This window comes from Sarcophilus harrisii, chromosome 2 (assembly GCF_902635505.1).
Source record: "Sarcophilus harrisii chromosome 2, mSarHar1.11, whole genome shotgun sequence".
Classification (NCBI taxonomy): Eukaryota; Metazoa; Chordata; class Mammalia; order Dasyuromorphia; family Dasyuridae; genus Sarcophilus; species Sarcophilus harrisii.
Window position 1 is genome coordinate 583772958 of NC_045427.1, and position 144179 is coordinate 583917136.

A 144179-nucleotide genomic window follows, 5' to 3' on the forward strand; every position below is an offset into this window, starting at 1 on the left:
TACTATGGTTTGAGCCATATTCAGTCTCCATAGTTCTGTCTGTTGATATAGATGGCACTTTCCATCACAAGTTCATTGAATTACCCCATTGTTGAAAAGAGTCAAGTCAGTTGTTACTGAGTACAATGTTCTCTTGGTTCTGCTCACTTCACTTACCATCAGTTCATGCAAGTCTTTCTAGGCTTTTCTGAAATCAGCCTGCTCAGCTTTTCTTATAGAACAATAATTTTCATTACATTCATAAACCATAACTTAGTCAGCTATTCCCCAACTGATAGGCATACACTCTATTTCTAGTTCCTTGTCACTATAAAAGGGCTGCTATAAACACATTTTTGCATATGTAAGTCCTTTTCCCTTTTTTATCTCTTTGGGATAAAGACCTAGTAGAGATACTGCTGCATCAAAGGATATGCATATTTTTATAGCCCCAAACTGCTCTCCAGAATTTTTAGATCACTTCATAACTCCACTAACAATGCATTAATGTCCCATATCCCTTCCAACATTTGTCATCAATTTGAGAAGCATGAAGTGGTACCTCAGAGTTGTGTTAATGTACATTTCTCTAATCAAAAGAGATTTAGAGCATTTTTTCATGACTACAGATAGCTTTAACTTTTTTATCTGAACATTTCTGTCTATATCCTTTGACTATTTACCAATTGGGGAATATATTCCTATAAATTTGACTCAGTTTTCTATATATTTTATTTTTTTGCAATCGTGGTTAAGTGATTTGCCCAGGGTCACACAGCTAGGAAGTGAGATCAGATTTGAACTCTGGTCTTTCTGATTTCAGGGCTGGTGCTCTATCCATTGAGCCACCTAGGTGCCCCAGTTTTCTATATATTTTAGAAATGAGGCCTTTATCAGAAGCACTAACTGTAAAAATAATTTTCTCCAGGTTTCTGCTTCCCTTCTAATTTTGGCTGCATTGTTTTTGTGCAAAATCTTTTTTATTTAATGTAATCAAAATTATCCATTTTGCATTTCATAATGTTCTCTAGTTTTTCTTTAGCCACAAATTGCTCCCTTCTCCACAGATCTGAGAGGTAGACTATCCCTTATCTTAATTTATCCTCATTTTACAATTGAAGAAATCAAGGCAAACAGAGGATAAATGACTTGCCTAGGACCACATAGTGTGTGAAGTTGAATTCAGACCTTTCTGACACTAGGCTCTATTTAATGAACCACCCAAATAGCTTGTATCTCCCTTTCATAGGCAATGTGGCAGCTTTTTAATGCTTGTACCTTGAGTGTCCATTCTGGTATGTTTTTTCCTATATCAATCACTAGTTCTCATTTATAACTCCCTCATATCATTAACCCTGTGTTTAGAACTTTGTTTACGTAAAATAGTTTTTATAACGCGATATTTAACTTTTTCACTTAATAGTATTTTCCCCAATTACATGTAAAGATAGTTTTCAACATTCAGTTTTGTAAGATTTTGAGTTCTGTTTTTTCTCCCTCCTCTTTCCTGCCCCCCCCCCCTCCAAGCCAGCATGCAATTTGATGTAGGTTATACATGTTCAATCATTTTAAATACATTTCCATAATAGTCATGTTGTGAAAGAAAAATCTAAACAAAAGGGAAAAATCCGGAGAAAGAAAAAAATAACAAAGGTGAAAATAAAAAAGGTGAAAATGTTTTGAATTACGTTCAGTCTCCATAGTTCTTCCTCTGAATGTGAATGACATTTTCCATCATGAGTCTATTAGAATTATTTTGAATCACCATATTGCTGAGATGAAATGTCTATCATAGTTGATCATTTCAGAGTGTTGCTGTTACTGTATACAATGCTCTTCTGGATCTGTGTACTTTACTCAGTATCAGTTCATGTAAGTCTTTCCAGGTCGTTTTTTAAAATTCACTTGCTCAATCATGGATTATAGAATAATAATCCATTACACTTACATACCATAACTTATTCAGCCATCCTCCAATTAAATGGTCTTCCCTCAATTTCCAATTCCTTACCACCACAAAAAGAACTTCTACATTTTTGCACATATGTATCATTTCTTCCCTCCCCCCCCCTTTTTTTTTAAATAGTCTCGTTGGGATAATCAGTAGTGTGGTACAATTGGATCAAAGGGGCTACTTTTTTTTTTCTTTCTTTCTTTTTTTTTTTTTTTTTAAAAGATCTAGCAAGAACCAAAGTACAAAAACATCCTCCTAAATTGGATCTCTCCTCCGTCATCTCTGTCCCTGGAGAATGGGTTCAAAAAGCTGCTATAAAACATCTTCCTCACAAAGTTTACTTCTGGATATGGAATAGCTTCTGGAGAATCACTCCCTTTCTGAAGGACTAGGAGTCTAGACTATTGAGTTAACACCTTGTTGGGCAAGGTCAAGCAAGAAATTCCTCTGAGCTGCATTAGTATGCCAGATTCAGCTGCTGGCAAACTCTGGTTTGGAATCCTGTCACTGAACTTTAGTTCTCTTATCTTTGGAAATTCACCCAGCGCTATGCTAAATTAAGAGAATATCTAAACAAGACCAGCTTAATGAGTCCATACTTGCCTAGGAGGGCCAACCCTCAAAAGTCCTTTCTCATGGGAGAAAAGATACTGCCTTATTGATCCTCCAGTGCTCAGTTTTCTTTATACCTTGTCTGTATGAAAGTTTTTACATTGCCATCTTTTATATGTACTCTCAGATCATTTCAGCAGAATATCTAAACACCCCTCTTCACTGTGCAATAAGAGGACCAGAAACAATCACAGAATTTTTATATGTGCTCCAAGGTAGATTCCTGGGAAACTATTATATGTAAGCAGAAACAGGCTCATCCATTCTCCATGTGGGTCCTTTGAATATGCATTCAGGACTGGGCCCTCAGCATTTCCCCTTCTACAAATCATTTTGGTAGCTGTGAGAAAGATGGATTAGGAGGGATGACACTGCAGATTGGTATACAGTTAGGAAGTTATTGCAACAGCCCAGATATGAAGTGATCAGTTAGAATGGTAGTTGTATAAGTAGAGAAAAAAGATAAATATAATATATTCTGGAAATAAAATCAACAATATTTAGCAATAATTGGATATAGGAGAGAAGATTAGATCAAATGCTATTTGGAAAGTGCTTGATATTTAAATGCCAATAGCATTTTTTATTGCTTTTCATGAAGACAATGAATCTTTAAATGACCCATCAGAAATCAAAACCTATTTACTAAAACTTCCTTGATTTTCATGCACAAATATTTTCAGGAAGTCTAGAAACAGCACCATCTTGTGTCGAAACAATGTACCACTCTGGGACTCAAAAAACCTCCCATTTATATAACTTTGAGATACTTCAGTTTGGGGCTAGATTCCTTCTATTTCTATTCTCTTTATTTGTATATGTATGTGATTAGTACGATTCTAGGTGAATAGTTTGTACTTAAAAAATGTTGAAATGAAACATTATCTTCATATCATCATCTCATTGCCCTTCATTATGAATAGGAGGCAGTGATCTATTAGATCTGTACAATTCCTTAGAACAATAAACACTGATAATATACTAATCACTCATATTGAAACATGCTATCTTGATACTCTCCTAAGAGGAAATACACTTAACATGCAGAATGAAACACATTTTTGATTCTGGCCAATGCAAGAATTTGCTTTACTTAACTATGTGTATTCGTAACAAGAAATTTTTTCCTTTTTTTTTTTTTGTTTTTGTTATTGTTCAATTGGGAGAGGAGGAAGTTGAAGGATAGAAAATAAATTCTTAATTGAAAATATTTTTTTAGAGAGAATTTACCCATCATTTCTGATTGTCTCCATACCAAAATTTCAGGAGAAACAAAATAGGAAGCTGCTGCAACAGTTCAAAATGAGAAGTAATGAGAGCCTAAATGAAGAGCATGGTTAAAAAGTAGAGAAAGCTGGATAGATATAAAACATCCCTCTCCAGGAGGCAGAATCAACAAACACTGTAATCTGATTACACCTGCCGTGACCATGGACAAGCTGTTTTCACTCCATGATGTCCTGTTCCCCTATTATTTTTATAATTTTATATTTTTATATTTTTATAATTTTATCACAGGGCTGTTTGAGACAAGCATTTTTCGAACCTTTAGGTTCTTTATGTAGGTCATTGTTACAAAAAGCTTGGTTCTAAACATGTTGAAATTAATCTGGTAGCACATCCTGCAACTGGGTAGGTCTGAAGGGGGTTGGCCATAGAATGGCTTCAGTATTGCTGCATCTATTGCCATTGTTCAGTTGTGTCCCACTTTTTTCATGATCCCGTTTGGGGTTTTCTTGGCAGAGATGCTGGAATGGTTTACCATTTCCTTCTCTAGCTCCTTTTACAAGTAGGGAAACTGAGGCAAACAGGATAAAGCAACTTGCCCAAGGTTGTAGAGAGACAAAACTCTGGAGAAGTATATTTGAAACAAGATGTTAACTCAAGAGGAACTGATGAGACAATGGTTATCTAGTTTACATATATACTTAGCACTTAGCATGGTGAGTAATGGTTCTCTGAGTTCAAACATAATCAGTGTGCTATAATGATGTCGTTACAATAAGGCATATAAGGGCCAACAAGGACTGGAAAAGAGACGAATATATCCATTTCCCACCATCCTGGTGGCTCTCCTGCCTTCTGCCTTCCTCACTGAGACCAAGGCCCCCCCAGGAAATCCCCCAGAAAGCTAACCTGGCCCCAGGTGAAGGAGACAAGCTGTGAGAGAGAATCCCCCGAGGTGATTATTCTGCTGAAACCAAGGCTGGGCCCGAGACCTCCAGAAAGCTTAGCTAACATTACACAAGGTCCCCACAGGTGGTGTCCGAACCAGATCTGGGCTCAGGAAGATGAACCTGCTCTGTGCACTACGGCGCCCCCTGGCGACCCTGACTGGCACACAGTGGGCACGTAATATGTTTATGGCATTGCACGGTAGCAGATACCATGTAGGTGGGACTACAGTGGCACATACATAAAAGATGGACACAGGGATATTCCTGGGAGAAAAGCAAAGATTCAGGAGCTACGGGAGCGCATCTCCCCCCGTTAGAATGAAGACCCTTTGGGGGCTATCTGACTTGCATTTCCATCCCCCAACACCTGTAAACGCTTAATAAATGCTCTAAAACACCTAATTCAATTCCAATTGTTTTACAGAGAAAGGAAGTGACTTGTCCAAGGTCACGCGGGTCAGGAAGGTCTTGAATTTGGCCCCACTGACTCCCGCATTCAGGGCCACGGCCAAGGCCAGGGGCAGGACCGCAGCCAGAGTTACAGACGTTCGCCGACAATGACACAGGCCCGCGGGGGTGTCCAGGCTAGGCCTCCCGGGAAGCCCCAGTGGGGCTGACAAAGACGCGCCGAACCTCCGAGCCTGGGCATCCTAAAGTTTCCGTAAGCTCGGGAAAAGACCCGGCCCTGCCGGAAGAGGCCGCCGAGGCACCCACGCGCGGTCCGAGCGGACCTCCATGGGCGGGGCATCGCGGCGTCCCAAACGAGGCGGTGCTCCTCCCCCACCCCCTCCCCCTCTCCTCTCATTGGTCCCCCGGCCACGCGCTAACGAGGTTTCTCCGCTTCACCGGGAGGTGTGTGGGGCGGGGCCCTCTACGTGACGTCACTTCCGGGTTATCTTTGCGCATCCCTTGATTCAGCGCGGCGCACCAGCCGCCATCATTTGAATTTGAAAACACTGAGCGCCCTTTTGGCGCGGCCTTCCTGATCCCGGGGAAGGGAGGCGGCGGGGAGCGAAGCAGGAGCGAGACCTCGGATTCCACGGGAAGGGAAGATAGATCAAGGGAGGTAGGTGACTCCGCGGGGAACCGCCGGGGGTGGCGAGGAAAGCGTTGAGTTCGACGAATGAATGAACAAATGAAGCATTTATGAAGCGCTTCCTGCGTGCCTTGCGGCGTGCTAGGCCGCTCGGAAGCGACTAGTTCAAGTGGATAAATGAACGGAGCTTTATGCCGAGGACCGTGCGATAGACGGCCTGAGGGCGGCGTTGCTTTCCTTAGGGGAGGACGAGGTCGAAATCGCGGGGAGCGAGGCGGGGCTCTGCTGAGAAAGGGGGTGGGGGACGCGTTGCGGGGCGGGGCGGCTGGAGAAGGTTCCACTTCCTGGGCCTTTAGTTTTCCCCTCTGAGACCGATCACTCCCGTCACCCGCATTCATGAAGTCCCTTTCAAAGACTGACCCCCCTGGGATTGATTGTAGATTACCAGCACCGGTTGCTGCTTGCAGCTTCTCCTCACGTGCTGGTTTCTCCCGGAGAAGGTGAACTCCTTGAAACCCTTATTGATGCGTTGCGGGAACCACTCCTACTGGAATGTGCCGGGCTTCTCTTAGCGCTTCCTGAGTAGGGAATGTTCTTGAGACTGCAAGACCCGCAGCTGAAAACTAGCCTCAGATACTAATTAGCTGTAAATATGACTCTTGTCATCTTCGTTTTCTCGTCTGGAAAATGAGGGTTATGATAGCACGTACCTGCCAGGGTTGTTGTGAGGACAAAATGGGATGTTATATGTGAAGCCTTTGTCAAATGCTGCATAAATGCTTCCGTCCATCCTTTCTTTCCTCCCCCCTCCCCCCCAATTCCTTAGTTCAGTGAATAACTGCTCGAGATATATAATTCTGTGAATTTTATTTTTCTTCCAGTCATAGTTGGCCCAAATTCATGCTTTAATAGTTTCAATCCTTCAAGATTCTATGATTTTCATTTTGTGAGCAGTATTTCCACTGAGCAAATCCTCTGTCTTGGCAGAAGGTCTTCAAAAGTTGTTAACACAAGGAAGATAGTGTTGGTGCTACCATGTTAAATTTAACAAAAAAAAAAAAAAAAGAAGAAGAAGAAAAAAAATTAACAGTTTTGAATACAGTCCTATTTTATTCTTTACGTATGGCAGGGATTCTTTTTTTTTTTTTTAAGTAGTATTTTATTTTTCCAAATCCATGCAAAGATAGTTTTCAATATTTATCTTTGCAAAAGCTTGTTTTTGAAATTTTTCTCCCTTATCCTCCTTTCCAAGAGAGCAAGCAATCTGATATAGATTAAATACGTGTAATTCTTTAAACAGATTTTCATGTTTGTCATGCTGCTCAAGAAAAATCAGATCAAAAGAAAAAAAAAACATGAGGGGGGAAAAAGATGAAAATACTATGATTTGATTCATATTCAGTCTCTGTAGTTCTCTCTCTGGTTGTGATGGCACTCTCCATCACAAGTTTATTGGAATTGCATTGAGTTATTTGTTGAAAAAATGGCAGGGATTCTTACTTAAAGTTTTTGTGTGATAGACACCTTTGGAAGTTTGGTGAAAATTTATAGTTGCAGAATAATGTTTTACAATGCATAAAATATAATACATAGGATTATAAAGGAAACCAACCATACTGAAATACTCTTTAAAATATTTTTTAAAAATTCAAAGCTCCTACGTTGAGAACTGGTGGTACAAAGAAATATAGTCATGTTTGTTATTTTATTAAGTTAAAAAAATTTTTTTAAGACTTACTATGGTAACGTTTTTTTTTGTAGACCAACCTAGGAAAAATAAAACTTTCGAAACTTAGCCAAGCTGCTGCTTCTTGGAAAACAGATTAATACAGTCTTAACATATTCTTGAAGCCTTTCCAGTTTCCTGATGCCAGCTAAAACTTGCTTTTAAGAACTGAGGATCACTACCACACCTTGAGGAAGCACGAGAGTTGATCAAACACAACTCGACTTACTGTGAAACAGGAAGTTCCTTTAAACAATAAGTTTCAAGAAAAATCCTTAGTTATAAGAAACTCCTGAAAGGTTAAGAAATATTTATGAAGGTTATATTCATAATATTATGTATGAAATGCAGAAATTAACTTATTCTTTGAAAATGTAGACATAAGAAAATAAAGCTTTTCCCTAAAATGACAACTACTTCCAATTAGAAAAACAGTAGCTTCAAGCTTCAGAGCTGTCTTTGGTTATTTCACTTAGTTGAAACAGTTTATACCTGTGGGCTTTTCTGCCTATTAACTTGGTATGATCTGTTAAGTAGTAGAATCCCAAAGTAGCAGGATAAATTGGGTTTTCTGTAAACTCCCTCATATCTTCCCTTTTGATAAGTTATTGAAGTATTAAAACCAGTTCGAAGTAAGTCTCCTAAAATGAACTTATTATATATCAAGTTTTTTATATATAAAAGCAGTAAGTAGTGTGTATAATCATTTTAATTGGATAAGAATACATACATCGGGGAGTCATGGCCAGGGATGAATATCTGGGGTTGAAAAGTTTTAAGATGATGATCCGAGTGCTAGCCACCCCTTTTTTAGCCAAGTCTGGCATATGATTTGCTAGAGAGGAACTGGTCTTGGAGTGAGGTGAAGCAGCTTGACTGGTTTTCAGGCCTGGGGGACAGAGGTGTCTTATTTCATAGTTTCATCATTAGCTAATATAAAATTTTTTTTCAGATTAGTAAAGCTTAACTATTAAACCAAAATATTTGTTTTTACTATTTTCTATGGGAAATAAGATTATTAGTGTTCTATGTGAAATGTACTTTGGATGGTAGATATGGATGAATGGATATTGACCCCAGGAGTTGCCCTGAAATTTTTTTTTTTTTTTTTGAAAAAGTACCCATTACTTATATTTTCTCTTTGAATTCTTATTCCTCTCCTGTGAACTTGGGGCACAAGGTGTGCTGCTGCCCAACTAACCAATCAACAAGCAAGTATTTATTTAGTGTCTTTGTGCCACACACTGGGTAAATAAAGAAGAGACAAAAGGATCTCTTCCTATTCAGAAGGAGGAGGAAGAGGAAGAGGAGAAAGTATAGTACAGTGCAATGAGGACAGATTTTGGAGGGCAAGATTCGGTCCTTAACCTTCATGTTATAGATGAGCAAATTGAGGCTCAGACAGCTGAAGGGACCTGCAGAGGTCACCGAGGGAGTAAGAAGCAGAGCCAATATTTTTGACACTCTAGGCTTTTTTCATTGCATTGTGTTATCTCCTCCAAATCACAAGATCCCATCTCTTCAACTATGTTGCTATGAGTATAGTAACGTGATTTTTTTTTTCTTTTGTTAAATTGGTAATTAAATGAAAGGCTGAGGCAATCTAAATTTTTTTTTAATCTGGAAAATTACTTACCACCCTTTTCAGTATTCTTTGAATGTCAGCATTTAAAACATTGTTATTGATCACAATGTTATAGATATGCATCATTCTTGTACTTATGTCTCAGTTTTACTAAAATTATTAATTGAATGTGATGTAATATTTCATTATTTTCAAAATTTTGTGATGGTAGATTTTGGGGAGGAGCTTTTCTATAACAAGTTATGTTGGCTCACAGGAAGATTTTAAAAATGTGGCCATACTTTAACTTTGCTCCCCACCCTCAAATATTACTGCTGTTTTCAAGCAGTGCCAGAAATTTGCCATGTAAGGATAAGCCTTTGATTTTGGGATATTTCATTGCATTGAAACAGAAACTAATTAGAAATTTTTTTAAGTGATATCTTGTATAGTTATATTTCTTTATCAGGAAAGGGAGTTAAATTTCTTTTTAATGGAATTCTGCAGTATCTGTACCTTCTGTTTTATTTGTCATATAAGTTTCCTGGGCAAAGAAATTTTTTGGGAGAGGTCACTCTTGATTGTATTTTGTTTAATTTTTTATTTTAAAATTTAATTCATTTTATTTTACTTTGATCTCTGATTTTCTTCCTCCTCTTTGAGAAAGCAAGGGGAAAAAAAAAACAAACCTGTTAGAAATGTGTACTTAAGCAAAACAAATTCAAAGTATTACACATTACCTGTACAGGACATTAATTATTTAATGATCAGCCTTCAGATGTATGTACTCATGTTTTGAATATGTATTGGGCCTGTGGTGAAAATTTCTTGAGATTGACTTATGAGAATTTTTAATAATTAACACACAACCTTTAAGAATCCAGGGTTATCTCCATGCTATGATGAGGAGTGAAAGAAAACAGGGGTGAGGGATGGGAGGAGACAATAGTTTTAAACCAAACAAACTCCAGTTTTGGAGAGTGAATCATGAAAGGAGAATTAAAGGGAAAGAAATAGAGAATAAATATCTATGGCTAAGGATCTAGGTAACATAAATAGAATAAGAGTGGTGGAACAGAAACAGAGGCCTTGTAAGTGTTGAGCTCCCTTTCATACTACAATTTTCTTTATAAACAGGAAGATGGAAGATAAGGAAGAAAAAGTAAAATGTAAGAAAATGGAGATAAATACACAGTTAATCATAATTGAATATGAATGCGATGAATCAATGTATAAAATAGAAGACAGCAGAATCCAACAATGAGTTATGTAAAAGAAACACTTAAAATAAGGGGCAGAAACAATATTGTGCTTTTAGTGAACTCAAAAAAGTAGAGTAGGATAAACAAGGATAGACATATAAACAATATTAATAACAATATAATTATATTATAATTAAATAATAATATAATTAATATAATTAATATTGATAATATAAACATACCTCTTTCAGTTATGAAACATTCAACAAAAAGATAAACAAGAAGAAAGTTAAAGAGCACAGTAAAATTTTGGAAGGGTTAAGTATAATAGATCTTTGGTTATTGTTGCCCAGGAATTGGAAGGAAGATGCATATTTCTCAGTTGTATATATGATACTTTTATAAAAATTGATTTTGTATTTGAATATAAAAAACAGATGCTTTAAAGCATAAATATTAGATAACATCCTTTACTAACAAGTATACCCTAAATATTCAACAAAAGGCATTTTGAAGAAAGGATTAAAACTTAATTAGAAATGTAACCATCTAATCCTAAAGAACTGAGGCATCTACAAAATAAGATAGCTAGGTGGTATGGTGAATAACATTGGGCCTGGATGGACTTGGACCAGAAAGACCATGGTTCAAATGCAATTTCAGAAAGTTCTTATTGTTTGTGTGATCCTGGGCAAGCTACTTAACTTCTTCCTATATAAAACTGAAAAAGGAAATGGAAAACCACTCTAATATTCATGTCAAGAAAACCCCATGGATAGGTGGTCCATGGCGTCATGAAGAGTCAGACATGACTTACTAACTGAACAACAAAGAAGTGAGTCAAAGAACAAATAGTAGAAACAGCTAATTTCTCCAAAGAAAATGATAACATTAAGATGAAATACCAGAACTCTTGGAATGGAGCCAAAGCAGTCTCTAATGTTAAAATATATATTGCTTAAGACTGTCATCAACAAAAGACTGTAAACAGATTGTTGAATTGTATTTGTAGCTAAAAAAACAAAACTAGAAAAATAACACATTAAAAAAGTATAAACACAAAAAGAGATATTGTAGAATTCAGAAAAAGAATGAACACACACACTGACAACTGATAAAATCAAATTAGCTAATCTGATTACCAGAAATTATTTTGCCCAATTAGATGCCCTCAAGTGGATAATTAGATAAAATTTATCAATACTTAAAAATTTAAAATACTAGAGTAACAAAATAAAAAATAGAGAATTTTTCAAAAATAAATTGAATAAGTCATAGGTGAATTTGTGAAAAAATTCATAAGATCTTCAGATAGTTTTACAAATGAATTCTATCAAATATTGTAAGAACAATTAATTCTATTATTTTATAAGCTATTTATAATTTAGTAAGAGAGCTTATCAAATGTCATTTATTCACATTTTTGATATTTAGATTGAGGAGAGACAAAACAGAGAAATAAAATTATCTTTCAACTAAGATAAATATCCCCAGTGAATACTGATACATTAGCACAGTTACATATCAAATAAAAAAGTTATTTACATAATCTAGTTAGATATATACCAAAAATACGTTGTTGACTCAATATATGATCTAGTTATATACCAAAAAATACATTGTTGACTCAATATAAGGAAAGCTTTTAATGTAATAGAACTTATTAGTAGCTAACAAACATCACACAATTATATCAATATATACTAAAAGAACTTGACAAAATGCAAAACCCTTTTTATTAACAAAAGAAAAAAAACAAAAAATGGATCTTTAATGTAAACAACATGTTAAAGGCCACCAACATAAATAATGGCAAAATACTAGAGGCTTTTCTTGTAAGAATTTGGAGTAGATCACAGAGGTTCTTTACCATCACTCTGATGAAGTAGTTGAAGTAATATGCTTTAGCATATTAATGCTAAAGCAAGAAAAAGAAATGGAAGGAATATGCACATGCAAGGAAGAACAAAAATTGCCCTTTGTAAATGATATAATGGTCTGTTTTGAGAACCTCAGTCTTCTAAATTATTAATGGAAAGAATTTTAGTAACTTCAATAAAAAAGCAGGTTATAAAATAAACCCATCTAAATCATCAACTTTTTGTTATGCTGTTAAAAATAAAAGCCAGCCAAAAGAGTTAGGAAAAGAAGTTCCCTTCAAAATAATTATGAAATATATCAGATATCTGACAGTCTCTCTGCTAAGTCACATACACAGAAGCTGTATGAATATAAGTACTAAAGAAATTTACAGAAATATGGATTTAAAGGATTGGAGAAATATTAATTACTTATGATTAGGCTCGTACCAATATAATATTGCTATGCTCTCCAAATTAATTTACATCTTCAGTAGATGTGAATGGAAATACTAAAAGATTATAGAGCTGGAAAAATTACAGAATTCATCTAGAGGAACAAAAGATCAAGAATCTCAAGGAAAATAATAAAAAGGTGTGGGGTGGGCAGGATCTAGCAGTACTTAATCATAAGTTATATTGTGGAGCAATAGTTATCAAACTTTTGTAGCTGGGTAATAAATAGGAAAAAAAAATCCATTGGTTGAATAGAATAGCTATATAACATTGAGAAGCAAACAAACGTTAGCATGATGTTCAGTAGAATCAGAGAATCCAAATCCCTAGAGTAAATCCTCACAAAAATCTGTTCAACAAAACCTGTTGTGAAAACTAGGAAGGCGTCTGGAAGAACTTTCAATCACAGATGCTAGCTGCTGTGCCATCTTTTTTTCTGATATTTCACTCCTTCACTGTATTTTCTTTCCCATTTATTTCTCCCTCTCTCATTAAATTATTTTGTATTTGCTTATATGTATACCCATTAGGCTATATACTCCTTGAGAACAGAGGATGTTTGATGTTTTCTTTATTTCTCTAGCATTAAGCATCATATTTTACACATAGCAGTCATTAATAAATGCTTATTTGATTTATGTTGGTTCCACTAGATCCTCCTAATTTGAATTCTTGGAGCTGTCACTGACTTCCTTTCCCTCATCTTTTACATCTTATTTAAGTCCTGATATGGCCACTGCTCCTATGCTGATTTTGACCCTTATCTCCTCATACTATTGTAGTACAACTCCTGATCTGTCTTCCTTCTGTTCCTTCCTTTTTCAGTCCATCTTCATGTAGATGCCAAAATCATTTTCCTCTGTCACAGATCTGGTCATGTCATTCATATGCTTCAAAAATCCTTACTGGCTCCCTATTGCTCACAGGATAAAAATGCAAACCCAGTTTAGCCCTGAAGACCTTTTATAACTTGATTTTACATTGTTCCTCTTTTTCAAATCTCCAATGCAATCAAACTGAAGTAATATTGACATTTTTTTGGCCCTAACATGTTATTATCATCTGCCTTTTTTTTTTTTTTTTTTTTTTTTTTTTTTTTGGTGGTTCCCTTCTTTGCTTCCTCTTAGAATGTTTCTGAAAGACAATAAAAAGGTTTCTTTTTATAAACCTTTCTGTAGAATTCAGCTTAGGTATTATATCCTTCATGAAGTCTGAAACCTGCCTTGAAACTTCTTTTCTCAGCCCTTACTTCTAGCTATTCTTGTCTTTCCTGAAATTTTCCTAGAGCATCTTGTCTCAATCTTAATTTTCAATCTGTGCACATCTTGTCATTCTAGAAAAATGAAGTTTAAGCTTAGAGAACTAGTTATCTTTTTTATGCCTAATGTGTCTGTCATAATATCTTGCATGTAGGAGGTAATGTCAATATGCTGAATTTTTTTTTTTTTTTTTTTGATAGGGAATGAATGGAGAGAAGTTGTGGGAGAATATGATTTTCAAATATGGGTTAAGTAACCCAAAACTTTATTTGTTCTAATGCAATTGGGTTTATTCTTGCAGAATGGAATCTATTTCAGATGGAGCTGCAATACAGAGACCTTCCTATATTGTTAGTGCTGAACCATTTGAAAGGCCTACAGGAATAGATGTTGATGATATTAAGCTTGATCTGTCCCACGAATTTTCCTTGGTTGCTTCTAGCTCTGAGGTAAGTCTGGTAGAAATGTCAGGATGCTGATTAATATGCTGATTGAGGGAAAATTTTTATTTAATAATACATAAGCCACATAGATACCTTGTAGATACAAGGTAGCTTTGTTTTAACTAGAGAGCTGGTTACAAAATAATTCTATTTATATTTATACATAATTGGATAACATTAAGGAGATCCTCTCATTCAAGTTTATTTTAAATTGGTTTCTCAAACATTCTGAACTTGGAGGAATTTGAAGAGAGAGTAGTATTTGAAAATAGTTTTTTTGGTCATATATACAATTCATTTCTATTTCCTGGGCTATCTATGATTTTTGATAGGATTTCCAATGTTTTTTGTTAAAAAAAAAATACAACAAAACAAAAATTTTTTATTTCTGATGGAAGAATTTACTGCTGACAATACAGTCCCTTAGCTGGGGAGGTCACAATAATTCCTTCTTTCTATTCCATTCCTTCAGATTCCAGTCAAATGAAGAGGGAGCCTGTGGTATCAGTTAGTAAATATGTAGCTGATCCTGAGTTGGTGATTTTTGGGATTCCTTATTTTATATCCATTATCTTAAGGGGAATAGGCTCTCTAGACAATGATGGACTAGTGATAGCATTTCTTCTTTAAGTCCATTTGCAGGCCTGATTTGTTTCTTTGGTGAGAAAATAATAGAGATATGATACAAGAGCCTTTGTAGTTCTAAAATCAAAAAGCTTGAGACTTGTTGGTAAAGCTTGCTTTAACTTCTCAGAAAGTAAGGTGACAAAGTACATGAAACTGCATACTCTTTGCCTGTTATGGTAATGCCCAAACCTGGATGTATATATCTTTCCTTACCTGGACTCAGTAAATATTTGGATATCATCACTCCAGTTTGGGAAGTTTCCCCTGATTATTTTTACGTTGGGACACGATGGATTTCTTGAAGCCCAGTACTAAATATCTTTTATTTTCTGTGTTCAGGTTTTTAGCTTATTTATTAATGAGCTTGTTGCCAAGTTAGCAATAGATGAGGAGCAAAGGATAAGAATAATTCAAAACTAGCAGAGGCAAGGCAAATAGGCAAGCCATGTCTTACTCTTTATTTCTAATCTTTTATAGTCATAGCTTTTTCTGTGTATTTTGCTAACTTTACATAAAATTTAAATGTTTACTGCATAAGAAATCTTGTTTATGCAATTGTGTATTACAATTTTTGATTTTATTGGTGTGGATATTTTTTCAGCAAGGCAGATTGACTATCTAGTGTGGATTAACATGTGTTAAAACTAATTGCTTACCATTTCAAGGAGAAGGGAGGGTTGGAAGAAAAAGAGGGATACAATTTGGAAATCAAAACTTTAGGAAAAAACAAATGTTAACAAATTGTTTTAACATGTGCTTGGAGGGGGAAAAAAGAGTTGCAATGTCTCCAAATCCCCCAAATCTGTGGCCAGCTAACTGGATGATATATTCTTCTCTGAACTTAGCTAGGCAGATTCACTGCTGATAGATATAGGTCCATTGCCATTGCAATCCTGAATCTTTTCTACTAATAGGATCTGCCAGAGTAACATATTTCCCTGACAATAACCTGTAGGGTTTTAAGATCATGTCTATGCTGTAGTGAGACACAACTATAAAACTTTCATGGAGGGAAAAGTTGAGATAAAAATTATCCAAGGAGTCCATTAATTAGAATGCTATGGACAATCAAGATGCAGGGGTAAATATTTGCAGATTTTTTTTTTTTTCTTTTTAATGCTCAGAGTACAGGCTCCTCTGTACAAGAAGTCTAGTGTGCTCAAAGTCTCAGCTTCCACAACCTTATGGAAAATATGAATACATGAGCAACATTTAAAAAAAAAGAAATTTTACAGAAAGCACAAGGGGAAAATAAGAGATTATATGTTTGGAAGGAAGTGACAGAATGAGGAAGTTGGTCAAAGCAGGTGCTGTGGCCTTTTTTCCATTCTTGATTTTGTAAGTATGATCTTTGAGTTTCCAGGAACAATGTCTGGAAATGTAAATTAGAAACTTGGCAATGTCCTTTTATCTTAATAGTAGCAAGAAGCCTGAACCAGAAATTCATTTATCACAGTTTTAGATTTATTCTCTTGTACCAGTCATCAAAGTGCTTTTTTTCTTTGCTATTTCTCTCCTTTGTGGCCTCAGGTTATGTAAATGCTCTAAGAAGTTCTTTGCAAAGACTTAAATGTATTTTTTAGTCTAACATCAACAAGTATTTCTCAAATACCTATTATAGTAGTGGGGTAATAGATAGATGGTTTCTAAGTATAGAACTAAAAACCATGATGTGTTAAAAGGACCAAAAAAAGACTTTATATATTAGGTGGCCCATTATGAGCCACAGCCAGGTGTTGTCCAGGATGAAAAGATAAGACAGAATTGTTATTTATACCAATGGAAAAAATATTCTCACTAAGGAGATCCGATTTCATAATTTCCTGATATATTAAAAAAAATTATGTTGTGGTAATTTGCTAATTTAAGTGGATCTTTTGAAAAATCATTTAAATCTTATTTGTTTCAGCTTAAGGCCTCCAGTCATTTGCTCTACTGGACCCAGGCTAAATCATATTGCCTTAGGAACAACCTAGCTAAGTTTAGAACTACTCATCATCAGGTTAACTATAGCATCTTCAAGATTTTGGCCACACAATTCATGAAGACTTTACCAAGTTACACAGATGGGCATTGTAATCAGTGGCAGTAAAGGGAGCATCCATCTGACAAATCATACATCTTCAAATATTGAAGAGAAGGGCAATTAATTATTTGCTTTAAGTTTCTTATTTAATCTACTTTGTTTCCCTTTTAAGGAAAATGGATTACAATCTAAGGACCATCTACAAGTTTGCCTTAGAATAAGACCTTTCACACCATCTGAAAAGGAAAATGACTCCCAGGTTTGTGTGTGGTGGTTTTATTTGCTAAATGTCTTTGACACTTTTAAACTTTGATAGAGGAGCAAAAAAATATCATAAATTTTTTTTTTGTTTGTTTTTGCTGTATTAGGGCTGCATTTACATTCAAGATTCAAATACTATTTTGCTTAAAGATCCCCAAAGTCTAGCTGGTCGGTTGAGTGAAAAGTGCTGCGGGCAGATGGCACAGAAATTCAGTTTTTCCAAAGTAAGTATAATTGTAGTAAAGAAAAATAATTCTCACAGAGTATGTAGTGAGATGATGAGCTTTGCTGAAAGCAATGCCTAATTAAAATGGATATCATAAATAGAAAATAGACATAGAAATTAGAAATGCATTTATCCCGGCTGAATTTCATTTATTAGATTTACCTTGATGACCTAGCCTACTGACCTTTTTGGAGCCTAATTCTCAAATATTGTTAGCTGTCATTCTCAGTTTTGTGTTTTCTCTAGAAATGATATACATGCTATTCATGCCTTTATTCATACTATTGTTAAAAATGTTAAATAGCACTGGACCAAGTACCTCAGATTTTTGGAGTTCTTTACTGAAGACCTCTTTCTAAATTTATGCTGAATCATTACTAATGGCTGCTAGTTTTTTGAGTAAAGCATTTAACCCACTCTGAATCCATCTAATTTTATTCCTATTCATCATTTCTTATGGCACAGTAATATTACATGACATTGATATATTACAGTTTGTTTAGCTATTTTCCATTTGATGGCTATCTATTTTGTTTTCACCTCTTTGCTACCCCCAAAAGTGTTGCTATAAATATTTGGGGCTATATCACATCTCTCTTTTTAACTCTGACTTCCTTGTAGTTTGTCTAACAAAGGGCATAGATATTTTAGTCACTTTCTTGAAATCACTTCAAATTGCTTTTCAGAATAGTTGACAAATTCACTGCCCTCCCTGGGGGCATTATTTTGCCTGACTCTTCACAACCCTTCCAATACTTGCAAAGACAAGAATAATCAATTTATTGAATGTGAAGGGATTTTCATTTTCCTAATTATTAGTGATTTTGAGCAGTTTTTCATATGGTTGTGATGATTTACAGCTGAGCATTGTTTGTTTAGATCTTTTGATTACTATAGAGCTGATAATGGTTTTTTAGTTTTTACTGCTTATTCCCAGGACTAGAATCCAAGCTTTATGATTTAGCTCTTTTTTACTATATGTCCCAACACTTTAAAGAGCTATTACTTGTTTGGTCTGAGTTCTTTCTTCAACAGAGTACAATCCCTCTGTAAGGTAGAAAGTGGTCTTTGAGAAGTGTTCCAAGTAATTCATTACTGCACAGTCACTTTGGTAAAGAGCCTTTCTGAACATTGGGTGATCATAGGAGAGCAAATTTGGGGCCTGCACTTGATCCCTTTCTGGTGTGATGTGACCTGGTAGAGTTTATGCTCTGCTAGAATAGCTTTTGAGAACTTAAGGTTTCCCCCATGCCGTGGTGAGGCATCAGATTAAGACTTTGGTTGGAGGAAGCCTTTCTGTAATACCATAAAAAACAATTGCACAGAGTAAAATGTTATAAATGCCACAAAAGGGAAACAAACTGGGCCAAGGGAGTTCAAGGGAGAGGAATACTTGGTGGGTATCAGAGAAAGCTTCATGCAGGTGTCATATAAGATGGGTATGATTTCGGCAATTGTGAGAGGGGCAGAGGACAAGAGGAAAAGAAATCATTTCAAGAAAAAGCGTTTGAGCAAAGTATGGTTTTGGAAAAGTATTTAGACCAGTCTTTCATTTGTGAAATAATAGAAAAATAGAACTGAGGATGTGTTCTGTGACTGCCATGTTAGTGATACAACTTTGTTAACTTTAACTGACTTATGCAAAATTATAATGGAAATTATCATTTAGGTATTTGGTCCTGAAACTACACAGAAAGAGTTCTTTGAAGGGAGCATTATGCAACTGGTAAAAGACTTCTTAAAAGGAGAAAATCGTCTGATTTTTACTTATGGTGTAACCAACTCTGGTAAAACATATACATTCCAAGGTAAATGAAACTTTGAAAAATTTTTCCTCAAATCATAAAAATAACAGCATAATCTTTTAAGTTTTCAGAAGTATACTCATTAGATATATCCCAGTTCACTAATGGAAAGGTTCTTATTTTTAATGAAACCAAAGAATTGAGTACCTATATCATATAAAAATTATTTTACACTGAGAATTGACATTCACATAGCATTTTTCCCTATTTATTTCCCTTGATTTTGATAACACCATGAGCTTAGATGTTACAGATAGTAGTTCCATTTTACAAGTGAGGAAATTTTAATAGTCAGAGGGGTTAAGTGGTCTTACCATGGTCTCAACTACTAAGGATTAGCTTTGAATATGAGAACCTCCTGAGTCCATGTCCAAGGTTATTTACACTAATTGTCTTTTTAAATCAGTTTAATATTTTGAGCTATAAAGGAATAGCCTTATAAAAATTAGAAGATTAAAAACTCACAAAATGTCACCTACAAGTAGCAGTTAGTTTAAAAAAAAATCAGGTCAGGGAAAACTTGAACTTTAAGCTTTATTTTAATCTCCTTTTTTGTGAATAGTTATCTTAATATTTAAGTATAACAGATCTTGAACTAGAACAATAGTAAATAGAATATCAGGGACTTGAAGTAGTTATAATAATTGAAAATCTCTGGTGTCCCCTTCCCACTTCTAACTCACTTTATTCTTATTGTTGCCAGTCTGCCTTTTAGTAAAGAGTTCTTAAAATACTGGAAAAGTTGGGGGGCAGCTAGGTGCCGCAGTGGATAGAGACCAGCCCTGAAGTCAGGAGGGACCTGAGTTCAAATGTGGTCTCAGATACTTAACACGTCCCGGCTGTGTGATCCTGGGCAAGTCACTTAATCCCAGTTGCCTTGGGGGAGGGGGAATACTGGGAAAGACTTCTAACATATCTTCCTTTTACTCCCGACAATAATACCTTAAAATAATTTTTCATTGAATTGTATTCTCAGGTACAGAAGAAAATACTGGTATTTTGCCTAGGACAATGAACATGTTGTTTCATAACATTCAAGATAAACTGTATCAAAAGATGGACCTAAAACCACATCGATGTAGAGATTACTTACGATTATCTGCTGACCAAGTGAAAGAAGAAATTGCTATTAAAAATGCTTTGCTTCGGCAAATTAAAGAGGTAAGATATAATTTAAATATGTCAAATGTATATATGGTGTGACTTCTAAAAAAATCTTCAGATATCTTACTTTTAATTCTATTCTTTATACTTGTGAAAATGGGGTGTGGTATAGCTAAGCGTATGAAGCAAAGAATTAAGAACAGAGATAATTCAAACTAAATTTCATACATTCCCAGACCAAGATGTTTTAAGTGGTTTAAAATCTATTTCTAAAATTGTAAGGAATTTTCTTTTGAAGGTGGTAGTCATACCTCATTAAAAATGGAGCTGTTGTGTTTAGTGTTATTTAGAGACAGCTGTGCAATTCAAGGAAGAATTAACTCTTTTATTAATTTTGAAAGATTAATTTTATTAAACTCTATTCCTTGCTTTTTTTCCAAGTTTCATAGTTTTTTTCCTGTTTTCTCAAAGACTGTGATTGGACATAAAGCTTGTTATTCCTGTAATAGCTAGACAGGAGGCAGTTTGCCAACCTACTACTAGGTTTTTGTGAGCAAAGTAATACTATCCTTTTTTGGGGGAAGGGGGAGAGGATTGAGGCAATTGGGGTTAAGTGACTTGCCCAGCGTCACATAGTCAGGAAGTGTTATGTGTCTGAGACCAGATTTGAACTTGGGTCTTCCTGACTTCAGGGGTGGTGCTCTATCCACTGTATCACCTAGCTTCCCTCAAAGTAGTAGCATCCTAAAAGCATCTGTTCATTTCTATTCTGACTGAGTCCCTCCTATGAAGGGATTGTTTATTATTAATGTTGCAAGGGAAAAAAGTTTACTATAGGCTATTAATTGGAAATTCATTTCAGCATGAAAAAGGGACTATTATAGAGTAGATAACTGTTGGTTGTTTGGCTTATTGGTTGTTGGGAAAACTCCCTTTATGAGATGTTTCTAAACCTTAATGTTTGCTTTTATTTTTAGGTTGCTCTTCAAAATGGCAGTTGTGACACCTTGTATGGTAAGATTTCCTTTTTTTCTTTTCAGCATGTTGATCCACTGACACATACAAATTTGGTAGGCTTTCAAAAGCAGGTTCTAAAATCTAATTCATGTTAATGACATAGTAACTTGTATTTGGTAACTAAAATTCAATCGTTTTGGAATGTCAAAGTCCATAGAGAATTTATCTCCAAATAAATTATATCCAGATAGAATTTTGTTCTCCATGGATCTTAAAATATATTATTGGAGATAACTTTCTCATGGTTTTATAACATTGGTGCTTAATAATTATCTGTCAATTTGAATCAAAGATGGAATTGAGTTGGGGCCAGTGAAAATATAACTTTGTAACCTGTACATTCTTACTCATTGTCCAAAGATGTTTTTGAAAGAATGTTTTATTATTCATTAATATTTCTATAATTGAAGAGCCATGAGAAAAAGGTAAAAAAACAATTTAAAAAAATAACCTATTGCACTTTTTTTTTTTTTTTTTTTTTTTTTAGTTCAGTGCTTATATAAAGAATTTTGTTTTCTTTTTTTTGGACAGGAAGTTGGAACTCAGTGAACATTTCAGATTTTGAAGATTCGAAAGATTTTGAACAACCTTCTTTGAATGTGGAAAATACAGTGAAATTTTCAATTTGGATTTCTTTTTTTGAAATTTACAATGAATTTATTTATGATTTATTTGTTCCTGTATCAAGTGACAAATTTCAGAAGAGAAAGATGCTGCGTCTTTCCCAAGATATCAAAGGCTGCTCATTTATAAAAGGTAAATACATAATAAATGAGGAAGAAGATTTCTACCATCTAAGCCTTTGGGCATTCAACAGCATAAAATTTAATTATACTCATTTAATCTTTAATAAACTTTGGTCAGGGAAATTGTTTAATCTATATTATATGTTCATAAGGGAAGAGCCCAAGTCTAGGTTATGAAGGGTGAATCTTTCTTCCACAGCAGTCAATTTACAGGTACACTTGTATGACTTTGCCTAGACCAACTGGTTAAAAATCATAAACTTTATCATGGTTTTGTTTTATTTGTTAAACATTGATCCGCTTTATCTTGTTTCTGTTCTTTTAGATCTACAATGGATTCAAGTTTCTGATTCTAAAGAGGCATACAGACTTCTCAGATTAGGACTGAAGCACCAGAGTTCTGCTTCTACAAAACTCAACAGTGCATCTAGCCGAAGGCAAGTAAGGAAAAAAGACTATAGTTAATCTACTTAGATAGTAGATAATCAATCACTTGAAAGCAAAACTCTCCCTTCCTTTTTGAGATCCAGGTGGGATTTAGGCTGCTTTTGATGCTATGTTTTTAGCAGTAGTGCTAGCTTATTCCTCATTTAGTTAAACAAGGAGGGAGATTGGGGCTGGAAATAGATATTGGAGTCTTCTGTGTAGAGATTATAGCTGAAATATTGGTAGCTTTAAAACTACATTTTAAATCAAAGTATTTTACAACTAGATGTAAAATTTGAGTAAAATCCAGCACTAAAAACATAACCAATCATTGTTTAATCTTTGTTATAGTCACAGCATATTCACTATTAGAACACTGCAAATAGAGGATTCTGAAATACCCCATGTAACAGGAGTCAGTGAGTAAGTAAACATTCTCCTAAATTTAACTGCTTTAAAATTATAAGGCTGCTTTCCAGACTAATTTTTCTCTTTTTCTTCCCTCTATCTTGCCCAGACTATCACTGTGTGATTTGGCTGGTTCAGAACGAAGTATGAAGACCCAAAATGAAGGTGAAAGATTAAGAGAAACTGGAAACATTAATACTTCTTTGTTGACTCTGGGAAAATGTATTAATGCTCTAAGGAACAGCCAGAAATCAAAGTAAGTGTTACTCATAGATATAATATTTAGAGATAACTTTGTTGGGCTAAATACAAGATTCTCAGTGAAGGATTTAAAGGTAAATGTGGACAACAATGAATTGTAAAGTATGAAGGGACTGTGATAACAGTGGAGAGAGAACTCATATTGATGAAATTATAAGCAGTCTATTAAAGCATGAAGTCTTCAATGTTTGTCCGTAGAATTCTCAGAAGGGTTTTACATAATTTTCCTCCTAAATCCTTCAGTTTTATTATTTAAAAAAAAAATAAATTTCCTTTTTTAAGAAATAGGGTATTTGTTGATATTGTTGATTCCCCTTTTTTTTTTTTTATCACCACAGTTACACTCAATATCCCATCTCTTCCCCACCCTCGTTATCATTTATGACAAATAGTATATTTTTTAGAGAGAGAACCAAATCATTTCAAGTGATTGCATATTTTCAGACTTTTTAAATATATCAATGTGTACCACCTGTACAATTTTACAAATTCCACAAAAGGTTAGGTTGGAGGTGTCTTCATATATATTCATTTTAGTCTTTCTTAGTATCTATTTATATATATATATATTTGGTATATAGTTCCTTTCATTTATTACTGATTTCTTTTGTTTCTACACCACTCAAATTTCCTGATATTCCACCTTCCCTATTCTCAAAGAGCCATCCCATGTAGCAAAAGACATTTTTAGAGGAAAAAACTAGAAGAGGAAAAAATAAAACTGGTCAATACATTGAAACTCTGATATTTCATATATTTGTATCTTTGTTGCTTCCATCTTGCAAAATAGTTGGAGGTGGGAGGAAGATGTTTTCTTTTCTCTCTTTTTTTGGGGGGGGGAACAAGCTTGTTCTTTTAAAATATTTGTTTTTGATTGCTTTGGTTTTTTTCTCAATTTACATTGAGGTGGTTATTGCTTCTGCTTACTTTACAACTATTCATGTAAGTCTTTTTGTGCTTCTTTGCAATCATATTTATTGTTTCTCATGACACAGTAACATTTCATTATATTCAGATACAATTATTTTTTTAGCCATCTTTCAACTGATGGCCTTGTTTCCACTTTTTTGCTACCACAAAAGTGCTGCTGCTATTCTATTATTTTCTAAACTTTTTATTTTTTAATTTGCTTCTCACACAGTGACTTGTGGATTGTAGTTATCATTGAGAAATATTAGATAAAAGACATTCTAGAAGTATAATATTAGTGTAAATTTTGATTTAGGGGATGTTATTATTCAGGTAGTTTATGGAAATAAGCTCTTTAAGGATTGCTTTACATCATTATCTCATTTAATTCTGGCAGTAACATTGTCAAGTGATTTCTATTATTGTGATTTTGTGGAGGAGGAAACTGGGGCTGGAGGTGTTAAATGACAATCCAGAGTCCAAAATCAAACAACTAATTTGGCTACCTGACTTAAAATCCAGCATTCTACTCTACTGCAGAATATTTTTTAGTTACAGGTATTTTGAGATAATAAACTTCTGAAGTTATTTGTTTATGATCTGTAAAAACTTCACTCTCACTAATATAATTTGCTCAGTTAGATCCAAAGTTGTTCAAGATCAGTTAACATTTTAGGCTGAGTAATCAACCAACATCTAGTAATACTTATGACACAGAGTACTAGTAAACTAAGCCCACTGACAATTTTCAAATGTATTTTCCTTTATGAAAACAGTGATGTTTCTCAGATTTATTGTATGGGTTTTTTTTTTTTTTTTTTTTTTTAGGCCAAAAAACCTCCCCAAATCCATATACTATTGTAATAAATACTTTTTAGAATTAATAGAAGGCAGTTGCCACTTTAGAGAATGTTGTTCAAACTTATACCTATAGTTGCTGAATTATTCATTCTTCTATAAGTTGTCAGCAACTAGTTTTGGAATCTAATTTAAATACATACTCATTTTAAAAATTTTTCTTTTTTAGGTTGCAACAGCATGTGCCCTTCCGAGAAAGTAAACTTACCCATTACTTTCAAAGCTTTTTTAATGGCAAAGGGAAAATAAACATGATAGTCAACATTAGCCAGTGTTGTTCTGCTTATGATGAAACATTCAACGTGTTGAAGTTCTCAGCTGTTGCACAAAAAGTAAATATATTTTTAACCACCATAATTGCTTATAGTACATTCTCATTCATTTCTGACATTAGGATATACTGAATACTTTTTATTTGAAAATGTAATGGCAAGTAAAATAATTATATAACTAATTTAAAAAGAATTATTTGAAAATTAAACTTTAAATAGCTGTCTAAAGGGAATACAAGTACTAAATACCTGATTCTGGTGATGAATGAATTTAATATGTGCTTATAGAAACATCAATGCCAATTATGTGCATTGCAGCTCTATCTCTGAGATTAATTGATTCTATTATCTGTCTTAATGACCATTGAGCTTGAGGGTTGGTTGGGTGGGTGTTAGAGAAAATCTTGCTGTGATACAAGCAGGACTTTGGTAATGACCTTTAGATAGGTTATCTGAGAGTCCTTCTTTACCAATGCTTCTCTTATTAGTATGAATGATCAAGTTGATTAAATAAAATCTTAATAATTATACATTTTTATAAATCTAAATTAATATAAATAAGTAAAAACTCTTGAACACTTTTGGGATCTGTTAAAAATCTGAGTTGTCAGTTAATTTCATTTATCTAGATCTTTTACTTGGAAAAAAACAACAGCTGGATTTTTTTTAACAGGTTTTTGTTCCAGACACTTTAAATTTTTCTCAAGAGAAACCATTTGGCCAGATTAAATCTTCCAGAGATACATCACTCACTACTACTAATAATGCTGATGCTAAAATGTTAGAAATGAAGAGAACCACTATTGAATGGGAGAGGAGTCTTGAAGATCTGATAGAAGATGATGATATGGCAGAGAATCCTGATGCTGCTCAAGAGGACCATAATATGGAAGAACTAGAGATGACATTGGAAGAAAAAAAAGCTGTTGGGAAAGAGGAGTATGCAGTATGTATTATGACAAACTGGCTGCATTCTATTTTTATTCTAGGGCTTTAAAAATCTGTTAGTCTTCAATAATCCCTCAGAGTTCTCTTTTCACATATCTGTGTGCCTCTTTGATTTCCAGCTTAAATACTATCAATTGCCTGCCTCTAATCAGTTTGCCTATTTATTCTAAAATATCTGATGAATAGGAGAGCAGTTAATTTGGATTTTCATGATTTAAACAAAAGTGAATCCATAGGAACAGGGAGCCACCAGACTGCTTAACAAGGGGTAAACTAGTCTGGGTCAGAAATGGAGCAGATCAAATGGGATTGAACTCATGAGTGGCTGCTTCATTTCTAATGTGAGCAAAATAAGGTGGGCCAATTCCTTTCTTCTTCCCGTTTCCCCCCAAAATGATAATGCAATCTGTGTTCAGGTAGCATTAATTTGACTATTTAGAAGAAGCATATCTATCAGTGGGTAGGTTTTCCCAAAGATATTGTTGCTTTAAAAAACAGTTATGGATGATAAAATAATAACTATAAGATTTCACAAAGAAAAATCACACTGCATTGTTTTCTAAAGAAATGGATATTTTTTTTTTCTTGGAATGATCTATGGGCTTTTGCAAAAATTTTAGAAACTGCTATCACTGATAGAAGACTTGAAGAACAAATTGATAAATGAAAAGAAAGAAAAATTAACCTTGGAACTAAAAATTCGCGATGAAGTTACACAAGAATTTACACAATACTTGGCTCAACGGGAAGCTGATTTTAAGTAAGTTTAAAAAATTTTAGAATTTGATTGAGTCCAACAAGCACTTATTAAATACCTTGTCTATACCAGGCACTATTAGGCGCTATATATATAAGAAAAACAAAACTGTTCTTACCTGCAGGGAGCTTACATTCTAGAATGGGAGGGAAACAATGTGTACATAGATATTTATGTGCCAAATAAATGTAAAGTAATGTTGTAGGGAGCAATAATTGAATCAAGAGAAGCTTTTTGTAGGAGCTAATAGTTTATCTGAGCCTTGAAAACAGTTAAGAATTCCAAGAAACAGAGATGAGAAGTGAGAACAATTTAGGCATGTGGAAGTGCAGGCGGATTTGAGATGTGATGAAGTATACTTGGAAACATTTACTAATCTAGTCTTTCTAGAATGCAGAGTATATGAGGAAAAGTAATGTATAATCAGTGGTGACCCCTTATGAAGGATTTGACATAGCATTAAAGGACTTTATATTATATCCTCAAGTTTATAATACAACCTTTTTTTTGTGTGTGTGTGTGTCATATACAATCTGGCAGTTTGGCAAAGACTATGAATCTTTTTTTCAATAATGATTTTAAATAATTGAAGGAAATTTCAATTAGAGTTTAGTGAAAATAAATATGTAACTTTTCCCCATTCTTGTTACTGATTACTTAATAATCTATTCATGAACATTTTGGTAGACTGTAAGTTAAGAACCTCTACCCTTGCTTGGGGTAAGAAGGACTCTCGATGTCTCACATGTTGCAATGGTAAAACCTGTACTTCAGGAATATCTAGTTGACAACTATAGGGAATGGGTTGGTGAGAAGACTTTTTTTCCAGCAATTTTTGTGAGAGGTTATGAGATCTTAAATTATTGTGTTGAGCATGGAAGTGGAATGAAGCAGGTGGATATGAGAGATGCGGAGGCATAATTGACAAAGTTTGGTGTTAGGGATGACTGAGGTTGTGCCTCTGGGTGCTCTTGATAGAAATGGAGAAATTAGGAGATAGGTAAGTTTTGGGGAAAAGTTAATAAGTTATATTTTGGATATTTTGAGTTCAAAGTGCCTTTGGGCCAGCCTAGTGGAGTTGCTAAGACATTGAGAGATTTCAGACTTGAGCTCAGGAGAAGAATGGAAGCAATATATTGTGGGCTTAGTAATCATTTTGCAGGTAGTGATTCATAGTTGTATCCATGAGAGTTGTTGAAAGAAGACAACATAGAAATCTCAGTGAAGAGTCCTGAGGAATGGCCATAAAGAAACGTATGAGATGGGGTTGCAGATCTTTAAAGATGTCTGAGAAGGAGAAGAGATATAGGTAAGGTGAGGGAACATCTTGGAAGGGACTATCTGTTGTGAGGTTTTTATGTATTTTTCCAATGGTTCTTTTTTATAAGAGAAATTGACTTAGTCTTAACATGCCTGTGTAGTATTTTAGAAAAACGTTAGATTTTTCTGGACTCAATCTTGCTTGACATATTCCCCCTCTTCCTATCTGGGACTCCTGACTTCTTTTCTGAGACCCCAAGCACTCAATCTATGTAATTTTCTTTGCTAAAAGTTTTAGCTTCCTCATTTAATTGGCACTTACCTGTAATATTAAAGGTGTGAAAGATGGACACCTAATTGAGATCACATTCTTCCTTAGAAAAGGTCTGGTTCTCTTTCACAGTCTTACTATGTGGGATAATTCAAATGTGCTCATGCTGACCTGAAAAAAAAGTTGAAGAGCCTTGTTCAATCTGGGAACTAGAGGGAATATGTTCTATCATAAATTTTTACACTGTGCAAGGCCTTGAGGTTATCTTTTGTTGTTGGTTAAGTTGTGTCCAACTCTTTGTGATTTCCTTTGAGCTTTTCTTGGTAAAGATATTGGGGTTGTGCCAGTTCATTTTATAAATAAAAATTGAGGCAAACAGGATTAGTGACTTGTCCAAGGTCACACAGAAAGTGTCTGAAGCCCTTTCAGGCCCAGCACTCTTCACTATACCACCCAACTGTTTAATTATATCTTTGTTTCTCAGGTGACAGTGACTGATATAGTCTTATACTACTTGTCTCTCCTCTAGTCCTTTTGCCCTCTGGATATTTCAAATTATACTATAAGACCATTTTCCCTAGGGACAGCAGAAATCTACCAAATCAAGGCCTTTTGCTTTTTGGTTCATTCTTTTAATAAATGGGAACTCTTTGAGTCTCCCAAAGCTCAACAGACTAGAACAACTTGGGGTGGACAATTTATTCCCTTTTTCTTTTTACCTTTTTGGTAACATTCTAAAACGTTGGGAAAGAACTGCCTTCTTTCCAAAGGTGAACTTGTTTTGTTGCTCATGTACAATTTATTTGCTTTTTGAAGGGAATCCCTTCTTCAGGAACGTGAAATGTTAGAAGAAAATTCTGAACGTCGGGTGGCAATCTTTAAGGATTTGGTGTCTGACTTTGAAACTTCCCATGAGGAACCAATGGATGAAACTTCTACTGTGAAAGTTGAATCCAAGGTATGTAAGTGTTTTTAATTATAAAATTATGAGAAGGGGCTTCTGGCATTAGGGGCTACATTAACGTAACACAGGTTTTGATAGACCTTTCAAAGCCCTTATTACATTTAGATATTTATTAGGTATATAATAGTCAAGGATATGACTGATGGTCACATTCATAGTCAACGTATGATTAATTCTGAATGAAGCTTAGCTATATAATTTGAAACAAGTTAGAAGTATGAAAAATTTAGAGCCTCAAACTTGTCTATTTTGCCCCTGAATTCTAATTTCATGGTTTCCTATCCATTCCTTGTTTGAGTCTTTTTTTCTGAACTATTACTACTGTTTACATATGAATGGCCATTTTGACAGAAGCATTTGTCCATTAGTCCATTCTTACCATGGCTGGGGATTCATCCCTTCCTTACTCTTTTTATTTTTGTTTTTAAAAGACTTTATCTAGTTATTGCTCTTGTAGCCCAGTGTAGAGGAGGGAACTTTTTGCTCCTGCTTAATTTTGTGACTGTCAAGAGTTTGGGGGAAGGGATATGCTATATAGGCTTATCTTTACATATAGATCTTTACATAGGAACCTAGATAACATAACTTTTCCTATAAGAAACTCTTATTACCTGTTCTAAACAATTGTGGTAAAAAAAATGTTTGAACTCTTAAATCTTACAGATTTATTTTGTCTGTTATCATTTTCTTGCTTAAATCCTGGTGAAAGGAAAAATATCCTTCAAAGCTGAAGTAAATTTCAATAGCAACACATTTAATGAAATACAAGATTTGCAAGAGATCATTGTTCCCGTAAACGTAGAGCACATTCTCCCAAAATGTATGTATCATTGTCTGGGAGAAGTCACATGCACAGGGATCACAGAAATGTAATAATTGTGAAGAGACATATATTTCTAGACCTTCAGGTTGATGTCTTCTGTGATCATACTGCTCTCAGGGAGCCTCTTCCTGGCTGAGCATGGCCTCTCTGATGGCCAAATTGTTCTCTGAGTCTTTTCCTCGCTAATCATGGTAGTATATCTATTAGACCCAACAATTCTGCCATCTGCTAGTGGGATGGTGGCAAGAAATAAGATTATTGCCCCACCATATCTATCAAAATCTGAAAGGGCTATTTCCTTAAGATTAGTCTCTTTGTGGGTTATTGATCAAAGCCTTCCACTGTATATAACTACCTGTTGGTTAGTGATTCTCCTTAAAGATCTTCTTTGATCTAGCTATAAATGAATTTGAGTCTGATAATGTTGTCTAAGGAGACAAGTTTTCTCTCCCTACCTAGCAATATCTTCATTTTTATATATATGTTTACAACAAGGCCTAATATTTTTGATGTTGCAAAGCCTAATTGCTTTGGTGCTAAAAAAAACCTCTTTCTCCATATTGTTTTACCTCAAGTAAAGATTCGTTGTCCCAGCAAATTACCTAGATGAACTTCATTGAACAAATATCAGCTTAAGTTGACAATATAATATCTAGCAATATAACATTTTATTTTACTTTTCCATTTTTAATATTACCAAATTTTTTTTATTTTACCAAGTACATGCAAAAATAGTTTTCAACATTCGCCTTTGTAAAACCTTGTGTTCCAACTTTTTCTCCCTGTCTTCTACCACTCTTCTCCCTTGACAGCATATAGATCATACATCTGTAGTTCTTATAAACATTTTCATATTTGTAATGCTGCACAAGAAAAGTCAGATAAAAAGGTGAAAGAAAGAAAGAAAAAATGAGGGGAAAAAAACATAAAAAAGGTGAAAATATTATGCTTGGATACATAATCAGTTTCCATAATTCTCTCTCTGGATTTGAATGGCTTTTTCTGTCACAAGTCTATTGGAACTGCCTTGAATCACTTCATTTTTGAAAAGAGCAATGTCCATCCATCGCAGTTGATCATCATATAATCTTGTTGCTGTGTATAATGTTCTCTTGGTTCTACTTCACTTAGCATCAGTTCATGTACGTTTTTCCAGGTCTTTCTGAAATCAGCCTGCTCATCACTTCTTATACATCAATAATATTCAATTACATTCACACACCATAGCATATTCAGCCATTCTCCAGCTTATGGGCATCTGCTCAATTTCCAATTCCTTGCCTCTACAAAAATAGCTGCTACAAACATTTTTGCATACTTAGGTCCTTTTCCTCTTTTAATATGATATATTTTAAAAACAAGTACATCATATTTGGTATGTATGCTAGAACTTCATTTAACAAGTATTAGTGCATGTGATTAATATATTACATAATTTATAATCAGTAGCATTCATAACAACATAGCATATCTTGAACTAGATGTACAAATCTCAAATATTTAGCATATGACAGTTCTATTGAGTGACCAGTTATGTAGATCACAGGAGGGAACAGAGAATATGCCTCCATAGCAGTAGTTCATGCATACTATGATTTAGAAGCCTGTATTAATTGATGCTTAAAACAGCAATACAGAGTAAACATATGTAGCTAAAGGCAACATGTAGCCAAATTAAGAGACTACATGCTCTCTGCTCTCTGACAATTGGCATTGTTTTACTGCTTAGATAAACACTTCCATTTCTTCTGCACCATCACTTTGTGAGTTTGGTGCTTAACTTAGTGGATCTGGTGCTATTGTTTTGAATTTGTGCATTTCTCAAGTTATCTCTTAGTATTCTCAGAACTGCTAGCTTGTAGTCTCAATATAAGTTTGCAATCGGCACTTTTCTTTTTAGGCTGTATGGGGGCTCTAATGATTTCCTAAAGTTGTAAAAATTTTTGCTTATTGTCTTTAAAATATATCCAAAATAATGTGGACTATTTTTGTAATGTTGTAATAGTGAAAGCCACTATTTACACTAGTCCCGTGGTTTTTACTAATTTTAGGAATCAGATAATCTTGTAGGAATTGAAGACATTATTGCTTCCCTTCAAGATGATGTCATTAATATTAAGAAACAGACTGAAATTGCTCACTTATTTATTTCATCTCTTGCTGACCCCCAGGAAGCTATGGCTTGTTTAGAACTAAAGTATAATCAAGTTACAGCTGAATTAGCTAAAATCCAAGAAGAATATGCTAAAGTCCAGCAAGAATTAGTCAAAACCCAAGAAGAATTAAAGAGAGAAAATAGTAAGTACTTCCTTTTTTTGAACACAGTTTAGGCTTACATAGAGGGATTTGTGTATTCAGTATTAAGCAGAATGTATTTAATCTCATAATTATGGAGAAAGTTCTTTAATGTAGTCACCAGATTTCATAATATATCAGACTTTAAAAAAAAATCTTTGAGTATTAGAAACAAACCCCAAAAAACCCATATGCAATGAAAAAGCCAAACCTATGAGTGCCCTTTTGCTTATTTCAGGGCCTGATCTTAGAAGGATGATTCTATAAAAATATTTAGGTCACCTTTACAAAGGGATTAAAAAACATGTTAGAATCAATGTTTCGTTTTCCACCTTCTTTTATTTTCCTGTGTATGTAGCTTAGGGTTCCCCTTTTAAGATATAGTGTGCTCTATGCTTTTAATTGAATCCTATTCTAATGTTCATGTGGTATTTAAGGGTATCACTGCACTTATTTTAGTTCTTTCTAGGTTCTATAAACAATATCAAATGTAATCAATAAATATTAAATACCTACTATGTGCCAGGCATAGTGCTAAACATTGGCAGTACAAAGAAAGACAAAAGACAGAAAAGACCTTATAGTCCTAGAGAAGAGAAGAGAACATAGGGGCAATGATTTAGAAAGACAATATACAAACAGCTCTGTACCAATGATAAATATGAAATGACCAATAAAGAAAGCACTTGAATTAAAGGGAGTTAGGAAAGACTTCTTGTAAGAGGTCCGATTTTTGTGGGGACTTGAAGCCAGAAAGTAAAGATGAAGAATAAGGGAATTCTTGGTAGGGGGAATACTGGTGGCATTTCTTTAGGGAGGAAAAGTAAAAAGATCAATGGTTAAGAGTTTGGGGATGGGGACAGATAAGGTGTAAGAATACTAGAAAAGTAAAGGCTAAATCATATTTTATGCTTCATATAGAAGAGAATATATTTGAAATAGTATTTATTATATATGTATGTTCACATATTTGTATTTTAAGAATAAAAATATTTGAAGTTGAAGTGATGGGGAACTCCTGGTATTAAGGTACAAATATCATCTCGTGTTGTTGTTTTTTTTTTTTTTTTAATAAACAAAAACCTTTCTTTTTCCTTGTATCATCTTCCCCATTGGAAAAAAAATAAAAAGAAAAACAAAATCCTTGTAACAAATATGTATAGTCAAGTAAAAAAATTGTCCAGTTGGCAATTTTTTCTAAAATGTATTGTCATTTTGCACACTGACTGAGTCAATTGTTTCTTAGTTAGGAAATGAGTTAGCATGCTCTGGAATAGTGGTTGGTCATTGTGTTGATCAGATCAGATCTTAAGTCTTTCAAAGTTGTTTTTCTTTTCAGTGTTTTTATTGTATAATTCATTCTCTTGGCTCTGCTCACTTCACTTTGTGTTAAGTTCATGTTTTCCCAGTTTTCTCTGAAGCTTCCCTTCATCAGTTCTTACAGTATAGTATTCTTTCATTACATTCATACTATATTTTTTTGCTTGGTCTGGACATTTTGCCATCATGAAAAGAGCAATTACAAATATTTTTGTATATATGGTTCCTATTTCTTCTTTCTTGTATCTTTTGGAGGTAGTAGGGATAAACCTTTGTTAAAGTGTGATTGGATCAAAGATGTCCAAAGTTCAGTAACTTGTTGGGCAGCGTTCTAGTTGTTTTCCAGAATGCATGAGTGGACCAATTCATGTCTCCATCAACAGTTTTCTCAAAGTCTTTCCAACATATTCTTTTTTTTTTTTTGGCTAATTTTACTAATCTGATGGGTACATTATTTGATTACAAGGGCTATGTGAACATGCTAAATCATGTTACTGTGGAAGAAAGATGGGTAAATATATTTGTAGCTATAGTAGCTATGTCTGCTTTATGCAAAAAAGTACTTGACCACAGCTTTTGTTTAGCTTTTTTCAACTTCCAAAAGTTAGTTACAGGGATAAGAAAGTTTGATCAGTAATTGATACCAATCATTATTTATCTGGAACAAGTGGCCATTAGCAAGGCTATCTAGTCCTTAACTGCTATTTTGCTTTCTGGTTGCCCCTTCCACATCCTGGTATGACAAAGTTGTGAAATATTTACACTGCTATTCCTCTCACCACTAGTACTTTCCTTTGGAGAAATCTGTGATTAAGGTAATGGGGAGCTGCTCAGTGATATGTGTTTTGCATGCTGTCTGTTTGCTTTCAAGCTTCATAAAGTTAACGTCTGCTTTTCTATGTTCTGTTTTCTCAGAATCAGAAACGTACACAACTGATTACAAGATATCTATTCATGAGCTTGAAAATGCTAATAAGGTGATGTTTTAGAATTTTATGTGATATCATTATTATTGTTTTGAATGTGCTTCTTCATGCTATTCAGTTTTTTTTGTGTGACTTTTCTTAGTAAATTAGACAAGAGAGTCAGATCATTCTATTAGCTTTATTTTCCTGCTTTGTAAAATATTTAGTGCTTTGATATGTGCAGTTTAAAACATACACACACAAGATATAAATGTTTTGGTGTTGATGTTAAGTTGTTAAATGTCATGTTGCTAAGTTCCCTTAGTGATAATGGGCCTAAAGTTGAGAGGATTTAAGAAGCTATTTTAGAAACAAATCTAATTATTTTGACATTGTAATTGTATCTGTACTCTAAAAATGTCTTTCTTCTTTCCAAAAGAAAATAGTTGCTCAGAATCAGAGAATTCAAGAGTTAATGGATATCATTGATCAAAAAGAAGATACAATCAACAAATTACAGAATTTGGTGTCACATATGGAAGATACTTTTAAAGGCTGTGTAAGAGACTTAACTGTGATGGTTTATACAATAGTTTCATTTCCCAGTTTATAAGAGAAATCAGAATTTTTAAAAGCAGCTGGTATTTTTGTTCCAAGTCACATTGGGCTGTGATGGTTTATGTTACTTAGTAAACTTTTAAAATTTAGATAAAATTTCTTGTAATTTCATGTCTTACACAAAAATACCTGTAAAACTTTTGAGATATTGACTATAGATCATTTTACAGTTCAGTTAGTCATTGTTTTCTCTTTTGGCTTATTATGGGTATTGTTTGCTTATGTTAACATGTTCCTTATTTGGGACAGTTTTTTTTTTTTCTGCCTCTTTAGTATAGATGAATAATGGTGTTAAATCATTATTAAACCTCTGAGAGATTGGATCAGGGCAGAACCTGCCTGCCCTGAAGTCTTAGAACATAAGTGCCTATAAATTAGAATGAGGAAGTATAGGAAGGACGAAGACATAGCTCTATTATACTTTCTCTGTAAAAGTTTACAAACTTTAGTTAAACTTAATTATTTTCAACCACCTGTTTATGTTGATAATAAGATTTTTTTGTGTGTGTTACTATATGTAGTGACCTACAAGTTGATTTTTAAGATTGTTGTTACTTTTTCCTTAAGTTGGGTTTGATTTATATGCTAGTTATACTGGCAGCTGACGCCTCCTATACTGTACCTCCTTCAGAAATATTTTATAGTTTGTACAAGAAATAGTTCTGTTTAGGTTCTGCATCTTGACTGTTGCTTGTTAATGGTACCCTTAAGAGACCACAGTCATGACCTAATTTAACCTTAGAGCAGGATGAATTTAGGGATGTCAAAGGGAGAAGTATAATGGTTAAGAAAGTACCATTTTTCTAATGTACTCACCTCATTAGAATATTAATTTGAGGACAGGGAGGATGGGAACTTTATTGACATTTTGATGTTCTTCTATATCAGGCCTTTTTTGAGAAGCATGGTATAATAGAAAAGGTGTTGAATTCGTAATCAAAGGAGCTGGGTTGAAGTTCCAGCCCTGCCATTTACTAAGTCACTTTAACCTTTCTCAGACTTAATTTTCCTCTTCTGTAGATTAGACTCTGATTTCTTCAGGTTCCCTCTCAAATCCAAATTTGTAATTTTGTGACTTTTTAGCATGTACATTCTCTTTATAACTTCTGAACCAGGATAAAATGCAACCCGGTTTATAAGAAAGTAAATAGCTAAAAATTAAAAGCTCCAACATATTCCTCTCAGGTAGGATAGAACCCTGGGCAAGGTGCTCAACCTTTGATTGCCCCAAGTAACTCTAAAACTAAATATCAGAGCTGGTTCTGATCTGCATTTGGGGTGGGGGATGGGTGCCTTAATGAAATTAAAAGCTTTGCCCCAACATAAGAAATAGTTTCAAGTTATTAAGAAAATATAGCACTAATTTTAACTAGGGGATTTGATCTTCTAAGTTGATGATATAAAATTGAACAAGAAGTCTTATAACTTAGGATAGCTTTGTGTGTCCATAGGATAGAAGGAAGTATTGAAGCTTGCTTTTACCAGTAATTATGAAAGAATAATCCAATTTTTCCGTAATTAACAGTTTTTAGTGGCAAAAACCCAAAGTTCCAGTAGATGGGGCCATTGTAATAGAAAAGATGTTTAGTAAATAAAACATGTCACTTAATTCCCTGTTCTTTCTGAAGAAGAGAACTTTTTTCTTTAAAAGCACAAAAAGAGGGTTATGGCTTTACTAATAACATTTTCTAGTTTTGGGTGACTATGAGGACTCCCCTAGCTTTAATCTTGAACAGTGAAATGTTCTAAAGGGAGGCATTAACCTATTATTTACATTTTTTGCTTCTCTTCAGTTTTGGGCGAAAGCATTTTGGATGGATGGAAAGCTTATATGTTTAACTGCATATACAGTTTACTTGTATAATAAATAATACTTTTAGGGGGTGGGTGAAAGGCGAGCAAAAAGAACTACTATTTGTAGGCTTATATATTCATATCTAATTGAACATATGGATTTAGTGTTTTTGTTTATAAAACATCACTTTTAAAAGCATCAAAATTATAGTAAGGCTTTTCATAGTTAATAATTATAATAGTAACATTCTATATTGTATAATACGCCAAAATTTGCAAAATGCTTTGTGTTTATCCAAATTCTTCAGTGCTTTAATTACCTGCATAAAAAGTCAAATAGTTCTGAAAAGATAACATTTCTGCTCTGCATATCTGTGGGATATGCAAATCATAGATTTAGAATTCTAAAAATTTTAGAGGTCACATAGTTGAAACCACCTATCTTATAGATGAAGAAACTAAAACTCAGAGATGGTAGGTGAGTGATAGTCAGTGTTGGAGCCAGGATTTGAAGAGGTCACATAGTTGAAACCACCTATCTTATAGATGAAGAAACTAAAACTCAGAGATGGTAGGTGAGTGATAGTCAGTGTTGGAGCCAGGATTTGAACCCAGATGTTTTCATTCTAAAATCCAGCCCTCTTTCCATTGTACCACACTGCTTGCCTGCGGCAGTTCAACAAGCTGCCAAACATGACTTTTAAAATTTCTTTTATATGAAATCAATGAGTTTTCAAGCTTTAGAGAAACAAGTTTTAGAAATGACCCAGGTAGAGCTCTTTTCTAAGATTCCCTAGAACTGAGAAATATTTTATAGAATTATAGTTACTGCAACTACAAATGTAAATGAAGACAAATAGTTACATTTTAAATGTTAAATCCTTCAGTTTGTGATGAGTACAATTACTTTCCCTCCCCACTCCTTTTTGGTTCAGACGTCTAATTTTATTGTGTGAGGAATGCCCAGGATAGACATTTTTTCCACCAATGAGAGTCTGGAACATTTCAGAGGCAGCTCTTAAAAAAAGTCTTCCTAACTTCAAAACTGGCCTTCCAACTCCTATAACATAATATTTCATTGATATACAAGTATTGGTGTAAAAAATGAGTAAAAACTGAAGTTAACTAAAGGAAGTCAGAGAATAATAAAAAATATTACTTAAGAAATTACTTAAAAAATGTTTCCAACCATTGCTTACAAATTTGAAAAAAAAATTTTTTTATATTGTCTCAGAGTAAGAATTTGAGCTGTGTTTGCGAGGCACTAACTTGTACTGTGATGGTTAGAATGCATTCCTTAGAATCAGGACTACTACATTTAATCTCTTTATGATCTTTTTGATCACAAAGACTTTTTGTGAAAAAATCTTTTTATCTTCATTTTACAGATTAGTAAACTGAGGCTCTGTGAAATTAATACTGTTTGTACTACTTAATCACAGGATTGTTGTGAGGAAAGCAGTTTGTAAACTTTAAACTTCTACTTTATACATGACTTGTTCATAAGCTTTTGTTTGTTTTGTTTTGGGGTCTTTTAAAAATTTTGTTGGAAACTTGCCTGAAAAGTAATTTGAACTTATTTTGTTCTAGGATGAAACTTTGTTTACTATTAAAAAAGAGATATCAAAGATGAACAGTAATGAAAAAGTTGAGGATATTCAGACTGAGAAGAATAAGGAAAACATAATTTCTTTGGGAAGAAAACGATCATTTGAAGACAGTTCACTTCAACAGGAAGAGCTGCCCATCAAGAAAGGTACAACTTCTTCAACTGCCAACTGGGCCTACTTCAGAAAACTAACTCCTGTACCAGAACTAAACAGGAGGATTGCAAACAGGAATAAATTTTCTCATCTAAGGAAAAAACTTGGATTAAAAACTAAATGCCAGCCATTTCTACTCTGAGATGATGGGCAATTTTTTTTTTAGAGTCAGGACTGTATTTTAAAACTGTTTTCTAAGCATTGTAATAAATGTCTATTTAGATTTTATGCTTTTTCCTCTTTGCTGCTTTTGCATACTTATTAATTCTAATTTCTGTGTTCATGGCTGTTGATTAAACTCAGTAATTCTTTCTTTTTCTCCCTTCCCTTCTTTCCCTCCCTCTCTTTCTCTCTTTGCGTTTGTCTGCCCCTCCCCCTCTTTCTGTCCCCTTTTCTCTGAATTTCTAGCTCACTGTCTTCCCTCTTGAAGCTTGCATGGCACCATTCTTTGTGCAAAATATTGGAAGATGAGACATTTTGTCATTTCTTTTTTCAAATACAAATTCAGTGCTACATCTCCAATACAAAAGGAATAAATATTGTTTCAGTTTCAAAGGCAAGAGAGATCACTTGATATTTAGAAGCATGAACTGAGCAGGAAAAACCTTGGAGATTATTTGATAGTTAAAGAAACTAAAGTCTAGCGATAATGTGATTTACACAGTTCTCAGGTAGACAGAAACAGCCAACATTTGATTCCTGATTGTCTGAATTTGAGTTCAGTAATCTTTATAAAGTTTAATTATTCCCATCATCTTTCCTAATTCTACTTTTTCATAAGGAGAGGCTCCTTCACATTATTGCTGAAAGATGTTCCACTATTCAGTAATGTCTTTCTGAAGTTTTGTGTAATATATATTATGATTATTTTAGGATTTTACTTTCATCTATGTTCACTCATCTTTTAAAGTGAAGGAAGGAGGAAAAGTATTTGAGCAGTTTGTTTTAAAATATTGTTGGATATTTAGATAGTATCTTTAGTATGAGAGTTGGAAGAAAATTACAGTGTTAGTTCAGGTAATTAATATTGGATAGTTACTTACTTTTTCCCTCTCTCTATTCTTCCCCTCTCATAAAAGCCTATAAAGTACTCCATTATCTTTATCCAGGCTGTAGGAACTGATTGAAATGTTTGGTAATATATGTTTTTTCTGTTACTGAAAAAATCATAAGTCCAATAAGTAGTTACTGCCATACAAGTTACATTTCTTAGGTTTGAGATGTATTTTTTTAGGTGAAGCAGAGATGTGACAAATGTACTCATTTATTTTAAAAACCAGCACACATATTTATAAATTTTTCTTTTTATTCATAAACAGAATACCTAAGAATAAAGATTAAAGATTGACAATAAGTTAATTAAGCCTGTCATGATTTACCTCCAGCCAGGGCTATATCTTCTAATTCTTAGGACTCAGAACATATGTTTTAGGCGTGTGTGTGTGTACATGTGCATGCATATATACACAAGTGTGTATAATGCATGTATTTGTGTATACACACACATTAAAAATAAATTAGAAGTTGGAAGTAGATAGTCTTCAATCTCTAATCTTCATGTTGTGAAATGACAACATTGCTTTACTGATGACAAGTATTTCTTCATTATATCCCCACCACTGTTATAAACAAGCATGCCATTATGAAACGAACACTGGGTTTGTGCCTTCTGATATTTTCAAGTTGTGATGTTGGGCAACTTGGCACAGATAGTCTCTAGAGTTATTTCCAACTTTAGCATTCTTTGATTAAGATTGCAAATGGACAGAGATAATGGCATTGAATATTACTCTTTGGAACTTAGGACCAAGTTTGTAAGTTCCAAATTTCTGTAGACCATTATTTTATCATGGAGTTAATTTTCAAATTGAGTCACTTAATGTATCTGTGGCTTTGGTCATGCCGTCTCTCTAATTTTACATTGTAAAGGAGCTTGGCTATCCCCTCTTTTCTCTTAACATTGACCATTATAATCAGTATTTATTTTGGTGAAGAATAAGAATGCTTTAAAAAGCAACACAAAAGTTATATATCAAAGTTTATGTTAAAAAATAAGAAGATAGAATTATGATCCATTTAGTACACATCAGAAATACAAATATAGAATATTGGTAAATTGAAATAAGGGAAAGATAGTATGTTTAACCTGAAATCTTAACTAGTGGTAAAAGTCAGAAATTACCACATTTTTTGATATTGAATCTAATGCTAGGGAACTTTTACTAAATATCTGTTGAAAAACAATACAGTCAGCTTCATATAATTATAACAATGTAATTTGAATAGTAGGAACAATATGATAGTGAAGTAGAAGAAATGATTGGGGCAAATGTCCTCAAAGTTAGACAGAAACTTGAGCCATCATTAGATTAATGGAATAGAGAAATCCAGAGCACAAAAATCTGGGAAACCTAAAAAAATTAGGCTAATTGTAAGTAAAGTGCTTTGAAAACTTTAAACTATAACTTAGCTATAGATAAAAGCATGGTATATAGAAAGTTGGCTTTGGAGCGAGGAAGATCATGCCTCTGACATATCATCCTGCCTGGGTGATATTACTGGGTCTGTCACTTAATTTCTCAAGTCAGTGTTCTAGGTGGAAAAGGCTGACCTATATGAGGAGAAGATGTTTCTTTATCAGACATTTTTTATGTCACTGACACTACAAACCTATACTATTCTGCTATAAAATCGGCCAACTAGCATTTGTTAAGTACCTACAATGTGCTGGGCACTGTGCAAAGGCCTAGGAATACAAAGAAAGACAAAAGCAGTTCCTGCCTTCAAGAAGCTCACAATCTAATGGTGGAGACAACTTGTAACTATGTACAAAGAAGATACATGCAGGATATATTTTGGGTGGTCCTAGGGGGAAGGCAGGAAGAAGAAAAAGATCATTTAGTAGTTGAGGTAACCTTATACAGAGAGTGGCTGATTCCACATAGGCCTTCCAGTGTCCTTTTCCTATTCTTATATCATCAAATGGTTCTGGAGGCTCTAAATAGCAAAGTCAATAAGCTATTTACAGCTTTAGAAAAGTGCTGCCTTCGGCAAGCCTTGTCCCTTGCTAGTGAAAAACAAACTTAAAGTTTAAGTCTATTTATACCTGTCTTAGCATTAGCAGAACACATCTGAGTTGGAAGTTTTGTTCCATTGGTGCTTTCTCTTCCCCTGTTACCAACTTAAGGTTTAAGAGGCTTCATCTTAAAATCAGAATTGAAGTTTGTCTCTTATATAGAACAGCATGGAGCAGTGCTGTTTACCTTCAGAATATGCATGCCTTTAGGCAAAGCCTGTATCTTCTACCCAGTTAGTTATGGAACCACTTTTGAATTTACCTTCCTAAAAGTTTAAAAAATAATTAAGTGCCTAAAGATTAGAAAATGAAAAGTGTGTTCTTTCTCAGGGCAAAAGAAAAAAAAAAACAACCAGCCTCAGTAATTTCCTTCTGATAAAGACAAATTGAGGTAAGCAGTTTCATTTAGGTACTCAGAAAGGCTCTGGATCATAACTATGTTTAGCAATTGGTCAACAGTACTGATGAGGCAGAACTGACATAAGCTACTTACTAGTCAATAATTTATAGGACTTATACGTCAAAAATAATTTTAATTTTGGTATGTCACAACATAATAGATGAGAGAAAGAAATAATGACAATCTAGCTAGATTTTGGGATGATATTTGTTTCATATGACTTTCATAATTAGGAACATCAAATGGAATATATTTGACAATACATTAGAGATCCATGATTGCATGGGAATAGGTTCCCCTTTCATCAGTGCAAAGCTTGATGAATCTGTGGAGAAAATTATTTGATCCTCCTTTTTGATTTTACTTATATCAGTCTTCAAATAATAGATGTTCTTAAAGCCTTTCCATTTTGGTCAGTTCCACACTCTCATAGACTTTGAGGACTCACAGTCACCCTTTCATTCTATGACCAGACATTAAAGTAAGACTTCAGTGGACAGGATTTATAATAACATCTTGTAATGTAAGTGAGAACTGGAATCAAGTATAAAATAGTGTTTTATTAATACTGTGAGTTTTCAAGACTTGTAGTCCTCTTCTGTTTTTATGGAGTGATAGATTTCTTGTTGGGCCTAGGCTCTTTAAACATTGATAAAATTGGAAATGACCAAATTTGTTTCAGAAATGATGCTGATTACAAACAGGGATGATAAAAATGGAGTTCAAAACAATGGTGACAATTCAGAGCATTCTTCAGAAGCAGAATGAAATTAAAGTTATCTGAATACTTCTGAAGTTTTAGATAAGCACGAAAAATGCTTTGAAAAAATCTTTCAGAAAATCCTTTAAGGATCTGATTTTCGCACGGAGACAGATTACTGAATTAATGACCAAAATACACCTTAGAAAAGAATTCATGGTTGGTGATTATAGTACAGCCAATAGGGGATTTGTCAATGACATACTTACTTTAGCAAATAATTATCAACCAGTATTCATTAAATACATTCTGTATACCAGTTACTATTCAAGATGCTGAGGATAGAAATACAATTAATGAAACAATACCTACTTTCCAGAAACTTAATGTTTTATCAGGGGAGACAAGTCTGTATGTAAGTATATGCAAAATAAATGCTAGAAAAGAAATACACATAAACATAAAATAAATAGTAAGGTATGTTGAGACAGGCAGGATGCTAGGCAGGAGAGATGAAGAAAAGCTTCAGCTATATCTTGAAGGAGGAAGGGGAGTCCATGAAATGAAAATGAAGAAGTGTATTTTGCATGTGGAGGATGACCAGTGTGAAGATAGCGCATATGGGGAGAGAGTGTCTTGTATGAGGAGCAGAATTGGCCAGATCACTGACTATGGGAGGGGAAGTAGCTCCGCCCGTCTTCCATTCTCAATAAAATTCTTCCTAGTTGCCATTACATTCCTCCTATTCTACCTAGAAATTGCCCTCCTCCTACCACTACCCTGAGCCATCCAACTATCAACTACCAATACTTCCAATAATATTGAAAAGATAATATGGGGCCAAGTTGTTTGAGGCTTTAAAACCTAAACTGAAGAGTTTTCATTTGATTTTTAAAGGCAATGGGTAACCATTGGTGTTGATTAAATTGGAGAATGACAGGATCAGATCTAACTAAGGAGGTGATATGGATCAGCATGTGGAGAATGGACATAGCAAAGGACCAATTATTAATGTTGAAATAATCTAGGTGAGAGGTGATGAGGGCCTGAACTAAGGTGGTAGCTGTGTGATTAGTGAGAAGGGGCTATATGTGAGAGATGTTGCAGAGGTCAGTTGGCACTTGCATATAAAGGGTAAGAGAGAGTGAGAAATCAAGAGTAATGATGTTATAAAGCTGGAAGACAGAATTCTCTAGAAATAAGGAAATCTGGAAGAGGAATGGCTTTTGGGGGGGAAATCTCATGGTAGCTCTGAAATACGAGGCAAGGCATGGAATCTAATCCCAGCTCTACTTCTTAGCAATGAACTTCAGAGATTTCTTTAAATTCCGTGGTTTTCAAGAAGTTGCTAAAGGAAGGGAACAAAAACTTGAAAAATAAAACCAAAAATAGCTAGTTCCCTCTCCACTCCCATTTTTTTTTTTTTTAATGATTTGTGAAAACTCTAGGTCTTTAAATAAGAGAATATTTTAGAAATTGTTATCTCAGATAGAGTATATAACATGATCAACCCTATAAAGAACTATAAAAAATCATGATCTCTACCATCAGGCAATTTATGGTATAAGGGAAGAATGTTATCATAGAAGAAAAAATTACAGAAGAGTAAGTATAATCAAAGTACCTAGACATTGAGTTTCAGAGGCAAGAAAAAAACTACATGCTAACTCCTGAATGGGGAGCTTCTCTGACTTTGCTCTCTTTTCCTGAAATTGTATTTTATTTATTTATCTATCTATTTCTTTGTTATACTATCACACTCCCATCCTCTTGTCCCTCTCCTTCATGTAAATTCCTTGAGGGTAGGAATAATTTCTTTTTTTTCCAATATCTTATACATAGTAGGAATTTAATAAAACACTGAATTCAGCAGGTAAAAATTGGGCTTTGGGGTTTGGGAGTGGAGGGGTGGGGAATAGTTATAACTTAGAGGCAAGAAAAAGCGTGAAAGTGTTTTTTTTGCCCCCCTGAAGTTAGGTGTTAGATTTAAGTAACTTTTCAGCAGTTTAAAACACTTAACTTGCTAGCCAATTGTAAAGATTATAGTTTAGGCAAAGTTTCTAGATGATGAGGCCAAATATGATTTTATTGTGTCTGATAAACCAAGATTTCCTGGTGATTTAAGAATTATGTGGATAGCTTATGTAAACTTATGATGGCACTCTTTCTTGATCAGGCTATCATATAATGGGTTTATAATGGTGCTGTTTAATTGGAAGAAAAAGCAAATGCTACTTGTTCAGGAAGGAAGTTATAGGAAGTTAATTAATTAGCCAAATGTATTCTGATTTAATTGCATACCTGCATAAACTTATGGTGCAAAGTTTTTCTTTGGTTTTAATTGTTGATAAGATGGTCCTTTAGTCTGCAAGAATTCTATGTTAAGCTTGGGCATACAAATGGAAAACAAGAAATAGTCCCTGTCCTCATCTTTCTAATGGAGATGACGATATATAAATAACTAGATATATCAGTAATATAGTAGATAGGCAGATAATGTATAGCTATATAAAAGTAATTCGAGGGAAAAGACTCTTGTAGAAGGTGACATTTCAGCTCAGTTTGAAGGAAGTTAGGAAAACTCAAGAGATGGGAGATGATGGAGCAGACTATTCTAAGCATGGGGGTACAAAGAATGGAAATAGGAAGATGGTATACTATGAATGAAGAACTGTAAGTATAACTGTAATTAGATTGAAGAAGTATAGAAGGGAGTAAAAGATAAGAAAGCTGGAAAGATAGAAAGGGGTCAGGTTATGAAGAGTTTTAAATGATAAAAAAAGACTATATTTAATCCTGGAGGCAACTGGAAGTCACTGGAGTTTTTTGAGCAGGATAGTGATATAGTCAGAAATATACTTTAAAAAAATTAGCGTGGCATCTGAGCACAGGATGGATTGAAGCAGAAAGAGATGTGAAGTTCATAACCTTGTTATTACCCATGATGTCTCTTTCTCTTTGACCGTACATATCTAATCAAGTGCTAGTCAGCTTCAATTGGGAGAACATTTAAAATGTAGTAGGGAAAATGAGAGCTGAGGAAAACCTGAATTAATATTATGGCTATATGAGTGGAGAGAAGGGCACCAAGAGAGACTTTGTGAGAGACTTTGTGAAGGTAAAAGTGACAGGATTTGACAATGATAAGTGAGGTAAGTGAAAGTGAGGAATCATTTCCAGCAATGAAATAGTGAGCCTGGATGACTGAGAAAATGGTGGTACCATTGATATTAATAGGGAAGTTAAGAAGAGGGGAATATTTAATACAGGGTAGCTGCATGGCACAGTAAAGAGAACTCTGGGCAAGGAATAAAGAATTTTGATTCATCTTCCTGAGTTCAAATCTGGCCTCAAACATTTACTAACTGTGTGTACCTGAGCAAGTAACTTCATCCTGTTTGCCTCAGTTCCACGTCTGAAAAATGAACTGGAGAAAGAAATGGCAAACCACTCTAATATCTTTGCCAGGAAAACCCCAAATAGGATCATGAAGAGTATAGCACAACTAAAATTTAATAAAATTTAGAAATATATTTTTGTACATATATGTATATATGTGTTTGCAGATATACAAATGCACATATATACATACACACATGCATAATTATTAGATCATTTGTTACATCACTGAAAAAGAAATCCTGGTTTTATTAATTATCATCATTCTTATGTCAGAGCTCTTGCTATAATAGCTTTTTCTTTTTTTCCCCCTTTTATAAATCACCTAGTTCATCTAGTAATCAGAAGGAATCCCTATTACTACATCTAGTCTCTAAGAGACTACATGTAGTCTCTTGCTAGATGTCTTTCTGAAGCAGGACATTCAACTTTTGAACACCAATAACTTTGGAGACATTTTTGACTTCTTTAAAACTTTGATCCAATACTTCACTGCACCATCTTGGCAATCCAAAGCATGGATGAGAGCCTGGGAGTAAGTCCAAAAGGGATCTGATTAATCAGGCCCATGCACTAAAATTCATGCAGTTTTTAGAGAAAAGAAAGCCTCTGAACTCCTTTTTTAGATCTTTTTTTCTAATTATAAAAAAGAAGAAATAATGTTTCAATAAAGGCAGCTGAAAAATGTTAATATTTTTCACTTCAACAGCATAATATTGTCAACATTGTACTGTAGGGTAATGTCATTCAGAATTATTTAATAAGGTAAAGAGTAGGGAAAATAAGGAATGGGATAATTTCTTTTGACCCCATTTAAAAAAGTTATTATTTTGCCAGGAATTCAGTGTATGATTAATGGGAAGAATATTAGATTAGTGATAAACGAATCAACTTTTAAAACAAAAGGAGAATATATTCAAGATTTGAAGGCAATTCTCCAAACAAAAAAGTTTGTGATCTCTTGTAGTATAGTTGAAAGAGAACTAGGGAAGAGCTGAAGTGCCCTGATTTTGAAATTTTTTGAGGAAGAACTTTCCTTTTTATTGTCCTTTGTGTCTGGAAATCCAAGTCCAGTTCAAAGCCATGTGATTTGGAGATTCCTGCTTACAAATTAAGCTTATTTTTTGACCTTTGCTCAAAGTAAACCTGGAAAAGAGGTATTATGTGGAATCTTGGGACTCTGCATATTTGATATAAAATACAGACATTTAGTAAGATCTAGCCTTTTGGAAGTCAATCATGACTTCCGTAACAAACACATGATCCAAGATCTCTCAGTTTAACATGCTATTTAAGGTTTAATGTAGGCATTTAAGGAAATGTAGGCATTTTCATTAGAAGGTTTCAAAATATTGCCTATTTGGATGGTTTTGCTTTTTTAAAATATTTTTTACTGAAATTTTCCAGAATATTAACACTTTTATTTTTATAGGATCTGTTAATATTAGCACTACCTTCCCTGGAAAGCAGAAGGAAATTGGAGATCTGCAAGAAAACATTTCAGCAAAAGAAGCAGAAATTAGAGATTTACAAGAAGAAAATGAAAGATTACAGAAAAACATTCTTGGTATCAATAAGGAACTTTCAAATGAAAAAACAGTGAAAGAGGAGCTACATCAACAAATTGCAAGTTTGCTGCAGGAATTGTCCTGCTCAAAAGAGAAAACTTGTATATTAAATACAGAGGTTCAACAAATAAGATCTGATTATGAAAATGCAGTATCTGAATTACATGCACAGAAAACCATAAACCAAGAACAAGAACAAAAGGTTATGGAACTGCTGAAGGAGATAGCAACAACCAGACAAAATATCACAAATAAAGTGGAACAAATAAAATTAATGCAAACAAAAATAGATAAGTTGCATACATTTGATTCTGTGCCTCAGACTGTAAAGGCAGAATCAAAAAATCTAAAGAACTCTTTGAAAGATCCTAGTGTTGATAATTTGCCAAATACCCCATCTACCATAGATGCCAAGGACTATTTTGTAAATGCACAGGTTGAAGAATCTGGTGTTGAGTGCTTTAGGAGAAAGAGTTCTTTTCATTACAGTATTGAAGCCATTTGGGAAGAGTGCAAGGCAATGGTAAATATCTCCTCCAATAAAAGCAACCAGATCCAGAAATTGGAGCAACAAGTTGAAAAATTACATGAAGAAGTGAGAAATATTAAGGAGGAAAACAATCATCTAAAACGGAAAATCAGTGAGAATAATAATCAGGATAATCTACTAAAGGAAAAAGAAAACTTCATTAAGCAGCTTTTAGAAGAATTAGAAAGAAAAACAATTAGGCTCACTGTTGAAGAACAGCTTGTAGTTGAATCAGAGAAAACAGTTTCAGAATTCACACAAGAAATCACAAGCCTGAAGGAAAAAATAAAGGAACTTGAAACTGTATTGGGTACCAAGGACACTGATAATCAGTTAGCAAGGTTGGAACAAATAATTCTGGAAAAAGAATCTGCTATTTTGAAACTGGAAAGAAATCTGAAAGAGTTTGAAGAAAATATTCATAATTCCAGCAAAAATACCAAAGAATTAAGTGACAAGGAAGCTAAATTGAAGGAGGAAGTCACACAATTGATGAATAATTTGCAAAATGTGAACAATTTACTTCAAACAAAAAATAAAGAAAATGAAAACAACAATCAAGAAATAAAAAAGTAAGTTAAATGTTATTAATAGCAAATTATTTTAAATGCTAAGCAACTATATATCTAAATTTTCAATACAGCTAAATTAAAAGAAAAAAACTCAAAAGGTTTGTCAATGAATTTTATGTACAATAGTCACTTCCTGACCCTTTCCATAGTACTTTTCTCTACCTAAAAACAAACCAAGACCAATATCTGTTTTTTATAAAGTATTTGCAAATGATTGATAAAGCACAAAAGATATGGTTTTTGCGTCTCAGTTCTGCTACTTACTACCTCTGGGACCTTGGACAAGTTATTTTACCTCTTGATTTTTAGTTTTTATCTTTTTAAAATCAAGTGATTAGACTTGATGACAGCCAAGGTTCTTTTTCAATCCCAAATCTATTTTCTATGTAACTCAGTTCACTATTATCTAAGGGGAAGGAAATGTATTTTAACAGTATTCTAATTCTAGAACCAACATCAGTCATTGTGTTTGAATTGAATTGTCTTATGTTTCTCCATTTATGTTATGGAAGTCATTTGTATACTTTCCTAGTTCTTAAGTATGCATTATTTCTTCATGTAAATTTTTCTGTGATAAATTATTCGTATTTAACATCTTTTAGCAGCATAAAAATTTCTTATTACCTCAACAAATCCCTAATTTACATACTTGTGCTTATTTGCAGTTTTTGCTTCAAAAAAAGTACTGATAAGAATATTTTGGTCACTATGACACTTTTCTGTCATCTAGTTTATTGAGATTGCTGCATTAGAGGACATGGACAGTTGTCTAACTTTACTCATGTAATTACAAATCGTTTTCCAGAGTGTTTGAATCAGTTCTCTCTTCCACCAATAGTGTATCTGCTTTTTTTCCCCCAAGTTGTTTATTCTAATTCTTCAAGATTTTAAAATTTAATTTAAAAAAATCTTTTGAATCATTTCTTCTTGATATTCATGCCAAGTTTGTGGGAGTACTTTTTTTTTTTCCTGCAGGTCTGCATGTCTTTGTTGTAGAATTGCTATTTTCTTTTAGATTAGATTTTGCGGCAGCTCTATATCTATAGTAAATGTTTATTATGGTCATTGACTTCTTCTATTGATTTATGTTTCTAGTCTTAATTCCTTAGTTGGGGATTTGTGCCAAAGATAGTCTCCATCATCCCCTGGTATACTTTGAGGTAGAATGGTTGGTACTAATTGTTCCTAATCTGGATCTTTTGGGTTTCTATGTTGACTTCCGCCTCTTTGGATCAGGTCCTTCATAAGTATTTGAAGTTCAGAGTACTGGATCTTCTAAACCCTTTGTGTATAAGTGGTGTCTGAGTGATGCTTTTCCTGCTCTGTTCTTTGGCACTCTAAGTGATTTTCAAAGCCCACACTAGGGATTTATGACTACCTTGGGGGCAATTTCTGTTTCCTTTGCTTCTGAGTACTGAATCTTCCAACCTACATGTATCTCTGGCCTTATTGTATTTGGAGGCCATTCACTTGTTTGTACTGGTGCTGGATCTGCTGGTTGACTCCTTTTGCTACTATTGCTTATGGCAGGGGTCCTTAAACTTTTTAAATAGGGGGCCAGTTCACTGTCCCTCAGACTGTTGGAGGGCCGGACTATAGTAATAACAAAAACTTTGTTTTGTGGGCCTTTAAATAAAGAAACTTCATAGCCCTGGGTGAGGGGGATAATTGTCCTCAGCTGCCGCATCTGGCCCGCGGGGCGTAGTTTGAGGACCCCTGACTTATAGTCTTCTGGATGATTTTTTTTTTTTTTTTGTAATTTTGGAATGGAAAAAATCAAGGTAGTTTTTCAGTTTTTTATAGGTTCTTCTTGGAGCAGGTATGTGAGATCTGGGCTGCCAGCCTCTGTTCAGGCAGCCATCATATCTGGAAGTCCTGGTTTGTAATTTTTTGATATTATGATAGTTTGAATTTTTAAACATTAGTGATAAAATATAATTGTATATAATTGTATTTAAATATTTAACATCTGTAATTTTAGAATAATAACATTGTGTCTTTCCTTTACTATTGGAAAGTAACTATGATATTTTTAAGATTGAAGGAAGAACTCTCTATCAACTCTGCTCTTACACATAAATTGAAAGAAGATCTTCAGCGGAAAGAAGAGGACTATGTTGATTTGAAAGAGAAATTTGCTGATGCCAAAAAGCAAATTGTGCAAGTACAGAAAGAGGTAAATTATTTCAGATTGGTCGTATCAAATGGACATGAAGTTGTAAATTGGTTTTAGCAATAGGATCTCTAGCCCTAAAATTAAGAGTTTCAAAAAACTTTAATTAGTTATAATTAACATATTTGAAACATAACATATTAGAATTGGGATTAGGAACTTGTGGGAAGTTTGATAGAAACAATTAATTGCAAGATTCATAAAAAAACAGAAAGGAACAATTTTGAAAAATCAACACCCAGAGATGAAAAATGTTTCAAGTAATTATTATCACAACATATAAAATTTAATGAGAAAGTACAACATTAAAAAAAATCCCACCACTCTTATTTTGTATTCTGCCTGGTAGAGGAAAATAAAAGGTTAAAAAAAAAAGAGGTGGGGAAAATAAAAGGATAGGAAGAGAAGGATAGAAAAAATATATATACCTTTCTACTGTGGAACCAATGTTTCGTCCTACTTGGCTAAGATTGTTCCATTTGGCACTTTAGAGACTTGCATTAAATTTGGATGATAGCTTAGTTTAGTTACTCTTAGGAATTTTTTGAATTAAAGTAAAATCGATGTTATTTAACAATTTACCAAAGGCAAATAAAGATCGTGAAAAATATAGTAATATACAGAAGTTTATCCACTGTAATTCAATCACCTTATCAGGGAGAACAAAAGAAGCTAAAAGAACAATTTAGCCAACAAATATTTGACTTCTCTGTGCAAGGTTGGAACCAAAGAGAACATTAAATGAAACATCAGTTTGTAAAATTTTGTGAAGAAGGATGATGGAAGATTATGAATAGTATTTTCGCACCAAGCATAGATAAACAGTGGTAGGTAAAATCAGTTGATTTTTAAAACTTGGCAATAGATCCAAATAAGCAGAGTTATCTGGAGGATGAATGAAAAATGGAGAACAAGAAGCAGAACAAAAATGGAAAAGCTCTGCAAATTTTTAAAGCAAACTTTTCACTGTCAAGTAAATAGAGCCACTTACTTCATAGTCCTGGGCATGCTTAGGAAGATGTGTGACCAAAGACTAAAAAGGTAGGGAAATTATCTAAATTAGAACAAGTGTATATACATACATACATACATACAAGTATATATCTCTGACTACAAATTTACAAGGATCTTGGAGGATTGAGTCACAAAAAATGAAAAAAAAGGGAAAATGCTGATTTCTGTACTTTATTAATGTTGAAGAAAGGCAGTTAAGAAAATATCAATCGCTACTAACCTATAGTACTGTTTTCTCGTAAAATTTTTTATGAGTCACCTTGATAGGCATCTTGAGCATCCCTAATATTGGTAGGATTTATAAATGATAGTGCTTAGTATGTTATATCTTTACTATCACAAACTGACTAGAAGATGTAATGAAAACAAAATATTACTGTACTATTATTTGCTTTTATAAAACAAGCATTTGACTTAATAGAATAAAATGCCACTTTAAAGACTTTCATCTAACAAGTAATCTCTCATATATGTAAACATCACTGATTCCTTAAAAGTTATCTATGTAGAAACAGTCTTGTTCAATGACCTTGATTGCATAAACATCAGTAAAAGTCATGTTGTCATTATAAAGAGGGAGACCCAGCTCAAAGTATAATCTAAAGAGGGATTCCATATATTTGATGAGTTCTCCATGTGCTCATGTTTGTGTATTACATAGGAAAACTAAGCAAATTAATAATGTGCTTTACCCAGATCATGACATAAAATTAGATGGACAGATTGGAGAGCTTGTCTTTATGTGTGTTCATGTGCAAGATTGTGAATATCTAAGACAGACAATACAAATAGAGAAGTTATTTCCAGAATTAAGCAGGAAGAGAACAGCTTAGTGTCTCTAAGAAATTGCAAAGCTCCTATAAAAATTCCAAATTTTTTCTAGAAACGTAAGCTGATTTTAAAAAGCTAATTTAAAAAAATAAACATTTATTGATATCTTTTCTTTTTATATTTTCTAAATTCCCCTTTATATACTTCTCCTTTCTTCCCAAAAGAACTATCTGTATGATGATTTTTTTTTAAAGAAAAAGGAAAAAAAAATCAGTAAAACTGTTCAGAACATTGAAAAATCTGAAAAAATATATACCATGTTACATATCTATGAATCTCCCACCTTCTTCATTTGTTTCTGGATATCACGCTCACTTTCAAATATGTTCTTTTCCTCTTTATTTTTTTAGTGGTGAAAAGCAAAACTAACACTTAAAGCAGTTTGGAATAGCACATACACTGTTTCAAATCTATGTTCTCTACCTTTGTAAATAAAAGAAAGAAATATATTTTTTCATCTTTTCTTTGGAGCCAAGCATGGTCTTCACATTTATACAGTGTTTAGTTGTGTTTTTTTTTTTTCCCTTTGTTCTTTTTCAGTGTTGTCCTTATGTATGTTTTTTACATGGTTTTGCTTTCTTTACATTGTATCCCTTCTAATAAGCCTTCCCTTGCTTCTTAGTATTCTTCGGAGTCTATTTATTTCACAGTTAAATTCCATCACATTAATGTCTTATAATTTGTTCAGCCATTTTCCAGTTGATAATGTTTTGTTTCCAATTCTTTCCATTACATAAAATGCTGCTATTATTATTTTGGTGTTTATAGAATTTTTCTCAGTGTTTGTTTGACTTGTTTATGAGTATATATCTAGAGTGAGATTTTTGGCTTAAAGGATTATAGATATTTAAATTTTCTTGGCATAATCTCAAATTGCTTTCCAGATTAGATGAACCAATTCATAGCTCTTCTAACTATTTGTGTGCTTGTTTTTTCTATAGTCTCCTTAACACTATTTTTTTCTTTTGTCATCTTAGACAATTTGCTGGAGAGAGAGTTGAAACCTCAGAATAAGCTCGATTTTCATTTCTTCTCTTACTAGTGATTTGGAACAGTTTTTCATATGGTTGATAAGTTTGTAGTTCTCTTGAGAACTGTTCATGTTTTTTTTGACCCCATATCCACAGGGGAATGACTCAGACTGATATCTTTGTTTTAAATTCCCTTTACTATCTTGTGTAAAGGTGTTTGTCCCCGATTGACATTTTCCCTTTTTATCTTAATTGCACTAATTTGCTTATTGCAAAAGCTTTTTAATTTCATGTAACTGAAATTTGTATCTTTTATGAGTCCCTTGTTTGGCTAAGATCTCCTTTTATCCATAGCTATAAAAGATACTTTATTTTCTAGTATTTTAAAATTTTGACTTTTAATGTTTGATGACTTAACCATAACTGTGATTATGTAGTATAAGATATTAGTCCAAAACCTAATTCAGCCATAACTATTTTCTAATTTTCCCACATTCTCCAAGTAATTTTTATTATTGGATTTGACATATATCAAGTAATTGAATTCATTTGTGTTTTATTTTTTGGTGGCAATAAGAGCTAAGTGATTTGCCCAGGGTTTCACAGTTGATACATGTCTGAAGGCAGTATTGAACTCACGTTCTCTTGACTCCAGAGCTGGTACTTTATCCACTGTGCCACATACAGCTGGCTCATTTGATTTTGATTCTTCCTTATTTAGCCTATTTATTGAACTGTTTTAAAAATTTTTTAAACCAAGATCAATCCTTTAAAAAAATTTTTTTTTATTAATCTTTACACTTTACTCTAATGGGAGTGATTTTCCATCCTTCCTCTAGATTGAACCCTATCTTGTAACAAAGAAAAATGATTAAGGAGATACTTCTGATAGGGAGGCCCTGTCTGATAAAATATATATTAGTCTCTCAACTCTGTGCTTTGAAAGTGATTTGTCCCCCCAAAACTCAAGAGTTCAACTTTATTTTAATGATTTCTTTCTGTGCATTATTAAAGTTATATTGTTGTCTTGATTCTGCCTTTTTCTTTCAGTTTATATAAATCTTTTCATGTTTCTTTTCTTACCATTTGTCATTTCTTATATAATGATAGCCTATTACATTCATATGTCAATTTTTTTCTGACATTCCCAAGTCAATGAGTACCACTTTGTTTCTAATTCTAATCAAAGAATCCTTTTATGAACATTTTGAGATATGTAGAACCTTTGATTAGAGACCATTTAATCTAATTAACATCACTTCACAAATGAGAAAGTTATTTGTCCAGGACCACACAAGTAGAGAGTAATAAGCCTGTTAATCAAATTCAAGCTTTCAAACTCCAGCTTCAGTATTCTTTTCATTGTACCATGCCTATCTAGGAGTAGTACTAGAGAGAAAGAATAATTAACTTGGAATCATAAATTCTTGTAGAATTATAGCATTGGAAGTAACCCTTGACATCACTAGGTCCTACTCCTATTTTTAAAACTTTTGAGTTCCAGATTCTCTCCCTTATCCCCAAACATTTCTGTAAAAGTCATATTGTGAAAGAAAACAGATCTGCCACCTCAAAAAAACCCCAACAAACCCTCAAGAAAAATAAAATGCTTCCATCTGTATTGAGACACAATCAATTATTGGATATACATAGGATTTTTCATCATAAGTTCTTCAGAATAGCCGTGAATCATACTGCTGAAAATAGCAAAGTCATTTACAGCTGGTTATCTCAGAACATTGCTAATAATAATAATAATAATAATAATGTACACAGTACATTTCACTTTGCTTGAGTTTGTGGAAGACTTTCCAGATTTTTCTGAGAGCATCCTACTCTTCATTTCCCATCGAACAATAATATAACGTCATAGTCACATACCATAATTTATTTAGCCATTCCCCAATTGATGGACACTCACTCCATTTCCAATTTTTTGCCCTGAGAAGGGAACTGCTATAAATAGTTTTTGGATGTAAAGGTCCTTTTTTTTTTTTTTAAATCTCTTTTGGTATTCATGCCTAGTAGTAGTATTATTAGGTCAAAGGATATGCGTGATATGGCATAGATAATATCTTTTAATCATTTATCAGTTGGTAACCCCTGATTTTATAGCTAAGAATAATACTGTGCTCCATAGAACCTAAGGAATTTCTCCATAGACACAAAAGTAGTAAGTAATTAGTGGCAAAATTAGAATTTGGAACCATGTCCTCTGAATTTAAATTCAGCACTTTTTACCCTGTAATTTTCCACAATGTTAAAAAAATTTGCCATTACATAAAAAGTATTATGTTGATTCTTATAGAATTGATTTAAAAAGTTTGTTTTTGAAAACAATGTAACATGAAAATATACATTGATTTGTCTGTGTTTTTTGTTAGAAAAATGAGGAATTATCTTGACACCTTACATAATGATGGAATTTATGATTTTTTAATATCTGAAAAATTATGTAAATCTTTAAAAGTGGTCAAGATTATTGCTCCTTTTAGAAGTATTCAGTCTGCTTAATAAAGATTACTCTTTGCAGATATCTGTAATGCGTGACCAAGAGAAATTACTGAGGAATAAAGTTAATGAACTTGAGAAAATTAAAAACCAGTTTTCCCAGGAATTAGATATCAAACAACGAACCATTCAACAGCTTAAGGTAATGTGCTTCTTTTAACTAATTTCTTTTGGTTATAGTTTAATGTTTGGTAAAATGGAGAAGGAAATTATTTCAGGATTTTTTTTTTTTTAGCTTCATTTTAGAAACAAAATTTGCTTATTTTAATTTAATGGTGTTTATCTTTCACGACAAAGGAAGTTTTGAATTTAATTAATTCAATTCAATTTGACAAACATTTATTAAATTCTTATATGCATATTGTTGTAGTTTGATCTTGGGAGTAGATACAAAATTAAATAAAATGTGTTACCTTATGGAGTGTAGTTGGGGGATGTGACATATATATACATGCAGACAGCTATTATAAAGGCAAACAGACCTTGTGAGCAGTGATAGAGCAGATTGAGGGATCTGGGAAATATTTGTGAAGCTGATAGGATTTAAATTGGTTTTTTAAGGTATGGGTCAAAATTCATCAAGTCAGTAGAGAAAGAAAACACATTTCATACACAGGAAGAATTATGTGAGTGAGGAATGGAAAATCAGGAGCTGAAGACTTTCCCTTTGATTAAAGCCTGCAGAGGGAGTAGCATGGAGTCAGTTTGCATCATTTTTGCCCCAGATGATAACAGGACCTTGGATGGCAGGCAATGGAATTTGTATTTTACATAAAGACAGTAGGTAGCACTAAGCATTTTTGAGCAAAGAAATGACTTGTCCAAATTTTGATTTAAGAAAGATTAGTAGTGATGTGATGGCTGGACCAGAAGAGGAAGATATTGAGACAGAATGACTCTTTTTAGGAGGCTATTAGAATAATTTGGCAGAGTGGTAATGAAGGCTTTTATGATGGTGGTAGATGTGGTCAGTATCACCACAGAGTTTCATATATTTCAGAGAATTCTTACAGGAGAAGGATTGAAAAAAGGTGTTTGATTCGACTATTTGAGAAAGAAGTTTCAGTAGAAATCAAAATTTGATTGCAAGGGTTTAATAAAAGAGTAGGTGAACACTAAAAGTTTTAAGAAGTTTGGCTGTGAAGAGAAGGAAAGAATTGGTCTAGTAGCTGAATGGAGAACAGAATGGTCAGGAATATTTCTTAGGAATGAGGAAACTTGAGCCTGTAAAGGAAGATGGCAAGGAAGCTGTGGGAAAAAAGAATTTGAAGATGCATGAGAAGGGATGATCACTGGAATAAAGTCTGAGGAGTTTTAGGGGATTGTAATTAAGAGTATAGTTAGAGGGATTAGTGTTAGTAAATGGGAAGAGGGTGGATGTTGCTGCTGCTGAGAAATCAACAGAAGGGTCTGTGTATTAAGAGTGTAATCTGGTGAGGAAAGAAGAAGCTGTTGGGAATAATTCCTATAAGGAAGGAGAAAGGAAATCCAACAATTAGAGTAAGAGGATGACCAGGCAACAGAAAGAGCCCAGTTTATGCTTCATAAATTTATTCTGGGTTGCATTAGCTTCATTTTTATGACCTCTACTAGTGCTGTTTAGCATCCTGGGAGCAGGAATAGTTGCAGATTATTCATCTGGAAACAGATTGGAAATAGGCAAGGTGGTAATAAGTGAATTATTAGAACATACTGGGGGTAAAGGGAATGAAGAAAAAATGAAACTGCTTTTGCCCTCAATGAACTTAAATTCAATTAGGAGAAAACAATGTATATAGAATAATAGATACCACTATATCTTTCTCTCTTTCTATCTCTACATCTATCTAGTAACATAAAGTGACAGAGTATGGTAATCAGGGTCAGCTTTTTATGAGAGGTGATACTTAGAAAGAAATCATTGATTTTTTTTTTTTTTTTTTGAAGCAAAAATAAGGAGAAGAGTATATGGTATACGGGGAACAGAAAGCAACTAGCCCAGTGGGATTAGAGTATGTGAGCAAAGCAGTGTTCAGTAAGGCTTCAAAAAAAGGCTTCATAAAAGAAAGTTTGTATTTTATCGTAGAGGCAACAGGGAGCCACTAGAATTTTTTGAGCATGGGTTCATCAGATTTGTGTTTTGATTGTATCCATTGGTACCTGGTTGGAGGATGGATTGGAGAAGGGAGAGACTTGAGGCAGTGAGATCATTTTTAGGCAGCTGTGATTGTTTGGGTTGAGGCATGCTGTCATAACCAAGGAGATGGTTATATGAGCAGAGAGGAGGTGGTTGATTTCAGGTATATTAAGGGAGTAGAATGAATAACACTTGGCAATAAATGCTTGTGAGTAGTGAATAAAGGATGACTTCTAGATTATGAATCAGGGTTCCTAGAAATTGTAATACTTTGTTGTAAAGGGTTACAGTCAGTGGGGAAACTCTGTGTAATGTAAAAGACCCTTTAGCTCAAAGGGAACCTGCTAACAATGTCTGGTTTGGCTCCCCATCTTCCCTAAAGGCTCTCAGCCTTCCTGAGAAGTCAGGGGGCGGTGACAACCTGTGTGGAGATTGAAGCAGAGTATAGCAGGTGGAAGAGTGATACCAGGTGGCAAACTACATAACAAGTTGTTTACGTGGTCCTACATTATCAGAGTTGTTTTTGTTATATTATAAAAAGGGGAAAGCCCTTGAAATAAACAGACTCCATTTCCCTATCCTCCTCAGGAGTCCTGCCTCATCACTTCTCCACTAGGAAGGTATATTTAATCACCCCAGCTTGGGGGCTCCAGAAAGCAGGATACAACACTTTGCTAGTAAAGATAAACTTTTTTTGAAGTACTTACTTAGCTTTCTTTTTTTAACATTAATTTTTATAATTTTTATTTTGTAAATCATGTGTAAATTTGTAAATCCATTGATAAATTGTATAAATATATAAATTTAGAAATTTTTCTGGCATTTACAAAAATTATTTATCTTCTTTCCATTTTTTTGGTTTTTTTAAAATATAAATTTCATTGCCTTGTGTCCAGTAATTAGAGCTATCATCCTTATTCCTAAAAACTTTTTTTTTTGTGGCTTTAGTATTTCAGAATTTATCTCTTTTCTGGGAAAACTGGAAATTGGTAGAAACTAGGTATAGACCAACATCTATGTGTGAAGTGGCAGTTTTTAGAAGAAAAAAATTCAAAACTATCTAAAATTATATTTAAAATTGTTCTAAATTACTATTAATTAGAGAAATGCAAATTAAAACAACTCTGAGGTACCCTCCTCATACCTATCAGATTGATTAATTTTGGTAGAGATTTTGGAAAATTGGGACACTAAGTCATTGTTGGTGGAAGTGTGAATTGATTCAACCATTCTAGGGAGCAATTTAGAGCTATACTCAAAGGGCTATAAAACTATGGTTTTTTGACTTTGATTCAGCAAAACCATTACTAGGTATATACACCAAAAAGATTAAAAAAAAAAAAAAAAGGAAAAGGACCTATATGTACAAAGGCCACATTCAATATTCAGTATTAGAGAGCACTGCCTGGACTTTGAGTTAGAATTTTCCTTCAGATGCTAACTAGTCAACCATTGTATTTAGACATTTAACCTCTCTATCTCAGTTCACTTATCAAATGCAGTAATAATGCATTAATATCCACTGCTTGTGAGGATCAGATTAAGATGATATAGGTAAAGCGCTGTATAAATTTTAAACTGTTATAAAAATCATTTGTTATTTCATATCTTCCTTGGCAGATAGATCCTTGTTCTTTTTTTGTTCTTTGTGACCTTGGATATGACTGGGTCTTAGTTTTCTTATTTGTAAAACGAGGAGGACTAGATCATCTCTAAAGACTCTTCCAGTTTATGTTCTTGTGATCCCTGGAGGTGTTTTGTTGTTTAGAGATTTTCTCTCATTTCTCTTGTTTTTGCTGTGATTGACATGAAATAGGTTAGTGGTATGCTATAGCTAACTCTTCATTCTATTTCTCATAAGCTCTAAAACTATTTCTAAATTGCTGGGTTGGTGACAAATAAGCTTAGATCACATTTTATTTTGACAAAGATGTCATATGTTTTTCCTCCTAAATATCACTGAATATCACCTACCATCTTTTAACATTTATTTCTGAATTTGTGGGTTCTCCTTGTTCTTGCCTCTTAAATTTGTTTTGGATCAAGAAAGAGGAAGAAAACATGGTTGTTTATTGAATCTAGTAGTTATAGAAGTAAAGGGAGAATTTGTGTTGTTTTGATTGTTCTTTTTCTGTAAGGTAAGAGTAACTTTGAAACTTGTCTGGCACTACCCTAGACATTGCAAATTAGAAATCCCATAAATGTTTTCTTATTTTCCAGTTTCTAAAGTTTGAGGTATAAATTTATTAACCTAGTTTCATTAAATTTTTCAGGAACAGGTGAATAATCAGAATACTGAAGAAGTTATGAAACAATATCAAAACATATGTAAAGGTAAGAAATAAAAACTTTGTATAATAAAATGGGGCAAAATGTGTAGAACACATTGAATTTATTTTGAAATATCTTTAAAATTCTTAAGTGAAATGGAATTGGTTGTGCTTATTTTTGCAAAACAGAAAAAGGGTAACTAGGTTTTATTTATTTCTCATTTTTACATTCTCCTTGGATAAATAGTAGCATGAATTGCATATGTTATAAAGACTGGATTCTTGCTAATGTGTTTCTTTTACACAAAGTAAGGTATTTTATGAAATAAGTTTAAAGGTTATGTGTAGTGAACTCTTTCCATATGTGGTTGTGTATCTTTAAAAAAAATTACATGCTTTTTCTAAAAGGAAAGTGTTTATTTGGGGGCGGGGGGAGGAGTGTAACTTTATTCTTTTAAAACTGCTTTTACATTAAATCCTTGTGGCAAATTAGTTAAGAAGTATTAAGTGCCTAGTATGTATCTCAAGCCCAATGCAAGGCACTGGGTAATAAAACCACAAAAACCCAAACCAAACCAAACCAAACAATTTTTATTGTTGTTTTTTAGTCATTTCCAATTGTGTCTGACTCTTTATGATCCTATTTGAAATTTTCTAGACAGAGAGACTGGAGTGGTTTGCCATTTCCTTCTCCAGCTCATTTTATAGATATGGAAATTGAGGCAGACAGAGTTAATGAATTTACCGAGGGGCTGGATTTGAACTCATGAAAATGAGTCTTCTTGATTCCGAGCCCAGTGCTCTAACCACTGTACCACTTAGTTGTCCAACAAAATAATCCTTATTCACAAAAAGCTTATATTTTAATGGAGAAACAAACATTTATAAAAATGTATAAAACATAAATACAAAGTTAGTAAATAGAAATACATGCATATACATTAAATACAAAATAGTTTAGGAGAAAGTTCAATGGCAATTGGAAGATCAGGAAGTTTTGGGGAAACATCATGCTTAAGCTGTGTCTTAAAGGAAAAGAGGACTCTAGAAAGCAGAAGTTGAATAAATTCATTTTAATCACTTGATGGCCAATGCAAAAGCATGGAGATGGGAACAAGTTCTCTTAGCATGTGGTGTTACAAAAGCTCAAGTAATATTTTTCTGACCCCTACTTGTGTTTAAGGAGCAGAGAGAGACAGTTTGGCTGGATTGCAAAATATAGGGAATAATGTCCAGTGAGGTTGGGATCAGATTATGTTGAACTTTAAAGACTGAAAAGAAGTTTATGTTTTATTTTAAAGGCAATAGGAAGCCACTGGAATTAGTTGAATAGGGAAATTAATCACTCAGGCATCAACCTGAGTTTTGAGAAGTTCAAGGTTGGGAGATAAGTAAGGAGGCTATTGCTGCCAACCAGGAATCAGCAAAATACTGCTTGAGTTTTTTTTTTGACTCTAGTGTGCTGAGAGATTTTTGCGTTTTTAAAAATAAACTTTTATCATAATCAATAAAGAAATATGCTTAAAATGATTGCACATTATGACATCAGATTGCTTTTTGTCTTGGGGATTGGGGAGGGAAGGAAAGAAGAGAGAAAAATTTGTAACTCAAAGTCTTACAAAAGTAAATGTTGAAAACTATCTTTATGTGTAAATGGGGGAATTCTAATAAGTGGAAAAAAATAAAGTTATTGTATTTAAAAATGTTTGTTTTTTTTTTAAATCATTCTTAGCTTGTGGACCATGCAAAAATGGGCACTATCCAGATTTGTTTGATGGGCTTCTTGATATAGGAGAAAAGTGAAGAGGATGTGAATTAAAGTAGAAGCTATGTAAATAGAGTCAATCAGTAGGATTTAAGAGCTATTGTGAAGGTAGAAATGGCAAGAGTTGGCAACTGATCGGATATGTAGTTTGCAAAACGGTGAGAAGTCCAAGATGATGCCTAGATTACCAGCCTAATAGACTAGAAAATAGTTTGGTGCTACCTTGGACAAAACTAGGAAAGCTTGAAAGAGGTAAGGTTTGGGCAAGGAAGGTAATAAATTCAGTTTGGGAGTTGTCAAGCTTAATATGTTTGGGAAAGGTCCAGTTTGAAATGTCCAATGGGCAGTTATTAATATTTGACTGAGGCTTTCAAAGAGACTGGGGATAGATGCATGTAGCTATGTATCATATGTACAAAGATGATAGTTAGACCCTTGGAGCTGCGGAGATTGCCAAAAGGGGAAATACAGATGGAGGAGAAAAGAAGGCCTAGGATAAAATCTTGGGAAACACTCACAATTAGGGAGGGTGATATTGATGATATTGCAAAGGCAATTGAGAAAAATTAGCCAGACAGGTAAGAAAACCAGAGAGGAGAGAGTATCCAGAAGGAAAAATTGTTTGCAGTACTAATTACCCTCTGCAAAGAGAATGAGAGGGCTAAGGACTAAGAAAAGACATTTAGATTTGATAATTAACGAAATCATTGATAGCTTTAGAGGGAAGATTCATTTGAATGATGATGGCTGATGAAAGCTGATGGCTTCAATGGAATAAATATACAACTTCTCCAGGTGTTTACTTAGAAGAACAATTCTCATGTGTAACTCTTAGCACATTTATTAAACTCAGCAATGTAATTTCTTCTTAAAGTTCAAATAAAGCATTTCATGTATACATTGTGAATTACAAAGTCCTATGTTAAAACAGGAATATCTAGTTCAAAATGTCTCATTTTTCCCTCTTTAACAATGTAAAATCAGTTTTATAACATTTGCTACCATGATCCAGACAAAAGTATTTAACAACAAAATAAAGAATATTAGTTGATCAGTAATCTTTATTATTCTTTGCATTGATTTTTGTATAACTTTGGGTCTTTTAAAATATTCTGCTATATGTTCTTTTACATAAAAATGGAAGTAAGAATAGTTGCTTATCTATGTAGTTATGTTATTTGTATAAATGTAAATGAAATTTATATTTTTAAAATATAATTTTAGTTCATCCCGATGACTTTTTATTAGTCAAAGCCTTAATTTTGGATTGAGCCTGTGTTTGGGTACCACAAATAAGTCCTGTTAAAATTATTGAAAACTTGTTTATAAAAGTAAAGATTGTTAGAAATGCTGCTTAATAAAACTTTATCTTAAGTCCCAATGTTAAAGAGTTTTGAATATGTTTTAAGTATATTTCAATGTGTTACCTTTATAGTATCTCTCAATTGTGAAAGGACTAAAGGGAAATGGAATACTTAGAATGGTAATGATATTTGAAATGACTTTGCAAAAAATTCCAGATCTGGCTGTTAAAGAGAAAATAATTGAAGGAATGCGAGCAACAATGGAAGAACAGGAGCAAACTCAAGTAGAAATGGAAGAAATGCTTGAGTCTAGATCAGAAGAAGTTGTGAAACTGACTTCTGGTAAAAAAAAAAATAATAGTATATCTATCCATCCTTCTATCTGTCTGTTTATCTGTCAATCCATCCATCTACCTATCATCTGTCTATCTGTCCATCTATTTATCAGTCTATATCTATCTATCTGTTCATCTGTCAACCTATCTCTACCTAGAATGATTTGAAATAGGTCATATTTAAAGCTTTGATTTTCCTGTTTCTTCTAAAATTGCCTTTTCTACTTTTATAAATATCATAGTGTTATATATGTGTATATAGAAATACAAAAGATAGTATAAACTTGCGTAGATGAAATTGGAGGACTTGGAAGGAATTTGAACACAGAATCCCAACATTTGAAAGTTGGAGTAGACCTCAACAAGTGATTTTTCAGTCTTTGCTAGAAAACTTAACACTTCTTGAGGCATTTGATTATACTTGTGGTTAGCTCTAATTATTAGGAAATTTCTTGGTAATTTCTACCTCATTTCTTCTGGTTCAGCTCTCTGGGATGAGGTTAAAGGAAGTCTAGTTTCTTCTTCATAAGAACCATCATGAACCCTCTGAATATTCTCTTCTTCAGGCTAAACATGTCCTTTTTCTTCAAATGAACATCATATGTTATGTTCTTCAGGCCCTTCATCATCCTGGTCTCATTCCTCTGGACACTTTTCACTTTATCAATTTCTTTGGTAAACACTGGTGCCCAAGACAGTACTCCCGATGAAGTCTGACAAAGATGGGGATCACAGTGGGACTTTCCCACTCTTGGATGCTCTGACCTTTTGTACAGCCCAAGATCCTACTAGGTTTTTTAGTCATCACGTCACACTTCCTAACTCATGTTGTTTTTGAAGTGTTCAAAAAACACTCAAATCTTTTTTAGAAAAATTGCCATCCCCTCTAATTTGTAAAGTTCATTTTTTGTGTGTGCCAAGTACCAGACTTGACATTTACCCTTATTGAATTTTATGTTACTAGAATCAGTCTCATATTCTATTTTATCAAGAACCAAGGTTGAAAAATCTCAACTCACTAGGGAAAATTGTGTGGTGAATCACTTGTGTTGATTATTTCTGCCACATCTCAAGCTTGTTTTGCAGAGTAGTTGAGAATACCATAGATTAGTAAACTACTAAGTCTCACCTTTCTCCCTACTCATAGCCTTACATCTTAGCAGTATTCCAGATGTTATATCCTTAGACATCCTGTCCAGTCTCTCAGCATCATCAGTAAATCTGCTGGGGACATGGAGTAGTTATGTGGGCACATTACTACATTCAGTGATAAGTAGTAATTATTCTATAAGATAGCCATATAGAAGAATGGCCTTGGAACTAAGATGATGTGTGCTCAGGTCCTACCTCTGATATATATACTAGTCAAATACATATTAGAGTATGGGCAAGCCACAAATTTTCAGTGTGCTAAAATAAATTGCTGATTTACATGCTAGGGGGGGTTTTCCTGCATGGAGTTCCCTTATAATGATAAAATCAGAGTATGGACCAAAACACAAGTGAAAATAAATGTACACACCTGTATGGCATTTTATGTTTGTCAATCTTTTTCTCATGTCCCACTTTCTCTTGGTCTACTTATGTTTATCACTAGAGTTGAAAGAATGGAAGAAAAAATACAAGAATCTGGAGACTGAAATCAGTCATCAGGAGCTACAAAACTCAGATCAAAGTGATAAGGCTAACACAGATATACTCAATGAAAAGCTCAATCAGTTACAAGAAGAATTACAGGTAATATTTATTTGATCTTTATTTCTCATTATATGTTAATACAATAGATGAGTAAACTTAAGATGGCTGAGTCAATGAATCACTTGCAATCTATTGAAACCCAGAGGTAAGAAGTATGTAATATATATATATATATATGTTACATAAGTTACATACATATTGCATTTATAAATGCACATAAAGACACATATACACACATATATACATATAACTGTATATGTGGAAAAGCTAAAAATCTTAGATGTTTCCTAAAACAAACTTTGTGTCATGAAAATCAAATTTGTAGCAACTAAGTCATTGCCTTCTGGGATCTGAGATTATCTTCCTTTATTGAATAATGGTGAGTTTCAGTATTGGGTCATACATTCCTTTTGATTTTTAACAATTTTCTTAAAATTTAAAATTTCTCTAGGGAAATTGGGTTGACAAAATGATATTTAAGAAGAAAAGTGAATTTCTCTTATTAATGTCATTTTTATTTTTATTTTTTGAAAGTAGAAATGTTTTAACAGGGCCTTAATACTAGATGATTAATTCCTTTTGTGGGATTTATCAAATGTTATATCAATTCAATGGCTCTCCTTTTAAAATGTCATCTTAAAAGTTTTGGACTATTAGTTGGATTAGATGTCTAGCATCCTTTCCAATATTGATGTTCTTCAGTTCAATATTATGTCAGGCATGTATTTTTTTTTTTTTCTCTGATAATTATTGTATTTTTTTTTTCTTTTTTTAAATAACTTTTTATTGACCAAACTATGCCAGGGTAATTTTTTACAACATTATCTCTTGCAACCCTCCTTCCACCCCCTCCCCCAGATGGCAAGCAGTCTTGTACATGTTAAATATGTCATAGTATATCCTAGATACAATATATGTATGCAGAACTGAACAGTTCTCTTGTTGCACAGGGAGAATTGGATTCAGAAGGTAGAAATAACCTGGGAAGAAAAACAAAAATGCAAAACAGTTTACATTCATTTCCCAGTGTTCTTTCTTTGGGTGTAGCTGCTTCTGTCTATCATTGATCAATTGAAACTGAATTAAATCTCTTTGTCAAAGAAATCCACTTCCATCAGAATACATCCTCATACAGTATCATTGTTGAAGTATATAATGATCTCCTGGTTCTGCTCATTTCACCTGCATAAACTATTCTTAACAGCTTTGCTCCCTTAATTTTTTTGTATATAGGAATCAGAACAGAAGCATCAAGATGACAGAAAGAAATGGTTGGAAGAAAAAACAATGCTCATCACTCAAGCAAAAGAAGCTGAGAACCATCGAAACAGAGAGATGAAAAAGTACGCCGAAGACCGAGCCCGTTGTTTACAACTTCATAATGAAGTGGTAGGTGGGAGACTGAGAGAGGCCTTGCTTTCTTGGTTTACCCTTTGCTGCAGCACCTGGTGCATTGCCTATTTTGCAAAAAGTATTTTCTCTGCCTACTCCTCAGATTCTCAGCTTTCCTCAGGCAGAGAGAAGCCCCCACTCTCTCCTGGGGCATGGACCTCAGCCAGTCTTTTGAGACTGAGGCAAGGAAAGAGGGTGGGATATTGCTCAGAAAAAGCAAGAAGATAGGGATTCCCCTGCTATGGGGGACCCAGGGAACATGTTGATCAGATAAACAGAACCAAGCCAGAAGATGCCTGTAAAATGATAAAGAGATCATATGGTGTTGGTGAATAACAAATATGGCCAGAAATTTGTCCATGCTATGAAACACAGCTTTTCATCCTCTTTCATAGCTTCATGCTGTAGTTGTACAGTGACTATTGTAAAATAGAAAAAATACAGAAAAAACACCAATTTGCTGTGTATGTTTAGGATTCTCCTTGGGAAGAATTTTCTCTAACACAAATTCTTCTGTTCTCAAATCTGTGAAACGGTTTAATCCATTCAGGCTCTTCTTGTGGGTGCTAGATACTGAAGAGGATACAAAGATCTTTAGGGAAAGGCAGTACTAGAGAAATGTGAGACACCACAAAAATAATACACAGTAGAATGTTGGAGAGCTTTTATAAGCGCTATAGAAGTCTATATAAGAGTCTTTAAAAGAAAGTGTTGGTTTTCACCTTGACTTGAGTTTCTAAGAATTGTTCAAAGTACAGAACTCTTCCTACTGCCATGGTTGCCCTTGTAGGATTTGAACCACAACTGTATTTGAACAAGGCTCCAGGGTGATGGCCAAATGCATTTTCTTTACAGTGTGGTAGGAAAAAGTGAAATTTGTGCAGATAAGGTGCTATAATCCTTTTTACTTGAGAAGAATTAAATAATAATCTTTCATTATGGCTAAAGTTTTAGTGAGTAGAAAAGATAGAAAGTACAGTCCTTATTTTTAAGGGAAAAACATGTAGTCCATTGTTTGCTATTCTTTTACAATTTTAAAAGCAGTTTTTCCTCCTTTTTCATGTCCTTTGCTTTGTTGAATTTCTCCCATTGATTCTTGTTTTCATCTTCCTTGTGACTTGTATTATCTCTTTGTTGATGACCTTTTTTGGTCAAAACTTAAACTGAAACTCTTTGGACCTGCCCATATCTTTTTTAGCTCATTCTTTGAAGGATATTGCTGTTATTGTATCCAATGTTCTGTTGTACTCATTTCACTCTTCATTATTTCTTTTAACTCTTTCCATGTTTTTCTAAAATCAACCCACTCGTCATTGGTACTGTTCCATTACATTTCATGTATCACAACTTGTCTAGTTATTCCCCAATTGATGGATATCCTTTCTGTTTCCAATTCTTTGCCATCACACAGAGATATAAATATTTTAGAATATACGTTCTCTTCCTTTTTCTCTGAACCATGCCTAGTACTGATATTTCTGGGTTAGAGGGCATTCAGGGTTTTATAACTCTGGGACATAATTCCAGATTGGTCTCCAAAATGGGTGAATCAGTTTTACAATTCTAAAACAGTGTATTAGTGTCCCAGTTTTCCCACATTTCCAATATTTGTCATTTGTTACTTCTGTCATTTTAGCCAATCTGATAGTTGTGAGATGATACCTCAGAATTGTTTTAATTTGCATTTCTCTGATCAATAATAATTATGAGCATTTTTATATGACTATATATAGCTTTTATTTCTTTGATAAAACTGACTTCATATTCTTTGATCAATTGGGGAATGACTCAATATTCTTATAAAATTCTCTGTATATTTGCGATATAACCTTTATCTGAGAAAATTGTTTATAAAAATAACAACTAATAGTCTTTCAGAGAAGGAAATAAAAATATAATTTTGTGGTTCCAGAATAGCCAGAAAGTAATCATTGGAAGCAACTTCAAATGGAAAATCTCTGATTTATCCTCTGCTTTGATAATTGGTAGTTATATTTAACATTTTGGTAGTTTTACAAGAAAGTTATCTGGAGTTTTTCATCTTATTAAAACGGTTTAACTCTTATTTCCTTCTCTCCTTGCCTCTTACTTAATAACTCTTTTTCCTTAATTGGTGTAGTTACCTTTTTCTGCAGAAACCCCTTCCTAGGTATTAATGACAAAATTATGCTCTGTTTTTTACAGAATTACAGAATTAATTATCTAGAACACTTGGAGAAATTAAGTGTCACATGAGGTTGCACAGCCAATTTATGGAAGATGTGAGATGTGCCCATGGGTTTTTTTTTATTCTGAGGCCAGGAGGGAAATATATTTCCTTTTCTATTTTCTGGGATCCAGATTGGTTTTGATCATTTTCTCAATTCTACTTTACTTGATCTGCATCAGGACATCCAAATTCTCCCATGTTTCTCTGAATTTATCATATTCATTGCTCCTGAATCTTATTCTTCTTTTTCCTCACTTCTCCTTTCCTTCTTCCCTGCTTCTTCCACTCCTGTCTCCTTTTTTCTTCCCCACCTTTTCCTTTACTTCCCTTCCTTCTCTCTTCTTCTCATCATCTACTTGCTTTTTCCTCTCCTTTCCTTCTTTCTCTCCTTCCTGTCTTCTCACCTTCCTCCTCCTTTTCTTCCTTCCCTTCTCTTGTTACCTCCTCTTATTCATGTCCCCTCTTCCCTCTTCTTCATCTTTTGTAATGTCATTGATGATGGAGCTCCTAATAAGGGGATTACTTCTACCAATACAGGTTTACATTGTGTGTAGCCTTAGAGACTTGCCTTTTACTTTTGGAGATTAAGTGGTTTAACTTGGGTTATATAGGTAAAAGAAGATGGGACTTGATCTTATACTGTTTTCATTCCAAGGTTGACTTGCTGTCCCCACAAGTTTTATGTACAACAGTTTATTCAGCATCATTCTATCTCCCCTTCCCCCCAGTTTTTCATTTCCACAGAACGTGCTATATAAATATTTCATTTTTTTAAGAAAATGTGAATATAAAATTATTTAAATGAACTGCGTGATAGGGAAAATAGTATTTATTTAGGTTCCCAGTAGTTTGCACCCAACCTTGATTAAGGTAGACATTACCAATTTTAGATCATACATTAAACTTATTTAAAAGATCCTCTACAAAATAAGGGGATTAAGATTTCAAACACAGTAATAACCAAAATTCTTTGATAGATTAACAAAAAGAAAAGTAGAACAGTGGAGCACACTAATCAGTATAATTTAAGAATAATCAAACACAATAGCCTACAGGTTCATAAAGAGCATAAGCTGTTGGTCAAAGGGTTACTTTTCCTTCTTTAGTAAGAACTGCTGGGAAAACTGGAATGTATAAATTAGGTTAATAATAATATGTATGTATATATGTTATGCCATATATATGTTAAATTATAGATACATAAATGTATAAATTAAGACCAGCAGCTTACAGTGTAACACAATAAATTCTGAATGACTGTTCAACCTAAGTCATAAAATAAATACATTAAACATGAATGGAAGAAGGGGGGGAGGTGAGAAATAAATGGGACAGAGGATGGAAGAAGGGCGGGGGGGTGAGAAATAAATGGGACAGAGGAAGTTCTTAACCAAAATATTAAAAGGAAAGATTGAAAATAGACAAAATTGATTATAAATTTTCATGAACAAAATCAACCCACCTATAATCAAAGAAAGTGCTGAGAACAGGGAAAATCTTTGCATCATTTATCTTTGATGGAAGTCTGAGATTAACACTTTGTACTATACACCCATATGTATTATAAATAAAACCAAGGACTATAGATGAGCAATAAAAAAATAAGGACAATTTTCAAAGAAATTGCCAACTCCTAACTACTGTATAATAGAAACGTTCCAGATAACCCAAGAAAAATGAAAATTTAAAAATTAATGTGAACTTTCAAACCTCACATCCATCAAATTGTCAAAGAAGATAAAAGTTGGAAAATAGCTTTTATTGGAGAGTTTGGAGGAACACTAACACATTATCAGTGAAACCAGGCAACTCATACACACAGTAGCTTTGTGGTGGTTAAATTGTTTTAGTTGTATCTGAGTCTGCATGATCTCATTTGGGTTTTCCTTGGCAGAGATACTAGAGTGATTTGCCATTTCCTTCTCCAGTGCATTTTACAGATGAGGAAACAGACAAGATTAAATGACTTGCCCAAAGCCATTCACAGATAGCAAGTGTCTGAGGTCAGATTTGAACTCAGGAAGATGAGAATTTTTGACTAGAAACAGCATTCTTCATTGTGTTACTTAGTTGTCCCTATACACAGTCTCTACATTAATATAAATGAAAAAAGGACATGGAAGTTAAGCCCAACACTATGTAATTACTTGGGAAACAAAACAAAACAAAACATTTCCCTCCTTATTATGAGGGGAGGGCTATACATATATGGAATGTTTTATACACTTCTTTACTAAGAAGGAAGTATGTTGTCTTACTAATTACCCAGTACTGGCCTTAATTTCCATGTTCTTTTCCATTACACTGCATTACTTTATAATCATTTTTGCCCTTTTCAGGGGACATCTAGCTGCTGGCAGTGCTGTCAAGTAGAATACTATCTGTCCAATGTGCCTTCTTTTCCAATGCTACTTTTGCTGAATCCTCCCCCTGCTTCCCTCCTTCACTGATTGTCTAAAATTATAGGATCTTATTGTCTTATTGCTTCTTTTGAATTCTTTCATGTCTTCCATTCAACATTCAAACTTAATTATTTGAGAGCAGAAGACTTTGTTTCTCTACTAATGAATTTGAATCCAAGAAGTTTACAATATAGTTGGAGAATTTGATTCTTTACACTTTTTTAAAAATCTTAATAGAGTAAGTTTTAAATCATAGAAATTTAAAGTTGTAAAAGACTTAGAGACTATGTGAATTAAAACCCTTATTTTATAGATTACGAAATTTGATGTCCTAAGAGATGTCTTTGTCAGTTATTCATCTAATAAAAATTAAGATCCTACCTGATCACTAATTAATTTTTTTTTAAACCTCTACACAATATTTGGTATTATTGACCACAGGGCTATAAGCAAAACCATAAGGAGTTTTATATATTCAATTTGTATAACTCCATGGATGATATTTAAGATTCTTGTTGTTTTTTTAAAAATAATAACTCACTTTTCCATAGCCTTTGAAATTTATAAAGTCGTTTTCCAATTATACAACACTTCAATATGGTAGATGGTGCCAAATATTAATAATTCAAGGATATCCAAACTCCAAATAATGGATGAGGAAAAATGTCAGGATAATCTGATCATGACCCTCCCCTTTGTTCCTATCCTGACCCTAAAACCATACTCTATTTTTTCATTTTGATAATATTGAAATTTTTTCATAGTGATCTATGAAATTTTAATATCGTGAACTTCTGTCAGAAAATCAAAAGAATTGTTTTGCTTTATTCAGTTTTTAGACTACATTGGAAAATTGGGACATTATTTTATCCAAAACTTTAAAACATTGCCAAAAGTAGTCTTTTAATGCATTATCTTGATGTTTTCACAGTGACAACATGCATAGGTGTGACCACATTATTTTATGTATCTTTTAGTAATAAAGATGAAGTTGTTCATAATAAACATTTAACAGGAATCTTTTAATAAAATTTCAGGTTATGATTATTATGATTTTTTTCCATGATTTTTTTTTTTTTTTTCCCTTATTTAAGGCAAGGCTTACTGCACAACTAGCAAATAAAGATAATGACCTACAGAAATGGCGAGAAGAAAGAGATCATCTGGTTTTGGCATTAGAAGTACAGCTCAAAACACTAGTCTCTAGTAACATGCAAAAAGATAATGAAATTGAGCAACTAAAAAGGACCATATCGGAGGACTCCAAAAAGGTTACCTTTCTTTTCTTTTCTTTTTTTCTTCACCTTCACCAACAGGAATTGTTGGTTTAACTTTAAAAGTTTAAAAATTTTAAAAAGCTGCTGTTCATAGTACCAGAAAGGTTTGAAATTTAGGTTTATATAGGAGAAAGAACCTTAGAATGAAAAGCAGACCATCCTAATTTTGATTTCACTGTAATTACAACACTATCCTTTCATGGGTTGCTTATACTTGTCAAATAAGGTGTAAATGCATGTAAAAAGCTTTGTGATCTTAAAGTGCTTCATAAATGTGATCTATTATCTGTAAAAATTCATAGTTTGTGCTTCTTAATTCTATAAATATAATATTTCATGTTCTGCAATTCTCCATTGTTTCCTGTGATTTTCTGCATATTCTTTAATCCTCCTGAGCTGTTAACTTGGGTTGTTGTATTCTCATGGTGGGTATTATTCAGTCATTTTAAAAGTTTTTTTTTCCCCATATATTTTATTTTTATTACTTATAAGAATTAAATTTTATTTTTTCAACTGTTAAGCATTTTTTTTCTCCCTCCAGTTTCTTTCCTCTCCACTACCTTGATCAGTCTTAAAAATTGTTCAATTTTTAAGTATAGATGTTATATTGTATAAATTAATCTTTAGTTCACTTTGCGTGGCATCAGTTCTCATACATCTTCCCAAGTTTCTCTAAAATTGTTGCTAATTGTATTTTTTAGAAAGATTATATTTCTTGCTTCTATTATATTATATTCATTGTCATTTCACTTTTAAAAAGTTTAAGGAATTAGAAGCAATCAAAACAGGCATTGATTTCTAGGATCTTGGCAGTGAAATAGAAGAGATAAATTAAAGCACAGGGATGAAATGATCAAGAAAAAGTTTGAAAATACCTTTTATTATTAAGCTTTGTTTTGACCTGATAGAAATTACCCTATCTCTCTCTTTTTTTAAAAAAAAACATTTTCTCCCTATAACTAAGTAAAGCTTCCTTATTGTAATTTAACTGATAGTACGGTGTTGTTTCCCTACTTTTCTAACTTAGATTTTGTTAAAAGTATTCTTTATCAACCATCCTTGATGATATCACAGGTTAACAGTCATCACAAGGTTACCATTAAGTTGTTTGGAATGGCAGATGGGAAGGAGAAAACTCCACCTCCCCAATTCTAGTTGGTGGCAGGAATGACTTTTCTCCTATTTATTGGGGTTCCTTTCTGTATTACAGCTTCATTTCTATTTTACAGATGGGTGTGCGGGGTATTCAGGGAGGGCCAGCACCTCTGCGTGAGGGTTTGCTGAACCCTTTCCAGGGCTGCTCCTCCATCTTTGATGTTCATCTGCCACCTAAGTTGCACCTGTGGCTCCAAGAAGCCACACCCAGGTAAAACCATCTTGGCAGATGGACTCTACATGATGGGGGTAACCAACAGGACTTGCACCCTTCCATGTGCCAGGGACTTGCCTGGCAGAATCGGCAGGTGAGAAAAGTTTGTTCCAAGGGGGCTGAAGCCAGCACTGTGGAGCACCTGGACCTTGGTCAGGTACTAAAGAGCCAAGGTCATCCACTGCATCCCATCTAGACGTTTGTCTTGCCACTGAACCTGAATTCTTGGAAGAGGGAGGCTGATGACTTTGTGCAGTTCTGCCTCACTTAAATCTACTTCCCATGACAAGTCAAGACATCATCCATTAGGTGGATCCTCTTCCAAAACAAAGGGCATAAACCAGCAATGCCCTGAACTAGGCGTTCACAGAGATATCCACTCTGACTAATCTTATCAGCTGCTCTGTGGTCAGATATTTCTGACCCAGCGGGATAGTGGACCTCTGCTGTTATTACCAGGGAGCTGTCATTCATCCATCTCCAGTCAGTTTATACCCTTTAGAAGGACATTACAACCACCAGGTCTCTTCTGTTGATCCTTACTGGATAATCTTGCATCTGTGTTGGTTTTTATGGATTTTCTTTTTCATTCCCCAGAGGATCAGTATCTGCCACAGTCCTTTTCACTCTTTATTTTCAGAAAAAGTTTCATACTTGTTTCTTATCTCCAAGGTCTTCTTTTCTTCTTTTGTTGGATGTTTTTCAACCTCCAACTTCATGATCAAGGTCAGACTCCATCTCCACCTCTTCAAATTCTTTTGGTTTTTTTGTTTTCACACTTAATCCCTTATAGCTTTTAAAGGAACACTCCATTGCCCTAGGAACCTGCAGAATAGAGAAGTATTCTTCAATTCCCTTACTTTTTCTTTTAATCATGTAAGTAAGGCAATTTTATATTTGCCTTAGTATTTTATATATATATAGTATAATTTGATATTGATTTTGATCTTTATTCTAAGTTAATAGACTGATTAATGAGTTCTTTTAAAGCATTTAGGGTGTAATCAATTCCACTTTTGACAAGTACTAAACAACATCATAGAAAATGAAATTGATTACACATAAATGTAAGATTTCTTAACATTTATGTGTGTCCCAGATCCCAGAAGCTTTTGGTTCCCTTTTGGAAATAATGTTTGTTGCCTGCATTCATAATTTAAAAGAAAAGCAAAATTTCAGAAGTTATTGAGAAGAAAAATGAAACAGTTTTCTCATCTAAGTTCCCAAATACTCCCTCCCACCTCCTTCCCAAATCTAACCAAAGATCATGGATCCTATGTTAAGAACTCCTGCCATAATGTAAAGGAAATGAATGGTAAAAGATTTAAATATTTTATCTGAGTGTATTGGGGGCTATTGTCGTATTAGATCTAATTAGAAGTAAGGATAAAGAGGAGAAAATACAGGTTACAATTAAAACAACTTCACTCTGATGCAGTAGTTAATGAAATTGTTTTGTATCTGGATAGGTTATTTGAGTTTTCTAGGGAAATATTCTACTTTTATTTTGAACTACCTTTTAGGGCTTGCTTTTAAAATATGAAAGTGAAGGGAATTTGGCCTTATATGATTTTAAACATTTTGATGTGTAAAGATCTCTCAGCACAACTTGCCTTTCAATTATTTTATGCTTAATCATGTTTTAAATACAGGATTATAAGCCTACAATTAAAGAATCGCAGACAATGTTAGCTGACAAAGAAGACATTAAAAAGTTTAAAGAATTGAATTGTGAGAATTCTAATGCTTTGCAAGTAACACCTTTGACTACAGCTGATATAGAGATGAATACGGGGGAACAGTTGTCTCCTAACATACAGGTAAAATGGAATTGAAGTTTTTCAGTTTTTAGAACAGGTGTTTATTGAAATATAATTGAATAATGACCATAAAAACACATCAGGTTATAATTTGATATACATTTTGATGATGAGAATTTTATTGTATTTTTTCAATATAGCCTTAGTGTGACTATAAAGTAATGAAGTTGTTTTGTGGAAATCACTATTTTGCTGTAGCATCTTCCTTTTCTTCCTGTCAAATAACTGAATTCTAATTTTTATAGAGTAGGTATACAGCAATTCAGGAATGGAATTAAAAATTGTTTTTTTTTTCCTAATCTCTTGTGATTTTGACACTTAATATAGTATCAATGTTGAGAATAACAACAGTAATGAAAATTGTTACTTAGACAGCCATATCATGTTTTCATGTGCTAGGTGGCACAGTGGTAACAGTGCTTGATTTGATGTCAGGAAGACTCCTTTTCCTTACTTCATATCTGACTCCAGATACTTACTAGCTGTGAGATCCTGGGCAAATTATCCTCTTTACCTCAGTTTCCTCATCTTTAAAATGAGCTGGAAGAGGAAATGGCTAACCACTACAGTTCCCACATGGGGTCATGAAGAGTCAGACATGACAGAAAATAGCTAAACAACAGTTTTGTTTTCACAGATAGAATATTATCGTCACACATTTCTAGTCTGATAAGAGCTATTGATTATTTTTTGAATATAGAAAGTAATCCTGAAACCCTTTTTTTTGTTTTTTGGAGGAAATAAATAATTCATTTATTTTTTCTGTCCTTTCTAACTAATCACCATCATACCACGCCACGCCACACCACTTTAATACTTAACTCATACAAAGCCTAGTTTGAGTTGTGACTTGAATTTAGTAGACATGCATTAAATGCCTACTATATGCCAGACACTGTGCTAAAAACTGAAGATATAAATAAGAAAAAGACAGCCTCTGCCCTAAAGGGACTTACAGTCTGATAAGGGAAGACAATCTATAAAAAAAACCTAAAAAGGAGTAGTGGTACTTCATGGTGTTCAGTGGATTTGAAAGCTACTTATATGGAAAATGGAGTTACCTGGAAGGTTGTGAGTCCTTCATAAAGGCTTTTGGAGGAATACATTACTCCTCCATCAAGAGGGGAATTAGAAAGGGAAGCAAGTAGGATGAGTTGAGAATGTGTTAGGCATCAAAATCTGAGTTATTCTGCATGGATGATGAGGTTTTAGATTTTTCCTCTACACTTGAGAGAAAAATCTTTTTATATTTCTGGGAATATAGCAAGATATTTTCATAACATCATTTGCCCATAAACTGGGGAGTTAATAGCACATGACTTTGAAACCTTATCTTCACAATAGTGCATGAATAAGCACATGTTTGTGTGCATGTGTATGTTTATGAGTTATACACTGAAAAGTAATTATACAAAGTGATTTCCAAGTCTTACAGATTTTTCATGTTGGGGTGGCTTGTTCATTGGTTTAACATTAAGGCTGTCAGTTGAATAGTGTTTATATGGAGGAACAGAGTGAAACACAGTCTTCATGGAAGCATATACTGCAGGAATGACCAAAAGAGAGAAATGACTTATGAGATTATTGTCACCCAGATATGAATTAATAGGACCCTAGGCTAATATAGCATGAAGTAAAACAGAAAGGGGAAAAAATGGGAGACACCATAAAAATGGAACTTGGGCTTTGTGGACTGGGAGAATAGCAACTGTGTGACTACATTGAAGAATTGGGGGAACATAAATGCTTCATCTGTGTAGTTTAGTTCAATTTATAATTTGTAAGAACCAGTTTGGGATTTATATTCCTTATCAAGAGTATTTAAAAATTTTTCAAAGTTTCATAGCTCACTTTTTGAGCCCAGAACTCTATTCCCTGCCTTAAGGAAAAGGACAAACAAAATCTGGATAACAGCAAGTCTGGAAATACTCTTCCTTCCAATTCTGACACAGTAAAAAGGGAGATGTCCTCAAAGCCTTGCCCAAGTGATGAGCTCTCCGTGGCTGAAACAGAGGTGGGTCTATTTTTGGATTAGTAATGAATTTGATGGTGTTATCATCAGTGGTACTGATTTTCAAAAATTGTATTTTAAAACTTGATTTGACCAATACTTAAGTTAAATGTTTAAGTGAAAATGTTTTATTTTCTATTGAGAGAATATTTAACCATTTGATATGATAATAAACTATTCTTACTGGTCTAAAATCATAATTTAAAAAATTCTCAGTGGAGATTAACCCCATCTTACTATCTTAATGTTATTCTTTGGGAATGGATAAGTCATAGTTAATTCTTTTTAAAAAGCTTTTTTTTTTTTTTTTTTTAAATTCTGAACTTGACAGACACCTAAAACCCATTTCAATATACAACATAGATCACAAAAAGAGAATTGTGTATACAAGTGAAACTTATGTAGTACTTTTTAAAAAAAATATGTAACCAAACTCAATATCTTCAGAACTATCATCTTGTCTGTACTTACTTCCGACCCACCCTATAGGCACTCTACACCTTTTAAAATGTTTCTAAGGACTTGCTCTTTTGTTCATTTGTTATTATCCTTCTCCTTCAATCCCTCCCCCAGAAAAAGGATTAAAAAAAAATGCATGCTCGCTTTTTTTGTTTGTTTTCGTCATTTTTCCCCCTTTTGATCTGATTTTTCTTGTGCAACATTATGATTGTGGAAATATGTATAGAAAAATTGCATATTTTTTAACCTGTTAGATTATTTGTTGTCTAAGGAAGAGAGAAAAAAAAAATTGACACACAAGGTTTTGCAAGGGCAAATGTTGAAAAATGTCTACACATGTATTTTGAAAATAAAAAGCTAAAAACAAAAGCAACCCAAGAGAGGTTAGATAACATTCCCAGGATCACACAGCTACTAAGTTTCTGAAACTGGATTTTAAACTCAGCACTTCCTGATTCCAGGCTCAGAACTCTATTCATTGCCCTCATCCAGCTGTTTTTAATAGGGGAAAAAAAAATCTGGTTTTAATGAGGACAGGCTGCTTGGCAAGTGGTTGTAATGTTGGACTTGAAATTAGGAATACTCCCTTCAATATTTACTGTGCTGTCCTGGACAGTCACTTAATGTCTCTCAGACTATGACATCTCAAAAAAAAAAAAAAAAGAATTAAAACAAAACCAAATCAAATTTGTAATTATTAAGCATATTCAAACAAAACAAATTCACACAGTGGCCACATTCAAGAATATATGTCTCCTTCCACACCTTGAGTTCATCATCTCACCATCAAGTTATGGGTAATATTTTTTGTTTTGGGTTCTGGAGATTGATCATTTAAAATTGTTTTTCTTCACAGTGTTGACATTCTATTAACTCTATATCAGTTCCTGCTTCCTAGAATTCACTGAAGTCATTGGTTTTGTCATTTCTTAGGATGTTTTCATATTTCTTTATATTCACTTACCACAATTCTGCAATTCTTCAATTGATGATTTTTTTCTTTTCCTCTTAATTTTCTCCATCAGGATCAGGTTTGTTTGTTTGTGTTTATTCCCTCCCCATTATTATCCTTCCTTTTTACCATTTCTTTTATTCCTTACCCCCATCCACTTCTGTTTCCTCAGTTTGTCATATTTCTGCTATGATGCATGAAAGATAAAATAACTGAGGAAACAAAGGTGAGCTTCCAAGCATATCCATTTATTAATAAGCAAAATGTACCAATTGCATAACAAATTGGAACCAGGCCTTCTCAGCCTTGGCACTAGACTCCAAATACAGGGAAAAACAGATGGTTGTGTGTTAAAAACAATGAATCAAACACGCTCCTGACTCTGGTCCCTTGACTCTTGACTTTTTTCTTCCTTGTTTGTGGTGTTTTTTCTGGCACTTGAGAGCTCTGAATTTTGGCTATATCTTTGCTGGGACTTTCCTTTTGGCATTTTTCCCCCCAGCAAGTGATTTGCTTTTTGATTCTATTACATATGGGAAGTTTTCTTTTATGACTTCTTTAAATTTAATGTACAAACTTTTTTTTTTTAATCAGTTTTCAAGAAGTTCAATGATTCTTAAATTTTCTCTGCTTGATCTCCTTTCCATTTCACTTCTTTTGTAGCAGGCTCTTTTCTGTTTTTTTGCTTCATTTCTTCTTGGTATTCATATACTCCTTGTGGAAATTTATTTTTTTTTCCTTTGGGTTTCTGCTTGCTGTTATTGGTCATTCCCAAATATATTGTAATTCTTTATAGTAGTTTGCTTTTTTTATCTCATCAACCTTAGTTCCTGCACTTAAGGTTTTATGCCTCTTGTATTTTTAAGTGGGGTAGAGAGTCTTACTTGGTCTCAACCTGGATTACCTGGGTTCCTGAACTGATCTCCACCTACTGGGATTAGAGCCCTCTGGAATAGGGTACTGGACTTTCGGGAATTTTCCTGTGTTTCAAGACACAGGCATACTGTACTGGTTCCTTTATTGTGGAATCCTCATAGCCCTGGGAATTTCGTGGAGCAGGTTTCTGCTATTGATATCATCGGAGGCAAATTGTCTCTGTCCTGTTTATAGTAGAGCTAGTGAGGCTTCCATCTGGTTTACCTGAGCATGGGTGCTACATTTCCCCCTTCTAGTACCTCCTCTTTTCCTTTCTCCTTTTCCCTCCTACTTTCCTCTAAATTGAGACAAGTCTGATGAGATTAAAGTTCACACAATGCTCATCCTCCTCCCTTCTTTCCCTCAACTGTAATAGGGTTTGTTTGTTTGTTTGTTTTTTTTTGCCTCTTCATGTGATGTGATTTACCTTATTTTAATTCCCCTTCCTTCTTCCAGTACAGTCCATTTTCTACCTCTAGTTTTTTTTTTTTTTTATCATCACAGTAAAGTCAAATTATACCTACTCCCTCTAAATATATCACTAACAAAGATACAGTTCTCAAGAGTTAAACTTATCTTCCCATATCAGGATATAAACATTTTAAGCTTTAAAAAAAAGCTTTTTTTTTTTCTTCCCTTTTTACTTTTTTTTTTTCCTTGAGTTTTGTATTTGAAGATCAAATATTCTGTTCAGCTCTGGTCTTTTCATCAAAAATAAATGAAAATTCCCCATTTCATTAAATGTCTATCTTTTTTCCCCTGAAAGATAATGCTTAATTTTTCTGGATAATTCATTCTTGGCTATAGTCCACATTCTTTTGCTCTCTGAAATATCCATCCATATTCTAGGTCTTTCAGTTCTTTAAAGTGAAAGCTGCTGGGTCCTGGGTATTTCTGATTGTGGTTTGTGGAGTCTGGGTTAGCTCCCTGGAGGCCTCAGTATCAGCCAGAGTCAGGATAAGCAAAAGTCCTTGGTCTTTAGGGGGAGAAGTGAAGGGGAGCGACAAAACTGTCACATGCTCTCCACCAACTTCCCTTCTCTTCATCCTCCTCTAAAGTCACTCTGGCTTGTCCTATTCCACCCCCTAATCCCTCCTACAATTATCTGTATATGCCAAAAGATCAAGCTAGCATAGAATCCTGAGAAGGGCCATTTTTGCAAGCATATGCTAATAGAGTATTGTCCAATAGATAATTAGCCTTAAGTATTCAATTGCCTGATTCCAGTGCACCTATTCAAACTTTCAGTCCTTTACATCTTCCTCTTTCTTTTGTTTTAGAACATAGGTGGTCACACCATTCCTGACTTCTCAGGGAGGTGAGATCCCCAAAAAGGAGGTGATCACGCCTTCTCTGACTTCTCAGGAAAGGAAACACTGAAAAGGTGATCATGTCCCCCCCTGACTTTTCAGGAAGGGAGGTAGAAGCACTAAAGATCACCACGAGAAAAGCCAGTGATAAAGCCCAAATTCTTTATTATCTCCTTCACATTCTGTTTCCTTGCCTAGGGCTTGGACCAGCTTTCTGGAGGTCCTCTGGAGTGTGTCTTGGTTTCTGTGGGGGAGGCAGGAGGACCACCACTAACAGTCTCTGTCTTGAAGTCTGTCTCAATCCAATAGCTTGTGCTCCAGCCTCTAGCCACCACAAAGGTGGGAGATGGAATGAATGTCTCTGGCTGAGTTTGTCCTAGCTCTATTATAATTATATCATCATAGGTGTGAATCTTGCAGAACTATATTAAGTACTAAGTACATGTACTGACCTAGAGAACTATTAATCACTATGTTAAACTAGATAACCATTGTATTATCAATTCCTTTGAATTAATACCTTGTTTCAAGTATGCTTCTCTAGAGTTCTGGGTCATTATATTTCCACACTATTCTTCTATTTTAACTGTGAATTTTGGTTCGTGGGCTCTGTGTTCCTAATGAATCAATCAAGAGAATTGTTTGGATGTGACCACTTGCACTTGGTGCCTTTTTTCCTTTCATTAGATCAATTAAGATTACTTTTGGAATCCACAGGATATAATTGTAAAAGAGAAACTGATTAGATTCCTTCATCCATATTACTTTCCATATTTAATTGGTCGCCTTGTAAATCACTAATTTTATCATAAACTCAAGATTACATCCATTAAGGAAAGAAAAAGGCCCTATGTACAGAGGAGGTTTATTGGAAGATTTTGCAGTCAGTAGAGGTCTTGAGAGACTAAGTATGACTCACAACATTTCCCTTGTTAAACAAAAAAGAAGGTCTCATTTCTGAGACTTATCAATAGTGTTTCCTTGGTCTTGTTACTAGGTATTTGAGGGCAGTAATTGGCTAGGTGGGATGAATAGTATAGGATGGAAGGACTCTACTTAGAAGGTAGAATTCTGTTATTTGTAGGAATTAGGGTGCTACCAAACACCCCTTCATTTAGGCTGAGATGAGAATTAACATAATTTTGGAAATGGATAGATGTTCCCAGCAGAAAAAGGCAAAATTGAGAAGGGCAGCAGATTGCACAGATAAGCAGACTAAAACCATCACTCTAAACTCTAAAACTAACTCTAAACAGTTATTATCTCTAAATAATTTTACCACCATAGAGCCCTTTGAGACATGTTCTTTTGGGTAATGGATTATAAAGCCTTTGCTTTAAGCAGTTAGTTGGTTTCCTTAGGATTCTACCCTCTGGGAATGCTGACCTAGATAGAGATGGAAAGAAAAACTCCAACATGATTCTAATAGAGAGAAAAGTCCTCAATGTATCAGTATTGCTTCCTCTAGATCTTTGGTGAATGACATCACTGTTTACATACTTTGTAGCAGGTGATATCGATTTGTTTGCATTTACTGCATGGGGATTTTTACTTGCAATTACAAAAATCTTAGATGGAAAACATGCATTTGTATTCATTATTAGAGGAGCTATACAAACCAGACATGGAAAGCATTGTCTGAGCCATAATTTTGTCAACACTAATACATAACCTTATTATGAAATTAAATAAGTTTTTAAAGACTGTTTAATGTTTAAAATTATATTTATATAAATGATTATAAACAAAACATGCTGATTTTGAGAAAGATACTAAAAGGTAAGAGTCAAGGGGGATTTGTATGTTAATAAAGACCCTCTCCCTGTGGACTATCCAAAGTTCATTGAGCAAGCATTTGTTAAGTATCTACTATGCACTTGAACCTAATAAATGCTTGCTCAGTGAACTTTGAATAGTCTCCAGGAGCCACTGACAGTTTAGTAGGAATGTGATATGATCATCTGTGCTTTAGGACAATCACTAAATGGAAAAATTGATTTGAGTAGGAAGAGATGTGAGATGGGCAGGCCCAAAAGAAGCTATTATGATACCATCTAGAGTGAGGTAATGAGGACCTGCCCTAGAGGGGTGGCAGTGTCAGGGGAGAAGGGCACATTTTAGAGAGGCCGGAAAGGTGAAATTGGTAACAGTGTGAGATAGTGAAGAATCTGGGGGCCTGCTAAGATCTGAGCCTGGGGAATTAGGGGGATAGTGCTAGGGAGAGGCTTTAAAGTTCAGTTCTCTCTTTTAGCTTGAGGGCAGGAACTAGTTCATTTCAGGTTTTGTATCCTCAATTCCTAGGCACATTAATTGGTGCTTAGTGAATGCTTGTTCATTGATTGAGTTAGTTAATTAAATAATACTATGACTGGAAACTCCAAATAAAGTCAATCAAAAGGCTCCCTGATTTGATCAAAGGTAAGCTGGAATTTGGGAAACAGGTAAATGGATATGGGGCTATTGAGCTGAAGGTTGTTCTTGTTTCAGGACCACAAAGAAGCAGTGATTTTTCAGGTACAACAAAAATGTTGATGAATCTAGCTAGATCTTGGGGAATGACAGTTAGTTATAGCTTGGCAATCATGGAACCTCAGAATGTTAAGAGCTGGAAGGGGAAATCTTAGAGATCATTGATTCCAATCTTGTGTTACAGATGAGAAAATGGAGCTCAGAGGAGTGACACAATTAGCCTGGAGTCACAGAGCTGGCCCTGAAACCCAGGGTTTGGCTCTTTGGTTAGCATCAGGGCTATGTCCTCTCTTCTGTGTTTCATTTAGAGTGCTATCTCATCTGGAACAAGATCCTTTTTCCCCCCCATGTATTCTGAATTTGCATGTTCTCTTTTCTGGTAAATAAATTCTAGGAAATAGACTTTCATTTAGTCTATAGAGTAAGTAGTAGCTAGAGTAAGAAGAAAAAGAAACAAAGTGCTGCTATAACTAGGTAACTGGGAGTGATTGAAGAAGGGGAAAATAATCAGCTGTAAACTAAAATTTATCTTAGAATTCATTCAGCAAGCATCTCTTATGTGCCAGACACTGTGCTGGTTATTATAGATGAAACAGACAACAAATGAAACAATCCCTGCCTTCAGTTAGCTAGCTCATTCTATAGAGAAAGGAAACAATTTGTATAAAGAAAATTAAATACAAAACATATGTGGAGTAATTTGCAGGGGAGGACATTAGGATGGGCTCTTGTAGAAGGTATCATTTGAGCTCAATTTTGAAGAAATCTAGGGATTCTACAAAGAAAAGATGAGGAGGATCATGGGAGCTAACTTGTATGAGATATGGAGAGAGAAGAATGTCTTGGAAGAGGGATGGCAATAGGCCTGTTGGCTTGAACCTGGAGCCTGTAAAAAAATTAGTCAAAGAGATATTTGAGCACTGGAAAGGACCAGGAGACTAAAGACCTCAATTTGGGATTTAGAAATCAAAGTATGTTTAGAAGTTAGTGAAAAACTCTAGGACCAAAGACAAAAGTCCCTAGCACTAGTTTTAATGGAGTCAGGTTGCTTCAGGATCTTGATGTAGCTCATTGAGCTCTAAGACCTGGGGCAGGCTCTTTTATAGATATTCAGTCTCACTTTGTTTCTAATAATCATAATCATTTGTGTATGTGCCCTTCTAGCTACACCACAAGTTAAATGACCAGGGCAGGAACCACTAATATTTGTATCTCCTCCATTATTTACAAAAGTGCTTTGTTATTATTATTATTATTATTTTTATAACTCTTTGTATTTTACCCACACTGCTTTGTTTAATATTTGTTTAATTGAATTGAAGGCTTCTATGGCAGTACACTTGAGACATTCAGTTTCACTTTATCTCTACAGTTCCTGTTGATAATCCTAAGAAAGAACAGTCACTGTGATCCAAGGTATTTGGTAAAGTTGCCTTTTTTTCCCTGTCTTTCCATTTTAACTCTAGGATGGTTCAGTCATAGTCCTTGACTCTTCTGAAGTATCTACAGAAAATGAACACACAACTCGGTTTCCAAAATCAGAATTAGAGATCCAGTTTACACCTCTGCAGCCTAACAAGGTGTCAGTGAAGCATGCTGGTAGTTCTGTTCCAGTGACAGTTAAAATAGCCAAGCCAAGGAAGAGGAAGAGTAGTGAGATGGAAGAGGTAAGTCTTTCTCTGACAAGTCAGCTTCCAAAAAACATTGTGTTTTATCTTCTCCAGAATTATCATGGACCTGCTGAATTTTGGTTGTATCTAGAGTCTCTAGAATCACACTTTAAATGTGAATTTTAGAAAAAGTCCTTGATATAAAAGTTTTATTTATGATGGATCTGATACTTTCAGAAGCTGCTGGCAGCTGTCCTAAGCACAGATTCCAGAATTATACCAAAAAATGACCTGACACAGGCAAGAGATATGAATAATAAAATTGTCAGACAGAGTGAAAATATACCTTGGTGCTTATGCTTGCTCTGATGTGTACTCCCCTTTTTCTTCCTGCTCTTCACAGAGAGTCTAGCCTAGATCCTTCCCATCACTGTGCTGGGAATTTTTGTGTGTCCATGCTATTTCTAGTTACTACATCTCTTCTGTTATGTTTCCAAGGAAGAAGCATAAACCTTGTGCTGTAGTTGTTTGTAGAGCAAAGGCTAATGGTTACCTATGTTCTCTTGGCTGAAATATCATCTCTTCCACAGGTTAAACTTTCCCTAAAATGCTTTCATGAGGCCTGTTTCTTTCATTGCAATGTACAGGGGCCCAACCATAATCTCCCACATGGTATTTCACTTTTTCCTTACTCTTCTACTTGTGTAGGCCAATTTAAAATGGCAGACTTTAACGATCCTTGCTGTAGATGTGAGTGAAAAGTGGCCCAATATTTAATAAGGATTTATTTATTTATTATTAATATTTTATATTCCAAGAAGCTCTACAACTTCCTAGGGCTTGATGCAGCTAGCCCAATATCATACGCAAGTAAGAACATCTGGAGGACTTTATCATGCTTAGTGAATCCCTCTTCAACTTGAACTCTCTGCTGGATCTCCCACATATAACTGAACACATTTTTTTTTGGTGGTTTAAAATAGATTTTTATTGATATCTTTATCACTCCATATCTTTTCTTCTCCTTTCCCCAAGAACCATCCCTATGGCAAATAATTTTTTTAAGAGGAAGGAGAGGAAGAAAAATGAGCAAATCAGATCACCTAGTGAAAAAAATGTAATTAAATGTTCCATACCAGTGAATTTTGATCTCTGCCAAGGAATTGAGAGAGTTGTCAGATTTATTTTTTAATAATTTCACAACATTTGGTCTTGATTATTTTGTGATTGTTCTTTCTGTTTATATTGTTATAGTCATATATACATTTTCCTGGCTTTTTTTTACTTGCATTAATTCAAATAAACTTTCCCATGCCTTTCTATAGTCATCATTTTTTTTCATTTCTACAGCACAGTAATATCCCCTTACATCATAGAACACTGTAGTGTGCTTTCTAGAGCCTCCAAGTTGGGGTGCCAAAATGTACTTTGCTTTCTAAAGCCCTCATGCTGGGGTACCAAAATATACTATCCAGACTAGCTCTCTGGAGGATCTTGGGACCAGCCCAAGTCCTTGGTCTCAGTGGAAGAGTGATGAATCAGGGACCCACGAAGATTGTCAAAGATGAAGTCCATTTATTTTCAGTCCTCTCAGCCCCTAAATATCTTAGTACAATTACATCACTAAAGCACACTGAACGTGTGCTAACTATAGTACCATTACAACACCACAACACACTGAGCAAGGCTCGCTATAAGCTAACTATAAGCATCCTCTTATTAATATGTAAATGCATCTCTTATTGTAAGTATCTCTGCCTTAAGTAGACCTTTCCCCAGCTTCTCAGGAAGGTCAGGATGCCTCAAGGGGAGATGAGAGCTACACATCTTCAGTAGGTTCCCTCAAGGCTGAAGGGTCTTATACCTCACTGAGAGTTCCCCCACTGTCTGTGACTCTCTACAAAACGCAATTTGTTTAGCCATTCCCCTTGGAATTTACTTTTGTCATTCTTTACAAAAAGTGTCGCCATCATTATTCACTGTCTTTGAGGACTTTTTGTCCATCATCTCCTTGGGGTGTATGCCTAGGAGAACTTCTTTAGTTTGTGGCTATTTTAGACAGTTGGGGTGTACAGCATTTAAGGGCTGAATTATTAGGGTTGAAGATGGAGTGAGATATCTATTATATCCACTAAAGAATGAATTAAAAAAAGAAAGTTGTTTTTTCTTCTAATTGTTTTCTATTTAACAGTAGATTTTGTATTTTATGGTATTTTTATGACATTGGAGTTAATAAATTAATGTCTTAAGTAACAACATAGACTTTTTAAGATTTCAAAGAAGTCAGTGAAGAAAAATTTCACAGTAGACTAATATTGTAATTTTTTTTCCAGAACTTTGTGAAGCATGAAAATAAGAAAAATGTTACCACACCCAGATCTAAATTGCCGGGCTCAGATGGTTGCAATTCTGTCAAAAAGGAACAAAAGGTTAATATTTTAACTCTCTAATAGTGGCTATTAGCCTGAATTTTTTTTGCAAAATTTTAAAATGACAATGAAGTACCATTATCAATTATTATTTCAAATTCAAAATATTAATTTATTAAGTTGTAACATTTAAACTCTATGTGGAGTACCTCGAGTGCAACAAAGTTGATTGAATATAACAGGTCAAATATATAGGATACTTTGTCATTTTCAACTTGATTTATTAACATTCTTGTTGTGTTATTCCCTGCCTTTATCACCTCAGTCTCCAGCTTCAATCCCTGTATAGCTTGTCTATTACTCTTGTGTGGTGACGTCTGCTCCATCATAGTCCTCTACTAAGTAGTCATTGAAGTTTTCCCTTCTTCTAATTTGGCCCATGCTCTTATCTCCATTTTAATTTCCTTTCTTTGACCTTGCCCCCAAAGAGAGCATGATTGCCTATGATTGGCATAAATTATAATCTATTTTCATTGTGAGAATATCAAAATTAATATTACTTCTAGTTTCTACTACATTGATTTCCACTATATTGATTCTACAGTGTAATTGATTTTATGCTGTATTGATTTTTTTATAATTAAGTCTGCATCTGCCTAAAACCATCTGTCTATGTCCTTGAGCTAAAGAATTAAATTTTCTTTCTGAATTAATTTAAAGTTATAATTAATGGGGAGAACTACTACCCTATTGTACTTTCAGCTCCAGGAAAAATTTTAGGACATATGATTGTTATTTTTAATGCTTCCACAAGGAATATTGCCCACCCTTGCCCAAGGATGGTTAAGGAGGGTTTCATCTCCTTAAGAAACTTTCCTAGGGGCCACAAAGTTTACTATCCCTGATCCACTAACAATGTCCTCAGGAATATTCTTTAATGACAGCCCCACTTAGGCACTTTCCTTGATGTAATTAATCATGTTTTTCCTACCCAATGATGTTATCTCCTTCTCTAACCAACTAATCATGTTGTCTTTCCTCGCTGCCAACTCTGTTCTTTTTTCTCTTGTACTCTTCAAATTGTATGATGGTTAGCAAACCCTATCTTGGGATCTTTAGTTATTGAGAGGCCACAGACCCAATTTATTGGTTACTACTAGCCTAATTAATAAACTGATCAAAATCAGGCCATTATTTCTCAATTTACCTTAATTTTCAAACACGACAATTGGTAGACTACAAAGAGACCCAGTGATTTGTTAAAAAAACATAAATTGTTTATACTAAACCTTACAGGAAATATCAAAGTTGTAAATTAATTTTGTATTTATTGGTTTTTAGTTATAGTCATTTTTGAGTTGAAGCCAAAAAAAAGTTTTGCTATGCTATAATAGTAAAGGAATGAGGAAGAACTGTGGTCATTTAATTCCCAGTATTTTTCTACCTTTTTATAAATTTTTAAGAAATAAAAATGTTCGTGTGCCTACTAGATTTCCACTACCTTGTCATCCAGAAAGGCATATTATTCTTTACGGAATCAGGTTTCTACTCTCAGCACAAAGTCATCCATTAAGAAAAAAGATGGAACACTGCAAAAGTTTGGAGATTTCTTGCAACATTCGCCAACAATTCTTCATTCAAAAGGTATGTTAAAAAAAAAAATTTACTTACATGGAAAAAGTCTAGCAAAATTTCCCCAACTTTTCCCTTGAAGAAAATCTCATGTATCTTTTTTTGGAGGGACGGGGCGAGTGGGAGACAGAGGAGGGGAGGCATGATCCTTGTTAAATCTCTTCCTCTTAATTTTTTTTTTTTTTAAATAAAGCTCTACAGTTTTAATGTCACACATGCCTATTGATTAAATGAAGGGGTTGAAGGAAAATGCATCAGAGGAAAAGTTGGTGGAAAACAGCTTTCTGGAACACACTGCGCCCTGGCTGCCTTCTCCAGTATTGGCTGCTGCTTCTCTCACGATCCCTGAGCACACTCTGCCAGAAAGAGGAGCATGCACATTTCACTCACCAAGGAATTATTGATATGTGCTCCTCTGCCACTGTCCTGAGGCAACTTCTTATGAGGCTCTATTTGTCTGTCACCATCCTAGGTTCTTGTCACCATTGGCCATCTGTTGGCCTCTAGGTGATTTATCTGAGAGTTCAGAAGTTGGCCTGCAGGTTTTCTTTCCACCCCAACCTCTGCTTAATACGTGGGGACTTTGGCATCTATGTTGATATCCCTTCAAACTCAGATTCCTCTCCCTTGATTTTCAGCTACCATAGCTTACATCTTCACTCCATCTCAGCCACCTAGATGGACAGCCACACACTTCGTCTTGCCATCTTTCTGTGGTTTCCTTGATCTAATGTTCTGAAATTCCTCTCTGATCACAATATCCTAATTGTTTTTATCTTCTGCTTTACTCTAAATAAGATTATTCTTTGTTTTCACTGCATCCTTTAGTCTCTCCCTGTTCTGATCCTTCATCCTTGCTCTGACTTTACTGTCCTTCCTTAAAATGCCTGACTTTATAGTTGACCACTTTAAAGATATATCCTCCTCGGTCCTAGAATCCTTTGTCCTAGCACTGCTGGTTCCTTGCCAGATCCTAGTGCTGGTATTTGCTGAATCTTTGACAATTCCTACACCTTAATGTGAGTGTTCCTTAAATTTTTTCATGGATTCTCTTGTCTTTATATATTCTATCTTTTGGTACTCACATATGTTCTCACTAGTTAGAATAATCATGAGGAGTTTCTTATTGCCTTTAAGATAAAATTCAAATCCCTCAGCCTGATACTAATTTACTTTTTGTTATTATTTTTAGTTTTTTAAACTTAATTTCTCTCCCATTTCATTCTCCTCCTTTATAACACTCCCATCAGAAGCAAAACGCGTAACAAATATATAGAGCCAAGCAAATAAGTCTGACTTTGACCTTATCTAAAAAAGTATGTCTTGGTTTCCACTCTGAGAGGATGAGCCTAACGTGATTCATTACTTGTCCTCTGAAATCATAGTTGATTATTGCTTGATCAGAGTTCTGAAGTTCTTCAAAGTTATTTGTCTTTCAAGTATTATTATTGTAGAAATTATTCTTTCTTGTCTACTGCACTCTGTATCATTTCATGAGTTTTCTCAGGCTTCTCTGTAACCATTTCCTGCATCATTTCTTTCATCCCCATGGTATCCCATGGGCATATGGAGAATTCAAGGAGAACCAGCACCTCCGGTGTAAGAGCTTGCTCTGTCTTCTTTAGGGCTGCTCATATACCTTTGTTTTTCTTGATTCCCTCCATTCTTACCTGTGGTTCAAAAACTGTAGGACATAGTAAAACTGTCTTGCCCGACGGACTAAACTAGGTTGAGAGTAATTGCAAGCCTTAAAGCAGTCATTGACTTAGTTGTCCCCTAACTTCCCCCAGAAGAATGAGTAAATGAGAATTATTTGCTCCATTGGACATGAAGGTGGCCAAAGCAGATTCTGTGGTGTGCTCAGAGATTGGTTAGACATCAGAGATGCCAAGGTCATCCACTACATCCCAGGCCATCACCAGTCATCTTGAATTTTGTCCTGTCACTAGACTTTGATGACTCTGGAAGAGAGAATAAGACTAATGGCTTTGGGGCACTTTTTCATGAAAATAAAATTCATGAGCAAGTCAGAACATCACTTGTGATGCCATTAGTTGTCTTCAAAAAAAAAGAAAGTTGAGAGCAACAATTCCATCACATTTATATGACATAATTTATTTAGCTATTTCCCAATTAATGAGTACCCCTTCAGTTTGCTACTCTTTGCCATCACAAAAAGATCAGCTCAATATTTAAAGCCTTATTTCATATTATTATCTTTTTATATACTCTGTCTTTCTGTCAAACTGATCTCCTAGCTATTCTTGAGGTACAATATTCCATTTCCTACTTCTGTGGCTGTCCCTGTGGGATACACTGCTTCCTCAGTGCACTGTACCCCACCCCCTCTCTCCTTACAACTTCCCAGCTTCCTTCAAAGTTCAGCTCATCTATTGCCTTCTCTTTTTTGATCCTTCTGGTTGCTAATGCTCTCTCTTTTTCCTGAAACTGCTTTGTAAAACTTAAACTTCTTTAGGGCAAGGGCTAATTTGTTTCTGTCTGTATTTTTTAGCTCCTGGCACAATGTCTTTTATATGCAGGAACTTATTATTAGTCAGATTGTTGAGAAAAGGATTGGAAATCTTTAATACCTTCTCTTTCCAAAGTACCATTTCAGGAGTCATTATCTCTGATATCTTTTCAAGGAATACACTCTAGTCTCATGAAAGTTGTCCCTGGAATGTCTCTTCCTCCCCTCCTCACCCCCATAATATAAATTGTTTTGTTAGATGAATTTTTAAGAAATTAATCTTTACTTTCTAGCAAAGAAGCTGATGGAAAAAATGAGCCCTTCAAAGCTTGCTATTGCTGAGACAGGTAAAGAAAATGGATCCCGACCAAAGCGAGCTAAACGGAAATTGTATACAAGTGAGATTTCTACTCCTTTAGATATTGCTGGCCAAGTGGTAAGTAAAATTCCTGTGTCTGGGATTTGGCAGTCAGGAATATGTTAACATTCCAAATCTTAGTATGATATTTTTATCCTGACCAAATGTAAAAGAAACAAATGCCTTGTACGCAGCTATAGGAATGAATTTTCAAAAAAATAATAACCATTCTTGAAAACAAATGACAGCTAGCACAGAAACAGATGGTGGACTAGATCTGGCCTGCAGGCCATAGTTTATCCGGGGACACTAAAAATTAAGAATCCCCAGATAAAGAGTGTGCTCATAAGGTTTTCAGATGACACAAAACTGGAAGAGGTTGCTAACAAAATAGAAAACAGATTCAGTATCCAGAGTTATTGACAAACTAGCACCTTGGACCAAATTGAATAAGATGAAATTTAATAGGCTAAGATGCTAAATTACTATTAAGAGATAAATACAATTTTAAGCTTGGTTCAAAAAATTCACTTCACAAGGGTCTGGGGAAGCATCAGGGAGCAAAAAGGAATATGGGAAGTTTGCCATAAAGTAGAGAAGATTTTTGGGAAATTTGGCAGCTGTTTTTAAGAATTTGAAAAATTATCATGTCATCTTCAGAGAAGCAAATTAAGGCTTAATATAAGTAAAAACAATTTAATGATGAAAATTGATTGGATCAAATAGTCTTGGAAGCTGTAGGTGTGGTGTATTCTCCCTTGCTTGATGTTGATACAAACTGGACCACTACTTTGGGGATAGCTGTTGTAGTGAAGATCCTGTTTTAAGTTTAAGTTGGACCAGAATGTCTTCTGGGAATCCATTCAACTCTGAATTTCTGTGATGCTATAACCCACTATTATTATCACTTCTGCTTTTGGGACATAAATAAATAGCTAAAAAAAGAAAATCTTTTCAAAGTAGGACCCAGTCTTTTCTCTACCCTTTTTCTATGAAATTGAATTATAAATGACTATAAGAAAAGTTTTGATTTTTCACATGTACATTTGCTTGGTTGAATAAGCAGAGAAAGTTGAATGGAAATGCAATTATAGAAGAGAATTGAGCAGGAAGTAATCTATAAACATTTTGAAAGATCTGCTAGCAACAGAGGCAGTCCGCCAAAGGAAAGAAACTTGGAAGTGGCAGAACTGAGAGGGGAAAGTAGAAGTTGTCCAATTATTTTGAAATGTTGATGGCTTTCCTGTCCATAATCCTTTGCTTATTAGAATAATAGACTTTTAGAACTTAAAAAAAAAAAAACAACCTTTATGGTAAATCTAGGTAACCACCGTTATTTTGCCAGGAAGAGAATATGCAGCCCACAGTGAGAATTTATCTACAGTCACACAACATAAAACATAGTGGCTAAGTTTTGAAAGTTAGGTAGTTTGAGGGAGTTAGATAATTTCAGACCTGGTAGCAACTCATTCTGTATTTCTTCTTTCTCTATTTGAATCTCACTCCTCACCCTTTGCTCTGTAGATCTCACAGCTATAAGCTTTTCTTTCACCTGATCATCAGGGTCTTCAATAAAGCTGTTTATGTTTGCCACTTATGATTTTGCCATTTCTATACATCTGGGAAACTCAGCATAATTTATGTTTCTATAAACAAGTATTTTTTCATGATTCTTTTTGACTAACATTTTCACACTTTAAATATGGATTATTAGATGCTTTTGTTTTATGATTATTTGCTTAAAAATTATTTTATGTCTATAAAAATTGGTGCATAGTTAATCAGACAGGGATATCAAAACAAATGGCAGTTATCTGTACCTGTGGTGCTGTCACTTTTAATTCATAATCATTTAAGTATGAATAGTAAAAGAAGTAGTAAGAAGTGTAAGACCATTGTTCTTCATCAAAAAGTCATATAAATCTTAATCCATTTCAGATTTTTGTGGATCCAAAAGAAAAGGAAAGTGATCACCAGATTCTTAAACGAAGACTCCGAGCCAGAACGGCCAAATAAGTCAGATTTGGAGAATATTTTAACGGACTTCTCATTCTTAATCAGTGTAATTTATACCTTACCCTTTTTTAAAAGATGATTTGTATATAGTATGGTTCCTTAATTCTTTCTGTATACATTCATGTTTTTATATACATACTTTATACTTGTAATTCATTAAAGAAGATATTAAGAACTATTCATTTTGGAATACCGAGACTTGGAAAAGTAACCTTTTTGTGTGTACAAATTTCCAGGTGACTGAATATGAAGGTAGGAGGTTAATGAGAATTGTTAAGCAGGACACCACCTCCTGACTTGTTTTTCCTGGGCTTTGGTACATGGAAACGAAGCTCTGGTTTCGAAAGGGGAATAATTTTTAAAAATTAAGCATAAATATTCATGGATTAGTGATCTCATCAGTTTGGATCTCACCAATGCCGCTCATAAACTATTTTTGACTGCCCATTCTGTGCTACACTCATCTCTGTCTTCCCATAAATTTTCTATAGGTTATCCATTCAGAATACTGGAATGTTCTTATATTTCTGATATCAAGTATCACATTATCTCTCAGCCTCAACATATGTCCTGCCCATCTAAATCTTTCTTTGCGTGACACATAACATTTACAAAAATCAATCATGTGCTAGTAATAAGTCAAAGAAATAAATATCTTTTTCAGACTATGTTTATGGGTCTATGGTCTCATTGATAGAAAATCTTCCACTGAGGTCTATCTTGAACAAACTCACACCTGCTAATCCTATATAACTTTTTCCACTAACTTCCATAATTTATTTTCGTGGGTTCTGTCCATTTTGCTGGGGTCTTTATTGTATTTTTTTGATGACAACTGAACATGCAGATTGTTTACCAATTACCTCCTGCTCTACTTACTTGGCCACTAAACTAGTTTCTAACTCTTCATATATTTCTTTGATGACATCTGTTAGATCAATAGTATTTTGCAAATCTTATTTGTAATACAGTATATAATACTTTTACATTGCCCTTTAAAGTTATCTCCAACTTCACATTCTTTAGAGAATAATGTATGTATTCCACAACTTTCATCCATACAACATGACTGGAAGAATATGGATATTAAGAAATGGGTTTTGTTTCACCTGCTGTCATATTGAGAGGGAGATAAGGACATGAATATGTTATGGTGGAAATGTGGATCTGTTGATCTTATTTGGAAAATAATTTGGAATTATGTGAGAAAAGAGGGAAGGGAACAAAGATTTATTAAGGGTTGTGTGTGTGTGTGTGTGTGTGTGTGTGTGTATACACGTGTACACACAAACACAACCAGGTACTTTGCAAATACTTCATTTGGTCCTCACAGCAACTGTGGAAAACAGATGCTGTTATAATTCCCATTTTATATTTGACATACTTATAGAGACAGAAGATATTTGACTTGCCCAGATCAAAAAGCTAGTAAGTGCCTGAATTTGAACTCATCTTGTCCTGACTGTAGATCCAGCATCCAATGATCTAAAGAATACAAAGTATACAAAAATATTCATAGTAGCTTATTTGTAGTAGCTAAAATCTACAAACAAAAATTCTGAGTTTCTCCTAGAATCATAAATTTAAAGTGCCTTAGAATTAGCACTGAGGTCCAGACAAGTTAAACGGTTGAGCAAGGCCACACAAGCAAGGATCAGTGGACAGATGAGTTGTTAAGTTTGAATTTAAAGGAATATATTTTACTATAAAGAACAATGAATATGCATAACAGAGAAAGCATTGGAAGTATGAATTGAAAAGAAAGTAAACCATAGGAATAAGCTACAAAATTACTGTAGTGATATAAATGAAGACAATGAAAAGAACAGAATTCAAATAAAATACTTTGGTTACTATTTGGTCCAGATAACTGATTTTTGAAAAATAAAAATTTAATTGATATTTGTTTGTTCTTCATTTACTTTTCCAGTTATATGGAGGTATCCCTTAGAATAAAAAAAAGAAAAAAAAATAAGAAAAAACGTTCAGTAAAACCAACCAATATCAAAAAATCTGATACTGTGTGCTGGTCTGCAAAAAAGCAAGAGAGGTGTCTTCTCATAGCTCCTCGTAGGGCCAGTCAAGCACGGTCATTTTAAAGTCATGATATTTAATTTGGATTGTTTTGTTATTTTCATTTACATTGCTATCCACTGTATGTATATTGTTTGCCTGGTTCTACTTGTCTTACCATACTTCTCTATATTCATATTTATCATTACTTATAATAAAATTCTATTACATTCATGCAATACATGAATACAGTATTCATTCTCAATCAATGGATATCTACTTCGTTTCTAGTTTACTGCTACTATCAAAAAAGCTGCAGTAATTATTTTGTTATACACGGGACCTTTCTTTCTGACATTGGTCCTCTTGGTATACTGTTAACCCTCAACATTTGCACATTTAACTTTTGGAACTTTATGCATTCACATGATTTTATTAGTAATCTTGTTTTCATTTTATCATTGGCAATCATGCACATTTGTGGCTATAGGAAGTAGAGGAAAATAGTGAGAGGTGCGATGTGGGCAAGTTTGTGGAAAAGCTGGTATACTAGATACTTCACTGGTCTTGTTTACTTTGCCACTATAGAGAATTCCCCATGCATTCATTTTATATTTTCATTGTTTGTCTTTAAAGCTAAAGTTTTGTATTGCCATTAAGCCTCTAAATCATCTGGTCAAGCTGGTATATGTCCTTCACAATCTCCAATGTCATCAACAAAGGACAGTGTCAGAAGTGATTTTGAGATGTAGTCAGTATTGATGTCTTCCAACAGCAGCAACTAAAGTCCCAGCAGCCTCTCCTTTGGTTTTTAGAAGGCAGCCAAGATAGAGGGATTTACAGCAAAACAACACAATGCCCTTATACCACCATCTGACATATGGAAGGTAAGATTCAAATGCAAAAAATGTTTTTGGCATATGTGTTTTATTTGCTATAGCATTCATGGTGCAGTAGATTTCATGTGCTATGAAAAGTAAATATTGTATGAACAATGTATTTTTAAATTGAGATATTAGCATAAAAAGTCACATTTTTTAGGGAATTACTAGTGAGAAAAATGTTACCAATTTTGCATACTGCATTTTATGGGTTACTTCTTGGTTATTGTATTAGGAAAGGTGCATATTATCAGAATTAATGATTTGTTATAAAGAATTATATGCAGAAAAATGTGTTTTCAGCAATTACTAGTGAAAGATGATAGTTTTTAGTGGTCATGGAAACCTAATTTCCTATTTTCCATAGGTTCCATATATCAACATTTGTGTTTTTTTATTTTTGCTGTTTTCTGAGAATGTTACCCTTGTGAAAGTTGAAAATATATCCAATAATGGAATCTCTAGCTCACAGGGGCTCAAAGGATTTGGACATTTTAGATACGCTCTTTGCATAATTCCTCATTATCCCCCCATTCCCCTAACTCCAGTTGTAAATTTAAAGCTCCCAGTTTATATTTATGCCCATTTCCCTCTTGATTCTTTTTATGACTTCCAGATTTTTTTTTTATTATAATAACTTTTTATTGACAGAACCCATGCCAGGGTAATTTTTTGCACCATTATCCCTTGCACTCACTTCTGTTCCGATTTTTCCCCTCTCTCCCTCCACCCCCTCCCCCAGATGGCAAGCAGGCCGATATATGTTAAATATGTCGCAGTATAGCCTAGATACAATATATGTGTGCAGAACCGAACAGTTCTCTTGTTGCACAGGGAGAATTGGATTCAGAAGGTAAAAATAACCCAGGAAGAAAAACAAAAATGCAAACAGTTTACATTCATTTCCCAGTGTTCTTTCTTTGGGTGTGGCTGCTTCTGTCCATCCTTGATCAATTGAAATTGAGTTAGGTCTCTTTGTCAAAGAAATCCACTTCCATCAGAATACATCTTCATACAACATGAAGTATATAATGATCTCCTGGTTCTGCTCATTTCACTTAGCATTAGTAAGTCTTTCCAAACCTCTCTGTATTCATCCTGGTGGTCATTTCTTACAGAGACTTCCAGATTTTAAAACCATGTCTCTGTTGCTGTCTCATCCTGGAACATTTTAATGCTTGGGAACTCCCCACCCTGGAACATCTAATCACCCCTGAAGCCTTGATTGAGCATCCAACTTAAAATACCAAAAGATCAATGAATGAGCACAGAAAGAAATATGGAAATCAAAATTATTTTTTTTAAATAAGTGAAAGCTATAGTGACTTGTTCCATCCAAGAACTGTAAAAGAATTTGGCAGAAGCCAACAGGTAATAGGAATGTGGGTCCTGCCAGCAAAATCAGTGCCAATGCAAGCCAAAAAAAGCCACTAATTCCCAGTACCACTAGAAACAGGCAGAAATACATCAAACCTGTAGGACTGTATGTTCAGAACCAGCAAGATCCAGGGCTCTCTAGAAAGCCTCAGGATTGTCATTAGTACACCTGAAGATCTAGAACTTTAAATATCAGTGATGAGGGCTAGGAAAAGGTGTAAGGATCATTCCTCCTGGGAGATGGTGGTCAACTGAAGAACCCAGGTAACTCAGAGAAAGAACAAGACCTCCCAAAAGTATACTGGGGAGAAGAATCTGATTGGCCATAAGCCCCAGTGAAGGATCTAAAGCTTGAGAGATGAGTAAATCATAGAAGACACAAAAATAGAGAATATAAACTGAAGAATAAAATTTATCGTATATTTAGACTTGCCAAAAAGATCAGCTTAGCAAGAGAGAGTAACTATAACTCAAAGAGGGTAAAAAATGTATTTATTACAAGGACTTCATGAATACCTGGAAGAAATAAAGCAAAAGATAAAAAATATGAAATAGTCTGGAGGAATGCATTTAGACGTTTCCTTAAGTTCATTTTCCTTTGGTTTAGTAGTTCAGGTTGATTTCTTTTTCAAAACTTCTGAAATTCTCAATGTGCCTCATGAAATGTGATTAATGCTTATTTACTTTGACTATTTCTAAGGAAAGTAGCTTTGTTGTCCTTTGTATTCCTCAATTTCAAGCTAGAAGAGATTTTATAAGGCCATAATTTTTAGATCTTCTATTATAAACTCCTCCTTGATAGTATTTTAAATAGGAGATCTTTGTCCAATTATTATAATGATAATAGCTACCATTTACATATTAACTAATGTGCTAGGCATTTTACCAGTATAATCTCATTTGATTCTCACAACAAATCCGAAAGCTAAGTTATCCCTGTTTTACAATTAAGGAAATTGAGGCAAACAGGTTAAGTAACTTGTCCAAAAGCAACAAGAATCAAAATTACTTTGGCATTTTGAGAACTTGAATTCAGTGCTCGTGAAAAATATTTGCAAAATGCTACATAAAAATATTTAAGAGTTTATGCATAAACTATTAAGAGAAGAAAGAGGTAGAGAAATTCTATAAATAACAGGATAAGACCTTCTGAATTCAACCCACAGATAACTTGATACTCAGAAATTTCAGTGCAAAGAGGAAGATAGATGAGAAAGATACTGGAAATAAATGAGAGAGCTCAAAGACTTGCATACTGGAAATAAATGAGAGAGCTCAAAGACTTGCAGACCACATGGAAGCCTCACACTCCTATATCATGAATATATTTTAGCTTCTCTTTGTTTTTTGTCTTAATAAAATTGTAAGTTCTTTGAGGACAAGAACTATTTTTCTTAATTGTATCCCCATCTGCTTAGCACAGTGTTTGACACATAGTGCTTAAACAGTGTTGATCATATTCTTTATCTGTGGTGCTGGACATAATGAGGATTTATATAAAAAATTAAAACTACTTTGCCACACAAGAAATAATTCATCAGTTTTGTAGGTGTCAGCTGTCCACGTATAGTCTTAACTATCAACTCAGACAAGATCAAAATTAGCACAAAACTAGAAGAAAAAATAAAAATAAGGGAAAGATATGATATGTTTTTGAAATGGCTAAAACTTGACCTATTTAAACAGATTATTGATAATGAAAAATGGGTAAATAGATGCCAAGTGAAGAAACTTAACCTTGATTTTTTTGGGCAATGGGAGTTATTAAATGTTTGAGCATGGGTTAATATGACAAGGACAAGTCTGTAGTGTATCCAGAGGGATTGATGAGTGGTTTGTGAAAGATGGGAGAGAGGGCAACAGAAGCCAGGAACATCACAGATTAGAGAATTCTAGAAATGAAAAAGAAGGAAGTAGGATGGAAGGAACAGTATGAAGTAGAGTTGCACAATGGAGGGTATTTGATTGATTCAGGAAGTCTTGGGTTCAAGTCCTTTCTCTGACACTTCCCTGCCACTGGAGCATTGGTTAGTGATTTTACCCCTTTGAGTTTCCTCAACAGTTGGGTACAGAATCTCATAGGGTTATGAGGAAAACAATACATGGAAACTTCATTATATAAATGTTATTTGAATATGACATAATACAAATAACTATAAATGACCTAAGGCATGACTAGCATAGTGTAATCTTTTCTATTTCAAGTCTGATTTTGGAAATACTAGCTATATGATCATAGACAAGTTACTTGATCTCCATATTTTAAACAATCTGAGATTATAAATTATACAGGACTAATTAGCCTGAATCAGTGAAAGGATTTCTATACTTGAAGTTCTATATATTAAAGAAATTACAAGTCTGGACCCAAAACACCATTTCCTTCTCTCCCCTTACCCAACCAAAGCAAAATAAAATTCTCTTTAATGGTACAGAAGAGCAAGTTGTTTGTTACTTCCTTATAGGCTTAGAGCCTTGCCTGGGGAGATTAGGTAGTTAAGTGTTGCACTTATAGCCATGCACCTGGCATGGGCCTTGAACCTGACATTCTAAAAGGCCAGTCTGATATCTACCCTACACCATTTCTTTCTTTGTATACTTTGTATAGTCATATGCACATTCATTCATCAATTAATACAATGCATATATTAATGATGTGCATATAATCACTGTACTCTGTGCCAATTTCAAAGAGCCTGGAATAGACTTGTTCATATTTATAGCTGAATGTTTAATATGAAGGTGGTTGGAACTTTGGTCTTACCATATAGTTGATTTGTTTATGCTAAAGAACACAGCCCTTGATACTATTAAAAACAGAATCCACTCTTGAAAACAAATTTGATGACAAAAAAACTTGCAGTTTCTGAGGATCCCATTGTGGCTAAAAGTGGTCACTATCTGTATTTGCTTTGATAATAGCTATATTACTGAAAAACTACGTGTCAATCAAATATAAGTTGCATTCGTTTCCTATGTATTCATTCTGAAAAGAAGTTCACTATAGGGTTTCTCTGTGAATTTTTTTGAGGGGAGAATAATCCTTTTTATCTTTGGTCAGACTAGAACGTTTTACAGTCTGATTTCCAGTCTCATCATTTAACTGAAATTGTGTTCTCCAAAATAACTAATGATCTCTTAATTGCCAAATCTAATTTTCTTTTTTCTCAATCCTTATCCTTTTTGACTTTTATGTAGTTTTCAACACTGTTGATTACTTTCTTCTCCTTGATATATCCCTCTAGGTTTTCATGACCCCACTCTCTCCTGTTTTTCCTCTATTTGATTGCTCTTTCTCCATCTCTTTTGCTGGACTGGATTTTCATCCCGATCATGCTCACTAACTATGGGTGTCCCACAAGGTTCTCTGCTCTGGGTCCTTTTCTCTTTTCTATACTATTTCACTTAGTGATCTCATAGACTTCCATGGATTCCATTATCTTTGTGCTGATGAATCTTTAACCTACTTATCTAGTTCTAATCTCTGCTGATCTCCAACCTCACATCTCCATCTGCGTACTAGAGATCTCAAACTGATGTCTTATAGATATCTGAAATTCAATCTGTCCAAAACAGAACTCACAAAAATGCCTTCCCCTTCTACACTTCCCTATTACCTTCAAGTACAGTACTATCATCCAGTCCCCCAGGAGAACAATGTAGGTGTCTTGCTCAACTCGTCATTATTGCGTATTCCCCATATCCAATCTGGTACCAAGACTTGTCATGTTTACCTTTGTTACAGCTAACCCATTGCCCTTCTCTGATGCTGCCATCAGCCTAATACAGGCCCTCATCTCCTCACCTGTAACCTATTGCAAAAGCCTGCTGGTTGGTCTCCCACATTCAAGTTTCTCCACAGTCCAGTCCATTCTCCATTCAGCTGCCCAAGTGATTTTTCTAAAGCACAGATCTGAATCTTTAGTCATTAAACTTCAAGGATTTCCTATCAAGTCCCAAGAGCAAATATTTTGTATTTAAAGCCCTTTAAAACCTAACACCTCAACTTTTGCTGTCACATTGTCATGACTAGGACGGATCCTATTCCTTTCTGAGGCTGCATCTCTGCTAATTGAAATCTTTCTCTTTCTTCAAGGACTAACTTAAGTCCTAATTATACCAAGAACCCTTCCCTGATTTCCTTCCCTCTCTCGTGCCCACATTGAAAGTGATCCCTCCATCTTAGCTGATTTTTAGTTTGTAGTGATGTCATTCTCTAATATTGTATGTACTATTGGATATTTTCTTGTCATTAATAGGTGGGTGTTGCATCTTCTATCCAATAATAATAGATAGTGTTTGAATTATTTGTTTTCAGTTTTCCTCTATAAAGCTGTTCTTTGATCCAGTAGCATTGGTCACTTTTCTTTTTTCCTGTACAATACATTTCTCTCTTGATTTCAAGCATTTTGTCGGCTCTCCTGCATGCCTGAAAAGTTTTCCCTCCTCAGATCTGCCTCCTAGTTTCCTTCAATTCCCAGCTAAAATCTTAAGTTTTATAGGAACCTCCTGCATGCCTGAAAAGTTTTCCCTCCTCAGATCTGCCTCCTGGTTTCCTTCAATTCCCAGCTAAAATCTTATAGGAACCTTCCTAATTCTACTTAATTCAAGGGCCTTCCTTCTGTTGCATACAGTCTTTCTGGTTCAATTGATGTATACATATTTGTTTAATTTGTTGTCTTCCTCATTAGGTTGTGAGCTTCCAAGAAAGTGATAAACTTTTGCATTTCTTTCCATTTTCAGTACTTCGCATAGTGCCTGACATATAATAGGCATTGACAAATTATTTTTGGCTGACTTTGCCCAATTATTTGCTTTTTGCAACTTTGAATTTTCCTATATGAGCTCTTCTTAAATCAGAGCTCACCTGTATATATATTTAACCAATATTTATATAGCATCAATATGGCAAAATGTTCATTTAAAGTACAGGATTAGGAGTCTTAATAAAATTCTGAAAATGTAGAGCAACTATTGCGTGCCCTTTTCATTGTAATCTCTTATGGTCTTTCTTATCCACTATGTATAATTAAAATGATCATAGCTGAGGGGAAAAGCTCAAAGGAATTTAGGACATTTTTCAGAAAATATTATTGGTAATATGTTAATTGAATGTATTGTTTCATTCCCATAGATTTCCAGAGGTTTATTAATTATCTTTCCTTCAACAGTGAGAATGTTTCACTGATTTCAGTCAGATTCCCTTAAAAATGCCTCTCATCAACTTTTGCTGTGACATTATCATGACTAGGACAGATCCTATTCCTTTCTGAGGCTGCATCTCTGCTAATTGAAAGTTGAAGTTGAAATTGAAGTCCTAATTATACTAAGAACCCTTCCCTGATTTCCTTCCCTCTCTTGTGCCCACAATGACAGTGATCCCTCCATCTTAGCTGATTTTTAGTTTGTAGTGATGTCATTCTGTAATATTGTATGTACTGTTGGATATTCTGTCTTGTCATTAATAGTCTTGGTTTGTAATCAATCCGTTTATATCAGATTTTCCTTCAATAATATCTTTTCCATTCTTTTCTCTTACCAATACACATACATGCATGCATACACTTATACATATGCAGTGGGAGGTAGAATGATAGAAAGAAGACTATTTGGTCTGTCAGAAGGAGCACTGGATCTAGATACCAAAGACTCAGTCTTATATCTCTAACTTTAACTGACTGTGTTTTTTGCATCATTTCCTCCATCCTTAAAATATGGGTTTAGAAGTCTTGTAAGGTTTTATTCAGCTCTAAAATTCTAGGTACAGTCTGCTGGTAAAGAAATCAATTACTTTGAGGCAATATGGTATGGTAGAAAAAGTATGGGATTTGAAGTTTGAGAAGATGTTTGAATCTCAACTTTGAGATTTACCATTCTGGGGGCGGAGATAAGATGGCAGAGAGAATACGTGTTCTCCTAGGCTCTCCTTTTCCCTCACTCAATTTTAATGAAATTCATCCTTGGAATTGGTGCTTGATTGTCAGAACCCATGAATATTGGAAATACAACACATTACCAACCAAAGATAATCTCCTAATTTGCCAGAAAAGGTCTGTTTTTGTTCATGCATGGGAGGGAACAGGCCTAGGCCAGGGGCAGACTCAGGCAGGCAGTGAGAGCATGGGGAACAGCTCACACTGAGCAGACCAGAGTGGGGGATGGGGTGTGGTCTCTGCTGGTGGAAAATCTGCGGGGAGAACTTTACCACAATGTGAGCTACTCTGCCCTGGCAGCAAGCCAGTAGATTAGCACAGAAGCTATAAACACAGGGGGTAAAGACTATAACCTCAAAAAGCTAGAATCTCTTGGGACCTGGCCACATCCACTCCGCACCAGGAGTGACTCTGCATGATCCAAGTGCAGCCACACTCACTGGTCCCAATGCAGATACTGCCTTCCCACTGCTGCTGATTTCAGCACAACTGCTAATCCCAGCACAGCCAGTGGGTGTTGTCCCACTGCCGCTTCACTGCCACTTCCTGTTGTCTTTAGGCATTTTGGAAATACCTCACTACCCCATAACAGACTGTAGCTTTTCTTTTCTTTTTCTTTTCTTAAAATGAGCAAAAAAGGCTCATAGATAGCTTCTATACGGAAAGAGAGCAGACTTCAAACTCTGAGGAGACTAAAAACAGATTGTCTCTAGATGAAACTCTAAAGGGGGATATGATCTGTTCCCTACCACATAAGGCTCTCATAGAAGAAATGAAAAAGGATCTTAAAAGAGAACTAGAAAAAAAAAAATGGGGAAAAAGAAAGAAAAGCTTTGTAAGAGGGTCAGGATAAGACATGTAACTCTTTAAAAAATAGAGTGGAAAAAAGAAATCAACTCCCTGAAAAACAGAATTAGTGAATTGGAAAAGGTAAACAATTCCAAGGAAAATACAATTTGTGAATTGGAAAAAGAAAATTATTCTTAAAAAAAAAAAAATGGCAAAATGGAAAAAAATTCCATAGAACAAAACAACTCATTTAAAAACTCAATTGGACAAATACAAAAAGAAATTTTAAAAAAGTAAATGAAGAGAATCATTTGTTAAAAATCAGACTTGAACAAATGGAAATGAATGAATCTGGGATACACCAAGAATCAGTCAAACAAAACCAAAAAAAAAGAAAAAAACAGGAAAAAAATGTTAAATGCATACTTGGAAATACAACAGACCTGGAAAATAGATCTAGGAGAGATAATCTAAAGATTATTGGATTTCCTGAAATCATGATGAAAAAAAGAGGCTAGACACTATTTTTCAGGAGATCATTAAAGAGAACTGCCCAGATATTGAAACAGAAGGCAAAATACACATGGAACAAATTCATCGATCACCTACGGAAAGAAATCTCAAAACTCCAAAAAATATTGTGGCTAAATTCCAGAACTATCAGACCAAGGGGAAAATACTACAGGTAGCCAGAAAAAAAAATTTCAAATACCGAGGAGCCACAATAAGGATCACTCAGGGTCTAGCAGCATCCATATTAAAGGATCAAAGGGCCTGGAATCTGATATTCCAAAAGGCAAAAGAACGTGGTATGCAGCCAAGAATAACTTATCCAGCAGCCAAACTGAGCATTTTCTTCCAGGGAAGAAGAAGGACATCCAGTGAAATAGGTGAATCCCATCTATTTTTGACGAAAAAACCGGAACTAAACAGAAGGTTTGACCTCCAAATGTAGGACTCAAGAGAAACATAAAAAGATATCTTGGGAACCATATTTCTGTTATGAGTATACATAGAGAGTACATGTATAATTTGGTTTTACTATTATAAAAAAGAATCTAGAAAGGAAATTGTACCAGAACAGGGAAAAGTGGAGGTACTACATCACACAAAGAGACAAAGGAAACCTATTATATTTGAGAGAAAGAAGAAAGGGAGATGAACATAGTGTGAATCTTATTCTCAACAGAATTGGCTCAAAGAGAAAATATTAGACTTATTTGATTAGACTTAACCAAAAATATAGACTTCTCCCACCTCATTGAAAAGTGAGAGGGGGAAAAGCAAAAAGAGAAGGAGTAGGATAAATAGAAGGGGATACAGAAATTGTAAGGGAAAGGTTTAAGAAAAGGGGAGAGACTCTAAGGTGGGGAGAGATCCTAAAGAAGGAGGGCTGTGTGACGCAAGTGGTGCTCATAAATCTAATACTGGGGAGGGGAGTAAGGGGTAAAGGAAAGAGAAAAGCATAATTTGGGGATAATAAGATGGCAGGAAATACAGAATCAGTAGTTTTAACCATTAATGTGAATGGGGTAAAATCCCTCATAAAGCAGAGGCGGATAGCTGATTGGATTAAAATCTAGAACCCTACAATATGTTTATAGGAAACACACTTGAAGCAGGATGATACATACAGAATAAAGGTAAGAGGCTGGAGAAGAATCTACTATGCTTCAGGTGAAGTTAAAAAAGCAGGGGTAGCCATCCTAATCTCAGATCAAGCAAAAACAAAAATTGACCTAATTAAAAGAAATAAGGAAGGGCACTATATCTTGCTAAAGGGTAACAGATAATGAAGCAATATCAATGCTAAACACATATGCACTAAGTGGTATAGCATCTTTTTTAAATTAGATACACAATAAGTATACATGACCAAAACGTTATTTTGCTGTACAAAAAGAATCAGACTCTGAAATATTGTACAGTTAGCTTGTGAAGGAAATAAAAAATGCAGGTGGGCATAAATATAGGGATTGGGAATTCAATGTAATGGTTTTTAGTCATCTCCCAAAGTTCCTTCTCTGGGCGTACCTGGTTCAGTTCATTACTGCTCCATTGGAAATGATTTGGTTGATCTCATTGCTGAGGATGGCCCGGTCCATCAGAACTGGTCATCATATAGTATTGTTGTTGAAGTATATAATGATCTCCTGGTCCTGCTCATTTCACTCAGCATCAGTTCGTGTAAGTCTCTCCAGGCCTTTCTGAAATCATCCTGTTGGTCATTTCTTACAGAACAGTAATATTCCATAATATTCATATAAGTGGTATAGCATCTAAATTCTTAAAGGAGAAGTTAAGAGAGTTGCAAGAAGAAAGAGACAGCAAAACTGTAATAGTGGGAGATCAAAACCTTGTATCCTCAGCACTAGATAAATCAAATCACATAATAAATAAGAAAGAAGTTAAAGAGGTAAATAGAACACTAGAAAAATTAGATATGATAGATTTTTGGGGAAAACTGAATGGAGACCCATGGGACCTATACAAAAATTGACTATATATTAGGACATAAAGACCTCAAATTCAAATGCAGAAAGGCAAAGTTGCAGGATACAAAATAAATCCACATAAATCGTCAGCATTCTTATACATCACTAACAAAATCCAATACCAAGTGATACAAAGAGAAATTTCATTTAGAATAACTGTTGATAGTATAAAATATTTGGGAATCTGTCAAGGGGAAGTCAGGAACTATATAAGCAAAACTACAAAACACTTTCCACACAAATACAGTCAGATCTAAACAACTGGAAAAATATTAAGTGCTCCTGGTTAGGTTGAACAAATAAAATGAAAACGACACTACTACCTAAACTAATCTATTTATTGAGTGCTATACCAACCAGACTCCCAAGAAACTATTTTAATGACCTATAAAAAATAACAAAATTCATCTGGAAGAACAAAAGATCAAGAATTTCAAGGGAACTAATGGGAAAAAAAATCAAATGAAGGTTGCCTAGCTGTACCTGATCTAAAACTATATTATAAAGCAGCGGTCACCAAAACCATTTGGTATTGGCTAAGAAATAGACTAGTAGACAAAAGACAAGATTAGATTCACAGGACAAAATAGTCAATAACTATAGCAATCTAGTGTTTGACAAACCCAAAGACCCCAGCTCTTGGATTAAGAATTTGTTATTTGACAAAAATTGCTGGGAAAATTGGAAATTAGTATGGCAAAAACTAGGCATTGACCCATACTTAACACTGTACACCAAGATGAGATCAAAATGGGTCTATGATCTAGGCATAAACAATGAGATTATAAATAAATTAGAAGAACATAGGATAGTTTACCTTTCAGACTTATGGAGGAGGAAGGATTTTCTCTTCTGTAAAATAGATGTGTGTGTATGGGATTGTTGTGGGGAGGTAAACTACGTGATTCTTAAGGTGTCCTCCATCTCTAAATTTTATGTGACTTTGCACCTCAATTGCATTTGGCGAGATCTAATTTGTTAGAATTAATTATGTAATGTCTTCTCTATTACCACAGAATCACACAAAGAAAGCATTGTTAGGAAACATAGAGCTCATCCAGTCTAAGTTTCTCATCTTACATGTGAGGGAACAGAGGCCCACAGAGGGAAAGCATCTGTCCAAGGTTATGCAGATATATAATATATAATATTGGTACCCTAATTCATGGCTTCAAAGTCTGTGTTCTTTCTATTTAATGATATTACTCACCTTACTTTGAAGAAAAATTCTCTTCCATTTTATCTTTGTATCTCTAGCATCTAGTAACAGTGCTTGTAGATATTACATATTTCTTAACCTGATGTTTGCTCATATATGGGTCACATAATCCCATTCCCCATTGCCCAGATCTGTGTGGTATGATAATTGGTGTTATACATAAAGGTTAAACATACATATATGAGTTATAAATCTTTCTATATATATGTATATGTGTATATATATATATACATACACATATACATATACACACACATATTCTGCTGTAGAATATCCCCTTTTTGAGTTCATGTGGTAGATAAGTGCTGCCAAAATAAATTTACCACAATGAAGAAATTGTAGAGATAAAAATATTTGGGTTTTTATGCTAGGGGTTAGAAAAATAACCTTAACCAAGATTAGGATTCTAACAAGCCTTCTTATAGACAAAATTACATCAGAGAACTAATTCTTTTACATGTTGCATTCTCATAATCCTCTTAGACCATTAAAGTTAAAAGAGGACAGATTCATAATCTTATGCTTCCTTCATATCCTCAGTTGAACAGTTAAGCAGAATCAATATATACCTCTAACAAATCTAGTTAAACAGACTCTATCAGTAAACTAAGTCAGGTTATAGATTAAATTACAGTTAGAGTTCACAATGGGTTAATTGAGAAGGGAGATGTACATGCCCACAGAATCAGGATGAATCCTTTTCTCAAAGAAGTCAATTCAATTTACTTGGGAAATCTATACTTCCTTTTTTGCTTCATATCTAAGGAATGTTTCATTTCTTAAGTAAATGTTCACATCCCATGAGACAGATTTAAGCTAACTCTAAAACCTTACTAGGAAAAACAATCCTAACCTTTCTCCCACCCCACCCCTTCAAAAAAAATTAACAAAAGGAAATCAAAGATGAAAATTTATTATCACAATATATATTTTTCCAAGAAATTATAAAATCACATCAGAACTAGAATAAATCTTTTTTTTTTTAATTTAATAGCCTTTTATTTACAGGTTATATGTATGGGTAACTTTACAGCATTGACAATTGCCAAACCTCTTGTTCCAATTTTTCCCCTCCTTTTCCCCCACTCCCTCCCCCAGATGGCAGGATGACCAGTAGATGTTAAATATATTAAAATATAAATAGAATAAATCTTAGATATTATTTTAGTCCCCTCATTTTACAGAGAAGAAGATACCCTGAAAAAAAATTAAGCGACTTGCCTTAGATCCAAGTTTAATTAGTGACAGAATTGGAACTTGAATCAGGTTACCATCAGAGAAAAGGTGTTCCCTATCTTACTACCTATCTTCAAATTTGATATTGGTTATTTAAGACTTTTATGGTCTTTCATGTGCCGGACTGTCCAAGTACACTTCTCCCTAAATGGAGTGGGTCGCCAGAGCCATACCTACCAGTCTTCAGTTGCCCCACTGGGAACACACAGAGATGAACCAATCGGGAGGTGCAAAGAGTCTGTCTTTATTCAGTAATCCTCTCAGTGGGGGTAGCATGAAGCAAGAGAGTGAGTTCTGCTCAGAGCTGTCTTTATGCTTCCTCTCTTCCCAGATTACCTGTGCCGGCCCACTCAGCACTGCCAGAGGAAGGAGGTGTGTGGAGTTGACATTGTATCCAAAAAGGACATCTAGCAAGAGGACATACCCCTGCCACCTCAAGGAACCTATAAAGTTCCTATAACTCCTTCAGAGCCCATCTCAGAGGCCCTGCTCCTTTTTACTTCCCTGGGTCCCACCCTGCCCAAGCTGACCTGTCATATAGGCTACGTGGTGTATCTTGGAGAGAGAGGAATTCCCCTATACCCCGAACACTTTCACACTTTGGTGGCTTTGAGGTAAACCTTAGATATATTATTCACATCCAATTCTCTTATAATTAATGACTTGAAGCTTTCTTGACATTTGTTGTAGGGATAGTATGGCATTGCTTATGGGATATATGTTCTGAGGGGTCTCTGAAAGACCCAATATCCTTCAACACCTCCTTAACTGTCTTTCTACAATGTTTAAGAGTTATTCCTTTGGAGAAAGGCCTTGATTTGCCTTGCCCCAATTCCCTAGGAGATTATAAATTGTTATTTTTGGTCATTTGTACTTCAAGGAGGATGACTTTATGAAGTTATTTTATAGGGTCACCCAGGTAAGAAGGAATTGAATATTAATTCAGGAACCTTTTGTTAAGTGGGGGGATTTAGGGAAGAGCCCACATAATGGCCTTAAAGGGAATTATAGTAGACTGGGAGTCATAAAGCTTCCTATTACAAATCCTTTATCTGCCACTAATTTTTGTGACTTTGGACAACTCACGTCATCTCTCTAAACACACACACACACACACACACACACACACACACACATACACACATACAATGGAATCCAATATAGATTTCGTCAAATATCTAGGAGAAAGAAAAAAATGATGCTGGGGAAGAGCATGTCACTGTCCATGTGACTTATTTATTCAAAAACCTTTGCTTATAGGATAAAATACAAATTCCTTATCTTTCCATATAAGCCCCTCTACCAACTGATTCCCACATCTTTTTTAGATGGGACAGTGGAGAAAGCACAAGACTTGGAGTCAGGAAGAGCTGAGTTTGAAACTTGTCTTCCATCCCCACCTGCTAGCCTGTCCCCCATTGTATGATTCTGGGCAAATGTCTTCATCCTCCTGTGCCTCAATTTCCTCATCTATAAAATGGAGATCATGATAGCACCTACTTCATAGACTTATGAGGATTCAGATAAATTAATATGTATAGATCTATATAAATGCTAGTTATTATTTCCTTTCCTTCACAAGCTCAATTGAAATAAGGTACTTCAGTGAAGTTTCAATAAATGTTGGAGGACTAGCAGAGCTAAAAAACAGAGAATGTGAAATATAATGGGTATGACTTTGGTTTGGTTTGAGGCTTTAATAGATTAACTAAATATGAAGAACCCAAGGATAAAATGAACTTGCATTTGTACTTTTGTTCCTAGCTACTCATTTTCATAAACAAGTGATCATCTTAAGCTATATCTCTTAAAGAATTAATTTTGATTCTGGAATAATGTCAAACAAAAAAGGCATGTCTTCCCACCTCCTACCTAGAGACAACAATTTTCAGAGCTGAGGCTGAGAGGGAGTGGAGGAGAAGAGGCTTCCATCACTCTTGAGCTAAGAGTTGTTGTCCTAGCACTCCAGCTAAAAAGAGCATTGTTATACTTCAGCTAAAGAAAGCACATGTCACCCAGCTGAGCCAGTGGGGAAAGTCACTGCAGCTGCCCATCAGAGGTGAAGCTCAGAGAGTACAGAGGCTGAGCACTGTGAAGGGGTGTTTGGCTCATTGAAGTAGTCAAGTAGCCTGCCCAGTGCCACAGCAGCTGTCCAGAGGCAAAGAGATTAGCCTCGTCCTGCATAACAGCAGCTTCCCAGTGGCCAAGTGACATGTCGATCCTATAACTTGTTTGGTCTATCCCAGATGTGAATCTACAGTGAACAAGGCCAGCAGAGCATCCATTCAGTATGGAGTTTATGCTATGCTTTGGGAAGAGTGAGCCTAGCTGCCTCAAATTTCATGAGTATTACCTGGGAAAGAAAAACCACCAAGACTATAGTTCAAAACTTTTTTTCTGATCTAAAAATTCTATTTTTCCATTTCTTCCTTGTACAAGTCATCTCCTTCTGCCTGGAATACACGTCCTCCCTCTCTTAGGATCTCCAACTTCCTTTATGACATAGTCAGACATATAAAATGATATCAAGATTATTTGAATTAGCATTCCTCTAATTAATAATGTTTTAGGGCATTTTTTATATGAGTATAAATTGCCAAATCTTGTGAGAAATTTTTCCCAATCCCTTCAGATGTTAGTTCCTTGTCAATATTAAGTATAAGATACTGTAATCATTTGTATCCAAGTAGATAACCTCTCCCAGATATGTTCCTTGAGGGCAGCTAATATATATTTTTTTAATCTTTGTGGAACAGTGGTGTCAAACTCAAATAAAAAAAGTGACCCTGTAAGTATCCTTGTTGGTGCATATTGACTTGATTTTAAAATGTTATATTATCTATGTATTTTTATATTTTTAGTTATTTTGCTAAATATTTCTCAGTTATATTTTAATCTAGTGTAGCAGAGAACTTTCAGTGAGAAAGTACCTTATATCAAAGCAAATTATAAACTTCTGTAACTTAGGCTTTGGGATAGCTGCCTGGGGCTTTGAGAAAGTGAGTAATTTATCCAGAATCACACAGATAGTGTAAGTCAAACGCAGTTCAAAGACCTACTCTCTATCCTTTAGGCATTTCATTCACCTTGCATGTAGTAAGCACTTAGTAAGTACATATTGAGTTAAATTTGAGAACGACTGGAGGCTGGGATTTCTGGCAAAGCAAAGCAGGATAGCACAGAGGGATCATACCAGGGACTAGGGACAGGTGACATACTGATAGCTGCTGAACATATGAACTACAGGACCAGCAATACAGATTCATGAAAAAGGAAGTTGTTGAGGATGATTGTGCTATAAGAAATTAGAAGTAGATGTCAGAAAAACCTAGGCTTACATGAACTGATATAAAGTGGAATAAACAAAACTAGGAGAGCACAGCACACAGTAGCAGCAATTTTGTGAATATTGTTATGACAATGGCATGACTATCCTCAACAATGCAATGATTCAAAATAATTCTGAACTTATGATGAAAAATGCCATTCACCTACAGAAAAAGAACTGATGGAACCTGAATATGGAACAAAGAAACTTTCATTTTATTTATTCATTCATTTTTTTTTTTCTGTTTCCTTTCAAAGCTTGATTTACATGGAAATGTATTTTGCATGACTAAATAGGTGTAATCTATGTCAAATTGTTTGCCTTCTCAATAGAGGGGGGAAAAAGGAGAGGGAGGAAAAAAATTTGAAACTCAGAAAAATAAAAGAATAGTTCCTTTTTTCCTCTTTGTCTTTTTTTTTTCTCTTGTGATTTTTCCCTTTTGTTCTGATTTTTCTCTTTCAACATGGCTTATAAAGAAACTGTATTTAAAATAATGTACATGTATAATCAGAAACATAAAGAAAACAATTGAAAAAGCAAAAATGAAAAATGTTAAATTGTTTTTATATATAATTGAGGAAGCAATAAAATAGTAAATTAAAAAAATATTTAAAAAAGACTTCTGGGGAAAGAGCTATTTGTAGTCATTGCTACAAGCCCAAGAGATAAAATCTTTGTTTTCTATTTCCTAAGACTGGAATGCTATTTCTTCCTTTACTGAAGCCCCAGCTATCTTTTAAAGGCCATCTTAAATGTCACTTCTTTCATGAAGCCTTTCCTGATTGTCTCCAGCCATTAAGTGATATTCCTGCATGACCCTTATTTAGTCCATTATTTTTAATACTTTGAAAATAAAATTTAGACCTTAGAGATTACTGAATCTAGCCTCTTCATTTTAGGAAAAAATTTGAATGCCAAGGAAGATAAGTGACTTGAGTCTTTACCACTTGGTTGGATAGCTGAACAAACTAATAAATCCTCTAATTTTTTTCCATATGGCAAAAGTTTTTTTTTTTTAGAAGATAATAACATGATATTGGATAAGCACAGAAGGTTTATGATGCTTATCATATAACATTGTCTATTATAGTTATTTTTGCCTTGTGACCTTTTCCTTTCTGTTAACTGTGAGTTGGCGTATGAAGCTGTGTCTGATAGAAAGCTTGCATCTCCTCATTAATTAGGATAACATTCTGCACGCAACAGGGAATGGATGTGCAGAATGAATAAATAAGAAAATTATAGGGTTTCTCAATTTGTGGGTAAGACAATGGGAAGGCTTACCTTTAGATGTTTCTTCCTTTAGGAAAGAACCTACTTTTAGATTCTAACTAAAAATTGTAGTAATATACACCCATATTGGACTTTCTTCTTTGTGGTAATGAATTACTGTTTAGATATTCTTTTTTAATATTTAGTATTTTTTTCCCAAAATTACATGTAAAAACAATCTTTAACAGTTATTTTTTAAAATTTGAGTTCCAAATTCTCTCCCTCCCTCCCATAACCCTTCATTGAGAAGGCAAACAATTTGATAGAGATTATATATGTGTAGTTCTCCAAAACGTATTTCCATATAAAAGAAAACAAAACAAGAATCGACCCAAGAAAAATAAAGTTAAAAAAAGTATGTTTCATCCTGTATTCAGACTATAAGTTCTTTCTGTGGAAATGGATAACATTTTTCATCATAATTCCTTTAGACTTGTTTTGGATCATTGTAATGCTGAGGACACTGCTTAGCTTTTCTGATTGAGTTGAAAACACTTTTGGTACTAAGGATTTAGATTCTTCAAAAGTTGATAAAATAAGAAAATGTCCACTAGATGGGGCTAGAACACTTTTTTTTGGGGGGGGATTAAAAAGCAAAATTGATTTCCATCCAAACTGAATCATCATATTTATTTTTTTATTTATTTATTTTTTTTGCCTGCCAGATAGTCATAGAAAAATGAGGAAGATGGGTCAAATAAGCACAATTAACCATCTTTCTCCCTTTTCTGGCCCACTCTTAAACTTATTTGTTATCTTCACCACAAACTCCAATTTTATAACTCTTTTCCCATTCCATCACTTTGGCTTCACATATTTTTCTTCAGAGTCTTGATCAGGTAGGTGACCAGTACAGTTGTACACTGTTTACTATATCGGATTCCTTAGTTGTATGAGTCTTCAGAATAGCCCCATCACTTTACCTAGCTTCCCTGTTTAATGTTATTCTGGAGACAGTGAACAATGCCTTTCCTTCCCTCTCTCCCTCAATTCATGTTCTCTCATCTGGGACTTCACTGCAAAACTTTTATTTCTCCTTGTTTGATTTTCTTTTTGCTCTCTTCAGTAGCTATTCCAAACTGTTTCTTCTCTCTTTCAACCCTTGATGGCTTTTTCTTTCTCAAAAGATGCACTCATCTTCTATTTTACTGAGCAGAGATTATCTATATGAACTACCTCTTCCCACCTGCTCCATACCTTCATACTCCCTCATGCCCTCTATATTTATTTATTTATCCTTTCTTCCTTTACTTTTTTCTTCTGAGAAAGTGGTGGACTTTATTTTTGCCAAGTCCAACCTTCTTTGTCTTTATATCCTCCAACCTATCCTCTCCTTTATCCTCTAGAAACTTTACCAATTGGTCATTTCTTCTTTCTTTCACTGTCATAGAGAGAATATGATGTTCATCATATTCTCTCTATCCATTGGCTCTTTCCCTGCTTTCTATAAATATATTCAGGCCTACCTCACTCTTTAAAAACCTTCATTAGATCCTATCATACTTAAAAGCTAGTATTCTATCTTTCTTCCCCTGTACTGACAGACATCTATCTAGACATGATAGACATGCTCACTACCTCTACTTTCTCATCCCTTATTTCTCTCAGTCCCTTGTAATGGGTCTTTACTGAAACCCATTTATCCAAAGTCACCAAGGATCTCTTATTACTAAATGCAAAGGTTTCTTCTCAATTCTTAACTTTTTTTTTTAACAAGGTGATTTTTTTTATTTTTCAAGCCTGTTTTTTTTAAATTTTAAAAATGGTTAATAATAGCTTTTAATTTTCAATTTTCAAAATACATGCAAAGATGGTTTTCAACATTCACCCTTGCAAAACCCTGTGTTCCAAGTTTTTCTCCCTCTGTTCCCCCCTACTTTCTCTCCCAGACAGCAAGCAATCAAATATGTTAAACATGTGCAATTCTTTCATACATATTTCCACAATTATCATGCTGCACAAGAAAAATCAAGTCAAAAAGAAAAAAAAACAAGGAAACAACAACAAAAAGGTACAAATACTATATTGTGATCCACATTCAGTCCCCATAGTCCTCTTTCTGGATGCAGATGGCTTTTTCCATCACAAGCCCATTGGAATCGACCTGAATCACCTCATTGTTGAAGAGAACCACGTCTATCATTGTTGATCATAACAGTTTTGTTGCTGTGTACAATGATCTCCTGGTTCTGCTCATTTCACTTAGCATCAGTTCGTGTCTCTCCAGGCCCTTCTGAAATAATCCTGCTGATCATTTCTTATAGAATAATAATATTTATAACATTCATATCCATAATGTATTAAACCATTCTCCAACTGATGGGCATCTACTTCCTTGCCACTACAAAAAGCCCTTAACTTTTTTTAACTCTCTGATGACCAATTATTTTAGAATGGCAAGAGACTAATTTACAGCGCCTAGATGATGAGCAAACATATGCAAAGTTTCATCAACAAGTATACAATAATTATTTCTGTTTACTTTTGAGGTCTAGACCACATTGAAACCCTGTTCTCTCCGTATGAAAATAGCATCAGGCACACAATTATTAGTTTTTTTGTTTTTCTTTTATTCAGTGAAACACACAAGGATTCATAACTGCCCAATCCTAATAGAAGGGATCCATGTACTGAGCAGTTTATATAAGATGACTTCCCTTCTGAACCATCAGTTCAATAATTCCTAGTTCTTTTTTGACAATGTAAGAAACTAGAGAGAATAGCCATAGGAGGTCCATAGTCTGATTTACAGGGGGTGAAGATGAAGTCCCTTTTCACAGATAAACTGAGGGAATTGTTTAAATGTTGGTCATAGAGAGAAGGGAATGCCAGGCACATGATTGATGCTTTAGAGAAATTTGAAAGGCATGAGTAGAATGTATAGTTGATGTAGTTTTGTAAAGTAATCTTGAGATGAGTGAAGGAAATGGGCTTGAATATATAAGGAATCTTGCTCTAAGGTAGTTCTGGGCTCCTGGTGAAAGGCTTTAGAGCAGAAGTGTCTCCCATTGTCTAGTAAGGTTAAACAGAATTAAACTGTAATTGGGAAATATTTAACAAAATAAAAATACAACAGTACATAGATAATATTAATATGTGGTTTTCTAAGTCCATGTGTAGCCAGCAGAGATCCTTATATAAGGTTTAGTGGTCCCATTTCTATTTGAAATTTGAAATCTGAGTAAGCGTTTAGGTTAGATGGAAACTAGGAAATTATTCCATCTGGAAATGGAAAACCTTGATAGCCAATACAAGGTCAATCCTAACTTACTTTACTAACTTATAGGATTTCTATTCCTCACCACTAAAAAGGATTATATAGATCTTCTCGGGTTATTGGGAGAGTAAACTAAGTCAGGTTTGTAAAATCCTGGTGTTCATGAGGTTAAGATTGCCAGAATCCCAAAATCTACAAATCAACCATAGCACAACATATCAGTAAGAAGGAAGAAGATTCTGAGATAAAATAACAGTCAAGTCACTTGAATTAAGTGCTACATGTGAACAAAACTTTCTGTTGCTTTGATTTGGAACCAAATTTTCTTACCTCAACTACTTTGTTAGAGAATGATTTTTTCTGTGCCTTTGGGGGTTGTAAGATGAGCTAAGGAGGCAGCCATGTCTAGTATGTTGTTGCATAAGGGAAAATTTTTAGTACATGAGGAAAGATGTTTTAGTTTTATACATGGGATTCAGAATGGTAGCATAAGATTTCTGAGAGGCAGCTTAGCACAGTTACTTGTTTATTAGGGTGTATCTGATTCTCCTGGTCATGATAATGACCAAATGTCAGTATCATCATGAACCTCTGTGCTACTGCAATTATACCGAGGATGCTATAAGTGAGCTTACAGAGGATGGGCATACAACCTAACAATTTTATACAACTACAAAAAGTAGTGATTTTATCCACCTATGAAATAGTCTGCATATATGTCATATATGTAACCTATCTCTGGAACATTTAAAAATCATATTTTTTGTTCTGAGCCCAGAAAACACCAGATAAAATAGACATTAACATATTTGGAATAGAACAGAAAAAGAAGATTTACATAACATTAAGAAGCTCTGTTATGTACAGTTGGTTTTTCTTTTAAAGAACATAATAAATTCAGCATGTAACTTTCAAAGCTGTCCTGCTTATCTGTGATTTTTCTTCTGTTTTCTGCCCTTAGTTTGCAAAAAAGAAAAAAAAAAACAAAAAACAACTCAAAACAAAAAGCAAATAACCCCCCCATTAATGACTATCTTTCTTCTTCCCTCTCTTCCTCCCTTACCCCTTCCCTCACTCTCTCTTTCTTTTTTCTACTTATTGATGTTATTGTATAAATTTTTCTTTTAGTTCTGTTCATTCATTCTATATCAGTTTATAAAAGTCTTTTCAAGACTCAATTTGTCTTTGGTCTCTTTAGGAGTATAAACTTAGTGGTGGTATTGGTTAGTTAAAGGGCATTCAAAATTTAGTGACTTTGGGGGCATAGCTGTAGATTGCTTTTCAGAATGACTATACCATGCAAGGATATTTCTATCCGAATTCCATCAAACAAGATGAGAAAAATAATTTCCCCATAACAACAAGTTATATAGCAATAATTACTTCCAAATTCTGTATAATGAAAAGATCCCAAAATTCCGAGGCCACCAAGCTATAATCATTAGAGAACGGGAAGAAGTACTAATATTGCATCCTTGTCACCCTCTGTACTGTGGGATTATTCTGGGCATCCCACATCAACTAGCTGCTCCCGTCTGACTCTATCATTGAGCCACATGGGTCCTTCTGGGCTCTTATATTTTACATGTTCATAGTGATGTCAGTTTGAGGTCTGGAACCTTTGAGAAGCTGTGTAGCAGAGAAGATAAATAGGTTTTTTTGGTTGTTTTATTGTTTTTTAAAAACCCACATTACTTCCTCTAAACAGAACCCTTAATTTTTGTTTATATCTTTTTGTTTTTCACATTGTTTGGATTTCCCCCTCTATTCTTTTCCCATCTCCCTACCAGAGACCCATCTTTTATAACAAGGAATTTATTTTTAATGAAGAAAAAGGGAAAGAGAAAAAAGTGCAGAAAATAAAAAAAAAAAAGAAAAAATCTACCCATTACATGCAATGTTTTACACATATAGATCCCCACCTCTGCAAAGGAATGGGAGGGGAAAATGTTTTCACATATCATTTTGAAGTCAAGCTTGTTTTTCCACATCATTTCTATTGTCTGATTTAGTTAAGAGACATTTGTTCTTTTGGATAGACTTTTTGCATAATCAAGGCATCTAGCAGTAATGTGCTGAGTTGAAAAAGCATTTGAGAATGTGGAAGATGCCTTCCAGCTTTGATATCTTATACTCTTAGGATCATAAACCAATAATACAAATCATCCAGGCTGAAACAAATAATCTTTTGTAAATGTTAATGTATTTTTTTTACAACTAGAAGTAATTCGATCATTTGTTTCAAATCTCTATTCAACTTTGCCTATATTGATGTCTTGTGCATAGCCCTTTCCTTCATCCTCATGGATGTTAAACACCTGACTTGAAACAAGATAGGATTTAAATACCCTAGTGTACAAAGGAATAGTTTCCCAGTTGTAGGACAGCAATTTTCTATGAGGGGACTGACTCATGTATCTAAAGACAAATAAGGAAAGTTGCAGCCATCCTACTGGCCTCCAGGCAAACTGATGTTGTTGAGCAGTTTCTCTGGATAGATGTTAGTCGACAATGGTCTTACTCATTGACTTGTGCCCAATTTGGAACATCTTGCATGAAATTAGTTTTGTAGCCAAACTGTTCGGCACACAGTTACTAATTATTGCCTGTTATGTATAAACAGCAGGGAGATGGGGCAGTTAAGGATCTTACAAACATTAAATGACAATAGGATTTGGCCTCTGAGTAGAGAAGAATTAAGGATGGAGGCAACATTTTTCTTTAGGGCCATTTCCCTTTTCTTTCCATTCCAATTCTCCTCTCTTACTTCATAGTTCCCTGACATCCTTTCTCTTTCCTCCCCCTTCTCTAATGGATTCTCATGCTTTACTTCTTTAACTTTGACAGTTTAAGTCTGACATGCTGGTTGATAGCACAGTGTCAGGCATGATTTATGGAGGGTGTTCTCACATTTCAAACTCAGGATATAGAAATAGCTCCTCCCTGAGCAATCTCCTGCAATACTCTGATATCTCAGCAGGTTTCAGGCTAGTGAGTTTATAAGTTTTTAACAGCTTTGACTAAACACATAACTGAAGATAGTGTGATGAAGAAATTTTAGAGGTGACTTAGAAAAACAAAACAAAATTTAGGGTTAGTTTTAGCTTAGTTGAACTACAGCTATCACTTGTTTTATTTGAATCCAATTTCTGGATTCTCTTAGTCTCTTCTCTTTTTCAATTTGCTACTAATAAGACTGGGGAAAGTAAAAAGAAATAGAATTTTATTGGTGTCAATAGTTCTAATATAGTACAATAAAAGTGTGAAAAATTGGCTTCTGTGGACTTTGGAATTATTTGTAGATTTTGTGTGTAATCATTTAAAGGAAGCATAGTTAGTTCTTATTTTCAGAAAGACCTGCTTTATGTTTTACTATCCTCTCTCACTCTCAGTTTTCTCATGTGCCCAATAGGCATAATAATAGCAGAGAGAAACCAAATGAAACAATATATGTAAAGCATTTTATTATTTGTAAAGTTCAGTATAAATACCCAGTTAATAACAAGCAAACAAACAAATATTTATTAAACTATGGCTGAAAAGAAAGTCAAAAACTCTCAAGAACATCACATTTGAATCAGTTGTCCCTGAGAAATTGAGTCAAAAAAACCATTTAAGAAATCAGTAGTGGGGAAGAAGACAAGATGAAGGATTAGACACAATAACTCAGCTGAACTTACTTCTCCCTGGATCACACCATCTTGGAAACACTGAAAACATGCATATGCCCAGAACTAACTTTGAAATAATAGCATGAAAAAATTGTGGGACAATGCATCTACATTGCCAGGTGAATACAACCCAATTTTAAAATAAAGTTCAAAATGAGCAAACAACAATAACAACAACAATAAAGTTTGACTATAAAACTACATGGTGGCAGGGAAAACCAAATTATAAATTCAGAAAAAACATTTTTTAAAAATGCAACATCCAAAGCCACAAAGAAAAATGTTAATTGGACAGAAGCCCAACAAGAATTCCTGGAAGAGTTAAAGGAAGAGATAAGCCGGGAAGAAGAAAAAATGGGAAAAGAAATGAATATAATGCTAGAAATTATGAAAAGAAAACTAATAGCTTGGTAAAAGAGGAACATTAAAAAAATGACAGAATTGGCCTAATGATAAAGGAGGCACAAAAATTCACTAAAGAAAAGAAGAATAGGTCAAATGGAAAATGGAGATACAAAAGTACCAAATTCTAGAGTTGCCAGGCCAAAGAGAAAATAGATCAAGCATCCAGAAAGAAACCCATTCATTGAGCCGTAATAAGACAAAAGATTTGGCAGCTTCCATGTTTAAAGAGCAGAAGTCTTCTGGATCTTCTGAAAGGCAAGGGAGCTAAGATTACAATCAAGAAGAACCTACTCAGCAAAACTGAATATAGTCTTTTAGAGGAGAAATGGATACTTCAAGAAATAAGAGTACTTTCAAGTATTCCTGATGAAAAGATCAGAGCTAAATAGAAAGTTTGACGTTAAAATATGGCTCAAGAGAAGCATAAAATGATAAACATGAAAGAGAAATAAGGGACTCAATAAAATTAAGCTGCTCATATTCTTATAGGGGAAGATGATTGAATTAAGTCTTAAAAGGTTTATCATTATATTAAGGCAGCAAAAAGACATTTACATAGATAATGGGCATAGGTATAAGTTGATTATGTTGAAATGATCTCCACCACCCCCCTTCCAAAAAAAAGGGTGAGAAAGAGGTTTGCACAGGGAGAAGGGAAAAGAGAGAGAGGTAGAATGGACAAAATTTCTCACCTTAAAAATGTCTCAGGAAGAGTTTTTATTGCAGGCGAAAAATAAAGATGGGTGGGCAATGCTTGAACCTCAGGCTTATTGGAATTGGTTCAAAGAGGGAAGAAAATACACAGGCACACACGCACACACAGAGACAGACAGATGGACAATAGAGTATAGAAATCCATCCTATGCAATAAGAGAAATAGCAAGGGAAAGGGATAGACAAATGGGAAAGGGGAATGATAAAAAGGAGGAAAGATTTTTTACAGCTTTTTATTTATAAGATATATGCATGGGTAATTTTTCAGCATTGATAATTGCAAAACCTTTTGTTACAATTTTTCCCCTCCTTCCCCCCACCTCTTCCCCCTCACCTCCTCCCCCAGATGGCAGATTGACCAATACATGTTATATATGTTAAAGTATATGTTAAATACAATATATGTATACATGTCCATACAGTTATTTTGCTGTACAAAAAGAATTGGACTTTGAAATAGTGTGTACAATTAACCTTTGAAGGAAATCAAAAATGCAAGCGGACAAAATTAGAGGGATCGGAATTCTATGTAGTGGTTCATACTCATTTCCCAGGGTTCTTTCACTGGGTGTAGCTGGTTCAATTCATTACTGCTCTGTTGGAACTGATTTGGTTCATCTCATTGTTGAAGAGGGCCACGTCCATCAGAATTGATCATTATATACTATTGTTGTTGAAGTATATAATGATCTCTTGATCCTGCTTATTTCACTCAGCATCAGTTCATGTAAGTCTCTCCAGGCCTTTCTGAAATCATCCTGTTGGTCATTTTTTACACAACAATAATATTCCATAACATTCATATACCACAATTTATTCAGCAATTCTCCAATTGATGGGGATTCACTCAGTTTCCAGTTTCTGGCCACTACAAAGAGGGCTGCCACAAACATTCTTGCACATACAGGTCCCTTTCCAAAAGGAGGAAAGGTTAAGAGAAGCAGTGGTTAGAAGCAAAGTAGACTTTTCAGGAGTAACAGGTTAAAAAGAGAGAGAAGAAACAGAAGAAAATTGGTGGAGGAAAATAAACAGTAATTATAATTGTGAATGTGAAGTGAATGAGCTCTTCTATAAAACAGAAGTAGATGCAGAATAGATTAGAAACCACAATCCAATAATATATTGTTTACAAGAGACATACTTGAATTAGAAAGATACACACAGAGTTAAAATAAAGAGCTGGAACAAAATAGAATGTTTCTTTTGAAGTAAAAAAAGGGGCAGAGGTAGCAATTTTGATCTCAGACAAAGCAAAAGCATAAATAAGCCTAATTAAAAGAAATAAACTACATTTTACTAAAAGGCAGCATGGACAATAAAGCAATATCAAAAAAAATTACAGCAAAATTCTCTGATAAAGGTCTTATTTCCAAATATAGGGAGAATTGAATCAAATTTATAAAAATAAGAGCTATCCCCCAAGTGATAAATGGTCAAGTGATATGGAAGAGCAGTTCTGAAAAGAAGTCAAAGCTACCCACAGTTATATTTAAAAATGCTCTAAATCACTATTGATTAGAGAAAAACAAATTAACTCTGAGGTACTACCTTACACTCATCAGAAATGACAAATATGGAAGGGATAAGGAAAAATGGGTACATTAATGAATTGTTGGCAGAGCAGTAAACTGATCCAACCATTCTGGAGAACAATTTGGAACTGTGCCCAAAGGACTATAAAACTATGAATGCCTTTTTAATCAGCAATACAATACCACTAGTAGATCTGTATCTTAAAGAGAGAAAAGGAAAAGGACCTATATGTACACAAAATAGATGTTTTTGTGGTGACAAAGAATTGGAAATTGAGAAGATGTTCATCAATTGGGGAATTACTGGACAAGTAATAGCATATAATTGTGATGGAGTACCATTGTGTTATAAGAAATGAGATGGTTTTAGAGAAAAGAAACATGGCAATATCTATATGAACTGATGAAAAGAGAAATGAAAAGAACTTGGAGATCATTGTGCACAGTAATGTTGCAATGATAACCAACTGTGAGAGTTGGCTACAGTGATCAATATAATGATCCAAGACAATTCCAAAGGACTCCCGAAGAAAAATTATTCTTCATCTCCAGAGACAGCAATGAATTTTAAGTGCAAATTGAACTATAATTTTTCACTCTCTTCACTTTTGTTTTTTGCAATATACCTAATATGGAAATGTGTTTTGTACATGATTTCACATGTATAATTGATATACTGCTTGCCTTCTCACTGGGTCGGTGATAGTGTGGGAGGGAGGCAGAGAATTTGGAACTCAAAATTTAAAAAGAAAAAAATGTTGAAATAAATAATAAATTTTTTAAAAAAGAAAAAAAAAGTATGAGAGAAAATGTCTCTAAGTTTAGACTTGATTGCAATTGTATAATGAACAGGCAGAAATCACTGTGCCCACACACCCAGGGAGGTGAGGCTGGAAGTTATTCAGGGTACAATCCTTGTGCAAACAACCAGATGGCATTCTGAGTTTAGGTTGCTCCATCTTCTGTGCAAGTATTTGAATGAAATTTAGCCATTGAGGAAAGGGACTCCAGCCTCTTTCAGTTTTTCTCTACTTTCTCCGATGGGGTTCAGGGGTCTCAGAATTCAATGTCTTAGTCTGGATTTCTGTTTAGGATTTTCTAAGGGTGAAAAGCTTCCTCAAATTAGCTCATTGATTCTTAGAATGGCTTTGAGAATCTAATCTTATTGCCAACTTTAATGTCCATTCTATCTCCTTTCTTCTTCTTCTTGGTCTCCAGCAGGTCTCTCAGGGATTTTCTGCATAATCTTGTGTTGCTATAGCACATTAGAGAATTTCTTGATTAAACAAGGCAACTATACCCAGAGGTTGCTGCAAGACTCACTGTGTTACATCTCTTTCAAGTTTCCCTATGAATTCCCTAATATTCTCTTCATGCAAAGATTAGGGTTCAGGAATCAGAGGATATGGATTCAAATCCCACCTTTGACACTTACTAACTGAAACTTAGGCCAAGTCCCTTAGCCATTGTTTACATCACTTTCCTCATCAGTAAAATGGGAATGTTGGCCTAGATTACCTTCAATAACCCCTTCAGTTCCGATTTTATGATCCTATGATATAAAACATAAAATTTTTAGGCAAATGTCTTTACCTTAAAATATTCACCTTCCCTGCAGAAAATGTTAACAGAAAATGAATGGGGGAGGAAAGGAAAATTGGGCTAGATAGAGTTACCAAAAAACATGACTCGCATTTATACGTGCTTTACAGGTGTAACTTGACTTACCTCTAACAGGTAGATCTATGCAATAAATAGTGACTTCATTCAAAAAAATTCTGCACTTTGAAAAGTAGTTATGAAATGATTTGTACTTACATCCCAGTTAGGGAGGAAAACATTCTAACTATGGGGGTCAAACTCCAATCTCTGCTCTAGAAAAACATCTCTGTCTCCTTTGTATCCTCCCTTTGCACCCTTATGCTGCAAATAAAGGGACACTCATCAACATTAGATCAGAGCTGATTACCCATGTTTCTGAGAAATAATATTAAATTTGTTAAATGCATTCCTTAACAAATTAGATTTAAGAAAAATAGAATGAAGACTAAGGTAGGGTAGGGCTTGATTGTTGTCCTTTTGGGATGGTTTATTTCTTTCTGTGCTTGGGCTACTAGAGTGAGTATCTGCCTGATAAAACATATACAGTCACATCCCCCTCTCAGCTTTTCCAAGGTCATGTCTCATGGTCTTATAGAGGAGAAATATAGATGTGACCAGTACCAGCTTGTGCTGCTTGTTGCAAAGGATGATGCTTACTTTTCCCATCTTCCCTCCTCTTTTTCAAGAGTATTCCCCAAAACTCTCACCATTCCCACTTGTGAAAACTTTCACCACTCTTCTCTTTGAGGGCCGATTGTGAGTTAGTTTCCTCTTTTTCCAAGAAGAACTATTAACTCCCAGATGGTTTTGTGGCCATCCTATCTCTGGCTAAAAATACTTTTGCATATACTTGTAAAATACAAGAATCCTGTAACTCACATTTATGTAACAAATTGTATTTAACAAAACTATGCAAGGTACTCCCCTCACAACAACACTGAGGTGGCAGCATGGGCATCAGTTCTATTTTATAAAGATGGAACAAAGTTCATGATATTCAATCATGAGGAAATCATATAACTTCTTAGATCTTACTCTAATGAGTGTCTAAGGCAGGAAATATAAGGTCTCCAGAATGGCTTTAAAAGAGCTTGGAGAAGCCAAAATGGAAAAATAGAAGCATATTTGCATTCTGCTCATGTTAAGACAGATTCTAAGTTTTTAATTTTAAAAAGTCAAAGTTCAAGTGAAAGAGTGATTGCTGCCAACTGGAGGGATCAGGAAAAGCTTCATGAAAGGTGTGAAATTTGAGAGGTATCTAGAAAGATGGGTAAGGACCAATGAGGTGAGTGAAGTAAGAGGGGGGAAGGCATTCCAGGTATAGGCTCTGAGGTGAAAATAATATGTTGAGGAAAGGGGAAGAGTTATGTTGAGCTGGAATACCTGAAGGTAAATAGTGTGAAAAAAAGGATTTCATTATTCTTCCCACTTCAACTCAAATGACTCACCTTTTTATAGCACTCACAAAGCTCTTAAAATGATAGCAGAACAAAGAGGCTTATATTTTTGGCTGCTTCAAAGGCAAAAAAGAAATGGACTAACATGTATCTTTTATCAATGACCACCCAACCATTGAAGAACAAACATTTAGAATAACCATGGACATGATGAATCTTCTTGAGAGCATTTAAAGCTGAGGAATGTTTCAGTTCAATTTGGCAAATGCTTATTAAGCTCCATTATTCGATGAAGAGCACTAGACCCCTGAGAGATCCAAAGTTTAAATAAAACACAGTTCCTGCCCTCATGGAGCACAGGAAACTTAGAGAGCATTACAAAATATGGTAATGAATGGATGCATTAGAAAGTGTCAATCTATGTTAGCCTCAAAAGGATTTAAAGTGCCCAGAGTTTGCCAAGAGCATAGTTCTTTAAAAGTATTAGCTTTTTACAATCTTAGAACAAAATTATTAAGTCTTTTATTTGCAAGTCATTTAGAAAGTAAAACATAAAGTCAGTTTACATTGTGTCCTAAGTGCACCTTTTATCAGGTACTAGAATTCTGCCAATTCTCACTGTTAGGTGGGAAGAAAAAAGCTAAATTTAAATTTTAGAGTAAGTACAGTATTAGTAAGGCCTCTAATATATTTTTCAGATGCCCTGGCAGCCTCAAATGTTTAGAGCCATTTATCCACCAAATAGAAATAGCTGGAAAATGAAGAAGTAGCAGAGACTGGTAAACTTGTGACTTGACAGTGCCAACCAGAAGGAAAGAGTATTGTTGCTGGTGAAGTCAAGCCCCAGAGGAACCCAAATGAGATGATATCTGGGGAAAATGACAGAAAGGAGGATACCAAAAAGCAAATAAAAATAGTGGGGGAATCCCCAATCTGACCAAGGAGAGAGATGCCAGAGACAGCAAGTTTTTCTTACCATGAAGCAGTAACTGGGGCACCTAGAAGCTGTCTGACTTCAGGGAGTCTGACTAAGAAGTATGGAGATGACAAGATGGAAGAGAAGGAAAAAAAACCCGAATACAAATTAGTCTGAGAGGCCATTCAGCATTTCACATCTTAGTAGCTCCTGGAAGGCATATCCATATTCTATTTAGCAATAGTTGATATTTGGAATAATAACCTACAATCAACCAAGAAAAGGTTAAGTTAACCTTTTAAACCCATGTTTACTGTGGTAGAGAAATATGTAATAACACATTGTAGAAAGATTTCCACCAAAATTTCTTTCACAGGAAAATTGTTAAGTGATTTCAATGATCCCAAGTGGTTTGCTATTGCAATCCCCCACCTCCATAACAATGCTATTTCTTTGGTGCAGTTGTGAACTGTACTGTACTATAATGTGGTGAGAACAATCTTATATGACTCTGCCCCATGCTGCTTTCTTTAAACTATCCTTGAGATTCGGTTGACTCTAAGGATGAAGGCTCAGGTTGTTGCCATGGCTTCCTGGTAGCCTGAGTATTACAAATAATAAGAAGTTCCAGCTGGTCTAATGCTTGGTCCCCACACCTTGACAGACAACACAGAGGCAGGAAGGTAGGAAAGTTGAGCTCCACTGAATCAATATGGTATCCTCATTGAATGTCTTCCTCCTTCTGTTGGTTAAATAAATCTCATTTTCTTAACTGCTTTCTGTTCCATAAGTGTCTTATTTCATTCCATACTGGATCTAAACTACCATCAGTACTACTACACCAGTCTGAGTGATAATATTAATGATGATAATATTAGCCTTTATGTAGTACTTACTATTTTGCTCAGAATAGATATGGGCATAAAGTAGGTGCTTAATAGATGTTTATTAACTGTTGAAGTTTCTTATTGATTGTGCTGAGTGCTTTATAAATATCTCATTCTAACCTCACAACAACCCTGAGGGGTTGGTATTATTATTCCTATTTTACAACAGAAACAAACAGGTGGGCTACCTATTTACTGGGCCACCTAACTGCCTCACCTGGCTATTATATAGCGGCAAATTATAAATTGACAATATCTCAGGAGCAGATGGCTCAGAGGGCAATGAAAAGGATACAGCACTTAGCCCTAATGACTTGTAAACCATAACTTAGAAGGAAAGTATTGGAAAAGATACCAGATGCTTGTAAGAATAACTAGAAAAAAAAGTTGGCAGATCTTGCATGAAAGTAACTGATCACAGACCTTATCAAAGTAATTGATAATAGTAACATAACAGAACAAAGTAATTGATAATAGTAACTAATAATAACACAAGATAATTGATAATAACAAAGTAATTGATAACAGTTAACTAATAATAACACAAGATAATTGATAACAACAAAGTAATTGATGACGGTATCTAATAATAACACAAGATAACTGATAACAACAAAGTAATTGATAACAGTAACTGATAAAATACTAAGTAATTGGTAACAATATAATAGTACAAAATAACAGAACAAAGTAATAGATAACTATGATTAATTATAATACAAAATAATTGATAACAATAAAGTAATTAATGACAGCAATTGAAAAATACTAATTGATAAGAGGACAAAGTAATTGATAGAAGGAGCCTTGAAGATTACTTGCCTAGACTATTGCAATATAGTTTCCTCCTTGATAACACTGTCGTCTCCACCATACAATCTCCCAAATAATATTATTAAAATACAGATCTCACCATGTTATTTCCTATTCAGAACCGTCAGTGGCTCCCTTTTTAACAGGATAAAATGTAATATTTTCAGCTTAGTATTTAAACTCTGATTCTTATTTACCAATTAAATCACTCTCCTTCCTTCCTTCTTCCTTCTATCCTCCCCAGGCAAATTGGCCTGCTCACCTTTTCTCATTGTTGAAGAAAAAAATTAATACTATATTCTGTTTTAGGTGCCTCTGCCAGAAGCAATTTTGTTTAACTCATAATTAGTCTAGATCTGTATATTTCTAATTCAGAAAGAGAAGAGTCCAAAATGACTTTGGAAGTCTTTCTTCTCTAAGAATATCCAAAATAAAATTAATGGAAAATTTGGACAAGGAATGTTAAAATGCAATTTTGGTTTTCACCCCAGAGCAATAGTTAACTAATAATCACTCAGTCTTTAGATAGTTCTAATCAATTCTCAACAATCAAAATCTTTTTTTTTGCATTAGAAAGTTTATTTTATTTTTATTGATTTTTGTTCATTTTATTTATTTATTTGCAAAGCATATGCATGGGCAGTTTTTCCAACATTGACACGTGCAAAACTTTTTGTTCCACATTTTCCCCTTCTTTCCTTCATTCCCTCCCCTAGCTGGCAGGTAGTCCAATACATGTTAAATACATTGAAATACATGTTGAATCCAATATAGGTATACATATTTATATAGTTATCTTGCTGCACAAGAAAAATCAGATCAAGAAGGAAGGAAAAGAAAAACTGGGAAAGAAAACAAAATGTAAACAAATAATAGAGCGAGTGAGAATGCTATGTTGTGGTCCACACTGAGTTCTCACAGTGCTCTCTCAGGGTATAAATGGCGCTCTTCCTCATTGAACAAGTATAACTGGTTTGAATCATCTCATTGTTAAAGAGAGCCACGTCATCAGAGTTGATCATCATATAGTCTTGTTGTATAGTTCCTTGTTGTATAATGATCTGGCTGGTTCTATTCATTTCACTCAGCATCAGTTCATGTAAATCTCTCCAGGCCTCTCTAAAATCATCCTGCTGATTGTTTCTTACAGAACAATAATATTCCATAGCACTCATAAACCATAATTTATTCAGCCATTCTCCACTTGTCGGGCATCCAACCAGTTTCCAGTTTCTTGCCACTATAAAGAGAGCTGCCACAAACATTTTTGCACATGTGGATCCCTTTCCCTTCTTTAAAATCTCTTTGGGATATAATCCCAGTAGTAACACTGCTGGATCAAAGGGTATGCACAGTTTGATAACTTTTTGAGCATAGCTCCAAAAACTGCTCTCCAGAATGGTTGGATCTGTTCACAGTTCCACCAACAATGTATCAGTGTCCCAGTTTTCCCACATTCCCTTCAACATAACAATCAAATCTTAAACCTTTCTAAATAAGAAGACTAGTTCTTTTAGTAAACACACACCAATTACTTCATGGGATGGGGAAGATAATGTTATGAGAGAAACCTTTGGTTCAAAGTTTGCTTTTTGTCTTTAATCTACCTCTGAATACCTTAATCTTTGTTCTTGGCCTTTTATCCATTTTCCTGAAGGGAAAAGTCCAGAAGGTAGTTTTGATGAGAGAAAAATAATTTCTTACTATATTCAATTGTATTAAAAATAAGTTTTTAACGTGTTTATGCACCCATACTATCTGCATATTGTCTCAGGCTTCCATGTCTTTGTCTTTTAAAATTCCTAAATGCCTTTAAAGATTCACCTTTAATTCAGATTTAAAGCATCATCTCCTGTATAAGTCCTTTCTTCATCTCCCGGGTTATTAGAAGGCCTTTCCTTTTGAAGTCATGTAAATATTTCTTTGTTTTCTCTATGTACATGTTGTATCATCTAGAATAATGTAAATTTTCTGAGAGCGAGGACTAACCTTTTCCTTTTGATTTGTTGGTTTCTGGCACTTAATCGGTATTTAAAAATATGCATGTTGCTTGTATATTAAACATGTCAGAAAAATCTGTAGCATAATGAGTTTCTCTTGGAAAATTTATTTTTTTCACTTAATAGTGACAAATGCTACCCTTTCCCCAAAGCTTTCCCTAATTACTCTAATCCCTATTGATCTCTCTGTTCTCTGAACTGCTATTACACTCACCTGATTCCATATCACTTGGCACCTAGAATCTTAAAATTGACTTTAAAATTCCTTTAGTACAATCTCATTTCCAGGCTGGCATCTCCTCAGTAACAAAGCTGACAAACACTAAAGAAATCTCTGCTTGAATGGTTCAAGTGATGAGAAGCTCATGAATTTTCCATGGTGGCTGATTATTGTTCTGTAATGTTAATTAATTTTATGAGTTTTAATCTCATCTTCACAGTATGTGAGGTATGACTATAAAAATGTTATATAGCTGCTTTTAAAGTATAGATCATAGAATGTTAGAGTTGGAAGGGACTTTAGAGATAGTTTCATCCAACCCACTGAGCAGGAAAGAATCGAGGCTCAGAGAGGGGAAGAGTTTCTTTACTGACACCAGCAAGCTAGTAGGAAAGATGGATGTGCATATTCTCATACCTAAATGTCCAAATGATTGATGTTTCTTTCAAAAGAACATGCTGTAGGCTCTGAAAATTATTCCTAAGGAAAAGTTACCAAAATAGTTTGAACAATGCTAGTACAATAGAAATATATAGCTCTCCAAGGAGATTCCTTGGTGGATAATATTTTTTTTGATTCATGTGTTTTTATGTATTTATTAAAAATTAGCCTCATTATTTTACTTCATAAACTTCACACTTCATAAATTTCTTGAAAGCAGGGCCATATCTTCTAGAATTATAATGTCATAGAATCTAATACTTCAATTTCTAGGAGAGTGCTAGGCATATAACAGACATCAAATAAAGACATTTTTATTGATGGATTATTTTGAACCATTATAATTATTTGAATAGATGGATACTGATGGTGGTGGTAGATTTGCATGCAAAAGGTTCATAACATAAAACCAATGATGAGATAAATAAAAATTAGTATAAAAGTAATCTTTGAGGACATATTTGACCAAAAGAGGAGATGGCTTTGCACCTGAGACATTGCAAAAACAAGATGAAAGTTGCCAATATATATGGTAAATTTGATATGTAGTAGTTATGAAAAGATGTGGAGAAAAATTAAAGTGGATTAGAAAGCATGGAAGTGTTGCCATCTGAACTGTTGAAGAAATATCTTCTGATATCTAAGTATAATAATTACAAATTCAAGTGATTTCATAGATGAATATTAAAGCTTGGAATTGCATATGATTCATGAAGACATTTTTATGTCAGTGATTACCAATCATAGTTTTTACCACTCACAATGCATCTCTAAATCATTTCAAGTCATGTTCTCATGATGAAATTAATTTGAATTATTTTCATTTGAAAAATGAACAGAAGCCATAGACAACTTTTTATCAGGGTGGGTTATTTTTGCATCATCAAAAAACCAATAGGGAAGCTTGCCCCCTATAATACAATAGATCTCTTCCTTTGAATAAAAAAACATTATCAATCAAGCAAACAAGCAAAATATCCACAAGGCTGTCCAAAATATTATAAAAACACAAGATTTTAGTATTGGAAAGGAACTTGGCAATTATTTAGTACAACTCAGACAATAATTTTTACTTCCGGCAGAGGACATACCAGAGAAATGGCTATCCAACTTCTGCTTGGGGTCCTTCAATGAGCAGGAATGCACCCCTTTCTAAGGTAACCATTTTTGGGGCAATTCTAATTACTAGGAAGTTTTACCCAACATCAAGCTTATATTTGCCTTTTTGGCCTTTTCCACCTAGAAGTTATAGAGCACTGGACCTAGAATCAAGATAATTCATCTTCCTAAGTTCAAATCTGGTCTCAAACAATTACTAGCTATGTGACCCTGGGCAAGTCATGTAAACCTGTTTTCTTCAATTTCCTCACTTATAAAATGAGCTGAAGAAGGAAAAAGAAACACTCCAATGTCTTTGCCAAGAAAATCCAAAAGGGGTCACAAAGAGTTGGATTTGACTGAAAAATGAGTGAATAACAACAAATTTAGACATGTTGATCTTTACTCCACCCTCTGGGGCCAAACAGCTTAAAACTAATTCCTGGTTCACATCAGAGTCCTTCAAATAGTTGAAGACAGTTGTCTTCTCCCAAGTCAAGATTTCCAGATCTTTTACAAGAAAAATAAAGCTACTTTTTCTAAATCTCATATTTGTGAAGTCATTTTTTTTAATCCAAGTATATATTTCTTTATCTCTATTAAATTTCATTTTGTTAAATTACATCTAGTATTGTAGCATGTCAAAATCTTTTTAGATCCTTCCCAGATCTGTGTCATCAGTAAATCTAATAAGCAGAGAATTTATAGGTCTTTACTCAAGTCATTGCTAAAACTTAAATAGCAAAAGGCGGAACACAGATTGAATACTTTATATTAGCAATCCAGTCCATTTAACATCAAACCATTAATGACCACTAAGTCACTAAACTATTACGTCTGGCTACTTAATCTGTTCCAAAGCTATCGAATTGTATAGCTTTCTAAGCTATATCTTTTTCTTTTTCAAAAGAATAATATAAAATATACTATTAAAGGTTTAGTTAAAAATCTAAGACAAATGGGTAAATATTATCTACATTTCTTTGATCTATTAGTTTAATTATCTGGTCAATAAAGGAAATAACTATACAGCTTGGCATGAGTTGTTCTGGATCAAGATCATTTGTTCTTTGTGATCATTATCTTTTCTTGTAGATCATTATTTCCCTCCCTGGCCCTCCCCTCTCTCTTCTCCTCACCCGATCCTCCACTAAGATGTGTTATGACCTCTTAGTAGAATGCCTTTAAGAAGGCATTACACCTTGTAAGTGAATGGGAGTACTGACCAATGAGGACTCAGTCTTAAAGCATTTCCAACAAGTTCTTCCTGGTACAACTCATGTGAAGGCTTATTGAGGCTCCTAAAATTGCATGATGGAGGATCTCATTGTTTCCTTACTTCAGAACTTGCACAAGTATCTCCTGAATGTTTCTTGTTGCTTATAGCATAGCAATATAAAGCTTTTTAATTGATTTATGAGAAGTGTTGACTTTATATATAAGCCTAGCAGTCCAATCTCTACCTCTTATAACTGGAAGAAAATTTAAAGTTCCTTCCACCGCTTGCCATAGATTGATCCCATAAACATTACTTAAATGTTTAATTTATTTTTCATTTTGAGAGTGGCAAAGCAGTGGAAAGAATACTGGGTTTGAGACCCTAGTTTCAGCCCCAGTTCTGTCATTTTTTAGAACTGTCACTGGTTGTTTATCCTTCATGTCTTTATTTATTTTTTGGAAGGCGAGGCAATTGGAATTAAGTGACTTTCCCAGGTCACGCAACTATTAAATGTTCTGAGGCTGAATTTGAACTCAAGTCATCTTGAGTCCAAGGCCAGTTCTCTGTCCAATGAACTAGAGAACCATTACATCACCATGCTAAGTACTAAGTATATATATACTAGAGAACCATCATCTCATCAATTCCACTGAATTAATACCTTGTTGTAAGTATACTTCTCTCTACAATCTTCTCCACAGTAAGTGGAGTCCAATGGCAAGATATAGGTCAAGATAACTGGTGATTGCCCCATAGGCAGTGGGATACTTTGGCTTTCTTAAGTTAAAGTCCTTCCCAAGTCTCAGTTTGTTTGAAGCATCCCCCATTCTATAAGTAAAGGCTGGATAAGAATTGAGAAAAAAGATGTCCTGGTTTGCTTGTATAAAAAGGATCAATGTGGGAGGGGAAGACAATGTGGAAGGACTAAGCTTTGGGCCAAGTCATGGGACCCGAGTCTGAATCCAGCTCTACTGCTTACTACTTGTATTACCTTGGACCTGTCATCTAAGCCTGTTTTCTCATCTGAAGAATGATGAAGTTGCAGTAGATGGTCTTGGTACTCTTTTCCTAATTTATCTATCATCATATCCGTCACCTCTGAGACTTATTTAACCTCCTCACCTGTCAAGTAGAACCAATATTATTTACTCTACCCATATCTTAAGGATACTTTAAAGATTAACAAAAATGATGTCTGTAAATGACCTTTGTTACTGAATATGTTATATCAATGTACGTTATTAATAACTTAGCCAAGTTATCATAGCCTCTGGGAGACTACCATATATTTGCCTATTTGAGCTATTCATCAAGTTTTTGAGGGATGTAGAAGACCCTTACCCAAAATGATTACTCAGAGATCACTCAGTAGAAGGCAGAAAAGTTGTTTATTGAAAACCTCCGGAGGATGAACTGTCCCATCACAAGATAAGAAAGAGAAAGCTCGCGGTAGGAGGGCTAAAGAAGTAGTAAAGATACATAGCTTTTATACAAGAAATTACATTACAAGTAAGAGACCATTGAGAAGGGGAGGGGGAGGCATCTAATTGGTTATTGCTATTTGGGGAGATTGGAATGGAAGGTTTCTGTTTCCCTGAAATCTCCTGATTTCTAGGAAACAGAAAATCAGGCCTTCAGGCTTAATCAAGCAGACAGTGGTCCATCTAATAGACTAAATATCGATAAATGTCAAATACCAATAAATATCATCAGCTCAGGTTAAGTAAATATGTTTCTAGCTGGCCAAGGCTCAAGTTGATATGAGCCTGCACATATCATACAGGTCATAGGGGAAACACAGAAATAATAAAATACAGAAAAAGAATTCATACGTTCCTGTAAGTTCTTCACCTTATCCTCCACAAGTTCAATTTGCTGGTTCCATCCTCCCTTTATCTCTCCATTTTTTTTTAAAATCCCCTATGCCTGAAATCTTCCATTCTAGAAATTTCTATGTCCTATGCAACTTTGCTTATTGGTGGCTGTGACAACAGTGGTGGAAAACCAATTAGATATACCTAAGTAAGAACCTATGTGTTCCCTATAAAACCTCTGTCCCTCATATACATAACTGAGTTGCTATATTTATAGATCATAGGTATTTCCATATCACACCAACAGGGATGATAAAAATTTCTTGGGATGAATTTTGAAGTGTTTATCTTAACTACCATAATTACTAGTTATGGCTCTGAATATAAGTATAATAATAATAATTATTATATAGATATAGCCCAAACCATAAGGTGAATAAAAGTAACATCTAACAATACACTATTTTTTTTTCCCCTTCATCTGGATGAACCCAGTTTCCATCTTCCATGCCCATAAAAAACCAGGATCTGAGTTTTATAAAAACCTTATTGATTAAGACTTTAGAGTCATCTAAGAAAGAAAATGATCAATAGTGGAGTGTGGTTGAAGTAAAGATTCTTTGTCTGGAGGTATTAAATCTCTCTATAACTGCTCTATTAGGAGTCAAGGTTAAATTTTACTTATCCATTTTAGCTGCTAGTCATGTGTGGTGAGTGGGAACTAACATTTTTAAAATGATATATTTCTACAGACCTAGAAAAAATAGTAACAAAATTCATCTGGAGAAATAAAAGGTCAAGAATATCAAGAAATCAATGGGAAAAAATGAAGGAAGGTTGCCTAGCAGTACTAGATCTAAAATTATATTATAAAACAGCAATCATCAAAACAATCTGGTACTGGATAAGAAATGGAATGGTTGATCAATGGAATAGATTAGGTATACCTATCTGCCTGTATACCTAGGTATATACCTATATACCTTCTGTATATTATACACAGAAGTAAATGAGCACAGTTTGAAAAACCTAAAGATCTAAGCTATTGGAGAAAAACCTTGCTAGTTGACAAAAAAAATCTTGGAAAAACTTGGAAGGTGGTGCCAGTGACTAGAAATAATCCAACATATTACATCACCAAGATAAAACCAAAATGGGTATATGCATTACACAGAAAGCATGATATCATAAGCAAATTAAGGGAGTATGGAAAACTTTACCTGTCAGATCTATAGCTAAGGAAGAGCACATGACTAAACAAGATGATAATTTATGACTGAATAAGAGAGGAATATAGGAAGTAAAATGGGTAATTTTGATTATATTAAATTAATTTGTTTGCACAAACAAAACCAAAATTAGAAAGAAAGCAGGGAATTGAAGAAAAATTATTTTTTGATGAAAGTCTCATTCCTCAGCTATATTGGGAACTAAGCCAAATTTATAAAAAAATAAATCTTTCTGCTCCAAGTCATTATTAATCAGAGAAATGCAAATTAAGACAACTCTAAGATACCATTACACACCTGTCAGATTGGCTAAGATGACAGGAAAAAATAATGATGGAGGAGATGTGGGAAAACTGGGACATTGATACATTGTTGGTGGAGTTGTGAACGAATCCAACCATTTTGGAGAGTAGTTTGGAACTATGCTCAAAAAGTTATCAAACTGTGCATACCCTTTGATCCAGCAGTGTTACTATTGGGCTTATATCTCAAAGAGATTATAAAGAAGGGAAAGGGACCTGTATGTGCACGAATGTTTGTGGCAGCCCATTTTGTAGTGGCTAGAAACTGGAAACTGAGTGGATGCCCATCAGTTGGAGAATGGCTGAATAAATTGTGGTATATGAATATTATGGAATATTATTGTTCGGTAAGAAATGACCAACAGGATGATTTCAGAAAGGCCTGGAGAGACTTACACGAACTGATGCTGAGTGAAATGAGCAGGACCAGGAGATCATTATATACTTCAACAACAATATTATATGATGACCAGTTCAGATGGACCTGGCCATCCTCAGCAACGAGATCAACCAAATCATTTCCAATGGAGCAGTAATGAACTGAACCAGCTATGCCCAGAGAAAGAACTCTGGGAGATGACTAAAAAGCATTACATTGAATTCCCAATCCCTATATTTATGCCCACCTGCATTTTTGATTTCCTTCACAAGCTAATTGGACAATATTTCAGAGTCTGATTCTTTTTGTACAGCAAAATAACGTTTTGGTCATGTATACTTATTGTGTATCTAATTTATATTTTAATATATTTAACATCTACTAGTCATCCTGCCATCTAGGGGAGGGAGTGGGGGGGGGTAAGAGGTGAAAAATTGGAACAAGAGGTTTAGCAATTGTTAATGCTGTAAAGTTACCCATGCATATAACCTGTAAATAAAAGGCTATTAAATAAAAATAAATAAATAAAAAAAATAAATCTTTCTCCAGTTCATAAATGATCAAAAGACATGAACAGGCAGTTTTCAGAAGAAATCAATGCTTTCAATAGTTATGTGGAAAAAATGCTTGAAATCATGAACAATTAGAGAAATGTGAATTAAAAATTCTGTGATAACAGCTCCCATGTGTCAAATTGGTTAATATGACAGAAAAGGAAAGTGAAAAATGTAGCAAGGAATATAGAAAAATAGCTATACTAATACAGTTTTGGTGGAGCTATGAACTGGTCCAACCATTCTGGAGAACAATTTGAAGCTACTCCTATAAGGGCATAAAATATGTATGCTCCTTGACCCAGCAATACCAATACCTTGCATGTACCCTAAAGACGTAAGAGAAAAAAAGAAATGGACCCATATATACAGAAATATTTACAGCAGCTTTTTTTGTGGTGGCCAAGAATTATAAATTAAAAGATGCCCATCATTTAGGGAATTGTGGAATGGCTAAATGAGTTGTGATATATGATTGTAATGAAATACTATTGTTGTGCTGTAAGAAATGAAGAGAAGGATGTTTTCAGAAAAGCTTGGGAAACCTAATATGAGCAGGTCCAAAGTGAAGTGGGCAGAACTAAAACTCATACACAGTAACAGTAATATTTTAATGATAATCATATGTAAAATACTTTTTTTCTTATCAGTGATCCATGATAATCCCAAATGACTCAAGATGAAAAATAATAATCACCTTCAGAGAAAGAACTCATAAATACTGAGTGCAAATTGAAGCATATTTTTTCCTATTTTTTATTTCTTGCTCCCCACTTCTCACAACATGACAAATGTGGCCATTGTTTTTGCATGACTTCATTTGTATAATGGGAATTATATTTCTTGCCTTCTCAATGAGTGAAGAGAGAAGATTTGAATTAAGAGTAAAAAAAAAAATTAAACATCAGTATTCTGTTTAGAGAGGAAAATGAACAAGTAAAGTAGATAAGGTAAAGATACAAAAGGGTATGTTTTGACTCTAATACAAATAAAGACATATTGTGTGCAAGTATCTGTCTATAGGAAGTAGAGGATTTTGATGTTTATTGACCTTTGAGACATAAACCTTAAGATGGAGCCAGTCATTTCCCTTAAATGGGTCCTGGGAAAGAAATGGTCCTATTGCATTGGCTGACAATTTTATTCTAAGTGGACATTTGTTAACTTTTCTTTCTAAACAGAATTTGTACCTTTTAAAAGATGGTATTGCTAGTCCTCAAGGCAGTTAGCAATTGAAACCGACAAGTAGGTTTTCAACCCTGGTTATAATGACCTTGTTTCCATGGATCTAGGTAGGAGTTAGATTGATAAAAACAAAGAAAGAACCTCAGAAAGAGATGAGAATTAGAAACTAGCTCTCCCATGAAGTGTTAAAAGTTTCTGGCCTTTATCCTGCCACTCAAGCATTTTTTTGTGGCAATGCTTAAAAGGCTCAGCTACCCACAGAGAACCAAGCATTCTTGAATGATCTTTTCATGGGAGCCAGAGGGTGGTCAAAACTGATGGGCTCAGAATTCCCACTCAATTAGCTCCATAGCTACAAGCTTGAGGTGGCGTGGATTGGCTTACAGGAAGGAAGTTATAGTATTAATAATAATACCTCATATTTGTCTAAGGCTTATAGTTTACTAAGCTTTCTCACAACATTATTATATAACATCTTGGGAAGCATATAGCATAGTACACTGTGAGTTTGAAATTAGAAGCCACGGGTTCAAATAATTGGCTTTTCTATTTACTTCCTGCATGATCTTGGACTGATTCCTTCAGCGTCTTTGGACTTCAGTTTCCTCATGCATAAAATAAAAGGGCAAAACTAGATGGTTTTGAAAGCCCCTTCTAGATCTTAATTTATAATCTTATTGTCATTTCACTTCATCTTTAAACAAGAGGCAGCCAGTCATCAAGACCACAGTAAAATTTTCATATACTGAAATACAGACATACCTTGTCGATATTTGCAATTTCAGTTTCAGAACTCTGTAATAAAGTGAATTTCACAATAAATCAAGTCACATGAATATTCTGGTTTTCAAGTGCATATAAAAATAATGTTTACACTATACTGTAGTCTATTAAGTATTATGACAATGGCATTATGACTAAAAAAGTACATACCTTAATTAAAAATTATTTAATTGCTAAAAATTCATCATGAGCCTTCAATGAGTCATAATCTTTATGGTCTTTCCTTAACATTGATGGTTCCTGACTAATCAAGGTTGTGGTTGCTGCATATTGAGGTAGGTGTGGTAACTTTTTTTCTCAAATATTTTATTTTTTTCCAGTTATATGTAAAAAGTTTTAAATGTTCATTTAAAAAAATTATTTCCAAATACTATATCTTTCTTTATCCCTCCCCTATATCCCTCCTTGAGAAGACATGAAATTCGATATAGGTTATATGTGTGCAGTCATACGAAAGATATTTCCATATTAGCCAGAATGTAAAAGAAAATGCAAAACCCAAACAGCCCAAAGAATGAGAAAAACCCAAGAATGATAAAGAAAGCAAAAAAGTATATTTTGATTTGCATTCAAACTCCACCAGTTCTTTCTCTTGAGATAATTCCATCAGTTCCTTCTCTGGAGATGGATGGCATTTTTCATCATAAATCCTTCAGAACTGTCTTGTACCATTGTATTGCTGAGAATAACTAAGTTATTCACAGTTGATCATAGTATAATACTGTTGTTTCTGTGTACAATGTTATCCTCATTATGCTTACCTTACTCTGCACTGCACAGTCTAGGTTTTCCTGAAAACATCTTGCTCATTTAAAACCATATCCAAAGGTTTATACAACTGTGTACCCCCTTTAAACCATCAATGCCACTAGAGTGGGATCTATAACCCAAAGAAATCATAAAGGAGAGGAAAGGACCCACATATACAAAAATGTATGGGGTAGCTCTTTTTGTGGTGGCAAAGAATTGGAAAATGAGTAGCTGCCCATCAATTGGGGAATGGCTAAATAAATTGTGGTATATGAAAATAATGGAATATTATTGTTCTATAAGAAATGATGAATGGGCTGACTTTAGGAAGGCTTGGAAAGATTTATATGAACTGATGCTGAGAGAAACAAGCAGAACCAGGAATACATTGTCAGTAATAGCAAGATTGTGCCATGATCAACTATGACAGCCTTGGTTTTTCTCAGTGGTTTAGTAAACCCTAAGCACTCCCAATGATCTTTAGATGGAAAATACCATCTGCATCTAAAGAGAGAGAATTATGGAGACTGAATGTAAATCAACATATGCTATGTTCTTTTTTTTTTTTTTCAGGTATTTTTTCTTTTGTGGTTTTCCTCTTTGATCTGATTTTTCTCTTCCAATATGAATCATAAGGAAATATATTTTTTAAATGAATGTACATGTATAATCAAAAAAAGGTTGTTTTGTGTGTAACTGGGGAAAAAACAACAAGGAAAAAAATTCTGTTCTTCATTTCTTATAGTATATATTATTGCATCACAATCATGTGGTATAATTTGTTCCCTAATCGATGGGCATCCCATCAGTTTCTAAATCTTTCTCACCACAAAAAGGCTGCTATAAATGTTTTTGTAATATAGGTCCTTTTCCTTTAAAAAAAATCTCTTTGGGATATAAATATTATAGTATTATTTCTGGGTCAAAGGCTATGTATAGTTTTTATAACTTTTTGGGTATAGTTCAAATTGCTCTCCAGAATGATTGAAGCAATTCAGAACTCTACCAACTGTGCATTAGTGTCCTGATTTTCCTACATTCCCTCCAAAATTTGTAATCTTCCTTTTCTGTCACATTAGCCAATTTGATTAGTGTAAAGTACTACATCAATATTGTTTAATTCTCAAATCAATTGTAATTTAGAACATTTTTATGTGACTATAGATAGTTTTGATTTCTTTTTTAAATAATATATGCTTTTTATTTTTAAAATATATGCAAAGATATTTTTCATCATTTACCCTTGCAACCTTATGTTCCAATTTTTTTCTCCTTCCTTTCCATCCACCCCCTTCCCTAGATGGC

The 144179-nt window shown here is 34.4% G+C and overlaps 1 protein-coding gene across 3 annotated transcripts; it reads left to right on the forward strand.

Moving 5' to 3' along the window:
- Nucleotides 1-5668: 5668 nt before the first annotated feature.
- On the forward strand, nt 5669-96612 carry KIF20B (kinesin family member 20B). 3 transcript variants are annotated; one of them, XM_012540592.3, is made up of 34 exons: nt 5669-5788; nt 14126-14273; nt 17093-17179; nt 17289-17405; nt 19077-19215; nt 20189-20373; nt 21294-21330; nt 21865-22089; nt 22405-22516; nt 22857-22928; nt 23023-23169; nt 25111-25273; nt 25887-26159; nt 26782-26921; nt 29266-29407; nt 32408-32534; nt 34767-34828; nt 35196-35315; nt 38759-38924; nt 47939-49175; nt 51213-51351; nt 56698-56817; nt 61065-61125; nt 64347-64472; nt 66063-66202; nt 67397-67552; nt 73261-73437; nt 76465-76632; nt 78518-78646; nt 86215-86415; nt 88692-88787; nt 90218-90371; nt 93123-93265; nt 95126-96612. In XM_012540592.3, the coding sequence occupies exons 2-34, from the start codon at nt 14127-14129 to the stop codon at nt 95201-95203; spliced, it is 5586 nt and encodes a 1861-aa protein (XP_012396046.1). In that variant the 5' UTR covers nt 5669-5788; nt 14126; the 3' UTR covers nt 95204-96612. The 3 variants fall into 3 exon arrangements, with proteins under 3 accessions (XP_012396046.1, XP_012396050.1, XP_031811881.1); XM_012540596.3 differs by having other exon boundaries at nt 90269-90371; XM_031956021.1 differs by lacking the exon at nt 78518-78646.
- Nucleotides 96613-144179: the final 47567 nt, after the last annotated feature.

What these genes read in the sequence shown, in the direction of transcription:
- KIF20B (XM_012540592.3), top strand. Translation starts at nt 14,127, where the DNA reads ATGGAATCTATTTCAGATGGAGCTGCAATACAGAGACCTTCCTATATT. An exon ending in AAAAGGAAAATGACTCCCAG is followed by an intron (nt 17,180 to 17,288) that starts GTTTGTGTGTGG and finishes TTGCTGTATTAG; the next exon opens with GGCTGCATTTACATTCAAGA. An exon ending in CTGTGAAAGTTGAATCCAAG is followed by an intron (nt 29,408 to 32,407) that starts GTATGTAAGTGT and finishes GCTGACCCCCAG; the next exon opens with GAAGCTATGGCTTGTTTAGA.